The sequence below is a fragment of the Diceros bicornis genome, chromosome 16 (assembly GCF_020826845.1).
Source record: "Diceros bicornis minor isolate mBicDic1 chromosome 16, mDicBic1.mat.cur, whole genome shotgun sequence".
In the NCBI taxonomy this organism is placed as follows: Eukaryota; Metazoa; Chordata; class Mammalia; order Perissodactyla; family Rhinocerotidae; genus Diceros; species Diceros bicornis.
The window spans coordinates 7,551,726-7,695,904 of record NC_080755.1 but is presented as its reverse complement, the minus strand read 5'-3'; the positions used below and the strand labels follow the sequence as shown (position 1 = coordinate 7,695,904).

Here is a 144,179-nt window from a genome sequence, read left to right as displayed (position 1 = left end):
GAAATAAAAGGGATCCGAACTGGAAAGGAAGAAATAAAACTGTCACTATTTGTGGATGACATGATTCTCTATATATATAACCCTAAAGAATCTACCAAAAAACCATTAGAAATAATTAATGAATACAGTAAACTTGCAAGGTACAAAATCAATATACAAAAATCAGTTGCATTTCTATATACTACTAACGAACTAGCAGAAAGAGAAATCAAGAATACAGTCCCATTTACATTGCAACAAAAAGAAGAAAATACTTAGTAATAAATTTAACCAAGGAGGTGAAAGACCTATACACTGAAAACTATAAGACACTATTGAAAAAAATCAAAGAAGACGTAAAGAAATGGAAAGATATTCTGTGCTCATGGATTGGAAGAACAAACATAGATAAAAGTCCATATTACCTAAAGCAGTCTACAGATTCAATGCAGTCCCAGTGACATTCTTCACGGAAATAGAACAAAGAATCCTAAAATTTATATGGGGCAACAAAAGACCCCGAATAGCCAAAGCAATCCTGAGAAAAAAGAACAAAGCTGGAGGCATTATAATCCCGGACTTCAAAATAAACTATAAACTATAGTAATCAAAAAAGCATGGTACTGGCAGAAAAACAGACACACAGATCAATGGAACAAACTGAAAGCCCAGAAATAAAACCACATGTCTGTGGACAGCTAATCTTCAACAAAGAAGCCTAGAACATACAATGGAGAAAGGAAAGTCTCTTCAATAAATCGTATTGGGAAAACTGGACAGCCACATACAAAAGAATGAAAGTAGACCCTTATCTTACACCATACACAAAAATTAACTCAAAATGGATTAAAGACTTGAATGTAAGACCTGAAGCCATAAAACTCCTAGAAGAAAATATAGGCCGTACGCTCTTTGACATCAGTCTTAGCAGTATCTTTTTGAATACCGTATCTCCTCAGACAAGGGAAACAAAAGAAAAAATAAACAAAGGGGACTATATCAAACTAAAAAGTTTCCACAAGACAAAGGGAACCATGAACAAAATGAAAAGACAACTCACCAACTGGGAGAAAATATTTCCAAATCATATATCTGACAAGGGGTTAGTTTCCAAAATATATGAAGAACTCATACAACTCAACAACAACAAAAGCAACAACCCAATCAAAAAATGGGCAGAGGATATGAACTGACATTTTTACAAAGAAGATATACAGATAGCCAGCAGGCACATCAAAAGATGTTCAACATCACTAATTATTAGGGAAATTCAAATCAAAACTATAATGAGATATCACCTCACACCTCATCAGAATGACTATAATTAACAAGACAAAAAATAACAAATGTTGGAGAGGATGTGGAGAAAAGGGAACCCTCATACACTGCTGGTGGGAATGCAAACTGGTGCAGCCACTACGGAAAACAGTATGGAAGTTTCTCAAAAAATTGAAACTAGAAATAACATACAATCTAGCTATCCCATTACTGGGTATTTCTCCAAAGAACATGAAATCAATAATTCATAAAGGTATATGAACACCTATGTTCATCCTAGCATTATTCACAATGGCTAAGACATGGAAGCAACCCAAGTGCCCATCAACGGATGAATGGATAAAGAAGATGTGGTATATATATACAATGAAATACAGCCATAAAAAAAGACAAAATTGTGCCCTCGGCGACAACATGGGTGGACCTTGAGGGTATTATGCTAAGCAAAATAAGTCAGACAGAGAAAGACAAATGCCATATGATTTTATGCGTATGTTGAAGATGAACAAACAAACAAACACATAGATAAGGAGAACAGATTGGTGGTTACCAGAGGGGAAGGTGGTATAGGGAGGGCGAAAGGGGTAAAGGAGCCCATACATATGGTGACAGATAAAAACTAGACTATTGGTGGTGAATACGATGCAGTTTACACAGAAACTGAAATATAATAATGTACACCTGAAATTTACACAATGTTTTAAGGCAATATGACCTCACTTAAAAAAGAAAAAAAGAAAACACTTAGTCAAGAAAATCCAGGGGCAGCCCCATGGCATAGTGGTTAAGTTTGGCATGCTCTGCTTCGGCAGCCCAGGTTTGCGAGTTCAGATCCTGGACACAGGCCTATACCACTTGTCAGCCATGCTGTGGCAGTAACCCATATACAAAACAGAAGAAGATTGGCACAGATGTTAGCTCAGGGGGAATCTTCCTCAGAAAAAAAAGAAAAATCCATGAAATCTCAGTAAGAACAATAAGAGTCTGTGGCACTTGAGCCACAACCTGTTCCCTCCCTTCCCCTCAGCTCAGCATGATGGAAGCTCCACTCTGAGCAGGTATGCCCAGGAAGCTCCCAGTGAAGGGCTATGGCATTTCTCTGGGAAGGAAAGGTTACCAGCATTTCTCATCTCCTCCCCCGCAGTGCCATGTTACAGAGACAAAATCCCAGGTGAGTGCAGTCAAGAGGTCAGGGACTCCCTTCCTCCACCCAATCCCCGGTTATAGGATGGAGACTCTACCCTAGGCATGGCAGGCTGAGAACACCAGGGTCCCTGTTGTTCCTGCTCTTGTTTGCTCTTGGGCAGAGGTTTGATGCCAACAGGCGAGCTAAGAAGACCAGAGGCTACGAACCCTGTTCAACAACCTGCTCATAAAGCAGAGGTGTTACTCCAAGGAAAGTGACAACTATTCCTGCCCCCAGCTCTGGAGCAGGGTCTCAGAGATTCTGCTCAGGGGGATAATCAGGCCATAAGGATGGAAAACCTGGAAACTCTTCCCAAAGGAACTAACTTTATTTGGAACACAATGCGGGGAAGTTCAAGCCTAAGAACACTCTTGAGAACAATGGAGATTTTGGTAGTAAGCAACTAAGAGAAGGCTGGTAGCTTTGTGACAGCCACAAGCTAAACTACAGGCCAGCTAGTTTACCAGAGAGGACTAAAAAAAGAGACAACTAAGAACCTTTCTGGGGTCAGAACAAACCTCACAGACTGGCCTCAAAAACTACCTCTGCAAAGGGGCCTGAACTTAATTTGATCAAACAGTGGAGCAATTAATCCACAAGGTACTATTGAAAAGAATAGAACAATCAACTGGCAATCAGTAGAGCCTAAGAGCTTGTTTGATTCCAACAGAAGCAGACAGGTTAACAGAAAGATGAAGGAAACAGGCAGTCAACAGAGCTCTGCTAAAACCACTGTCATCCCAAAGAATGACATCAGAAACTTCACACTGTGGGGGAAATAAACTTCACTAAAATAGTACAACCAAGCCACTAAACAAATAAATAAGCAAACAGTAATAAGCCTGGGGATGGAGAGGTGAAGAGAGGACTCAGTATCCAGAGTTGTTATAATATCTAAAAAGTCCATTTTTTCAACAAAAATTATAATATGCATAAAGAAACAGTGAAGTATGAATCATGCACAGGAAAATAAAGCAGATAACAGAAACTACCTCTGAGAAGGCCCAGATGTCAGACTTAACAGAAAAAACTTCATAGTAGCCATTACAAATATATTTAAAGAACTAAGATATCATGCTTAAAGAAGTAAAGTATGATGATGTGTCTCACCAAGTAGAGAATATAAATAAAGATAAATTATTTTTAAAAGTTGATCTACAATTCAGTGCAATCTCTATCAAAATCCCAGCTGTCTTCTTTGCAGAAATTAACATGGTGATTCTAAAATTCATATGGAAATTCAAAAGACCACAGAATAGCCAAAATAATCTTGGGGAAAAAAAAGGAACAATTTTGGAGCAATCTTATTTCCCAGCTTTAAAACTTACTACAATGCTATAGAAATTAAGACAGTGTGCACTAGCATAAAGATAGACATGTACATCAGTGGAATAGAATTCAGAATCAAGAAATAAAAACTCTCATATTTATGGTCAATTGATTTTCAACAAGGGTACTAAGATAACTCAATAGGCAAAGAATAGTCTTTTCTACAAATGGTCTTGACACAACTGGATATCCATATGCAAAAGAATGAAATTGGATCCCTTCCTCATACCATACACAAAAAAATGTACTCAAAATGTATCATACACTTAAATGTAAGAGCTAAAATTATAAAATTCTTAGAAGAAACTATAGGAATAAATCTTTGTGGCCTTGGGTTCAGCAATGGTTTCTATACCAATGCATATCATAATCAAGTTGATCGAACCAGAAATAAAGAGGAAAAGGTAAAAACAGCTGGGAAAAAAAAAGACATATTCCTTACAGAGCAACAAAGAACAGAAGAGCAGCAGATTACTTGTGTGGTAAATAATGTGAACAAGAAGAAAGTTGTGTAATGTCTAATATACTGAAAGAAAAAGTTATCACCCTAGAATTCTATACTCAGTGATAACATCTTTTTAAAATGAAGGTGAAATAAAGACATCTTCAGACATACAAAAGCTGAAAGACTTCATCACTAGCATATTTGCAGCACAATAAATGTTTAAATGTAATGTGTCCTTCAAGCAGAAGGAAAATTATACCAGCTAGGCAAGAAGTTTGTTAAAATGCAGATTCTGGGCCCCAACCCAAAGGTTTTGTCTCCATAGTTCTGTAGTATGACTTGAACATGTGTATTTTATTTTCATAATTTTATTTATTTGTTTTAATATATAACACATGCACATGCTAGAAAATGTAAATGGTACAAAAATGTTGATAATCATTGAAGCTGGGTAACAGATACATGGGGGTTCGCTATTCTGTTCTCTCTCTTTTGTATACTCTGAAATTTTCTATAATGAAAAGTTTTTTAAGGTTTAAAAAAACAACAAACTGATACCAGGTAGAAATTTGTATGTACACAAAGGAATAAGGAGCACCAGACATGGTTTATTACATGAGTAAATACATAATGTTTTCTTACTATTTAAATGTATTTTAAAGATAATTGACTATTTAAACAAAAATAAGAACAATGTAGTGCAGAGAATATAACATATATAAAAGCAAAAAGTATGACAACAATGACACAAAGGTTGAGAAGGGAGAAATAGAATTATACTGTTGTAATACTACACATGTAGTGGTATAGTATCACTTGAAGGTAGATTATGATAAGTTAAAGATGTATATTATAAACCCTAAAGCAATTACTTAAATAATACAACTAGAGTTATAGGCACTAAGCCAACAAATGGGATAAAATGGAATAATAAAAAATACTCAATCAGAAAAAAGGCAGAAAAAACAGGAAAAAGAAGAAAGAAAAATGAGTCAAATAGGAAACAAATAGCGAGATGATAAATTTAACCAAACCTTTTCAATAATCACATTAAATGTAAATGGCCTAAACACCCTAATTCAAAGGCAGAGCAAGATTCAACTATATGCTGCCTATGATAAACACACTTTAAATGTAAAAACGCAAAGAACTGGGGCCTGCCTGGTGACAGAGTGGTTAAGTTTGTGACCTCCGTTTCAGCACCCCTGGGTTCTCAGGTTTGGATCCCGGGCATGGACCTACTCATCGCTTATCAAGCTATGCTGTGGCTGGTGTCCCGCATATAAATTAGAGGAAGATGGGCATGGATGTTAGCGTAGGGCCAATCTTCCTCAGCAAAAAGAGGAGGACTGGCAACAGATGTTAGCTCAGGGCTAATCTTCCTCACCAAAACAAAAAAAAAACTCCACAAAGAGTTAAAAGTAAAATAATGGAAAAAGATATGCTATGCTAGTCAAAAGAAAGATGGAGTGACTATATTAATATTAGACAAAGTTCATTTCAGAGCAAAGAATATTACCAAGGATAAAGAAAGTCATTTAATAACGATATAGGGGTCAATTTATAAAGAGGACAGAATAGTCTTAAATGTTTAGACACATAAAAATACAGCTGAAAGATACACGAAATAAAAACTAATAGAGTTGTAAGGCAAAATAGACAAATTCACAATTATAATCAGAGATTCCAACAATCTTCTCTCAATAATTGGTAGAATAAGTAAACAGAAAATCAGTAACGATATGGAAGACTTGAAAAACACAATCAGCCAACTCGACATAGTTAACCCATCACAGTCCACCTTCAAGTAATGGTGTATCACATCCATTCCTGATAAAAAATCCTGTTAAACTAGGAATAGAAGGAAATGTCCTCAACCTAATACAGGGCATCTACAAAAACCTATAGCTAACATGATACTTAATGGTGAAAGACTGAAGTTTTTCCCCTAAGATTAGGGACAAAACAAGGATTTATGCTTTTACAAATTCTATTCAACTAGTATATTCAAGCTAGTTGATAAAGGAAAAATATAAAATAAAAATAAACATAGCCAGATTGGGAAAGAACAAGTAAAACTCTTTCTTTACAGATGATTTGATTGTCTAGGTAGAAAATTAGAAGGAATCTACTAGAACTAATGAGTAAGTTCAGTAAGGTTGCAAGATACAAGATCAATATTTAAAAAATCAATTGTATTTCTATGTACTAGCACAATCAGAAATTGAAATTTTAAAATACTATTTACAATAACATCAAAAATTATAAAATTCTTGAAGATAAATCTGACAAAAGATGTATAAGACCTGTACACTGAAAACTATAAAACATTGCTAAGAGAAATTAAATAAGACCTAAATAAATGGAGAGATATATTTTGTTCATTGGCTAGAAGACTCAATATCATTAAAATGTTAATCCTCCTCAAATTAATTTATAGATTCAAGATAATCCCAATCAAAATCCCAGCAGACTTCTTTGTAGGAACTGACAAGCTGATTCCAAAATTCACATGGAAATACAAAGAACTTATGTAGCCAAAACAACTTTAAACAAGAAAAAGAAAGTGGTAGGTCTAACACTACTTGATTTGAAGTCTTCTTTCATAGCTACAGCAATCAAAACAGCATAGTATTGGCATAAAGATAGAAAAGTAGTTCATTAGAACAAAATAGAGAGTCCAGAAATAGACCCACACATATATGGACAACAGATTTTTAACAAAGATACAAAGATAATTAAGAGAAGAAAATAATCTTTTCAACAAATAGTACTGCAACAATTGGATATCCACATGAAAAAAAAAACCTTCATTTTTTGGGATATACAAAATTTTGGGATATACAAAATTTACTCAAAATGGGTCATATACCTAAATGTAAAACCTAAAGTAATTCAACTTCTGGGAACAAATAGAAGAAAACTTTTGTGACCTTTGGTTAATTAAAGATTTTTTGATACAACACCAAAATCATGACCTACTAAGGTATCAAAAAATTGATACATTAGATTTTTTCAGAATTAAAAACTTCTGCTCTTCAAAAGACACTGTTAAACAAATGAAAGACAAGCCACAGACTGGGAGAAAATATTTGCAAATCATGATTCTGATGAATGACTTATATGTAGCATACGTAAAATACTCTCACAACTCAACGACAGAAAAGAAACAATTTTAGAAAGGGCAAAAGATCTGAATAAACATTCATCGAAGAAGATATGAATAGCAAATAAGCACATGAAAAGATACTCAACATCATTACCTGTTAGGGAAATGTAAATTAAAACCCCAATAAGATACCCACCTATTAGAATGACTAAAATTAAGACTGATCATTCCAAGTGTTCGTAAAGATGAGGAGCAACTGGAACCTTCATATACTGCTGGTGGAAATGCAAAATTATAAGTGAGCATAAGTGAGGCCATCTTGTTATGCTAAACGGCCCCAGGCCTTCTTCTGTGTGACTACTCACTGCTCTGCATGTACTCTAAAAGAATTCACATGCTCTCCTAATTTATGGCCTCCACTTACATATGTACTCTTCGATAGCTTGATAAATTAAAACTTTGTTCTATGAGTTTCTCTCCAGGAACAGGCTGACCACAGGCGGAAAACACACCTGCAAGGTATCTATCACAGCTGACAGAAGAATGGAACAATAAAAGACCCTGGAGTCCATCATGCCTGAAGGAAACCCCCTCCTCACTGCCCATTTTCCCTATATAACTACCTCAAAATTCTGTAATTTTTGTAGATGGTTTTCTTGAGATGTTAGTCTGCCATCTTCTCAATTATGCCCGCTAACTGAGTTAAAACTTCCTTTCTTGGGCCACTCCTGTGGCATAGTGGTTAAGTGTGCACGTTCCACTGCTGGCGGCCCGGGTTCGGATCACGGGCGTGCACCCATGCACCGCTTCTCAGGCCACGCTGTGGCAGTGGCCCATATAAAGTAGAGGAAGATGGGCACGGATGTTAGCCCAGGGCCAGTCTTCCTCAGCAAAAAGAGGAGGATTGGCATGGATGTTAGCTCAGAGCTGATCTTCCTCACACACACACACAAAAAACCTTCCTTTCTCGATCCCTAACTTGTGATTAATTGGCTCAGATCGTGGCGAGCAGAGCAAGCCCATTGCTCAGTATCAAAATGTTACAACCCTTTTGGAAAAAAGTTTTGCTGTTTCTTAAAAACTTAAACATTCACCTGTTTTATGATACAGATATTCCACTCTTAGGTGTCTACCAAGAGGAATGAAAATATATGTTTATAGCACTTTATTTGTAATTGTCCCAAACTAGAAACAATTCAAAGTCCATCTACAAGTGAATGGATAAGCAAATTGTGGTTGTGATATTGTAATTTATAGTAAGAAATACTATATTTGTCCCTGTTCCTGGCACAGAGCTCCTAAAATCCTTCAAATTTCATAAGTGACAAGAGCCATAAAGGTGAGAGTCTTCTGTTATTCATAACAAGCCCCTTTCAAACACACCTGAGTTTATGTTAGCCAGGTGACTTTTGGAAAGCCTAGATAACCAACCACAGGATGGGGCTGGTTGCCAGGGGAACCAATCATGTGATTAGAGGGTTGGAACTTTCAGCCCCAACCCCCTGGTTTCTGGGGAGGGGAGTGGGGCTGGAGGGTGACTTAATCATCAATGGCCAAAGATTTAATCAACCATGCCTATGTAACGAAATCTCCATAAAAACCCAGAAGGATGGGGTTCCTCAGAGGGTCTGGGTTGGTGAACACATGGAGGTGCTGGGAGGGTGGTGTGCCTGGAAAGGGCATGGAAGCTCTGTGCCCCTTCCCCCATATGTTGCTCTATGCATTTCTTCCATCTGGATGTTCATTTGTAGCCTTTGAAATATACTTTGTAATAAATCGGCGATAGTAAGTAAAGAGTTTCCCTGAGTCTTGTGAGCCACTCTGGCAAATGATCAAACCCGAGTGTGGGTCATGAGAACCTCTGATTTATAGTTGGTAGGTCAGAAGCATGGGTGACAATCTGGACTTGTGATTGGCATCTGAAGTGGAGGCAGTCTTGTGGGACTGAGCCCTTCAACAATGAGATCTGATGCTATGTCCAGGTAGATAGTGTCAGAATTGAGTAGGACACCCAGTTGGTGTCAGAGAATTACTTGATGTGGGAAGAACACCCACATTGATAACCAGGAGTATCAGAAGTGAAGTAGTATGGAGAGAACAGAAGTATTCTGTGAGTAAAATTGCTCTCAAAATTGAGGAGACACAAGAGAAATTTTCCTATTCAGTGGTATATCTGCCAAATCTACTGCGCCTCCCCCCCATACACCCAAAATATAAGCAACCAAGATTGATCATTCATCCGATGTAAACATGGAGGCACAGCAATGCCCATTCATGCCATAAATCAGTTGCAAATTCTTTTGGAGTTTAATCATTTACGTGGAAAAAGAGGATATTTAAACAGCATCAGGGTGAGCCGTACTGCATAACCAGTTTAAGGAGCAGAAGTTGGTGCTCAAAAGCTAAGAAGTACCTTCCTAAGAAGTCTTCCCCTTCTCATCATTTCGGGATAGGACTTATATCCCTTTCTAGCATCTAACATTCCTCTTTTCATCTGGAATTCACTTTTCCCAACATACTGTCAATAGACCTTGGCTTTATCTATTATTTTTGAAGAGGAAAACTCCCTGGAGCCAAAAAATTCCACTGATCCTTGATCCAATCTGGGCTTTCAAGTGTTCTCTGTCAAATGAATATTGAAAAGTCACCAGTGGATACCCCAGGGTAAAAACCCTAACCCCTTGATGTTGAAATTCTCTTGCTGATCTGATGTTGGAGGTGGGGAGGAGTATAAAGAATAAAAACTATGGACCTGTGCTTAATTTATTTAAAGCTTTGGTTAAAAATAAGTTTGCTGCTTTGAATTTGATAAGAAATTTTCACATACTGAGGTGTACGGGGTAGCTATTCTGGCTTAAATCTGATTCGACCTAAACTAAAGAAACCTGACTTATGGCATGTCAAATACTCATTGGACATCTGCTTTAACCATTAAAGATTGCATTAAACATTATCTCAAGGTAAAAGAATGCACTCTTTGAAGATAAGAATGCATATTTCCTTTCCTACCATGCCAGTATCAGTAATGCCAGTTATCAGTACTCCTGAAGATATGTTTCCTTTCCTTGACATTAGGGTCATGTTGACCTGCTAATTTGCAACAAAATATCTCTTTGAAAGTTTGATGAATATGTATCTTGGGCATGTTTAATGTATGTTCTTTGTTCTAAAAAGGTATAAAACTCTACTGAAAACCATGTTTCTCCAGAGCGCTTTCATCCTTTGTGAAGGCTGCTCTCCCCAGTTATAATCCTCAGCTTGGCTCGAGTAAAATTCACCTTATCTCTCTTATCTATAGAATGGTTATTGGTTATTTGCATCAAAGAATTGTTTTAAGAGAAATCACAAAGTTCATGTTCAGTAGTGGAAGTAAAGAGTTGCGTGGAGAGGGCTGTAAGTACCCTATAACCATGAGAGTATCTCCCCAGCAGTTAACTCACAAAATATTTTTTGTATAGAAAATTGACCTTTTTCTTCATATTGTATAAATTGAGTAAAATCTATGCTGTCTTAAATGATGTGCAAGTAGGTAAGATATCTAAGTAAAAACTGTGGTTTTACTGTGAAATATTGCTCTGATTTCAGCTAGATTGCTACCTCTGAACATTTCTTAGGTAGAAATGCTGTGCTCAGCCCATTGGTTTCATGAGATAAATTGAAAATACCTAAAATTCTGAAATCCAAGACTGTTCTATTTTCCTTACCATCTAATTCTAGGATCCCAGGGACACCATGACCATTGGAGTGTTGAAGATTCCAAGTGTCCAGGTATCCATTAAAAGTTTTAAAAATTTAAGCCTACACTTACTTACTAAAAGTGATATACCAATTACTGCACTAAGCACTTGAAATATGTTATCTCTTTTAGTACTCACAATAATAGTATCTAGCAAAGGTATAAGTGCCCCGGTTTTACAGATGAGGAAATGAGACATTATGGGAAGAGTAGAGGCTGAGAGATCTGGGACTCAACCACCTCTTCCCAGAACTCGCTGTGTCCTTGGGCAGTTCAGTAGCTCTTCATTTTCAGACAGGTTGGGCCAGCCTCTGGGTGATTTCCAACTTCTAACATTAGATGGCAGTGACTCTAAGCTAACAATGCCCTTGAAGGTCCACTGCACTCGTATTAAGCAGTGAAAAGGAAGCACCCGTGTTATAGAAACTGAGAGACAAAAGAAACATCTTTTACTGCCTTATTAAACTGCTCCAGTAGGAAGTTTTATTTCTGGTTGACATCCATTTACTACACATGAGAGAAATGGTTACATTGCTTGAGGAATTATACACTAAAATAGCCTGATACTTGCATACAGGCGAGAGAGTGTCATTTGAGTGAGATGGTTCTATTAGTATCTAATTACCTTTCCTTAGTAGCTCAGAACCACATGACTTGTTGACTGTAAGGTCTCTTAGCTCACAAGGGTGCGGTTTTAGAGGTGGTGCAGGTCTGAAGACACCGCTGTGACAGAGCTATGACTAAGCCATCTTAGGACGATGCATGTAAATTATTAACTCCAAATCTCAGAACTCGGTTATTCCATTAAAGACAGAGAGGCCATAACTAGGGAAACCATCCAGGTGATGATGATTGGAGCCAGAGAAAAGGCAAGGCCTGCCAGTTCAGGTTTAGAATTTCCAGAAAAGCATTCCTGTGAATTTGGTAGTATTTATATGCTGGAATATTTCTATACTCCTACAAAAAATATTTTTTATTTTCCTCTTGTCTAGTATCTAACTCAGAACATAGCAGACATTAAAAATTATTCAGTAAATGAATGAAAAAAATACTTTTCCTTTAAATTGAAAACAGATATTTCTCATATGCAGTCACTTTTTCTTCTAATTTCTTTTTCTCTAAGGAGAACAAAGGAAGGAAATTATAAAGACAAAAGTAAAAATGAATAAATTAGAAAACATAAAACAATATATTTGATAGACAAATCCAAGAACTCTGAAAGAAACAATTTGCGTACAGATGTAAGCAAGAAAAGAAGAGGTAATTCAACACCATTTCACTAGGAAAGAGTAAGGGAATATACCCACAGTTAATATGTGAGATTTGTGTGAAAAAAAAATTGTAATGTGTATGGAATAATTTTCTAAGAAAACATAAATGATCAAAACTAATATAACCAATAAAAATATTAACAGGATTATTTAAAAGTAAACTAGTCGTTTCTAAATTTCATTGGAAAGATAGACAAACAGTAAAAGCCAGGAAAAATCTGGGAAAAATATGTATATAGAAAAGAGGAAAGTGGTCCTATCAGATATCAAAATATATTAAAAAGTCACAGCAACTAAAATTATGTGTTACTGACACTTGAATAGAGAGATCAATGGACTGGAACATCATAAAGTCCAGACCAGACTCAAAAAATTATGAAAATTGTGTATAAGAAACAAGTGGCATTTCAAATCATGGAGGAAAGATGTTTTATCCAATACATAATATTGGGAACAAAAAGAATCACAAAGAAATCTTAAACTAAATTGATAGCGATAGCAATAATGTTAGTATTGTTGTTTTGAAATTATTTCATATACATAGTAGGATATATATACACACGTGGATATGTACATATATGGGTATATGCATACATACACATATGCATGTATGTATACATATATACGTATGCTGTATGTACATATGTACCAGTCAGGAATCAATCAAAGAAGCAGAACCACTAGAAATGATATAGAATAAAAGATTCATATATAGGGATTTGACCTTACGCAATTATGGGAGCTGGTTAAACAGTCTCCATTCAGCTCTTTATTCTGTACCTGGTATTAAGCCTAAAGTCACAGGGCCATGGTAGGGAAAGAAAAATGCATGTGAAATGAGGGAGAACAGGGACTTCCTCCCTACCCTCTTCTCCTCACACCTGGCCCAGGATTTGGAGAAGCTGAAGGAAGAGATCCCACAGAAACTGGAGGACGCTGTCCACATCAACAGGTGAGCTGGCAGATCTGCAAAAACATGCTCCAGCTGCAACAGGGTCTAGCCTACACTGACCTGCAGAAAGTAAGCATGGCCACTTCAAAATCACAATTTTGAAATTTTGTGATTTGAAATCACAAATTTCTCTTGTGTCCAATCCTAAGCAGAGATCTACTGGGAAGGGAATTCTGGAAAATGTAGTTCTGTTTAGCCAAGTTGACATATTAGCCACCACTACACCCACACTCACACTTACACATACACACACACACTATATACATGTGTATATATAGTATATATGTATATACCTATATATATATAAAGTAATTATATTAATCTTATTAGGAACCAAGCTATTCAACATAAGAGGAAAAAGATACAAACATAAAATCAAGAAGTTAAGTCTGTGAGATATTTAATTTCAATGGAAAAATAAATATGAACTCATAATGTATTTTTCTTTTTCAGACAAAAAAAATTAATATGCTTTACCTAGCTCTGAGCTGAAAAGCCCTTGAAGCAATGATAACACAGTAGCAATGAATATACCTGGCACCCATTCTGTGGTCTCTAAAGACCATTTCTCACTAAAAGGAACCAGGGCTTCTTGGAGAAATGGATGCTTACAGGTCCAGAGCAGGAAAAATACAAGATGAGCTTCTAATATCTTATATCAGAAAGCAAGGAAGCTATCAGAGACTTTGAGGTTTGTGTCGAAGGACACAAGAACCACCTTGAAGGGAAGATTGAAACACATTGACTATATAAAAACTCCTTAGTTCAACATGATGCTAAAAGACAAAGAGGAAAAAAAAAGCCACTCAACAACTCATTGGAAACCACTGGAAAAATATGAACAAGTTGTTAAAGAACTTTCTCCAAAAAAGGTACTTTTAAGCCCGAGCTTCTGAAAAGATGGAAAAAGTCACAATTCATTTTATGAAGGTATTCTAACCCTAATATGAAAATCTGACAAAACAGCACAGAAAAGGAAACTACCATCAAATATCACGTACACTAGGAGCAAAATATTAACAAATGGAACACAGTCCCATTAGAAGACTAACAGAAAGTCAAGCATTTTTAGAAAACCCTGCTGCATTTTGAGATTACCAAAACAATTCTCCGATGGTTTCTTCCAGTGCTTTTTTGGTTTCAGTTTTTACAATTAAGCCTTATTTATCCCATTGTAGGATGTGAGATATGTTACCCAGTTTTCCCAACATCATTTTTATTGTGAAAATATTCAAACACGCACAAAAGTTGATTTTACGTGCAGAGTAGAATGACTTCCTATGACCCAGCATCAACAATTACAAAGATTTGACCAATCTTGTTTTATCTATATCCCTCCCACCCATCTCCCCCAACTCAACTATTTTATAGCCACTCCAGAAAACATAACATTTCATCAGAAATACTTTGGGATGGACTCTAAGAGATGAAAATTCTTCTTTTTTTAAAAAACATAACCATAATATTATATTATCTTCTCTTTTAAAAAAGGTGCCTTAATATTATCAAATACAGAGCCAGTTTAAATTTCCTTGATTGTCTTACAAATGCATTTTTACAATTAGTTTGGTCAAATCAGGATTCAAACTAGGTCCGGATAACGCATGTGATTCATAAGCCTCGACTCATTTAATCTTTAACAATTTACCTCTCCTCTCCTTTTTATTCCTGCCATTTATTTGTTGAAGCCAGTTTGACAATTTTCCTGTAGAATTTCTCACAATCTGATTCTGGTTGATTGAATTCTCATTGGTAGTTTAATATGCCCCATATTTCCTGTAAACTGATGGTTAGATCCAGAAGTTTGTTGACATTCCAGTTCAATTTTTTCGGAAGTAAAAATACTTCAAAGGTGGAGCTATACATTTCCCATTGCATCTCATGAGGAAGCATCCTCGGGTCTGATTGTCTGACCAGTTGCGTCAAGATTGATCAGTTGTCGGGCCGGCCCCGTGGCTTGGTGGTTAAGTGCGCGCTCTCCGATGATGGTGGCCCGGGTTCGGATCCCGGGCGCGCACCAAGGCACCACTTCTCCGTCCATCCTGAGGCCGAGTCTCACATACAGCAACTAGAAGGATGTGCAGCTATGACATACAACTATCTACTGGGGCTTTGGGGGGAAAAAATAAATAAAATAAAATAAAAAATAAAAATAAAAAAAAAGATTGATCAGTTGTTCAGTTTGGTCAGCCTGACCACCAGTAGAACGTTCCCCACCAACTGTTCACCTACTGGCTTTAGAGGCCATTCTTCAATGCCTGCATCTATTATTCCATTAGAGGAGGCACATGGTGATTTTCTATCTCCCCCCACAACCCCCACAGTCATTAATTTTGATCATTCTGTGAAGAAGAACATCTCCCATCAACTATTGTTTACTCTGAAACATGACCCATCAGGGAGGCAGGATAAATGCTTGACCCTTTTCCATTATGTTTCAATTATAAAAATAACAAATTGACTCTATATCAAACTTAGGGCTATCTCACTTCTTGTTCTCTCTTTCCCATCTCCTCTTCACCTAAGTCGATTTTTATTTAGAGGCGTTCTTCAGGGAAGTCTGTTTGTCAAATCCCCCACCATGTGCTTTCGTAGCACCCACTACTTCTTCTATAGCAGTTAAGAATTCTTTTGGTTGCAAATAGCAGAACCCAATTTGGGAAAGCTTAAGAAAAAATATACAATTTTTTGGAAGGATACTAGTTATTGCAGAATCAAAGAACTAAAGCAAAAAGAGAAGGAGTCAGGCCAGCTCTGAACACCTCAGCAGCAGGCATTGATGGACTTTCTCCTTGGAGTCACCACTCATGTGACTCGGCAACATTAAATCCCAGAGCCTGAGTGCAGGAGTTTAGCCTGCGGTCCACTCAGAGAACCGTTCCCACAAGAGACCGCCATTCCTTCTGACACCAACTGCAAGTTTGGGCGGTTCCCAGGACCACCCTCAGTTTTTATAATATTGATGGTTATGGTTTATTACAGAGAAAAGAAACAGATTAAAATCAGCCAAGAGCAGAGACACATAGGGGCAGAGTCAGGAGGGTCCAAACATGGAGCTTCTGTCTGGCCAACCTCTCCACGTTTGTTGTGGACCGTGTTAACTCCTCCCAGCCATGACATGACAATATGCATGGAGTACTGCCAACCAGGGAAGCTGACCAGAGCCTTTGGTGTCCAGCGTTTTCATCAAGGCTTAATCACATACCGCCCACATGACCAGCCTTTAGTTGCTAGCCCCTCCTGGAGGGCGGGCTGATACCTTTCATCTCTAGTCCCTTCCAGAGGCAGAACTGATAGCATGTAGCCCAAAGTCCCCATCACCAATCACATTGTTAGACTGTCCAATGACCAAAGCTCCCAGGGGAACAAAGACACTTCCATCAGGCAGGACACTCCAGGGCCAGGACATTACCTCCCAACAGCCGAGGGCAAAGGCAAGACCTCTCTTTGGATGAGGTTAATTCTTCACCACACACTGGATCTCTCCATTCCAAGTTTAAAATTACACAAGAAACAGAAATGGATTAGTCCAGGTATACAAAATCACTTAGTTCAGACATGGCCACTAGAAAAAGACTTTGAGAAGGAGCCCTCTGTATTTCATATACACACCCCTTCCCTGATCCATTTAGAGATGCCCGTGTCTGACACAACTGAGCTAACCTCCTGTGCACCCCTGTTTCCCCAAGAGAACATAATCCCAAATTAAACTCAGCAGCTGCCTGTGGACATCATTTCACGGAGCCATGTTCTACAAGGCCAGGATCACAGGCCAGGCCCACATCTCTAGTTCTGCTGAGTTCCTGCTTCAATGTTCTGCACTTTAGAGACTGATACATTCAGGCAACAATACCACATCCGATATCAAGTAGCAGAAAGAAAAGAAAAAAGGACAAATTATGATAACTTCTTTTAAAAAGGGAAAATGGTGATAATTGGTTCACTCTGGTGATAAGCAATGTAATGTAGATGGAAGCACTTCATTTATTTTTCCACAACTGGTTATGAGGTTGGGCTGGTGTCATGGAATGAATTGTGTCCCCTCAAAAAGATGTATTGAAGTCCTAACCCCCAGTACCTCATTTGGAAATAGGGTCTTTACAAAGGTAATCGAGTTAAAACGAGGTCATTAGGATGGGCCCTAATCCAATATGACTGGTGTCCTTATAAAAAGAGGAAATTTGGACACGGAGACAAACTTGCACAGAGAGAAGATGACGTGAAGAGGCACAGGGAAAAGAAGGCCATCTACAAGTCAAGAAGAGAGATCTGGAACAGATCCTTCCCTAGCGCCTTCAGAGAGAGCACAGCCTTGTTGACACCTTGATTTCAGCCTTCTGGCCTCCAGAACTGTGAGGCAATCAATTTCTTCTGCTCTAAGCTGCCCAGCTTGTGGTACTGTGTGACGGCAGCCCTAGCACACTAATGGAGCTGGTGTTTATGATTTTCCTCTTTCACGGTATAGTCTCTCTTTCCCTTGGTTGTGGCCCACCCTTAGCTCATTGGGTTACTTTTCTGGGTAGGAGGCCCAAACCTTACTTAGGATCTAGGTCTTCAGCCGAAACTATGATGCCCTTGAGCATGAAAAGCCCAAAAAAGCCCTGTGGTCGTTTCATCTTCTAATTCAAAGGAGCAATCATCGTGGCCTGCTGCAAACTTCACTTTAACTATTTAAACGTGTGATGAATAAGGACCTACTGCCTAATTCCGGAACTAACCTAATTCCAGGTTTGTTTTCTTTGAAATGAGGAGCGTCACTCACAGCATAGACTTCAGAGCGTAGGTTCAGCACAACCAGTCTTTGATGTTCCTGTTCTCCTGCGACCCAGAGGTGAAGAAAGGGAAAGAAAGCCCGAGAGTGGAGTTTAGAGGAATGATATCTCACCCTTCAGGCAGGTGCAGGATAAACTGACAGGGCAGGAGGGAACCTCAGTCATTCCAATAGCTGGAGGGTCCCCAGTCCTTGCTGCAAGTCTGCTAATGGCCGCCAGCAGGTGCAATGGGAGCAGCCCCACGTGAGTCATTCTCCTACCGCCGCAGGCTCTCCCAAAGAGATGGCCATCACGGGGCCCTCCCTTTTATAGGTTGCCTGGATCTAGTTCTGACTCTTATCAAGAGCAGGCAAGCATTCAGGAGCCTGGATTGAGCAGGACAAGTACCCCACAAATTTTTTTTAATACATTTCAAACATAGTATCAAAGCCTAACTTGTCCTCTAATCAGGTTGCACCGGCCAGCTTTGAATCCAAGGCCATCAGGATTCCAGTCTGTAGAGGACAACCTAGTGACCGAAGGAGGAAAGACAAGGTAAGCATCTACGTGTGCTTCTGCAAACACACAATCCTTCCAGAAGGACACGGCTGAGTGCTAAACAAGAGTTACTGTGGTGAAGGTGGAGGATAAAGAGGACTAGGGACTTTTACTTTTCATTTTATGCTTTTCTCAATTGTTTGGACTTCTAAACATAAATATGTATTAGATTTACAATTTAACAAAAGAGTTTCTCCACTGACAGATGAAAGGATAAACAAAATATGGTATATCTATACAATGGAATATTATTCAGCCTTAAAAAGGAAAAAAATTCTGACACATGCTACAACATGGATGAACCTTGAGGATATCATGCTAAGTGAAATAAGCCAGTCACAAAAAAGAAATACCGTATGATTCTACTTATATGAGGAACCTAGAGTAGTCAAGTTCATAGAGACAGAAAGTAGAATGGTGGTTGCCAGAGGCTGGAAGAGGAGGGATGGGGAGTTGTTTAATGGGTACAGAGTTTCAGTTCAGGGAGATGAAAAAGTTCTGGATATGGATGGTGGTGATGGTTGTACATATGAATGTACTTGATGTCATTGAAATGTATACTTAGAAATGGTTAAAATGGTAAATTTTGTGTTACGTAGTTTATGTATATGCATTTATCACAATTTTTTCTAAAAAAGCAACTTTCTTTTTGTGTTCTCTCCATTGTATTGTTGTTGTTGTTGTTGTTTATTGTGGTAACATTGGTTTATAACATTGTATATATTTCAGGTGTACATCATTATACTTCTATTTCTGCATGGATTACATCATGTTCTCATGTTCATCACCCAAAGACTAATTACAATCCATCACCACACACATGTGCCTAATTATCCCTTTTGCCCTCCTCCGCCCCCCGCCCCACTTCCCCTCTGGTAACCACAAATCCAATCTCTATGTGTTTGTTTGTTGTTGTTATTATCTACTACTTAATCAGTGAGATCATATGGTATTTGACATTCTCCCTCTGACTTATTTCACTTTGCATAATACCCTCAATGTCCATCCATGTTGTCACGAATGGCTGGATTTCATTGTTTCTTATGGCTGAGTAGTATTCCATTGTATATATATACCACATCTTCTTTATCCATTCGTCCCTTGATGGGCACTTAGGTTGCTTCCACGTCTTGGCTATTGTGAATAACGCTGCAATGAACACAAGGGTGCATGTATCTTTACACATTGGTGTTTTCATGTTCTTTGGGTAAATACCCAGCAGTGGAATAGCTGGATCATATGGTAGTTCTATTCTTAATTTTTTGAGGCATCTCCATACTGTTTTCCATAGTGGCTGCACCAGTTTGCACTCCTACCAGCAGTGTATGAGAATTCCCTTCTCTCCACATGCTCTCCAACACTTGTTTCCTGTCTTGTTAATTATAGCCATTCTGACGGGTGTGAAGTGATATCTCATTGTAGTTTTGATTTGCATTTCACTGATAATTAATGATGTTGAACATCTTTTCATGTACCTGTTGGCCATCTGTATATCTTCTTTGGGGAAATGTCTGTTCATGTCTTTGGCCCGTTTTTTAATTGGGTTGTTAGTTTTTTTGTTGTTGAGATGTATGAGTTCTTTATATATTTTGGAGATTAACCCCTTATCAGATGTATGCTTTGCAAATATCTTCTCCCAATTGTTAGGCTGTCTTTTCGTTTTGTTGATGGTTTCCTTTGCTGTGCAGAAGCTTTTTAGTTTGATGTAGTCCCATTTGTTTATTTTTTCTATTGTTTTTCTTGCCTGGTCAGACATGGTGCTTGAAAATATGTTGCTAAGACCAATGTCAAAGAGTGTACTGCCTATGTGTTCTTCTAGAAGTTTCATGGTTTCAGGTCTTACATTCAAGTCTTTAATCCATTTTGAGTTAATTTTTGTGTATGGTGTAAGGCAATGGTCTACTTTCATTCTTTTGCATGTGGCTGTCCAGTTTTCCCAACGCCATTTGTTTAAGAGACTTTCCTTTCTCCATTGTATGTTCTTGGCTCCTTTGTTGAAGATTAGCTGTCCATAGATGTGTGGGTTTATTTCTGGGCTTTTGATTCTATTCCATTGATCTGTGTGTCTGCTTTTGTGCCAGTACCATGCAGTTTTGGTTACTATAGCTTTGTAGTATATTTTGACATCAGGGAATGTGACACCTCCAGCTTTGTTCTTTTTTCTCAGGATTCCTTTAGCTATTTGGGGTCTTTTGTTGTTCCATATAAATTTTAGGATTCTTTGTTCTATTTCTGTGAAAAATGTTGTTGGAAATTTGATAGGGATTGCATTGAATCTATAGATTGCTTTAGGAAGTATGAACATCTTAACTATGTTAATTCTTCCAATCCAAGAGCATGGAATATCTTTCCATTTCTTTGTGTCTTCTTCAATTCCTTTCAACAATGTTTTATAGTTTTCAGTGTACATATCTTTCACCTCTTTGCTTAAATTTATTCCTAGGTATTTTATTCTTTTTGTTGCAATTGTAAATGGGATTGTATTCTTAATTTCTCTTTCTGCTACTTCATTGTAAGTGCATAGAAATGCAACTGATTTTTGCATGTTGATTTTGTATCCTGCAACTTTACCGTATTCGTTTATTACTTGTAAAAGTTTTTTGGTGGATTCCTGAGGGTTTTCTATATATAAAATCATGTCACCTGCAAACAGTGACAGTTTCACTTCTTCCTTTCCAATTTGGATCTCTTTTATTTCTTTTTCTTGCCTGATTGCTCTGGCTAGGACTTCCGATGCTGTGTTACATAAGAGTAGTGAGAGTGGGCATCCTTGTCTGGTTCCTGTTCTTAGAGGGATGGCTTTCAGTTTTTCACCATTGAGGATGATATTAGCTGTGGGTTTGTCATATATGGCCTTTATTATGTTGAGGTACCTTCCTTCTATACCCATTTTATTCAGAGTTTTTATCATAAATGGATGCTGTATCTTGTCAAATGCTTTCTCTGCATCTATTGAGATGATCATGTGATTTTTATTCTTCATTTTATTAATGTGGTGTATCACATTGACTGATTTGTGAATGTTGAACCATCCCTGCATCCCTGGAATAAATCCCACCGGATCATGGTGTATAATCTTTTTAATGTATTGTTGCATGCAATTTGCTAGCATTTTGTTGAGGATTTATCCAGGGCCGGCCCCGTGGCTTAGCGGTTAAGTGTGCTCGCTCCGCTACTGGCAGCCCAGGTTCGGATCCCGGGTACACACCGACGCACAGCTTCTCCAGCCATGCTGAGGCGGCGTCCCACATACAGCAGCTAGAAGGATGTGCAACTATGACATACAACTGTCTACTGGGGCTTTGGGGGAAAAAAATAAAAATAAGAAAAAAAGAATTTACCTATTTCTTCCAGATTCTCCAATTTGTTGGCATATAGCTTTTTGTAGTATTCTCTTATAATCTTTTGTATTTCTGAGGTGTCCATTATAATTTCTCGTCTTTCCTTTCTGATTTTACTTATTTGAACCTTCTCTCTTTTTTTCTTGGTGAGTCTAGCTAAAGCTTTGTCAATCTTGTTTATCTTTTCAAAGAACCAGCTGTTTGTTTTATTAATTTTTTCTATTTTTTTTTAGTCTCTCTTTCATTTATTTCTGCTTTGATTTTTATTATTTCCCATCTTCTACTGATTTTGGGCTTTGTTTGTTCTTCTTTTTCCAGTTCCTTTAGGTGCATTGTTAAATTGTTTATTTGAGATTTTTCTTGTTTGTTGAGACAGGCCTGTATTGCTATAAACTTCCCTCTCAGAACCGCTTTTGCTGTATCCCATACATTCTGGCATGTCGTATTTTCATTTTCATTTGTCCCTAGGTATTTTTTGATTTCTCCTTTGATTTCTTCATTGACTCAATTGTTGTTCAGTAGCATTTTGTTTAACCTCCACATATTTGTGGCTTTTCTTATTTTCTTCCTGTAGTTGATTTCTAGTTTCATACTGTTGTGGTCAGAAAAGATGCTTGGTACTATTTCAATCTTCTTAAATTTATGGACACTTGTTTTGTGGCCTAATATGTGATCAATCCTGGAGAATGTTCCATGTACATTTGAAAAGAATTTGTATTCTTCAGTTTTTGGATGGAATGTTCTGTATATATCTACTAGGTCCATCTGTTCTAGTGTGTCATTTAAGGCCAATGTTTCCTTATTGATCTTCTGCTTGGATGATCTATCCATTGGTGTAAGTGGAGTGTTAAAGTCTCCTACTATTATTGTGTTACTGTCTATTTATCTTTTTCTGTCTGTTAATAATTGCTTTATATATTTAGGTGCTCCTATGTTGGGTGCATAGATATTTACAAGTGTTATATCCTCTTGTTGGATTGTTCCCTTGATCATTATGTAGTGCTCTTCTTTGTCTCTTGTTACAGTTTTTGTTTTAAAGTCTATTTTGTCTGATATGAGTATTGCTACCCCAGCTTTTTTTTCATTGCCAGTTGCGTGGAGTGTCTTTTTCCATCCCTTCACTTTCAGTTTGTGAGTGTCTTTAGATCTGAAGTGTGTCTCTTGTATGCAGCATATATATGGGTCTTGTATTTTTATCCAATCAGCCACCCTATGCCTTTTAACTGGAGTATTTAGTCCGTTGACGTTTAAAGTAGCTATTGATAAGTATGAACTTATTGCCATTTTTTAACTTTTTTTCCTCAGTGTTTTAGTAGTTCTTCTCTGTTCCTTTCTTCTCTTGCTCTCTTCCCTTGTTGTTTGTTGGCTTTCTTTAGTATTATGTTTGGGTTCCTTTCTCGTATTTTTTTGTGTATTTATTATGGTTTTCTGGTTTGTGATTACCATGGGGTTCATATACAGTAACTTATGTATATAGCAATCTATATTAAGTTGATGGTCTCTTTAGTTTGACCTCTGTCTGAATGCTCTACTCTTTAACTCCCCTCCTTCCACATTTTATGTTTTTGATATCGTATCTAACCTCGTTTTTTTGCATTTGTATCCATTACCTTCTCATCATGGAAATAGATAATTTTTCCTATTTGTGGTCTTCTCTTTTCTCCTTAAATAAGTCCCTTTATCATTTCTTGTAGTACTGGTTTCTTGGTGACAAACTCCTTTAGTTTTTCCTTGTCTGGGAAACTTTTTATCTCTGCTTCCGTTTTGAACGATAACCTTGCCAGATAGAGTATTCTTGGCTGTAGGTTTTTTCCCTTTAGCACTTTAAATATGTCATGTGTGGGGCCGGCCCCGCGGCTTAGTGGTTAAGTGCGTGCACTCGGCTGCTGGCGGCCTGGGTTCGGATCCTGGGCGTGCACCTACGCACCGCTTGTCAGGCCATGCTGAGGCCGATCCCACATACAGCAACTAGAAGGATGTGCAACTATGACATACAACTATCTACTGGGGCTTTGGGGGGGGAAATAAATAATTAAAGTTTAAAAAAATAAAAAATAAAAATAAATAAATATGTCATGTCACTCTCTCTTCACCTGTAAGGTTTCTGCTGAGAAGTCAGCTGATAGCCTTATGGGGTTTCCTTTGTATGTAACTTGTCTTTGTCTTGCAGCTTTTAGGATTCTCTCTTTAAGTCTGGACATTTTAATTATGATGCGTCTTGGTGTGGGCCTCTTTGGGTTTATCTTGTTTGGTGCTCTCTGTGCTTTCTGTACCTGGATGTCTGTTTCCTTCCTTAGGTTAGGGAAGTTTTCAGCTATTATTTCTTCAAATAGATTCTCTGCCCCTTTGTCTCTCTTTTCTCCTTCTGGGATACCTATAACATGGATGTTAGTGCTCTTGATGTTGTCCCAGATATTCTCTCTATTGTAAATTTTCTCTTCTTGCCCTTTACCATTAGTCGATTCATTTGAATGAACTCTTTATATTAGAAGATACTAACCTTTTTTCTTCCATATTTACTTAGACTATATCTCAATATTTGTCATTTATTTCCTTTTTTATTTGAAAAAAATGGGATTTTTTTTGAAACTTAGAAGTTTAGCATAATTACGTAGTCATTTGAAAATCTTTTCCTTTGGGATTTCTCTCACAACTTTAAGTTTCTGAAGTGCTCCACCTCCCCTCAGTGTTTTGATATTTTTTCTGCTGTTTTTTTTCACATTTAATTCTTTAAGTCATCAGTTGTTGCAACATAATTAATTGAATAACTTTTCTTTCCCATTAAGTTGAGGTGATTCTTTAATCATATATTAAAATTTAAATATAATACGTCAAGTTGTTTGGCTTCCTATTTTGTGCCATTGGTCAAGATGTTTTGTTTTACATTGCTACAGTCCTATTCAATTATTGCAGTTTTATGTGGCAGATTATATTTTGCAAAAAATGGCTGCAGTAATATTTCCCACTCACATGGTCTTCTAGAACCTTAGCATTCCTCCATTAAGATATACAAGTATTCTCTCCACTTGAGACTGGGTGGACCCATGTAACTGCCTCGAGAACTGTTATGCAGTGCAGATGACCCTGGTGACGCTGGCCTTGGGAGTCCTGAGCTGTACGTAGAAGTTTGGCTACCCTGAAGCAGCCATGTTGGAGGGACCACATGGGGAAGACAGAGATGCCCAGGAGCACCCTAGTTCCAGCCTCAGCAATTTAAGTCTTCCCAGCCCAAGTATCTACCAGGCATGGGAGAGAGCAGTTCTTTAGACATCGCAGCTCCGGCCACCATCTGATTCTAATGCCGTGCGGAACCCCAAGCAAGAACCACCCAGCTGAGCCTAGGCAACGCAAGATTTACGAGATGATAATAACGTGATTATTGCTATGGAAGCTACTGCATTTGAGGTGATTTAGTATACAGCAATGATCACCAGAACACTTTATAATATGGTTTAGAGTAGTCCTGCCATGGTTTTTTTTTTTGCAAAATTGTGCTTACTGTTTTCATCTATTTATTCTTCCCGTGAATTTTAGAATTGTTTGGTTACATTCTAACTTCCTTGTGGTTTCTTTTCTTAGAGTCTGTTATAGTTGTAACCATGTCTATATAGAATTTCATTATCTTTTTTGAAAGTATATTTAAAACATTTTTCTCTGTAGCTACATAGCTTTGTAATTAGATTTACTTAAATTTTGTCTCCATTATTGAACATTTAAGTAATATCAGCTTTTTCTGCACTTGTAAATAATGCTATAACAAATATGTTCACATATGTAATCTTTTCAAATAATGGACTATCTCTCTAGGGTAATTTTTCTGAGGTGGACAGTACTGGGTCAGGGAAGTAGGAGCATTTTTAGAGGTTTGACATAGAATGCCAAGCTGCTTTCCAAAAAGGTTATAACAATTTCCACTCCCCATGAGTAATGTATACAGGTAGCACCACAGGTCCTCTAGAACTGCCTGTTATATTTTGTATATTTTAATTGGCAAACAATTATGTTTTATTACTTTTATTTGACTTGTACCTGTTTGATTACTAGTGATATTGGACATTTTCCCATTTATGAGTTGTGGATTGTCTATTCACATCCTTTATTAATGTATGTATTGGAGTCATTGTTTTTCCTATTAACATTGTGAGTTCTTCAGTGTTCAGCTCTTCTTCTTTTTTTTTTTTTTTTTGGTGAGGAAGATTAGCCTTGAGCTAACATCTGCTGCCAATCTTCCTCTACTTTATATGGGACACCACCACAGCGTGGCTGACGAGTGGTGTAGGTCCATGCCCCAGATCCAAACCCGTGACCTAGGCTGCCGAAGCCAAACACATAGAACTTAACCACTATACCACAGGCTGGCCCCATTCAGTGTTCAGCTCTTTATAGTGAATCCTATGGTTGCCACCCAGAACCCCCATGAAGATGGGGGCTCTTGTTGCTGACATTTCACAACTGCTTCCCTCTCTGGTAATTGTCTTCAGGGAAAGGAGTGCCTTGTCCAAGGTTAGGCTCCCTCTCTGGTGACACCCAAAGACAAGTCCAGTGGAGACTAGCCCCCTTGACTCAATTTGAGACAATTCTGAAGGGCCCTCTGAGGCCTCAGCTGCTGCTGTGTCACTGCTGGGCTTCTCCTTCCACCCAGCCTTGCTGCCCTCACTCCCTCACAGGTGCTGTTTCTAGAACGCTCCCCAATAAACTTCGTTTCTTTCCCCAGGTTTATTAAGGTATAATTGACAACAAAATTGTGAGATATTTAAAGTGCACAATGTGATGGTTAGATATACGTATATGTGGTGAAATGATTTCCCCATGGAGTTAACACATTTGTCACTTCACATACTTAGTCTTTTTTTTTTGTTTTTGGTGAGAACATTTAAGTTCTACTCTCTCAGCAAATTTCAATTATATAATACAGTATTTTCAACTACAGTCACGAAGTTATACATTAGATTCTCAGATCTTATTCCTCTTAGAGCCAAAAGTTTGTTCCCTTTACCAACCTCTCCCGTTTCCCCCACCCTCCAGCCCCGGGCAACCACTTTTCTACCCTCTGTTTCTATGAGTTTGACTTCTTTTTAGATTCTACATGTAAATGATGCCATGCTGTATTTGTCTTTCTGTGTCTGGCTTATTTCACTTCACATAATGCCCTCCAGGTTCATCCATGTTGTTGCAAATGACAGGATTTCCTCCATTTTTAAGGCTGAATAATATTCCACTGTATATATAAACCATATTTTTTTGATCCATTCATCCGCTGATGGACACTTAGAGCCAAAAATCTTCTTGTAGAACAAAGCTCCACTGCAGCCTGCTGCCAGGACCCTGATATAAGGCAGAAATTAATCACTCATTTCTCATTGATCTGTGATTGTATTTCTCAGTCTTTTTCTTCTTCTTTTTTTTTTTTTTTTGCCTTTTTTGTTACTTGAGATATTGAATTTCAAAACATCATACGTTCACATCTATCTTTTTTCTATGTGATTTCTTCTAAACTTAAGGGATCCCTTACATGCACACACCAGAGGTTCAATTAATGCTCAGTTATATTTTCTTCCAGTCTTCCTGCGGTTGCCATTTTCTTCTTAACTTCTAATTCTAATGAATTTAATTTTTATTTTTTTTATTGAGGTAACATTGGTTTATAACATTATATAAATTTCAGGTGTACACCATTATATTTTGATTTCTATGTAGACTACATCATGTTCACCACCCAAAGACTAATTGCCACCCATCACCATACACATGTGCTCTGTCACCCCTTTCGCCCTCCTCCTTCCCCGCTTCCCCTCTGGTAACCACCAATCTAATCTCTCTATCTATGTGTTTGTTGTTGTTTGTATCTTCTATTTATGAGTGAGATCACACAGTATTTGACTTTCTCCTTCTGATTCATTTCACTTAGCGTAATACCCTCAAGGTCCATCCGTGTTGTTGCAAATGGTAAGATTTCATCTTTTTGTTTATAGCTGAGTAGTATTCCATTGTGTATATATACCACATCTTCTTTGTCCATTTGTCCCTGATGGGCACTTAGGTTGTATCCAAGTCTTAACTATTGTGAATAATGCAGCAATGAACATGGGGGTGCATATGCCTTGATGCATTCATGTTTTCATGTTCTTTGGATAAATACCAAACAGTGGAATAGCTGAATTGTATGGTAGTTCTATTCTTAATTTTTGAGGAATTTCGATACTGTTTTCCATAGTGGCTGCACCAGTTTGCACTCCAGCCAGCTGTGCATGCGAGTTCCCTTCTCTCCACATCCTCTCCAACACTTGTTATTTCTTGTCTTGTTAATTATAGCCATTCTGATGGGCATCAGGTGATATCTAATTGTAGTTTTGATTTGTGTTTCCCTAATAATTAGTGATGCTGAACATCTTTTCATGTGCTTGTTGGCCATCTGTATATCTTCTTTGGAAAAATGTCTGTTCAGATCTTTTGCCCATGTATTTGAGTTGTTTGTTTTATTGTTGTTGAGGTGTATGAGTTCTTTATATATTTTGGATATTAACCCCTTATCAGATATATGATTTGCAAATATCTTCTTCCAGTTGTTAGGTTGTCTTTTCATTTTGTTGATGGTTTCCTTTGCTGTGCAGAAGCTTTTTAGTTTGATGTAGTCCCATTTGTTTATTTTTTCTATTGTTTCCCTTTCCCAATCAGATATGGTACTTGAAAATATGCTGCTAATACTGATGTCTTCTAGAAGTTTCATGGTTTCAAGTCTTACATTCAAATCTTTAATCTATTTTGAGTTAATTATTGTGTATGGTGTAAGATAATGGTCTACTTTCCTTCTTTTGTGTGTGGCTGTCCAATTTTCCCAGGACTGTTTACTGAAGAGACTTTCCTTTCTCCATTGTATGTTCTTGGCTCCCTTGTCAAAAATTAGCGGTCCACAGATGTGTGGTTTTATTTCTGGGATTTCAATTCTGTTCCATTGATCTGTGTGTCTGTTTTTGTGCCAGTACCATGCTGTTTTGATTACTATAGCCTTGTATTATATTTTGAAATCAGGGAATGTGATCCTTCCGGCTTTGTTCTTTTTTCTCAGGATTCCTCTGGCTATTCGGGGTCTCTTGTTGTTTTAGGGTAATTTGTTCTATTTCTGTGAAAAATGTCGTTGGAACTTCAATAGGATTGCATTGAATCTATAGATGATTAGGAAGTATGGACATTTTAACTATGTTAATTCTTCCAATCCAAGAGCACAGAATATCTTTCCATTTCTTTGTGTCTTCAATTTCTTTCAACAATGTTTTACAGTTTTAATGGACAGGTCTTTCACCTCTTTGGTTAAATTTATTCCTAGGTATTTTAGTCTCTTTGTTGCAATTGTAAATGGGATTGTATTCTTAATTTCTCTTTCTGCTACTTCATTATTAGCGTATAGAAATGCAACTGATTTTTGTATGTTGATTTTGTATCCTGCAACTTTACCATATTCATTTATTATTTCTAAAAGTTTTTTGGTGGATTCTTTAGGGTTTTCTATGTATAAAATCATGTCATCTGCAAATAGTGACAGTTTCACTTCTTCCTTTCCAGTTTGGATTCCTCTTATTTCTTTTTCTTGCCTGATTGCTCTGACTAGGACTTCCAATACTATGTTAAAAAAAGAGTGGTGAAAGTGGGCATCCTTATCTGGTTCCTGTTCTTAGAGGGATAGCTTTCAGTTTTTCTCCATTGAGGATGATATTAGCTGTGGGTTTGTCACATAAAGCCTTTATTATGTTGAGATACTTTCCTTCTATACCCATTTTATTCAGAGTTTTTATCATAAATAGATGCTGTATCTTGTCAAATGCTTTCTCTGCATCTATTGAGATGATCATGTGATTTTTATTCTTCATTTTGTTAATGTGGCGTATCACATTGATTGATTTGCAGATGTTGAACCATCCCTGCATCCCTGGAATAAATCCCACTTGATCGTGATGTATGATCTTTTTAATGTATTGTTGTATTCGATTTGCTAGCATTTTGTTGAGGATTTTTGCATCAATGTTCATCAGTGATATCGGCCTGTAATTTTCCTGTTTTGTGTTGTCCTTGTCTGATTTTGGTATCAGGGTAATCTTGGCTTTGTAGAATGAGTTAGGAAGCTTTCCCTCCTCTTCAATTTTTTTGGAAGAGTTTGAGAAGGATAGGCATTAAGTTTTCTTTGAATGTTTGGTAGAATTCACCAGGGAAGCCATCTGGTCCTGGGCTTTTATTTTTGGGGAGGTTTTTGATTACTGTTTCGATCTCCTTACTGGTGATTGGTCTATTCGAATTCTCTATTTCTTCTTAACTCAGTTTTGGAAGGTTGTGTGATTCTAAGAATTTATCCATTTCTACTAGATTGTCCAATTTGTTGGTGCATAGCTTTTCACAGTATTCTCTTATAATCTTTTGTGTTTCTGACTAATGAACTTAATTTTAGTGAAGGCTCTGAGGCAAACAAGTAAATGCCATTTCCTGACTATGCCTCTCCTCCTCCTTTCATTTGTGATGCTTCCATTACATTTTAAGTTTTTTTTGAAGAAGATCAGCCCTGAGCTAGCATCCATGCTAATCCCCCTCTTTTTGCTGAGGAAGACCGGCTCTGAGCTAACATCTATTGCCAATCCTCCTCCTTTTTTTTCCCCAAAGCCCCAGTAGGTAGTTGTATGTCATAGTTGCACATCCTTCTAGTTGCTGTATGTGGGATGTAGCCTCAGCATGGCTGGAGAAGCGGCGCGTCGGTGCGCGCCCGGGATCTGAACCCGGGCCACCAGTAGCAGAGCGTGCGCACTTAACCACTAAGCCACGGGCCGGCCCTCCATGACATTTTAAATGGCGGCTGTGTTCTTACCATATTCTGCAGCTGCAAGAAGGCTGCTGATGAACCACCGCTTGGAAAGGATTTCCAATGCTATCAACAATTTCTTCCCTGGGCGTGGAGGATTCAAGTGTTCTTGCCCAGCACCTCTCCCCTCTGCTTCCCTTCAGCACAGCCCAGCACGTTACCACGTTTATGTAGAAGGCTGATCCCAACACTGACCCACCTTTTCTTTCCAAGGAACTTACCCATACATTAATGAACCGGTAACTTTGCCCCCAAATACCAAATATTCAATACGCATGTCCATGTTTATTGACAATTTGCCAAGAAACCATTCACAATTACATTTCTTAATTAAAACAAATATTGTAAATGAGGGGGAGAAAAAGAGTATTAAGTTAAGGTCAGAATTTTGTTGTCCAGTAAGCACACTTTTTGTGTGTATTGCCAAGTAAGGATAATATGCCCTTTTAATACACAGTCAGCATTCATGTCTTGCCAAGCAGGCATGAGGCTATGTCAAAAGATCCCAGTGTATTTTGTGCCAACCAAGTAGTTTTTATTCAGATCTGTCTGCAGAACCTTAGCCAATGGGTATGTTTTCACTTGTGTGTTTTTTCCTGATAAGTGTTCATGAGAAACCTATTTATAACTTTTCCCAAACTAGAATTCTGAACAGGCCTGAATGCAATTCACATGTTCAAAGCTTAGGTGCAGTCTAAACAACTTCTGTAACCAAGTGAGGAGCCATAGCATTCAGAGAGCTTGGTTTTCCACAAGCCCTCTTTATGAACTGTTCACACCTGTGTAACCCACGGACCGCGTCCTTAGCACTCCTGGGTTGGAGGAAGTGGAAATGTGGATGTCCAGTGCATTCACACACATCACACAGGACTCAAGCAACTTAAGGTCTCCAGCATTAAAACCCACGTGGTACAGAGTTTGGAGGCATTAGGAGAGAGTGAGAAAACCCCACTGGGGACTTTATATTCTCACTGATGCGTCTTTGGGTGTCGTACTAGACAGCTCTGCTTCACTACCCAAACTTCCCTTAATAAACACTCTTATGAGCACCACTTTTTCCTCCCCCAATGCCATTTGTCTCTTTAATTCCTTCTCTTCTCCCAAAAATTCCTGCCTCCCCCATTTTTTTGTAGCACCATATTCCCCCTGCTTTCCAGATGTTAGCAGATCTCAAAACTTCTCTGATGTCTTATAAATTTTCCCAGCCCTCTCCTTGAGTTGTAAATCAAAGCCATTCTCAACTCTGTCTATATCTGCTGCGCAGTAGAGGGGCGGTACAAACACGGGAGCCTGAGATTAGATGCAGGGGGAGAAAGGTTTGGGGTGATTCTCCACTTCCCAGATACAGTTTAGCTTTCTGCTTCTCTTTGGTTGTTTCCAAATATATATATATATATTTTTAAATTACACATAGCTCACACTACAAGAGTTAATCACTTTATCATTGTCCTCTTTGAGCTTTCGTATGGACTCAAATCACCATCCCAACTCCTGCCGGTATGTGTAAGTTAACTATGAAAAAAAAAATATTGGTTTCACACTGACCTTGAATTACATGGCAAAGCCTCTTCCATCAATTTGGCGTTGGTAGGAGCCACACCAAAGTACCCTTTCCTAATTCCTGAGTAATCCAACCACATATTTTTGATGCCATCTATGTATTCCCACTCATAGAAATGTTTTCAATTCTTCCCACCTCATCATTTGCTCCTCTCTATAACTGCTGTTTAAGTGTGTGGAGTGAAGAAGTTGGGGCAGCTGACTCTGAGGCCCACAGACGCCTTTGGATAGCCACTGAACCCAATCTGAGAAGTGGGTAAAAGCCACACTCATGGATGACCCAAGAGCCCCTAGTTGAGACACTATGACAACTTCCCAGAAAAGTTTCAACATGTTTTGGCAATCCTGTTGCAGAGTAACATGCTGCACAAGGTATTTGAAAGGGCATGACTCAGGCCACCATTACACCAGTATCTTCAGCATTCTTCTCCAAGACCCAAAGAAAGCTACCCTACTCACCCTTGGGTCATGCAGTTACTTACTGACACACCTGAAATATCACGTCTCATATATCCATTGTTGGAGAACCTTGGAGACCTGATCACCCTACGTGTTTTCCTGAGGGGCAAGCTCAGCATGAGAGCCCAAAAGCAGTGCCTGATTTCCCCAGGAGACTGCCCCAGGCCCTGGCGATATGTTGCCAAAAGGCAAGTCAGAGCAGCTAGGTGACTCAGCAGTTCCTCACCCTGGGTGGATGTCCATTTATGCTGCTATAAAAGTCTACCCACCAAACAATCGCCAGGACTGTCGATAGCATCAGGTGGTGGAGACTGCTAGTAGTCAATCACTCTTTCTTCCCTATTAATAGGGTTTAGACTGAGCACATGGCTGCCCAGCCAGAGACTACATTTCCCAGATACCCATGAGGCCAGGTGTAGCCAAGTGGCTAAACTATTAAGTGACTAAGCAATGAGCAACTTCCTCTTCATTGCCTGAAAGGAAATTGCTTGTCCTGAACTTCTGCTTTTTGTCCTTCCCTTAAGTTGGAAAACCGAAGTGCCCAGCTTTCACCAGGCGTTTGACCAGGTCATGGTCTGACCAGGACTGTGATCTAACACAGGGGTCTTAGAACCTTTTGTGCCATGAACTCCCTCGAGAGTCTGATGACACCTATGGATCTCTTCTCACAAAAGTATTTTTAAGTACGTAAAATAAAATACACCACAAAACCCCCTCTAGAGTGGCTAAAGTTTAAAAGACTGATAATCCCTAATATTTGTGAGAATGTGGAGCAATAGAAAGTTTATGCATTGCTTGCTAGTAAGAGTATAATCCCATTCAACCACTTGGAAAAATAGTCTGGTAGTATCTACTAAAGCTAAATCCATGTTTACCCTATGCCCCAGCAATCCCATCCACAGGTTTATACCCAAGAGAAATGAGTGCATACGTACACCAAAGAGGTATACAAGAATGTTCATAGTAGCTTTATTTATAATAGTCAAAACCAGGAAACAACTCGTATGTTCATCAGCAGGAGAATAGATAAATCAATTATTTCTATTCATAAAATGAAACACTACACCACAATAAAGGGAATGGATTGCTAATATACGCAAGAACTTGGATGAATCTCACAGACGCTATGTTGAGTGAAAGAAGTAACACAAAAGTGTCTGCACATTAACTAGACATATTGTGGTGATCATTTCTCAATATATACGCATATGGAATCATTATGTTGTACGCCTGAAACTAATATAATGTTATATGTCGATTATACCTCAATAAAAAAATATTCTGGGGTCAGGAGGAGAGATCAAGAGGCAGAGCACAGAGGATTTTTAGGGCAGTGCAAATACTCTGTATGATATTATAATGATAGATATATGTCATTATACATTTGTCCAAATCCATACAACACCAAGAGTTAACTGTAATATAAACTATGGAGTTTGGATGATTATGATATGTCAGTGTAGGTTCATCCTTGGTAAAAAATGTACCACTCTGGAGAGTGATGTTGATAATGGGGGAGTCTAGGCATGTGTGGGAACAGAGGGTATATGGGAAATCTGTACCTCCCTCTTAATTTTGTTGTAAATCTAAAACTGCTCTAAAAAAAAATCTTAAAAAAGAAGTGTACACACTATATGATTTCATTTATATTAATGTCAAAAATAGATAACACTAATTAATGATAACAGAAATTCAAATAATAGTTACCTTTGCAAAAGAGGCACCAAAAAAGAACTGGGAAGGACCACAAGGAAATTTTCTAGGGTGATGAAGTCCTATATTTTGATACCAGTAAAATGTATAATTTTAGCTAGAGGTACACTTAAGATTTATGTGTATTTTATTCACCTTACTGTGTATATATCATAACTCAGTGAAAAAAGTAGAATACACAAGTAAATAAATAGAAAATAAAATTCTTAAAATTATAGGGGGCCGGCCCTGTGGCTGAGTGGTTAAAGGTCCACACGCTCTGCTTCAGCGGCCCAGGTTTGCAGGTTCGGATCCCGGGTGTGTGTGTTCGGATCCCGGTTGTGGACCTACTGCACTCATCAGCCATGCTGTGGAGGCATCCCACATACAAAATAGAGGAAGACTGGCACAGATGTTAACTCAGGGCTAATCTTCCTTAATCAAAAAAAAAAAGAAAGAGGAAAATTGGCAACGGATGTTAGCTCAGGGTGAATCTTCCTCATTGAAAAAAAATCTTAAAAGTATAAAGAAATTATATTGAAATACATTGTTAAAATAAATGTTTAAAAAGATAATTTGTGATATAGTAATATATATGCTTCTTTAGTGATGCATTAAATAATAAGAAGCAGCAGGTCTAATAATTACCATAATTTCAAAGTAATGATGAATATAAATGATACTTCAAGGCAATTGAAATTTATATAAAATATCTATTATTTGTATTGGTGATAAATTCATAAGTACTGCTAATAGTACTATGGTTTGTTACCTACATTCATACTTGAAGGAAGTGCTCAATATAAAATAGACATGGAATTTTTTTCCCATCCAAATTTATGGAGCCTCTGAACAGTCCAGGGACTCCTTGGAGGTGCATAATTTTGAAAAATTATAATCCCACATACTACCCTCGATGTTTAAATCAGGTAGTTTAGACACAGAGCCCCACTATGAGATGGTGTATCCAGACCCTGGGCTCTAAGTCTCCACATGGCCATCTTCAGCAATGGTGATTATCATTGGGCAAACAAGGTCTACCATCAAAGAGCTCCAGGTAAAAACTCGAAATCCCACTATATATAGCGACTAAAACTCGTGCTCAGCTTATCCCATCCATCAGTGTCCCTTCCCAAAAATGTGACTGATAAGCAAGGAGGAAATTTTCTCCCTGAGAAGATTTAGAATTAAGTCTAGAAATGTTTAAGGAAAATCAAATTTGTAGAATGTTTATAAATAATTTTTTTTTTTTTTGCTGAGGAAGGTCAGCCCTGAGCTAACACCTGATGCCAATCCTCCTCGTTTTGCTGAGGAAGATTGGCCCTGGGCTAACATCCGTGCCCATCTTCCTCTACTTTATATTTGGGACACTGGCACAGCATGGCTTGATAAGTGGTGTGTCGGTGCGCACCCAGGATCCCAACCTGGGAACCCCGACTGCTGAAGCGGAGCCCACGCACTTCACTGCTGCGCCACCGGGCCGGCCCCAATAAATGTATTTTTGTGTTATGGAATTTGTGAATTTAAATTTTATATACTTGCAAAGTTTTTAATAATTGAGTTATTAGAGTCAGAGAAATTATCATAGTGATTCAAATTTAAAATGTGTAACTATTTGATCGCGATTATTTAGTTGAAGTTTCAACATGCTTTACACAATTACAGAATATGTTTAATATTTAAAGCTTTACTAGCTATTTAAGGACTTGAGAAAATTGTTTCATTAAAGTTTGAGGTACTTAAAAAAATCAAGTATAATTATACAAACAGTTTGAAATATCTAAGGGAATTTAAGTTGTAACCTCAAAAAGTGATGAATAAAATGTTTCAAATTAGTAAATAGAGTAAGATACGGGAATTAAATGTAAATGCTTAAGAAAGAACTAGTTTTTTACAAATTTTAATTAATTGCAATTAATTTTTAACATCAAAGTAAACTCCTGGAAGATTAGCAAAAACTCATCTTTAACTGAGACCAAACCAAGACACCATTCCTGACGACTAACTGCCCAGAAACCCCTTTTTGAGATTCTTGCCCTGGGCTGGTTCTCAAAGTCTCCTGAGAAGCTCGTTTAAAATGCAGATTGCTCGGCCTCCACTCCCAACTGAGTCAGGAAGTGGGGTGAAGTCTGGGACTGTGGATTTCCTCTTCACGTACCAGGGATGAGGAGACTTCCAGTGCGTTGAAGTCTGTTTAATGCTAATTTCATTCATCCCTCTGCTTTCAGTAAGGAATTTATATCTGAACATGCGGTAACCATGACTCCAGGCCTGGTGGACCTACAGATGTCTCCATGGTAACGGTTCACTCTCTGGTCTCCATGGTGAGGTTTATAAGGACCCTCAAATTGACTGTATTTTAAATTCTAAATTATTTTGCTGTTAATCAGACACACACAAAGAGCTGTGTTTTTAAAAATAACTCTCTAGCCCTATTTCAGGAGTACTATAAAAAAGGAAAGGAAAGAAAGGAAATAGGAAAAAAAGTAACAGTAATAAACCAGTCCCTCTCACAAAAGCTCGGTTTAGGTGGCAATGAATTAAAATATCAAGGTCAAATGATGTAAAACTGAATTAAACAACCTACATATTTCTTTAATCTGACACCTATTTGTCAGAATTTATTTTGTATTATTTAACACATAAAATGATCCATTGTTCAACCAGACATCATTTTTATGCATTAAAAACGTATAAATCATCTCAATATCCTTTATGTAGCCAATGTATTTCTCTTTATACAGCACGCAGCTTACTCAGATGTCTGATCATGGAAGAACCAACTGACAAGATGCTGTTGAATCAGCTGCCAGGCCCTGAGAGGAAGAACACCCCGCAATCAAATATGTGATTTAAAAAGAAAAGTTGTAACACAAATTATCCCTTCAAAAATGTCACAAGGTAAGTGAACCATTTTTCCCCTTTTGGTAAGATTTGGGTTAATTTACAAATGGAATTGTTAAATAAGGAAGCACCCTGCACATTCTAACCTCAGGGTCCAATACAGCAATAAACATATATTTATTGATTCCTTTCCTGTAGACTGGTAGAATCTACTCACTAGAAAGACCAAAATGAACAGATTATAAGTGGTCCATTGAGTTATAACAATAGTTTCCAAGGGATGGTGAAATAACCCCGAGCAGCACGACAAACTCATACTTGCCCTCAACACTCACTGCCTCTGATCTGGTCTACAAGATCCATCCTCTCTCAGGGTACTTGTCCGAGTGTCCGCCTTCTTCCTGGATTCGCCCTCAGGAGGACCTTCTGCACACTCAAGCATTTCTAACTGCAGTACTTCCCAAGGTGGTGTTTACCTCTACGGACTGTTGGACAGAACTCAGTTGTGTGAAAGTTTAATACTGTGAACAACTCGATGAGACAGTAGGCTCTGTGAAGTCAACGTCCACAGGATTATTCATCTTTTCATTCTCTCCAGTCCCTACCACACCTACGCCCAGAGCAGGTACTTATTAGGTATTTTTCGACCGAGAACGAATGAATGAATGAATGACTATAGAGAGCATGAGCAAGGGTATGAGGCACTTGGATAGTCTGTATGTCATTGTTTCCTTGGGCCAGCAGGCTGGGACTACCAGTGCTGGGGTGCAGCCTCATGAGTCCCCCACCTGCTACCAGAATCTAGGGGAGGGACGCGCCCCTTTTTGGCCCCACTACCACAACTGGGAGAACTCTTAGGAGGATGTACCATCTCCCTAAGCTTGGCCTGAGTACATGAAAGTAGCTTATTTTCAACACAGGATGAACCATTATCTTCGCTGTGTTACTTTTCTTCTATTGATTTTACCAAATCTTATCTCACTTATGCTTTCCGAACAAAGGACTTTCATTTTTCTCTCATGGGGCTCTAGTCTTGTAACACATAAGTGACATTGACATTCTTGTTGAAAACAAGTATTCATCTAAAAGAATTATAAATGTTACCAGTGGTTATTTGGGAAGAAAACAATAGATTCTGTTTTGCCCCTCAAAGATCTGCTTCTGGTTTTGGTTTTGGACACTCCCTGCATGTCTTTTTAAAGTCACCTAGCATCCTGAGGCCTCATTTTCTTCATCTAGTAAAATAAGCTGAAAAAAATAGATGATCTCTAGGTTTCCTTCCAGCTTCAGAATTCTCTCTCTGCCTGTGGGTCTCCTGCATGCATCACAGTGCCAGCTGTGTTGGACACTGAGGTCATGTCTCTGGGACACGTGCCCTCATGCGGCACAGCTGGTGCCCTGGGGCTGAGGAGAGAACAAGTCCGGGGTTGTGCTGGGCCAACAACAATAAATGATGAGTGTATGTCATTTATTCTGTTACCCAAAAGGCAGCATCATAAGGATCAGGAGCTCAGGTGAAATTACCAAGTGCCCTTCCTGGAAATCTGGAGCCTATGGAAAAGTGGAGGTGGAGACTGATGGTGTTGGGAGCATGAGTGGTTCAATCACCAGTTTGTTTAGACAAATTTAACTAAACCACATCTTGGTCATCTGTATGTTTTTTAGTAAACCAACCACTTCATTCATGGGATAACTTCTGCTCTAAATCTCCTTAAAATGACATTCAATCTCTAATATAGTATGTGATAGCAGAATAATGCCCCCCGCCCCCAAAGATGTCCACATCCTAATCCCTGGAACCTCTGTATGTGTTAGGTTACATGGCAAGAGAGAATTACAGTTACAGATGGAATTAAGATGGCTAATCAGCTGGCCTTAAAGAGAGTATTCTCAATTATCCAGGTGGGCACATTGGAATCACAAGAGTCTTCTAAAGTAGAAGAGGGAGGCAGATGGGGTTAGAATCAGAGAGATACTTCAAGATGCTACACTGCTGGCTTTGAAGAGGGAGGAAGGGGCCATGAGTCCACAAATGCAGGTGGCCTCTAAAAGCTGGAAAAGGCCAGGAAACAGATCCTCTTCTAGAGCCTCCAGATGAACACAGACCTGCTGACACCTTGATTTTAACTAAGACCCATTTCAGACTTTTGACCTCCAGAGAATAAATGTTTGTTATTTTAAGCTACTAATTTTGTGGCAATAGGAAACTAGTAGATGGTATGTAATCTACTGCTTCAGAGATTTACTACAATGATTTCATTAAGATGGCTAAAACTGATAAATTTAAAGCAAAAGAGAGAGTAAATTAAAAATTCCAGGATAAAACTACAAAGAAATGAAATGCACGTTACTCTTTTGAGTTGAAAAAAATACAATTGTTCCGTCTTTCATTGTCACTATGAGCTGTCAGCACCAATAGATCACGGAGCAGAGTGAGGTGCCCAGACTGGGAGAAAGGGGGGAAAAATAAGCACCAGAAATGAAACTGGGTTGAACCTGGGGGTTGCTCAAACACCAGGTTCCAAATTCAAGAGAGAAATCAGAAGGTCGGAAACACGTGGGTGCTGGAGATCTCAGCAAGGCAGCTGGCCAAGCAAGTGTCGGGAACCAGTTCTTGCAGGAGTCCTGAGGCTCAGAGCAGAGCCAGAAGCTAGGAAGAAGATAACGACAGCAGACACGGGGCCCCCAGCAGGGAAGGCCTTAAAATAAGGCACCATCTACGTCAGCCAAGATGTCTCTTATACACCGCCTGATGGGTCAGGAGCCATTCTGGGGGCACAGAGGGAGGGCTGGGTGAGACGTGTTAAGGAGATGCTAGTTCAGCTTAGCCTTGCTGGCAGGGAGTGCAGGCCCACAGCAAAGGACACAATTTGACATTTGCCCAACGATAGAATAAGTGATTTTATTTATCTGGTCATTTTTAAAACTTTTTACTGTGAAAAATTTCAGACATATACCACAGAAAAGAGATGGCCAATTTTATCTGTACCCTCAATTACTTGTACCCCCCGCCCCCCCCCCCGGGAAGCAAGTCCCAGACATCATATCAGTTCATCTGTAAATATTTCAGTATTTGTCTCTAAAAGGTAAAAACTCTATATGACCAGTTTTTAATAAAAATACTCATTCTAAATTGTTTCAGCTCCCTTGCCCAACCTGCTTCTCTGGCCCCTGCTCTCCCAGCAGTCTGACTTACCTTCATCCTTTGGAACTGCTGCAGTTGGCTAGCAGCCAGGGAATCTGTGAACCATCTCAGACAGCCAAAGTCATGTCAACACTAATTCCCATGCACGTTGGATTTTACAATTTACCAAGGACTTACACAGATGTACATCCATCATCTCCAGAATGCTTTACATACCGGCCATCACTGGCAACATTTCTTGCAGTCCTTTCTTCATTTCAGGTGTAGAGACAAGTGAACAAGAGTTATAGACAAGAAAGTGGGTTTTTGCAAAGCTCTTTGAAGTAGGTAGCATCACAGTTTCCAGATGACTCGTCCCTTCACGTTGTTAAACACTTATGGCGAGTTGGAGATTGGGCTGGGTATTTTAGAATGTTGTTTCCTTGAAACTATCCTCTGAAGTTGGCACTATTACAAATGATAATGACTATTTCCCCCTTTTTACAAACAAGAAACCTCAGGATCAAAAAGGTGGAGTCACTTGTCCAGGATCAACTCTGGAACATTCTGGAATGCCAGCCCAGGTCTCTCTGGTTCCTATACCTGTGCTTCGTCTCACCCCAGCCTTCCTTCCTCACCCTCACCCTTTCCTGCACCCCAGGGCAGCAAGAGGTGGCTACTGGAACTCTAGTCCCTCTCCCCCCAAATGAGAAACACGGCGCCATATTTTACTGAAGAACAGAGAATAAACAGATTCCTGGTCTGTGAGCATTTCAAATCTCAGAGTTTGATTTTCCAGAAAGTTAATGAAGCTTAAACTTCAGGGTCTCTCATTTATTGAGACTCTTGCAAGGCCCTGGGAGGCATCCTACTAGTATCTTCACACAGACTTACGTTTCTGTAAAATTGGCAAAAGTAAGTGATTTCTAAATTCTTTTTCTTGAATAGAGCCACTAACATTATGTAAGCTGATCCAGGCTCCACAACCTGGATCCACCCTTGCAAATGTCCCCTGTCAGAGAAGCCCTCACTGTCCTTGTGTGTTGGCTTGAGACCTGAGGGAGCTGTAGACAGGGAGGAAAGCTGAGGGGGACAGCAGGAAGTTGTGTGCATAGCTTCAAACATTTGAACGGCCTGAATTTTCCCATAGGACCCCTGACATGATATCTATGTGTGGTTGAAAGAATATATTTATAATATTCCTCAGGGACATTGTGGGTTATATGAGCTCTTGTGAACAGACCAGGGAGACCGAAGACCAGATAGAATATTGTTTTTTTGCAAAATATGTTCCAAATACCAACAGTCAACTTGAAAAGAAATTGTCTATGCACTATTGATGGAAGTGATTTTGATCAGCTCCACATGGACAGATCCTGCCCATTCTTTGAGGCTCAGTCTAAGTATCTGCTTTATGAGCCTTCCTGGATTTGCTCCAAGCTGAGTTATCCCTTTGTGTTCTGAAATCCCAACACATTTATCTCCATCCCTCTTATGGCACTTATCACTTTTCTTCCTTTATTTATAGTTATTTGTGTACATGACTTAGCTTGTCTACTTTACTACAAGTCCAAGGGGAAGGCCTCTTTCTTATTTGTCTTGAAATCCTCTTAGCACATGAATACAAAAGTCCATAAATACTCATTGGTTGAATGAATTGGTGATTGAGTGAATGAAATTTGTTAGAAGTCCATCTCTTTTCTGAACTTCTAAATCACATGTTTACATTTTTCCCTTAACAGTTAATTATATGCATATTCCCTGTGACAGCTCTTGTTTTGTTCACTTTTTTCCCCCAAGAAAGTTAAGCTTCTTTAAGAAGGAATCATGACTTCTATTTTTTGTATACTCCACAGTAATGAACACTGGGGCTTGCACAAAGTAGGAGCTTAGTAAATATGGTTGGCTGATGATTATCTTCAGGCAGAGGTATTCTAGTATATGCAGGACCTCACAATTATTAAATATAAATAGGCCTCGATGTATCATCCATTCATTCACTCTCAGGAAAAATGAGCTACCAGAGATTTAATACTGATCAGCATAACTGACAGTATCTCCATTCTATTTAAATATCTTTACTACCAGGTGTGGAGCAAGGTTGCTCTGGAACCCCTTGGACTGCTAAGAATAAAAGAGTAACTCCTTTAATTTTCAAAAGGAAATCAAAAGTGAAAAAATTAAATACAATCTAACATCAAAAAACTAAAGAACAAAAGAGCAATTATGTTGGTCTATGTCATTATCTTAGATTGGAAACTTCTCTTAGAGGGAATTGGTACTTTTCTTGTAGGGAATGGGTACCCTGAATTTTTATCCCCACAGGTGCAGTGGGGACTTGGCAGAATTTCCTTTTCATGCCTTGTTAACAATCTTAAATAACACAGGGAGTTCTGGTCCTTGCCTGAGGCCCCTCCTATTACAGTTTGAACAAGGACAGGTGTGGTTCAGGGATAGTTACATTGCCAAGACAAGGGCACCGCAGGGCTCATGACCACAGGGCTGAATCACTTTGTCTCTATGCCATTACCAGAACATTCTTTTGCTTTAAAGTGGTCTGAAATGAAGTGGCACTTGTTAAAGAAGAGAGAAATTCCATACATTTTTAAGAACAAGAAAAAAGCTAGATAAACAACTCTCCAGTTCAGGTCATATTATCCAGTGTTACAAGGGTTACACTTAGTGACCCATGCGAGGGTGCCTATACAGTCAAATCAGAACAGGAAGCACCAAATTGGTGCCACAAAGAATGTGAGCACACAGCTTGTCCGTATCAGAGCAAGGCTGTGAAAGGGCGCTGTCACGACAGGCTCACACTTGGGTCGGTGACGCCATTTCATCACCTCAGACAATAGATGTGGAAAGTCAGGCCCAGAAAACTTGAGTGGATAGCCCCAGGTGTTGTTTAGTGCTGTAAATGCTAGAGAGGAGAAAGAACGTGGGGAGATGGTGGGGGAGCGAATTGGAGCTCCACCTAAACTCATCCATTTAAGGTCTCCTGCCTTTTCCGTTACCCTAGTCATGCTCCTAGCGATGAAAGTGGTTAAAGACTTCCTAATCAGACAGATTTGGGTGAGAATCTTACTTCTGACTCTTGCCAACTCTGCAACCTTGGGCAAGATACTTAATCTAAGTTTCAATTTTCTCAGCAATTTTCTATCATTGGAGATAGTGCTTCCTCCCAGGATTATTGTGAGCACTAAATGTAATGGCGTAGCATCTGCGTTACAATAGACACTCAGTAAATGACATTCCTATCCCTCCATATCCATATTCCAAAATGGGATTGTACATCCTACAGCAGCCAGCTTTGTATGTTTTTGTTTGTTTGTTTGTTTGTTTGTTTGGTGAGGAAGATTAGCCCTGAGCTAACATCTGTTGCCAATCCTCCTCTTTTTGCTGAGGAAGATTGGTCCTGAGCTAACATCCAGGCCCATCTTCCTCTACTTTATATGTGGGACGCCTGCCACAGCATGGCTCGATAAGCGGTGCATATGTCTGCGCCCGGGATCCGAACCCGTGAACCCCAGGCCGCTGAAGCAGAGTGTGAGAATTTAACCACTATGCACCAGGCTGGCCCCCAGCTTTGTATGTTTTCATTGTATCTTTAGCCTGAAAAGAGCTTTGGTTCCAGGGTATCGAGAAGTGGTGGACAGCACCAGAATCACTTCTTCCTCTGCATTTGCACAAGTTGGCTTTTGTAGGAGCCGGGAGGGGGCTGAAAAACTGCTGCAGTGACTTCCCCTTCACTCCCAGCAGCCCCTTCAGCTTCCCCAGTCCACTTACTATTCTTTGCCAGTTCTGAGTCACTTCAAGTTTGACTTTCTGATAAGAGATGGGGGAACAACAACGTTGCTCATTCGTATTACTTGCCCTAGACTTTGAGATTGCACAGGACAGCAATACATGGCACAGCCTAAGGGCCCTCGGTACTGCTCCTCACAGACCGGAATTTCCTGGAGCACACTTAGTGCCAAGCATTTATGTTCTCCTGGCTAGAAGGGAGTAAATGAGGCACAAGAGATATCCAGCAACTTAATTGTCCTTGGTGCCCAAGCTTAGTGGACATTTGCAGTCTTCAGTTATTGATGCGATTGGAGCAGCAAAGAACTGATACAATTGTGCAAAGAACCATTATCAACCAGGGTTTAAAAGAGACAAAGATGCATAAGCAAGCGCAATAGGTCAAAGGAAAAATTTAGTTCGGAGGACAAATCAGGAAAGATCATTGTGAATGCCAAATAGTATCAGACGTTTTAAAGGGACAAGAGTCAATATTCTTTTACGTATACTATAAATAGCTTGTTTTTGGTGTCCCAAGATACAGCATGTTGGTGCCAGTCTATCGTCCATGATAGTGCCTAGGCTTCAGTTTACAGAAACTGAGATGGTGGCATCTTGCCTAATTTTTTTTTATCTGTCATTTGAGAGAATCTCATATGAAGAACTTGCATTTTCGAGCATTCTGAAAGATGGCATCTTGAAATTACCTACGTAACCACCAGCAAGTACAGTTCTCACATTGTTGGGCCTGAATTCTGGAAGCAGAGGCTGGGGGCTGGGCCGTGAGAAACAATGGTCATTTGTGAAAGAGAGAGCACTGATTGCTCCGTGTCTTCATAACAGGAGGCAAAACCACGTTGACCAATAAGGTTTCAAACCCTATTTAGCAAAATGAATTGTTAGGAAACACAGAGTAGATTTTTAAGAGACTGTACATCCACCAGAACAGAGCCACACCAAAAATTTAGTATAAAAGCAAGTATGAGAAGGGAACCTCAAAGGGCAAGAGATTTCCTCAAATGCCTTTGGCTTTGTGTAAGTTGAACTCTATAACAAGGCAGTCTGTTGTTCTACCCTAAAATTGTTTTAAATTTTTAAAGAAAATCTTGTTGACTTATTGACTCACGGTGGATACATAACTCTGTGAGTGATTTATCAGACTTCTAAAACACATCATTCCCCGAAACAGCTGAGTATCAGTTTAGAGGAGAAAATAGTTGTATTTCTGCCTAGCAGATAGTGTTTGTCATACTAATTATAGGCACATTTGCTTTAAAGATGCACCTTTGAACATGTAGCATATACTGCATTCTTTATCTTGACAAAAGGGCAGCAACACATACATGATCTTAACACTACAACACAGTGGTACTGTCTTGGAAGAGGTTGACCGTCTTAGAAGAGGGAGGGAAAGGGTTTCAGTCTCTTCATAGAAAATGTTTTAATCGATTTGATCTGATTTCAAATTTAAATGCAAGAAAACTCCTTGGCCTGTAATAGCAGAATTTTGCCTGTTCATAAAAATTACCATCTGTATAATCATTTTACTTTTCCAAATCTTCCATATACAAATTTAAAATCTCTTAGGATAAGCAAGGGAAACTAATACTTGGAGAGTGTCTGGAATATGCCGGGCATTTTGCTGGGAACTTTAACACATTGTTCCATTTAATTTTCCCTGTAACTCTAGGGGACGTGTGGTTAGGAGCTGCCCGAGAATGTGTTGGGGTACTGCTCCTGTTGTGGTAAAGATAATGCACCTCTTTCTATCTGTCAATTTCCAATGTCTCTGTTGCCAGGAAATAGAATTAGGGCATGGAAATTCCTTTCTCAGAGAATATGACTTTATCACTGTTAAACCATTTGTATCTTGAGTGATTTTAAAACTACTATAATATTGTAAAATTTCATCCAAGAAAGGGAACTAAACAGGAGTTTTTCTAGTCACAATACAAGTGTTTGTGTATCATCTTGAGGTTACCACTTGAATGATGGGTGTAGTGAGCAAGGTACATTCGTAATAGAGCTTAATATACAATTGGGGAACATTAAACTACCCCTCTAGGTTTTTGGCTTATTTATTTTTAAAATTACATTTCCCAGTGTAATATTTGCTCAAATGATTATAGTCTATCCGAATCCAGCACTACAGCTGTGAATTTATATAAACAGTTCTTGGTCAGGTTTCCTGTTAAATATATGGTTTTGACTTTGGAGACTGATGGAGGTTTGTGAAAATGATCACCAAATCCCTGAAGTACTTTTGCTCATTCTTCACCCCTTAGATCATTTTTATATAAGTGCATAAACATATGAGTGAGTACCCTAGCAACCACAAAGACCACGTCAGTGGAAAGTCATCCAGTGGCATTCCACAGCCAGTACTCCCCCGAGCATCAGGAGCTTGGAACATCTCTCTTTCATAAATGTGGAAATAATTAGATTATTTCTAATGTAAATCTAACTGTATGTATGAGGGGGGAAGAGAGAGAAATACTAAAAATAAACTCTATGGCTTTCATGGGATTTGATTGCTCTGCAGTTATAAAGGTAGAATTGATTATGGATATTTCTGAATTGTCAAAATTGGAAAAAGTCATCACTAAGGAAAAGAAACGTGGGACATCTACTAATTGATGACTTGATTGATAGATTGAGTTGATCCCTGCTGAAGTCCTAAAATGACAGTTTTAACATATTATCCTTTGTGAGGTATTTACATTTTGATTGAGCAATCTGGAAAGTTAAAATCCTCTCAGGATTTGAAGGAATACACCCTAAATGGTGGCACTTTAGGCATTTTATGCCCTGAGATGACGGTCAGGGAGATATTTTGGGAAAGGCACCCTGAACTGTTGCCCACAATTAAAGCCTAGGGCTGGCTCCACTGAGAATTCTCACCAGAAACAGTTAAATTATTTCAATGTTTGGCACGTCATTCCATCCATATGAAAGATTCCATGCAGAATATATTTGGACACGATCTTCATATTTTACTTAACCATTGCTACTTCAATAAACCTGATCGCCAAATGTCCAGACAAGAAGTAAAATGTTTCAGATTAAACTGAAGTGGAATTTCTTCTATGCATGTGGACTGATGCTAAATTGGATCATGGAATACACACATGTGATATCCTGATCACACTTCACTAATTGCACTTTTGATACCTACTCAGTTCCATTGTCATGGATTTCTTCATTAATATTTCCTGAGTGCCCACCTCTGCCAGGCACTGCCCTGGTTACCAAGGCTGCAGCAGAAAAGGGACAGAAAGAGTCTTGTTCTCATGGGTCTTACAGTCTTATTATCATGGAAAATAAGGAATTGACTATATTCTGTTTGAGGGTAAATTTTAGATAGGAAGTTATAGGAAAGACACCAATTAAATTTAGATGTATTTATTTCAACGCCCTAAATATTTCTTGCTGGTTGGAAAGCTATGACAGTGAATGACTCAGAATGGCACCAATAGCAGGTCGCTTTTGTGCAATGGTACAGAATTCTATAGAGCAAAACACTAGATATTTCATTAATCAATTATTTATTAAACATTGGGATGGTTAATTTTATGTGTCAACTTGGCTAGGCCACAGTATCCAGATATTTGGTCAAATATTATTCTAGATGTTGCTCTGAAGGTATTTTTTAAATGAGATTAACATTTAAATCAACAGGCTGAGTAAAGCAGATAACCCTCCAAAATGTGGGTGGGCCTCATCCAATCAACTGAAGGCCTGAGTACAACAGACTGAAGTCCGCCGGGGAGCGGGGAATTCTGCCAGCAGACTGCCTTCAAATTCGGACGGCAGCATCTTCTCTTCCCCGGCCATCCAGCCTGCCAGCCCTGCAGATTTTGGATTTGCCAGCCTCCACAATGGCCAATTCCTTAAAATAGCTCTTTCTGTCTCTCTGTTTCTCTCTCTCTCAGTCTCCCTCTCTCTCTCCTTCTCTCTATGTGTGTGTGTATATATATATTTATTTATTATATATATTTATCCATCTTATTGGTTCTGTTTCTCTGGAGAACCCTAATTAATAAAAGCACCTAGATCACTTTGAGAGATGATGGGCCTCTTTGCAATCCAGAGTTTATTTCAAGACTTTACAAAGCCACGGGTATAAACAAGAAGGAGCAAAACTTGTGAGCTTTGCCCATTTGTGAAGCATTTTCATATTATTAAATCTTCACGTAACTTTGAATTTATTGTTATCATCACCAATTTACAAATGAGGAATCAGAGGTTCAGAGAATTTAAATGACTTGTGCAGGTACATACAGCTAATATATGAGAAAGCCAGGAAATTGTTTAAACATAAATTTGAAATATATTTTTAACCTTTTATTTTGAAAAATTTCAAACATCAGTAAAGTAGAGAAGACAATCATGTGACCTACCTATTATTTAGATTTAACAATTAATATTCAACACATTTGCTTCATCCTCTTCTTTTGCTGGAAAATTTTCTATTATAGACATGTCATTTCATCTTTAAATACTTAGAAGTTGCCTCTGAAAAATAAGGATATTTTCTTACATAACAATAGTAATGTTCTCACACCAAACCTAATTAGCAGTCATTCCCCTCTCATCAACCGATACCCAGCCTATATTCAAATGTCCCCGGTTGCACCAAAATTACCTTTGACAGCTGGTTTATCCAAACCAGTCTCCAACTGAGATTATGCCTTACATTTGATTGTTTAAAAAAATTAAACTTTTCTTTTAATCCAAAACAATACTCCCTCCTGTGCTTTTATTTATTTATTTTTTAATAATTTTATTTATTTATTTTTCCCCCAAAGCCCCAGTACATAGTTGTGTGTCATAGCTGCACATCCTGCTAGTTGCTGTATGTGGGACGCGGCCTCAGCATGGCTGGAGAAGTGGTGCATCAGTGCGCGCCTGGGATCCGGCTGGGGCCGCCAGCAGCAGAGCACGCGCCCTTAACCGCTAAGCCACCGGGCTGGCCCCCTCCCGTGCTTTTAATCTTGACATTGACTTGTTGAAGTGGCCTGCTGTCCTGTCTAATTTCCCACTTTCTAGAATTCTGTTTTCTTGAGATGCTGTTTAACTTGCTCCTCTATCCCCTGTATTTTCAGTCATCTGGAAGTTAGATGTTAAAACTTGACTATATTCAGGTTAAACGTGTTCTCGCTCTGCTACATCACTCTGATTTCTCTGCAGAGAAATCTTAACCATAATAATTACCCATTTAGCTTTGTCAGCGACTTTTTTGTTTTGGGAAGTTGAGAAACCGGGAAATAGGTTGTTAATGAAGACTTGGGGCATGCTATGGCAGGCTTTAGTGCTTATGGTTCTCATCAAAAGGGCTCTCTGGCTCTTGCTGCATTATCTACCAGGCTGGATAAACTATTGACTATTTAAAGACTACTCGTGTCCTGTCACTTTCTATGATAAAGGAATAAGGCTCCACCTATGAGAACAAAAAGAAAGTGCTACTAATCTGCCAGCAAAAAGAACTTTGGTCTTTTCCCCAAACACGTGCAGTGGTCTGCACAGCTGCAGGCTCGAGTTTTGGGCTGGCCCCTCTAGCGACTGACAGCTGCTTGGAGTAAAGAAGCTTCTGTGGCTACTGCCAAGCACGGACCCTATAGAGGGGTTAAACCTGTGGTCTGGCTTTATTATAACTATTCTCCAGTCAGCTGAGTTGACCACTATTTACAGAAGAATTTACAAAAAAGATGTGATTTCTGGAATTTAAGGATTTAGCCTTTCACATCTTTCTCCTTAATTGTACCTCTACAAATATTTTCTTTTCTATGGAAGTAAATTGTAACTTTACTTCTAAAGTAAAAGTCAGCATGAGATGGAAGATGTTCATTTCATGCTTAATTCAAGAGACATTTTTTGTTTGTTTCAAATACCGGGTGGGAGCGGTTGTGGAATGTGCCACGGGAGAGAAAATTATTGGGTACTTCTTAAAATCAATTGCAGGGGCCGGCTCGTGGCACAGGCGGTTAAGCGCGCCAGCTCTGCTGCAGCGGCCGGGGTTCCCCGGCCGGATCTGGGCTCGGACCAATGCACCGCTTGTTAGGCCATGCTATGGCAGCATCCCACATAAAGTAGAGGAAGATGGCCATGGATGTTAGCCCAGGGCCAGTCTTCCTCAGCTAAAAAAAAAGGAAGATTGGCATTGGGTGTTAGCTCAGGGCTGGTCCTCCTCACAAAAAAAAAAAAAAAATCAATTGCAAATTCCTTTAGATAATAACTGATTAAAAGCATTAGATTTGAGGGGACTTGGTTCAATTCCATAAACAGTTGAGCTCCCGCTAGGTGCAAGGTCCATTGTTAGGGGCTTTGTGGGGACTGCACAGAGGGCTTTAATTTTGTAATAATGCCAAGCTGATTCATTGCAAAAAACAAGGGTGAAGATAAAATAAGCTAATGTGTATACTGAGCCTAGCACTGCGTGTGGCATGTTCTGGGTGCATGAGGTTCTTTAAAATGGCTTCACGTGTCTGGTGCCTTAGAGCTGGGGAAGTGTCTTCCAGGCGCTTGCACTCCTCTGTATTTTGTCTGGCTCTCTGAACATCTGACGTTTGGAAGGTCACAGTAAGGGAGGCCACAGTCACCGGACACTGCATAGAATAAGCTAAGCACCCTGGGAGTGGGTCTCATGGGGGGGCTTGTCATCAAGAGAGAAAAGAGGACCCCTAGATCCACAGAGTCCCTGGAGTTCCATGCACGTGGTCCCGACAACAGGGAGGTGGGTTAGCATGATCCCTATTTTACAAAAGAAAAATTTTAAGACCTTTTTGTAAGCTATGTGCCTGGCAGGTAATGAGCCCTTAATAATTATGTTTTCTATATTAATGAATAAGTGAGTTCAGCTAAGGTCACACAGAGATAGGGTTAAGTCCCAGCTACTCTTTCAACTCCCCCCCACCCCCGTGTCACCTGCTCTGTGTTTATCATACATGGGCAGACCAATAGGTTGCTCGTTTTTATTTAAATAGCAAACAGCCCAGCCTCATTCCTTGATCTGTAGGACTCCAAGGAAAGGCTTTTAATGAAAGACAAGACAAGCCCTTTGGGGAACTCCCAGGGACTTTTCTCCCCGCTGACTCAGCAACATACCCCACAAGTGATTGATTCCATTCAGATACTGTGTGTCGTGCGCTTGAACCTTACCAAAAAGATCAATATCATTGTTCTTTAATTTTGTAAAAACGGAGATTTCTTTACTCCTCCCCTGCAAGGAAGGAGAGAAAATCAGAAAACCATATCCCTAGCTGTCACCTCTGCATTCCCGAAGATATAGATGCTTTTTAGAATTGTAATTGTGTCCTTTCATTGCCATCTTTTTCATCTACTTCACATTTTTTTTCTTTTTGGAAGATTGGCCCTGTGCTAAGATCTGTTGCTAATCTTCCTCTTTTTTTCCTTTTTCTGCCCAAAGCCGCAGTACATAGTTGTGTGTCATACCTGTGGAGTTGTAGTTCTTCTACGTGGAAGCCACCTCAGCCTGGCTTGAGATGAGCGGTGAGTATGTCTGCGCTCAGGATCCGAACCAGCGAACCCCGTGCCTCTAGAGCAGAACGCCTGAACTTAACCGCTGCGCCACGGGCCAGCTCCTAGTTTGCATTCTTAATGTAATGCTATAAACTCGGCTACTTAGGGAAGGAGAAGGGATTGGTCTTGTTGCCCTAGACACGTCCCACAGCCTCTCTCCAGCCTTGTCTGATCTGTGGGCTGCTTAGCAGGGTCTTAAGTGATTCAGAACACGGGCCTCTTGGTTTATTGTTCCCTTTTCTTACAATACAAAGATGTCTTCTATAGGAACAATGATACATTCTTTCTACCTGAATTTCTGAAAATCTCTCTCAAAGTTCCAGCCCTTCTATTTTTTAAACTTTTTCATTGCAGTCTAATATGTCTTCTATTTAAGAAGAGGAAATATGAAAATTTGAAAAGAAGCAATTGTTATTAATGCAAATTTGTGAGGTTAGTACGTGCTTTCACCACAAGCTTTGTGTATGTCAGTGGTCCTCAAAGTATGGCCTCTAGACCAGCAGCGTCGGCATACGTCAAAAACTCACGTTCTGGGGCCAGCCCAGTTAAGTTGGTACACTCTGCTTTGGCGGCCCTGGGGTTCACAGGTTCAGATCCTGGGAGTGGACCTACACACCACTCATCAAGCCATGCTGTGGTGGCATCCCACATATAAAATAGAGGAAAATGGGCACAGATGTTATCTCAGGGCCAATATTCCTTAGCAAAAAGAGGAAGATTGGCAATGGATGTTAGCTCAGGGCCACTCTTCCTCAGACACACACACAAACGCTCATTCTCAGGCCCCACCCCAGAACTGCTGAATCAGAAACTCTGGGGTGGGGCCCAGCTACCTGTGCTTTGAAAAGCCCTCCAGGAGATTCCGAAGCAAGCTACAGTTGGAGAACCACCGCTAGAAGTATTATGCAACTTGCTCATCAGGCAGCTAAGCTCCCTAACCCAAGGGGGTCGATTGAATTCATAGTAAACTAAAGCGTGTCAATTATAAAATTTTCTCAGTATGATACTTATTGAAATACATTATGTCCTTAAATAAATATCGTCTCTTTAGTCAACAAATACAATTTAAATAAGTATGCTACAGAAGTAGTTCACACATTCTTGTGCTTATCCTCTGGACTAAGGCAGACAGGTTAGAATAGTTAGTGGCAGAGTGGCCAGCAGACGCAGGGCTGGACACGGAAACGCAGGCCCATGAGGGGTGATGATTCCGGCCTGTTCATTGGGTGGCCAGACCTGCAGACAAACGCGGGGTGTGCTGTTTCGATAGACTTTTCACCACAGTCTGTGACTGCAGGGCAGTGGTCATAAATTAACCGAAATGCTTTTCCAGTGAATTTGTTCATCCTGCTAAACGAGGTTTCTCCAGAGGCTGGGCAAAGAACTCAGGCCCTCAGCAAATTCCATTCTCTTTAAATTAGCTTACGTAGAAATGTTTATGTAAATTAAAAGTGAAAAAAATCATGCTAAAAAAATATATGTACAAATGGATCCGTGTACATTAAACACAGACTGAAAGTAAATTAGAAATGATGACAATTATTTAAAATTCAAAATTATGAGGTTCCTTTTTTCTTCAATGGTGTCTACATACCTACTTTAAAATGTTTGTAGCTACTTGAAAATAAAGTATCTACTTTAAAACTTCTGACTGAGTCAGAAGAGCTGGGTTTCAGTCCTGACAGCCACAGACTACCCACACGGCCTAACCTACATTTCTACCGTTCAAAGCTTCAGGCCCCACATCAGTAAATTGAAGCTAACACCTGCCCTTTGATTTCATAAGACCGTTTTGATTAACTACTGAGATAACTTATAAAGGGGCTTTATACACTGTAAAATGAAAAAAGGATGATTTTATTGGGCACCTGGCAGTTCTGGACTCAGGCAGTCATATTTGTCAAATGTCCTTTCTAGGTGGTGCCCAGTGGTAGCTAATGAGGACATGGAATGGCGACCAAACAGTGGTCTTACTGACCAAGTTGCAAGCCCGTGTCCTGGGTAGCACTGTGACACCAGTACTGGGGAGGTGGTGGGAACAGAAGCAAACGACTATGGAAGCCAACCTTTATTGAGCACTTACTATGTGTCGGGTGCCATGTAACTCTTTTCATAAACCCGGTAGTCTGATGATCACAGCAGCCTTAATATGAGTATCGTTCCCCTTGCGCAGCTGAGTGAGATAAAGCACACGAGGGACTCGTTAAATAAGTGCGGAGCTGTGACGGGAAACGGCATGTGTATCCTTTCTGGCAGCCCAGTTCTGCTGCTGTAGGTCAGCCCAGCGTGCCCACACAGCACACTGCACATCTGATAAAGCAGAGGTGTGCGTGGCGTCTCTCCCGGGGCCTTGAGGCCTCTCTTGTTCTCGTCCTCCTCACTCATCTGAATCTGGCTTGGAGTCCTCAGGTACCTCCGTGGCCCCTGTTCAGAAATGTCAGGTGATTGTGACTCCAAAATACTGCATCCTTTTTTTTTTTTTTTTTTTTGTGAGGAGATCAGCCCTGTGCTAACATCCGCCAATCCTCCTCTTTTTTTTTGCTGAGGAAGACGGCCCTGGGCTAACATCTGTGCCCATCTTCCTCCACTTTATATGGAACGCCGCCACAGCATGATTTGCCAAGCAGTAGGTCCGTGCGCGCCTGGGAGCCGAACCAGCGAACCCCAGGCCGCCGCAGCGGAGCGCGCGCACTTAACCGCTTGCGCCACCGGGCCGGCCCCTGCACCCTTTTTGATGCAGCTGCAGCTCTCTGTTGACATCCAAGCTTCTAATTTGGTGAAACCTAAAAGGTTGATATTTTCAGTGTGTTGTTTGTGGGGAGAGGCAAAAAGATGCCACACTCTCCTTATGCAACCAGGTAATGCTCTCCTGGAGGACTCACCAATTCTAGCCACACTTTAGGACCTAGATAGCACGGCCAACGAGACCTCAGGCTAGTTCCATGTGGTCTCTCAGCTTCAGTTTCCTCATTTGTAAAATGGGGGCAACCACAGTCCTTGCCTCATCACCTGCTCTTTGATATGCAGTTGTTTTGAGTTTCAGGAGAATCTCATGAGAAAGCTGCAGGCTGAAGCATATGGAAGGCACTCAGTAAATATCTTTCTGAAGGAATAAATAATACTTATGTAGTAGGCCTGGTTCTTGGACATTTGCCTCCATCTGAGGCCAAACTTCCTGAGAATAAATTGACATAAAGGTGAAGGTTTATTTGTTTGTCAGCATCTGGTGCTATTTGACAAGAAGAAGGATGCTAAACCCTGTCCTAGAAGGATGAGTGTGTCCTGGGCATGCTGGTCTGGATTGGTGTATGGTGTTTCAGATGTTGAGTCTAGAGGCCTGCAGAGACCCAAGATACAGCATCCTTAAGAGGTGACTTACAAAGTCATGGAAACCAGCCAAAGGGTTATCCATCCAGAGGGAAGTCAGGAAGGAAGACTCTGGGTACAAGCTGAGGATGAAGACCAGGGCAGAGAAGCTTCAAGCAGCGTGTGGGAGCCTGGGCCTTTCCCACGCTCTGCTTTCATGTGGTGGGATCCATAAAGCCTCCAGCCCCGTACTGCTCCCTATATGCACTAAATGCATATAACAGTTATGTGCTAGCAGTTGTTAGGTGCTCTGCATGTTTTTTCAGTTGGATCAACTATCAGCAACTCTGTCCATCACTAAGATGGACTGCATCTGAATATAGGACTACAGCTAACAAAAAACTGCCTTCCCAGCATGCCTAACCATTTGAATACTTGATGAGGGCCTTTTCACCCCCAGCATCCTGGCTGTGTTCCAAGGATTGACCTCAGCATCTTCTATGTTTCTAGAAGAACAAAAACGTCATACAGTGAAGTACGACATGGGCATACGCCACAGATGTGGTCAGACTTGTTACCATTCCCATCCGGTTCCCGATTCAACTCCCTCTCAGCCTTCATCCAGTCCAGGCCCTTTTGGCCTCGGTATTCACATGTGGCTGAGTTTTTCACCTTGGGATCACCCTTGAACGCTCTGGTGGAGACCCCCCCAAGACCTCCCAGTCTTGGATCACCTAAAGAAGTGTCTTTGTCCCAGCTTGGATCTCAACGCTAGGCCTTGGTCCACTGGCTAGTGCTGGGCCATTGGGAGCACTAAGATCTCTCAAAGAAACTCGTCTTTCCACTGTATCCTGCTGGCGCATGAGGAAAACACTTTATGTCCCAAGTCAAAGCACCTCGATCTACACTCCTTTCCCCTTTTACTTCCTTAGGAGTACCTCGTCCTCACCCTGTCCACCGTAGTCAAATAAACATATAGACTACATATACATTTTTAAAATGTAAAGTAATTTTTTTATTGTGGTAAAATAGACATAAAATTTATAATTTTTAAGTATACAGTTCAGTGACATTAAGTGAATGCATTGTTGTGCAACCATCACCACCATCCATCTCCAGAAATTTTTCATCTTCCCAAACTGAGACTCTGTACCCAATAAACACTAACTCCCCATTCCGCTATCCCCCTAGCCCCTGGCACCCACCATTCTACTTTCTGTGTCTATGAATTTGACTACTCCAGGGACTGCACAGAGGTGGAATCATACAGTATTTGTCCTTTTGCAACTGGCTTATTTCACTTAGCATAATGTCCTCAAGGTTCGTCCGTGCTGTAGGATGTGTCACAATTGGCTTCCTTTTTAAGGCCAAATAATATTTCATGTATGTGTACGCCACATTTTGTTTATCCATTCGTCCATCAGTGGACGCTTGGGTTGATCCTACCTTTTGGCTATTGTGAATGATGCGGCTATGAATATAGGTGTGCAAATATCTGAGTCCCTGCTGTCAATTCTTTTGGGTGTATACCCAGAAGTGGAATTGCTGGATTATATGGTAGTTCTATGTTTAATTTTTTGAGGAAACACCGTACTGTTTTCCACAACAACTGCACCATTTTACATTGCCACCAGTAATGCACAAGGGTTCCAATTTCTCCTTGCAAATGCTTGTTATTTTCTTTCTTATTTTAGTAATAGCCATCCTAATGGGTATGAAGTCGTATCTCATTGTGGTTTTGAACCACAATTGTTTTCTTGTAAGTATTGTTGTGGCATCTATTTTTAAGTTTATTAGAAGTTTATTAAAATATATTTGGGATACCTAGTTTTCCTCTAATATTTGTTTTTCTCCTACTGTTTACACACTTTAGTGTATCAATTTGGGTTAAAGATAGTTCATTATGGATTTATGGTATGTGGTTTTGGATTTTTTTAGTCCTTGTGAAATTGAGATGGCAAAATTGACATTATGATTTTAATGTCGCCTTCATGAGATGTAGAGCTTTCAAATAGGACCTTTTTTTAAAGATTCTTGTCTTAAAGGGAATTTTTAAAAACTTAAAACCAAATGTAGTTCTTACAGATTATTTCGTTTAATGATGGAATTGCCAGTACAACAAACAATTCTGAAAAGATTGGAATCATAGTATAATCACTATTCTATTACCTTATGTCAGTAATTAAATTTTTAAGAAATTTATTAGCCTCCAAAGTATACACTGTTCTTTCTAAAATTAACTATCTAAAACATTCTTTTTAAAATAACAGCTTTCACAAAATTCATTAATGTTGCAGTGTTTACTCTGGAAATTATAAGTTTACATATAACTTTAATTGACAGAATTTCAATATAGGAAGCATATAAGGAGGTTTTCCTCCAAGTTGTATTTAGAATGTTTAATTTCATTTGAAAGGGTATCTTCAGATAATAATAACAAATCCATGCTGCAGTTATTCCTATTATTGACATTGTCGCACTGGTTGGACACAGTGGGAACCTGTGCACACACGTGATCACTGAGCAGCACAATCTCAAAGATGCTAGAAATGATGCTGAAGTGAGCATTGGGTTGTTTAGCCTTCTGGAGGCTAAAATCAAAGCTGAGGTTAAATAGTAGATTTGGGCTGAGCACTAAGGCTGAAGTTAAATGCCATTACATCCCTAATAGGTGCATTATTTATTTCTAAAACAGCAGAAAGCTGGAAATGAGAGCACTGTGAGCATGGGGATCCCAGTCCATCTGAAGCACCATTAAATTTGGGGGACTGCCGTTTCCATTTACTGGAAAGCAGTGACAGCTAAAAGTAGAAAATCAGAGGCAAGTTAATTGGAATTCAGCTAGATCTACTAACGTTACTCCTTACATCAGTAATTTCGGATGCTCAGAACAGATGATAATTTAATAAGTTCTCTGTTGAATTTATTTATTGAGTTCTTAGCACGTGCCAGCCACTGTTTCAGCACTTTACAGGTATTAGCTCCTTCAAGCCTCACAACAGCCCGTGAGAAAGGCACTTTTATTATATTTCCATTTCACAAATATGGAAACCCAATCAGAAAGAGGTGAAGCAACTGCTCAAGATCCACGGACGTGGAGTGGCAAAGCCAGCACCCAGGGTGCCAGGCCTGCAGACTCCACCACACCGCGTGCGTGTGTGAGGCGCGGAGATGGAGGCCTTGTCTCATGATAGGCATCCAGGATTTCCTTTTCTCTCAAGTTTCGGGCTTGGAGACTTTCACCAGTGGTTTCCACCCTAGTGGCTTGGAGGCGCAGGGAGAGACTGAGAATCCTAAACTTGCAGCTAAGGGAAGGGGGGTTGAAGACTTAAAGGGGAGGGAAGAAATGAAAGGTAAGAAAGGAACAATAGAAGAGCTCGTGCTGGTTTCTCTAATTTGCCTGGGGAGAGGCAAAGTTTACCTTGCTCATAGAAGAACACTTTGTTTCAAAAAATAAAATAATTAATTATTAAATAAAGTCAGGTGAAACTTTCTTTTCTTCTTCCTCCTCCTCCTTTTCTTGTTCTTATTCTTTCCCCCTTGCTTCTCATTTCTCCCTAATGATGATATAGAGAAAAATTCAGAGTATTTGAAATTCATAAGCGCTAGTGCTGGGTTAGATTTTGTCACCCAAGTTTTTCCAAAAGAGGCAAATTCTTTTTTTTCCTTAATAATTTTTTTTAATTGTGGGGAAAAAAATCACATTAAATTTACCATCTTAACCATTTTTAAGTGTACAGTTCTGTGGTGTTAAGTATATTCACATTGTTTGCATGCTTAATAAACTTTTATAAAGTAAAACATGCATACAGAAAAAAATGCCCAAATCATAAGATACAGCATGAAAAATTATCACAGGGCATTCACACATATGCAACCTCCACTCAGGTTAAGAAATGGAACATTACCAACACCCAGAACCCCTGCTCAAGTCCTCGTGCGATCATTATCCACCATCCCCAAAGGTAACCTCTAGACTGACTTCTAACACCAAAGATTAGTTTTGCCTGTTTTTGAATTTTGTACAGACGGAATCACACAGAATGTATTCTTCAGTGTCTGGCTTCTTTCAGTTAACATTACGTCTATGAGAGTCATTCATTTTATTGTGTGTGGCAATAGTTCATTCATTTTCATTGCTATCTAGTTTTCCATAATATGACTATACCAGAATTTTATTTATCCATTCTAAATGTTGATGGACACTTGGATTTTTTCTAGTTTGGGTTTTTTTTGTTTTTCCAAATAATGGCAATATTTACATGTCTTTTGGAATGGAATTGCTGGATCATATGTTCTGCATGTGTTTGGCTTTAGTAAATATTGCCACTTATTTTCTAAAGTGGTTGTACCAATTTACATTCCCAAGAGCATTGTGTGAAAGTTGTGTTGCTTTATGTGGTAGGCAGAATAATGCCTCCCCACAAAGATGTCCGCATCCTAATTCCCAGAACTTATGAATACGTTACCTTACAAGGCAAAAGGGACTTTGTGGCCATGATTAAATTAAAGATCTTGATATAGAGAAATTATCCTGGATTATACAGGTGGGCCCAATGTCATCATATGAGTCCTTAAACGTGGAATAGAGAGGAAGAAGAGAATTAGAGGGATGTGACTGTGGAGGGATGGTCATAGAGATGCAACATTGCTGCTATGAAGATGAAGGAAGAAGGACAAGAGCCAAGGAACATTGAGAACTCTAGAAGCTAGAAAAGGCAAGGAAATAGATTCTCCCGTAAAGCCTCCAGAAAGGAACACAGCCCTGCTGAAACCTTGATATTAGCCCAGTGAAACCTGTATCAGACTTCCAACCCGCAGAACTGTAAGATAAATTTGAGTTGCTTTAAGCCACTAAATTTGTAATAATTATTACAGCATCAATAGAAAAGTAATAGACTCCACATCCTCAACAACACTTGGTATTGTCTTTTAAATGTTTTGCTATTTTGCTGGGTGTGTTATGGTATCTCATCATGGTTTTAATTTATATTTCTCTGATGAGAAATGAGATTGGGCACCTTTTTATATGTTTATTAGCCATGTGGATATGCTCTTTTATGAACTGCCTGTTCATGTATATTGCCCATTTTTATATTGGTTTGTCTGTCCTTTTCTTATTGATTTGTAGTTCTTTGTATATTTTGAATATAAACTCATTTCACTTATGTGTGTTGCAATTATCTTCCACTTTATGGCTTGTGTTTTTGCTCTCTTACTAGTGTCTTCGGGTAACAGAACTTCTAATAGTGTCCAATTTATCTTTTTCCCTCATAGTCGGTATTAGTGTGTCTGTTGAAGAAAGCATTCCCTACTCCAAGGCCAAAAAGATATTCTCCTATGTTATCTTTTGAAGCTTTATTGTTTTACAGTTCATATTTGTGTCTCAACCCCTCTGGAGTTGATTTTTGTACATGCAGTGCAGTAGCGATCAAGTTTCATTTGTTTCCTCATGTGGCACTCCAACTGACCTAGCATCAGCTTTCTCTCACAGCCCTACAGTGCTACTTTTGTCTTTCTCTTCCTACTCTATGTCTCCACTGTTATCATAAATCAGGAATCCTTATATGTGTGGGTCTGTTTCTGGACTATTCATTTTGTTTTATCAGTCTATTTTTTTATATTCACTCCAACACTACACTCTTAATTACTGTAGCTTTGATGTAAGTCTGGATATCCAATGGAGTAAGTTCCTCTCATTTTGTTGTTGTTCTTCAAAATTATTGGCTATTCTTACCTTGGCCCTTTGCATTTCACAGACAATAACAGCTTTACTTTGGAAGAGGCACATTTTGTGTAGGAGGATGTGGAAAAATTGGAACCCTCATACTTTACTGGTTGGAATATAAAATGGCGTGGCTGCTTTGCATGATAGTTGGCAATTCCTCAAAATAGCAAAGATAGAGTTACCATATGATCCAGCAATTCCACTCCTAGGTACATACCTGAGAGAATTGAAAGCATACATCTACATGAAAATTTATATATGAATGTTTACAGCAGCATTATTCATAATAACTAAAAAGTGGAAACAACCCAAATGTCCATCAACTGATCAGTGAATAAATAAAATGTTGTATATCTGTATAATGAAGTACTTTTTATCAATGAAAAGGAATGAAATACATTCTACAACATAGATGAAATTTGGAAACATTATGCTAAGTGAAAGAAGCCAGTCACAAAAGACCACATGTTGTATGAATCCATTTATATTTAATGTCCAGAACAGGCAAATCCATACAGAGAGAAAACAGATTAGTGGTTGCCTAGGGCTAGGGGTGTGTGGTGGGGGTGGTAATGGTGAGTGACTGCTGACAGGTATGTTTCTTTCAAGGGTAATGAAAATTTTCTCAAATTAGATGTGGTGATGGTTGCACAACTCTGTGAATATTCTAAAAACCAATGATTTATATCTTAATAAAGATGTTTAAAAATTTTTATATAGGACTTGGAAAGTTTAAAAAAGGAGGTAAAGATACACTAATGTTCTTTGATATAATCTCTGAATTGGGGGATTTGGGGCAATTTTAATTGTTCTTTATACTTTTTTGGATTTTTCCAAGAACATGTATTTTTATAATAGGAAAAATCAAAAAGAATAAATGCTACAAAGATATAGAATCTCTCCCCCCTACCAACAGCAGCAACAACAACAAAACACAGAAAAAACAAGAACATGATTTGAGGGAGAAGTAAGTTGGCACCTGAGTTCAAGATTGTCTTAACTCTGGATAACTTAGCTTAAAACAGAGGAGTTACATGGTGGTAAACTTGCTGATGAAGTGGAGGGCATTTGGTGGGAAGAAAATACTAAGTCACATGCTTGGGATATTCACAGAATTGATATGAGCAAAATATTACAGAAGAAAAATAATTTTTGCATCCTTGGCCAGAATAAACTGAAAAAGGATAGTTAGAAAATTGCTAATATGGTTTTGAAGTGGTTAATACCTTAATCAGGATGTTAAGTGAGAAAAAAGTGAAACTCTCAAAATGTTTCAATGGCAAAATCAGCAGGAAATAGAGAGGCCTAGTTGGAATTAAAGATGATAGCAAGATCGTACATGTAGAAGGACAGGGGCTTTCTTGATGCCAGACAAATTGACTGAAGGACAATTTTGTTGGAAAAGTTGTAAACGTGATGATATACAAAAGCTATTACCAGTATTTAGAATCAGCATTCCAACATTTGAATTCCAACTCCACTATTTTTTGCTGTCTGACTTTTGTCAAAATACTTAACCTCTTTGAGCTTTGGTTTCCTTTATTTTTAAAAAGGAAATAATGATACTTCACAGAGTCCTTTTAAGGATTAATCAGAAAGTTCACAAAAGCATTTAGCATAATGCTTGGTATATACATCCCAAAATGTTTCAAAATGTACCATATTACCATTGGGGGAAACTGGGCAAAGAATACACAGGACCTCTCTGTACATTTTTTGCAACTTCCTGTGAATCTGTAATTATTTCAAAATAAAAAGTTAAAAAATGTATTAGCTATCTTGTGTATGAATTGTATTGTGTCATTGTGCTAATATTTTTCTTACTAAATGAAGGAATCAAGGACCAGGAACACAAGCAATTTGGTTACAATGAATTACACAGAAGTAAGATTAGAATGAAAGCAATTTCTCCTGAATCATAGAACCATATGGCAGCGTTAGTGTGAAGGGACCTTAGAATCAAGGCATTGTTTAATCGTTTAATCACTGAGCTTATCTAGGTTTGAATGTGTGGTTTGCTTATGGCTTTTTCTTGGTTCAACTTGACTCATCCATTCAGATTCAGAATAATAAACGTTTCCTCAACACATACTCTGCCAGACATGGGGGTAGGCTTTTCCACATTGCTTTGAATGTGATTGTAGCTAATGCTTTCTGCATTTTAAGAGAAGGCATAAAGGAAATTAACACTGCCATTTTAATCCATTTAAAGCTCACTGTTTTCACATCTTAGTTTTTCTAATGAAGTTAAAATGCATGGAACAAATTGTATAGGATGTGGTGCCTTGGCTGGAATAACTACAAAATTACTCGGTGGAGAATCCTTTTGGCTCTACTGATCTGGAGCACTGTGAAATGCACTGGAGTACTTAACACGGTGGATAAGAAACAGAGGGTTTATTTTCCTTTATACTCGGTTTACAGTGGTGGTTCTAACAGATGCACTATTCGTTCAGAACAAGCCTGTGCTAAGAAACTTGAAGCCAAGGCTGCCTATGGGACAGAGCTCATGTTCTGTTGCATCTATGGGCAGGCTTCAACTCTTGTAAATGGAGGAAAAAACAGCCTGAACGCGGGTAACTCTGGAAGGGGCTCAGTTCTGTAGCTATTTTTTCCCTCTAGTCATTCATTCATTCATTCATTCATTCTTTCTTTTCTAGGATGGTGTGAGTAAATGTGTCTTTAGCTGATGTGAATAAAAAGAGATCCAGTGTCTTTGAAAAACAAAACCAAACTATGAAAGCTCTAGGAAAGGCTAAGAGCTCACATTTTGGAATGTCATCTTGACGTGGAGCCTCAAAAGGGGCTAGAAGAGGCAGAGAAAGGAAAGAAGAAAATATTTAACAAATATTATTTACCTTTATACAATTTACCAAAATTTGTATAGGAGGCTTTAGGTAAGAAATGGGCAATTAATCAAAAAAAAAAGAGGAAAATATTTATTCTTTTTACTTGGGAATGGCAGTCTGTGAGGGACATCTCATCAACCTGGCTCACAAAGCACAGAGATGAATGAAAATAAAAGTTAAAAATTTGTTTAAAAAGCATTTTTATCATATAAGTATTTCTCCATTTTCAGATTGATTCATTTTTCATTATTCAAAACAACTAATAGATCTGCCTTTTATATACTTTCAGTTTCAGGAAGGATCATTCTGAAGAAATAAGTAAACGGTTCAATTACCAATACAAAAATTAACAAATGGGATAGCATGAAGCAATGCCACGTCGGTTTTTCCGTGTGTTTATTAGCAATATTTTCCCCATGATATTTATTATGTATGTTTGTGTCTGAAGAGCCAAATTCATCAATTTCCAAGGCTGCTTGGCTACTAATAAAAGTTTTAACTATCATTTGTAAGAGGACTTATTCTGAAAAATTCAGGCCTTAGTAGTCACATAGTTGGATACTACTATTTAAAAAATTGACTTGTGGGGCCGGCCCCATGGCTTAGCGGTTAAGTGCGCGCGCTCCGCTCCTGGCGGCCCGGGTTCAGATCCCAGGCACGCACCAACGCACCGCTTCTCCGGCCATTCTGAGGCCGCGTCCCACATACAGCAACTAGAAGGATGTGCAGCTATGACGTACAACTATCTACTGGGGCTTTGGGGGGGGAAATAAATAAATAAAATCTTTAAAAAAAAAAAAAATTGACTTGTGACACTTTCTCTATGTTACAGATTTCAGTGGCAGAGCAGGTTCAGAATTCAGACTTCATGTTGTGTTCTGACCACTAGACAACACACAACTTTTGGCATCTGCAGGCTACATTGTAAATGAAATTAGGGTGAGGATACATAGATTAATGATTGCTATTCTTTGTTTAAATATTTTTTTATAAGGAGGGAACAGAGTGCATTTTATAGAGTAAATACTGGTTTAAAAACCGTGTATCTTATCTTTGAGAAAGGAGTAGAGTGAGGGAAAATCAGATGTAAAAAACATGTACTTGTGCTGAACCATGAATAAAGATACCCTCACACTGAAATGTCTAAAAATCATCCTGCCTAAAGGGACCTGCTGTAACGTGTAATGCAGGTAAGATGATACCCAAATGCACAGCTCTTGAACTGTATGGACAAAACTACACAGACTCTCCTCTTCTGCTGCCTTCCCAGAGAATAGTGAAATAAAACTTACTGAGGCCTAGCTACCAAAGGCAGAGTTAGTCATTCCACACCCCAGGCTAGCATTTGGTACATAAGTTCTATTTCATCACGAGCACTGAGAATAAGACTGACGTTACTGCGTAAATCGTCTAGATAGCTTTCTTCATCTTTGTATGTCCAGCGGCTGAGGCATAGTTGGCACTGTAGATTTTGTGTTGTTGCAAGATCACCAGCTGGTGTAAAGAGCCAAATCCTCTTCCCTCCTCCTTCCACCCAGAACTGCTAAAGTGGTAGGTGTCAACACGACAAGTATCTCAGCAAGGCAAAACTCTCAGGAAGTGAGTCAATTGGGACTGGTTTCTGTTGATAGTTTGTGAATTTCCAACTCCTTGTCATTTTGAGAGTTAATGTCAGCTGAATTGACATAAGGGTATTCTGCAAGGAAAGGAGAGAAATATTATACAACAGATTGACCTGTAGTTTTAATTTTCAATATCTGAGAAAATTAAGACACCCACCTAGAGTTATAGATTTTATTCCAATTTTTATTACTCTAAGAAATGTAATACATACATATCACACGATATGTACCATCTCATAATATCTGAGAGGGCAGTTTTTGGAATAGCTATGTAGAACCTATTTTATTACACAGAATTATGAATTTCAGAGGATCCGATTCTTTAGACTGATTCTTCGATGGCACTAAATGCCAGTATAGTGTCCTTGGTTAAGACCACAACGCAGAAAGGAACAAAGTGGTTAACAATTTAGAATTCCCTCTCCCCGACAATAGACCAGACCGCCAAAGTGGCATCAATCAAACAAGCCCTGTTCTGTTCTCCACTTCAGGAGATCACCACTGTGGAGGCCTTTGGGTAGAGCTGGAGGTAAAGGAGAGTCATGGAGACAGGACAGCATGAAATGGAGTGAGAACACCTGGGCTTAGTCCCCTCTTTGCGCTTAGCTTGTGCTGATCACTTACCACATGTAAAAAAAATGGGAATAATAAAATCAGTGCTACAGGGCCCGCCCGTGGCTTGGCGGTTAAGTGCGCTCCGATGCTGGCGGCCCGGGGTTCGGATCCTGGGCTCACACCAGTGCACCGCTTCTCCGGCCATGCTGGGGCCGGGTCCCACATACAGCAACTGGAGGGATGTGCAACTGTGACATACAACTATCTGCTGGGGCTTTGGGGGAAAAATAAATAAATAAATAAAAATTTTAAATCAGTGATACAGAGTCCAGTTGAGCCCCTCAAGTGCTACCAAAATTATTTAAACTAATTACTTAAAGACAAAAAAAAGCTAATCACAGGCACCCCTCATCAAACACCTCCTAGATATCAAGTACTGTGCTAGGTTCCTTACATTCTTCATTAACCCCAATAATGCCAAAAGGCAGGTATCATCTTTCACTTTACAAATGGACAAGCCTACTAAGCAAATGGCAGCATCAAGGTCAGAACCCAGGCCTGCCGACGCTCTTGGTGGAAGACTTCTCATTTTGTCAGCTCAGGATTAGCAGGATTGGGGGATAATAACCTGCGCCTAAGCCTTAAACGTGCTGTGTGTGAAAGCCGGCTGAACAGAAGCACTGTCACTCGACGACCATGCCGCCAGGCCGGGCTTTGTTACAGCCACTTCGAGAGGGCCCGGCGCGCGGGGAGGCGGCGCTTCCTCCCCGGGAGGGTGGGACCCTGGGCCTCCGCCGGCCTCGGACCGCCGCCGACGTACGTGCAGCCCTGGGGAGGGGGCGCGGGGCGGCGAACGGCGCGCCCGCGGAGACGGGCCGCGGCGGCCAGGCGGTGGGCGAGGCCGGTGACCCAATAAAGCGGCCGGGCCGCGGGAGCCCCGCCCGCCCGGGTTCCGGGCACACGCCGCAGGTCGCGGCCGGCGGCAGCTTGCGCGCCCCCGTCCGCAGCGCTCGGCGAGAGGGCGCCTCGGGCCGAGGGTGTGAGCGCGCGCCGCCGGGCCGGGCCGGGAGCGCGGGCGGGAGGCGCGAGGAGGAGGCGCCGGCCGCGCCGGAGCCGCGCGGAGCGGCCAGGCGAGGCGAGGCGAGGCGGGGCGAGGCCGGAGCCCGCGGCGCCTGCCCGCCCCCGGCGTCCGGGAACGGCTCCGGCGCGGCCAGGCCCGGGCCCTCGGCCCGCCCCGCGCGCGTCCCCGCGGCCCGGCCTCCTCCCCGCCGCCCCTCCCGCGCGCGTCCACCGGTTCCCCGGCTCGCGCCGCTCCATGTAGCCCGGGATCCCGGGAGACCGCGGAGGAGGGGGCGACCACAAGATGGCGGGTACGTGCCCCTGCTCGGCAGCGGCGGCGGCGGCGGCGCCTCCCCCCGTCCGCCCGCCGCCTCTCCGAGTGGCGGCCCGGCCGAGGCCGGCGCGGGGGCCCGGCGCGGGGAGGGCGGGCGGCGGGGCGGGGCGCGGGTCCCTGGGGCGCTGACCGGGCCTTTCTTCTCTCCCCTCGGCGCAGACCTCTCGCTGCTCCAGGAGGACCTGCAGGAGGACGCGGACGGATGTGAGTGCGCCCCCCGCGCTGTCGCCGGCGCCGGCGGCCGGGGAGCTGCCGGGAAGGACGGGCGGCGGCGGCCTGGGCCCGGCCGGGGGGACGGGCTGGCGAGGCGTGGCCGTGGGCCGGCCGGGTGGCGATTCTGAGGGAGAATCGCGCTTCCTGGGGAAACGGTGTGCCCAGCTTCCGCCGGCGGCGAGAGGTGCCCAGTTACTGCCGGGGCTCGGCCTCTCCCCATCGCCCGCCCCTCGCCGCCCCATAGCTCCTGTGGGCTCGGGAGCCGCCCGGCCGTCTGTTGCGGAGGAAGTAAGCGGTGGGCAGGAATTTGAAATGGGCGTTTGGGGTGTGTTTTCCCCCTCGAGTGCCTTCCGCGGCCCCCCGCCCTCCTGAGGAAGGAAGAGGCTGTAGCGAGGGAAGGTGTGCTTTCTGCGAGGTACTCTCTCCACCAGGACCCAGCGGCCGGGGGTGGGGGTGGGGGGAGCCCGGGCCCTGAGAGCTGCTCGGTCCAGGGCCCCGTTTCTGATCGTGTGGAAAGGACTTACCTGTGATTTCACTTCAGCTCTTAGCAGCTTTTACATTGCCCCGCATCCGTCTGACTGCTGGATTACGGCAGGGGTAGAAGGTGTGGCCTTGCCAGGAGTTACTAGGTTTAGAGTGTTTCTTTAGTGTACATGTTCACAAGTCACCCAGATGTCCTTAAATATTAAAATTTCAGCGTTCCTTGGAGATATTGAAATTTTAAGAGTTTATTCTTTTGTTTAAAAAAAATACAAACTTTGACGTTGTTTCCAGAATACTATCAGAAAGGAATTGTTCATTTCGTGTGTACTTTTCTAAGCATCAGAAGATAATTTAGAAATCGTTCTGAGTTGAACTGATAACCATGGTAGACTTTGTGGTGTATTTAGGAGAAAGCTTGCCTGATGCCGAGATTCACTGTGGCGGATACCTGTGTAAGCAATTCAGAGATGGCTGCAGTTTGAAATTGCTCTTTTAAAAACTGTGTAGTTAATCCTTAGCATTGTCTAATGTGGTTTCCCTTGCCCAAATTAAGCTTAATTTTTAAATTCCTGGGTGTTTTGAGTGAAGTAAGGGGAATTTACTATTTAGAAGGATTCTTTAAAAAGAGTAATTATTTTTAAAGTGAATGAATCATATGCAGACTTATCTTTTGCTAAGTCTGGATTTTTTTTTTTTTTTTGAGTAAAAAGCTCCCTTAAAGGGAGCAGAACTTACATAATGAAGGACAACTTTCACATTTCATTTAATGTTTTACCTTAGGCCACATATTTGCCTATTTGTAAGTTTAAAATGTTATTTAAGGCAGCTGTTGATTTCTTGCAAAGTTAGGATTGGAGAGGTGGCTCTGATTATTATCTCTAGGCAGGGGCTTCTCATTCTGGTATTTAGGTTCAAGACTTTGTGAATAGAAGATACATTCATTCACCAGCTGTTTATGAATGTCTGGAGCAAGAACTTCTGCATTTTCATGTATTTTCACTTAATTTATTTATTTATCTTATTTCACTTTTTTGTATTTCATTTATTTGCACTCTTAAGGATGAACTGTAATGTCGTTTTCATCGTTGACCCTTGAGGAGCCTAGTCTAGAGGGGAGGGCATACCTGTGAAGAGCTCAACAATGATTCCTTCATGAGCCTTAAGACTTCTGCTCAGTACTGAGGAGATAGCTGTGTAGACTGGTCACAATCTGTGCCCTCTAGTGGTTTACAAGCAGTTTGAGTGTAAGTGTGGTAATGGTGGTATCAGAGGCAGTATAGCACAGTAGTTAATAGACAAGACTTTAGAGCCAGACTGCTTTATTCCAGTGTTGGCATTGTCGCTTTGGACAGACTCCTGCAGCTCACTTGACCTCTCTGTGCCCAAGTTTTTCATGTGTAAATGGGTATAATAAATGTTACGTACCTTATGGAGTTGTTTAGAGCCTTACATAAATTAATACATATAAAGCAGTTAGAACAGTACCTGGTAAATAGTGACTATTATGTGTTTGTTGCTATTATGAGTAAAGAGTAAGGGAAGCTTAAAGAGCAGAGAAAGACTGATGTTGAACATTACACTACAGAATTAATGTATTTATAAATACTGCTTATGCTTGCAGTTAACTTTTTTAAGGTTCTGTTCCTATTGTGTTTATACGTTAGACATTTGAAGAAACAAATAGTTTATTTGCATATTTATAATTTGGTTGAAGACTGTTAGAATAATTGCTTATTTTCTCAGTTGCTAGAGTTTTTACAGGTGATACCTTTACCTAGAATATTCATGAACAAAGGATCTTTGAACATATGGCCAGTTGAGGGACCACTTGCTGTCTACTGTGAAGGGAGAAAGAATTGAGAGGGAAATCTGGCCACGGGCTAGATTGAGGGCAGCATTGTTGGTAAGGGAATGAAAAAGCTTGTCACATCCTGGAGAAGCTGGAGAAGGCAGAGGACCAGAGATGTTAGAGAGGTGGAGTTGGGGCTGCCCTTACAACTAGACTACATCTTCTGAGCTGGATTTTCTGTCTCAGGCAACACTGGTGCAGAGGCCGGCCGCGCAGGTAGTCGTGCATCAGGTCCTGCTGCTTCAGCCAGGCTAGGTCTGAGTTGGCCCTTAGATGGGGAGGAACTATTTTGTGGTCAAGCTCTAGAATCTTGGTTGCTTTCCTAAATGCAGAGCCTAGACTGAGACAGAAAGTAAATGCTATTGTGCAGGTAATCTGCAGCTGTGGAGACTAGGAGAGGACCTGGTGGGGTCTAGATCTTGAAAGGGAGGCATTGCCAGACCCCGGTAAGCTCTCAGGTCTTTTGTTTGTTTTGATTTGTCTTGTTTTAAGCCCCAAAATCTCTGTGTAGTCAGTAGAAAAGTGGGTAGAATGGGGAAAGGGATTGGTCAAAGACTGGCTTGACTGATACCCTTGGAGAAAAAGAAACAAAATCCTATATGTGAAAAATGGTGCTTATCGAAAAGTCGTCAAGGTAAGTAAATAAAATCATTACTATTAGGCACTATTAAAATTAAGTTTAGGAGAATAATGCAGTGAAAAACTATAAGTTTGTTTTAGTTTAAAAGTGATACTTTCAATACTGTATCATGAAACATACTTTGAATTTCAAAGTGAAAGCAAGGCAGTGAGTCACTGTGAATTGGTGTCTCAGCAGAGTGACTTCAGAGTTGGATAAACCGTGTCTGTTCCTTGAATAATGGGAGGCAATGCAAAATTACAGACTTTCAGAGAAAGGTATTTTAAATTTCTATTGTTAGTGTCCCAAAGATGCAATTTTGATTTACATTTAAGTTGCTAGATTTCTAAAATAGGACTTAAAATACAGTAAGATTTGATGAGTTAATGCTTGTAAAAATAATTTAACTGAAGGAATTTGATTAAAATTTGAATTTTTATCAAAGTAATACATTGAAGAATATTATTTTGAATGATTGCATAACACTTAATAGTTTACAGTAGCCTTCATAAACAGATTATTCTTCACAGCAGTCCTGTGATGTGTAGGCTGTGGTAATCTGATATTAATAAGTCAACTGATGCACAAAGGAAGTAAATTATTTTCTCAGGGAACAAAACTCCTAAGTACCAGCCAGAATTTTAAGCTAGGCCTCCTGATTCTAAGTAGTGTATTTTAAATGTTGTCTTTTCATCAATTGCCCAGTTTACGACATGGAGCAGCCCAGCCTTGTTGAATAGGCAGTTTGTTTGAACCCCTGCTTAAAAATATCCTTGAAGATTAATCTAGTGTGCTACATATGGTTTAATTTAACCTGGAGAGAGAATTAGAATAGGTTCTTTAGTCTGTTAACTTTTCTTTCTGCTGTAACTGGCATGGAATTGAAGAGCTTTTAGAGCTATGTTATGGAATATGCCATACCACAGAATTTTTCATTGGAAAATTTTTTGTTGAAGTTCTGGAGTCCTTTTACGCTATATTATTTTTCAGGGTTGAGAGCAGTGTTGAAATACAGTGAATTAATGATGGATCCAGAACTAATTGGGTGTAACTACCTTGACTAGAGTCTCTGGGCCTCTAGCTGCTTTTGAAAACTAGTTTTGATAAGCTTCTTAAAGTCCTTGCCTGCCACCTGGGGAGGTGAGAAATAAAAAATAGGGGCTGTGTCCAGTGGCAGCCAGGGAATCAGTCGGAAACCCTAGCAAGGTGCCCTTGGACGTCACGATGTTTAGAAGTGTTGTTAAATAGGAATTTGGAAAAGAGTGAGTCATGAGACTTGGTAGTATGTTTTGATTGCTACCAACAAGAATGGACAGGAGAAATCTTTAGTTAGAGATAATATAATTGATACCCTAGAAAAAAGTGCTTAAAAATGGTTTTAGTGATATCCACATGTGTGTAGAATGTTATTGACACCTTGGGTAACAATTCCCTGTATAGAATTTTTTTAAAAAAGAACGACAAAGAGGGAAAACCCTTTGTAAATATGCAAGTCGGCTGCCTGGGCTTGTTGCTGCCTGACCAAGAAGAAAAAAAACCCACCTAAATGTGTAGGTTTTTGTTTGTTCTTCCTTTTTATGAAAGATAAGATAGATAGCCCTTGCCTAGGTAAAGTTCATTAGTCTGCCACATTTGTTTGACCACTGGTTTATTATTTCTGGTCCTTTTGCCTCAGTTCCTCCTCTCATCAAAACAAAGAATTTATATTTGTTTATTAAACTATTCTTACTTCACTCCTACGTTTGCCTTATATTTTGGAACTTTGAATTTTTCTCTCTTGACGGTGAAGAATTTTTGCCATCAGCTACATGATAGGGTGGGCAGTCCCTAAACTTGAATTAGGGTGTTGTTTTGCTTTTAACTTGGATCTGATAATAAACATAATTTAATGTTTTGGGAAGAAGAGTGAGTGGCACACCTGTGGAATTTTGGCTGAGGAGGTTAAAAGGCCCACATTCTCTAGAACTTGTTAGAGGGTACTTTTGCACAGATCTTTCAGCTGGTAGATCACATAAGGTTCCCCCTCTCCACAACTGTCCCCTGACTCTCCTAAGTTTTAAGTTAAGTCTTCTTAGCTCCTTATCTCCTTGGACTTAGGAGCAGACTTATTTTCTGGCCCAGTTGGCATCAGTTTGGTATTTGAGCATTTATCATGCTATAATTCTGGAATATATCTAGTATAGTTCTGTGTAGGGGAAAGAACACTGGGCTTTGTAGACCTTTAGACCTGCATTTAATTTCTGACCCTTGCTGTTGATTCATTGTATAATCTTGAGTAAGTTAACTTTTCTCAGCTGTTTTCTATCTTTAAAATGTTGGTGGACTTTTGGATTGTTTCTAGTTTTTGACTATTAGAAATAAAGCTACTGTGAGCATTCGTGTACAAGTCTTTGTGTGGATGTATACGTTCTTTCTCTTGGGTATATACCTAGGAGTTGAACGGCTGTTTAATTTTTTAAGAAACTGCCAAACTGTTTTCCAAGGTGGTTGTACCATTTCACACTCCCACCAGCAGTAGAGTTCCAGGTGCTCCTCACCGTTGTCAGCACTGGGTGTTGGCAGTCTTCGTTTTAGCCATTCTATTAAGTGTGTAGTGGTTTTTCTTTGTAGTTTGCATTTGCATTTCTTTAACAACTAGTAATGCTCATCTTTTTGTGTGCTCATTTACCATCTATATATCTTCTGTGGTGAAGTCTGTTCAAATCTTTGCCCATTTTGTATTGGTTTATTAGTTTTCTTAATAAGTTTTGAGAGTTCTTTATATATTCTGGATAAAAGTACTTTCTCAGATATGTGATTTGCAAATATTGTTTTCCACCCTGTGACTTGTCTTTTTGTTGTCTTAAGAATGTATTTCAAAGAGCATAAGTTTTGAATTTTTGTTGTTCAACTTCTTATTTTTTCACAGATGCCCTTTATCAGGTTGAGAAAGTTCCCTGAGTTTACTGAGAGCTTTTTTGAAATTAGGTGTGGATGTTGGGTTTTTGTCAAATGTTTTTTCTTTTTCTTTTTTTTTTTTGTGAGGAAGATCACCCCTCAGCTAACATCTGTGCCAATCCTCCTCGTTTTTGCTGAGTAAGACTGGCCCTGAGCTAACATCTATTGCCAATCTTCCTCCTCCCCCCCCCCATTTTCTCCCCAAAGCCCCAGTAAATAGTTATGTGTCATAGTTGCACATCCTTCTAGTTGCTGTTTATGTGGGACGCCGCCTCAGCATGGCCAGACAAGCAATGCGTCAGTGCGCGCCTGGGATCTGAACCCGGGCTGCCAGTAGTGGAGCACGCGCACTTAACCGCTACGCCATGTGCCGGCCCCTCAAATGCTTTTTCTGCATCTATGTTTTTTTCCTTCTTCAGTTTTTTAATGTGATGAACTACACTGATTTTTAAGTAAATATTGTTAATTGTTTTAATGGGAAATTTCAAACATAATGCAAAAGCAAATGAGCCGAGCCATCGTATACCCACCACTTCAGCTTTTGCATATCCCCCTCTAATATCTGAGCTTGTTATGGGGGAGGGAGAAGCAGCCAGAGCGCTTCAAAGACATCCCAGGTGTATTTAATTATTTTAACTATAACTATTTCACAAGGCATATACTTGAATCTCTAATCTAATTAGGCATATACTCTAATCTCTGAACAGAAGGGTATCTAAGGTAATGGTAAGGTATGATAATTTGTGAAAGTTTAAATTCTTTAGACATTTGCCTTGCTGGTTCTACTGTAATAAAGCACATCCATATAATTACTAAATTCACTTTCCTCTTATTCATGTTGATCACCAGATTAAGAGAAGCAACATCTTATTTTTATGTGAAGCACATTCACTCTTTCGGGTCAGCCCTAATGGTAACAAAAGAATATTGGTAAACAAAAGTTGAATTTTATTTTTTAATTGGTTTGCTATATCATCTAGAGGATCACATAAACTGTTAAAATTTGAATTGTGCTATGCCTCCAGTGAGCCAGTGATCCCAGAATTACAGAAATCAAGAGCTAGAGGACAGACTATATATTCATCCTTTTCATTTTAAGCTTGAGAAAGCTTAAGCCCCAAGGTCTCACAGATAAAGGTGGCATGGGTGGCAGAGGCTAGAATACAATTCAGACCTTGTAGGTTTTCATATTCTTTTCCTAGATATCATCTAACATAGCCCTCTAACTTACTGCAAAAGGGAGATGGGAGAAATTTCTGGATTTTGTTTATTTTTTAAATTACCATTTATTGTCATGCTGTCATATTGTTATAGCATTGTGCTATAACCTTACTTAAAATATTCCCCTATGAATTATGTAGTCCCCCAAATTTACAAGAGTGGTACCTGATGAGGCTTGTCTAACAGTTAAGTAATTTACTCAGTCACCTAACTTCAAAGTGTTAGGTTAAATTTAAAACCTGTCTGACACAATCTTTATTTATTACTTTATTACTACATTCTTACTCCCTTCCAACTTTGGCTTCCCTTAAGTTATCACTTACTTAGGTAGTTTAACCTCCTAAAGGTTCTGGAGGATAAAAATGGTAATAGCATGCTCTTAGTATTTGGTGGGTAAAATAATTTTTGTCCTGGGCAGCTCCTGTCTGTCATGGGAATGTTAGAAGCAAAATATACCTTTTTTCTTTGTGTTTTAAAGCACTCATGTATGAGGGAGCCAGTCAGTGGAGTAAAAGTGGGTAAGAAATCGATGTGATCTGATGTGTCTGATCCTGTCACTAGCTAATTACCTGAAGTGGTCATTCCAAAATCTTACTGCAAGTCATATTTGATATAAATCATTTTTACATTTAAATCTGTCAAGTTAGTTTTTGGTAGAAATAACTTCAAGACTTCATTTATTGGGGATTGGTGGTAATTTGGACCTGGATTAGCTCAAATTTTATATTTGGATTACTTATGGAAAAAAGAATTACTAACCAAAGTAATTGGGTTAATAAGACTATGAGAAAGATGGTTTACTCACTGAAGGGAACAAACAACACATCTATAATGTATGGAAGATCCACACCGGCAGGTGCTTTGATATGCTACATACCTCTCTGACTGTCAAACGCTGTTTAAAAAATGATCCTGGTAACTAATTTGAAAGTAGATAAACACATCGCTGCCTCCTTTATTTACATGCATATTTTAGGGAACTGTTTTTTGAAATAGTCATAGAGTGAACTTTTAGCAAATTATTCTTGCTTAAATTCAATTGTGAGATTAAACATGCTATAGGACAATTTTATACTTACTGGTAAAGATCATTTCTAAGGATTTAGTAAACTTTTAATATTTATATTTGAAGGAAAGATTTCTGATAAACATTATATTGTCACAAATTACAGGTTGAAATTTGACATAACCTGTTGCTTGAGGCTGTATTTATAAGGACTGAGTTACATGATCCTTCAAATTTGTTATTCATCTTTTTCTTTTTTTTTTTTTAAGATTTTATTTATTCATTTTTTCCCCCCAAAGCCCCAGTAGATAGTTGTATGTCATAGGTTCACATCCTTCTAGTTGCTGTACGTGGGACCCGGCCTCGCATTGGACGGAGAAGTGGTGCCCTGGGGTGTGCCCGGGATCCGAACCCGGGCCGCCAGCATCAGAGCGCGTGCACTTAACCGCCAAGCCACGGAGCCGGCCCTTTTTTTTTTTTTTTTAATTTTTATTTATTTATTTTTCCCCCAAAGCCCCAGCAGACAGCTGTATGCCACAGCTGCACATCCTTCCAGCTGCCGTATGTGGGACGCGGCCTCAGCATGGCTGGAGAAGCGGTGCGTTGGTGCGCGCCCAGGATCCGAACCCGGGCCGCCGGCAGCGGAGCGCGCACACCCAACCGCTAAGCCACAGGGCCGGCCCTATTCATCTTTTTCTATTAATTTTTTTCCCTCAGCATTGACTTAATTGCATTTCCACTACATCACAAGACCAGGGGTTGGCAAGTTTCTGTAAAGGGCCAGATAGTAAACATTTTAGTTTTGTGGGCCACGTGTTCTCTTGCAGCTACTCACATCTGCCATTGTGGGGTTAACCCAGCTATAGACAATGCATAAATGAATGAGCATAGCTGTCTTCCAATGAAACTACTTATAAGAACAGACAGTGAGTGAGCCAGTTTAACCTGCTGGCAATAGTTGGCTGACCCTGCACTATACTGTAAGTCCAAGGTCTGGAACAGTCTTATTCTTTACCCTTAGCAGAGTGCCCAGTACGCAGTAGGCCTTCAGTATACTTGCAAAGATGAATCTTGATTTTCTGGCCAAGCTGAATAAGGCCGTAACCTAATTGGAGTTAAATAATGAAGTAATTTATTTTTAAATTAATCTTGTTACTTTGAAAACTTTCCGACCTACACAGAAGTTGCACAGGTGTTATAATCAGTTCGCAAAACCCTTCACCTTCATTCAACCATTGTTAACATTTTGCCTGTTTGCTCTGTTTTTCTCTATACAATTATATACACACACATAAAATGTAGGTATACATTATTCTTTTTTTTTTTTTTAATAATTTTTATTTACTTATTTTTCCCCCCAAAGCCCCAGCAGATAGTTGTATGTCATAGCTGCACATCCTTCTAGTTGCTATATGTGGTATGTGGCCTCAGCGTGGCCGGAGAAGCAGTGCGTCGGTGCGTGCCCAGGATCCGAACCCGGGCCGCCAGCAGCAGAGCGCGCGCACTTAACCGCTAAGCCACGGGGCCGGCCCTGGTATACATTATTCTTAATCTTAACTTCTTTGTTGTACCTTTTGAGAATAAATTGTAGAGGTTTTTAGCTTGTATCTCCTAAAACCAAGGCCATTCTCTCACAATTAGCAATCAAATTCACAAAATGTAACATTGTTTAGAAGAGTCAATTTGGTTTTATCTTTTTCCTCATGATTTGATTTGGGTTATGATTTTTTTTGAGGTTTTATAACAATGTAAACATATAATGTTTATAAGATTATATAAATTTCAGGTGTACATCATTATATTTTGGCTTGTGTATAGATTGCATCGTGTTCACCACCAAAAGTCTAGTTGCCATCCATCGTTTTTTTTTTTTTGACAGGAATACTATCGTAAGTAATACTGTGATTTTTCTCAGTGCTTCATCTAAAGAAACATCTGATGTCAGTTGTCCGTTATTGGTAGTGGTGATTTTAACCACTTGGTTAAGGTGATGTCTGCCAGATTTCTGCGCTTAAACATTCTGTTTTTTCCTTTTGTAATTAGTAAGGAAAATAATCTGATGCTGGGGAAATATCCCATTCCCAAACAAACTTTTACCCTTTAGTGTTAGTGTGTTGATGGTTCTTACCTGAATCAACTACATTTACTAGCTGGCATTCTGCTTTACAGAAGAGCTTGCCCTTCCTCCCTATTTATTTGTTGTTTGTTTATTTGTTAAAATATTACTTAAAGCCCCAAATCTTAAGGTAGCTCTTATAAAAATAATTAAATCTCTATGGTGTACCTCATTATCTTTCATTTTCTAAGACATAAAGACTTGGGGAAACAAAAGAAAATTTGTCAAGTTTATTGTGGCCTAAGCAGTATCAAGGGAATAATAGAAGGGAGGGGCAGACTATCAGCTTTTTTCTGTTTTAGGGATATTATTAGAGGCTATGTGGAGAAAAGGAGGATGTTCTGATCAAGCTTGGTCTAAGTTAGGTTGTACAAATTAACCAATTCTCTTTGGTGTAGCACTTCTCAAAGGTATTAATATGCTAATATATTGTGAATATCTTAGGGGAGGGTAAAGTATGGTGAAAAGATCCTTCCTTGCCCCCTCAAGTATCTCTATGGACTACCTTTTCATTAACAAATAGTAATGAATGTGCATGCTTCAGGAGAAGCAATTAGATTCTGTTTTTTAGGTAATAAAAAGATTAGCAAGGCGATCTTTGTCTTCAGGGAATTTATCTGTGTTTGCTGTAGGGAGAGGTAGAAGAAAATGAAAAAAAAGTGGAAAAAATAACTCAAACACTGTAATTCCTGGTGAAGTAAAAGCAAGGGCCCCCAGAGACTTCGGGGAATTCAAAGGAGGAAGAGATCTTAATTAGAAAGAATAGAAATGCTTCCTAAATGGTATTTGTAAATAGGTAAATGTGTTACCGAAGCAGGTTCGTTTTGCCTGCTGCCCAGAAAGCCAAACACCGAGAGGACGAGATTGCAGCAGAGGGAGGGTTTAATCACAAGGCAGCCAAGTGAGGAATATGGGAGAACAAGTCTCAAATGCACCTCCCCGAAAATAGGGGCTCAGAGGTATTTATGGGGTAGGGGGCAGAGTGGTCTGAAATGTGGAGATAGATGATTGGAGGTGAGGCGAGGTGAGGTAATTGATGATCTGCACAAGCGTAGTCAGACTTCATGACTTTTCGTAGGACACGTGTTCACAAAATGACGGCATTGGCATGACCTGAGAGTGGAGTTTTTAGCCTCTTGATGTCAAAACGTCACTTATCGGACATCTTGGAGGGCCCAGTTTATGGGTTGGTGGTCTCAACCGGCCTGAAGTGGACAAGGGGCTCTAATTCCTGAAAAACAGCTCAAACATCTACTACCATGGTGGCCCAGGCTTCAAGGAGTTGTTATCTATAGGAACCTAGTGGGAGTCAGATAGCATATTGCCTTGATATCAGCACAGTTAACAGTGGGCGGGCGAACAGCTAAAAGCTACAATCAGTAATTGCAAAAAGGAAAAAAACTTGAGTTCCTAGCTACTTAGTCATCAATGGCTGTTTGTCAGTTTCAAATGTAAACGGAGATGAGGACAAAGAGGGCAGAAATGGGGCAGATAGAATCATATAAGACAGGAAAGTAATGGGGCATGTGGCAGAAAACGGACCCCAGCATGGGCTATGTGCAGGGGAGGAAAAGAGGTTGGGGCCAGATCATGGAGGCCCTTGAATTACAGCATGAGCAAGTGGTACCTTCCTTCAGATGCCTGGGAGGTTTGGGGGCGGGGAAGAGAGGAAGGGAGGAAGGGCAGGGAGTATATTGAACAGAGTAGTGCTTTAGGAAGATTGAAGTAGTTCTGATATGTAAACTGGATTAGAATGAGGAGAGACTGGAAGTAGATGGATTGAGGCAGTTGTAATAGTCTAGGGCAGTGGTCTTCAAACTTAATTACTGTATACCTCCTAAAATAATTGTGAAAACTGTATCTCTCATACATTTTAAAGTTTAAAGTTATTTTAAAAATAAAACTGTTATCACTTTTAAAAACGGAATCTAAATACCATAGCACAGGGCCGTCCCCATGGCTTAGTGGTTAAGTGAGCGCGCTCCACTGCTGGCGACCCGGGTTTGGATCCCGGGCTCGCACCGACGCGCTGCTTCTCTGGCCATGCTGAGGCCGCGTCCCACATACAGCAACTAGAAGGATGTGCAGCTATGACACACAACTATCTACTGGGGCTTTGGGGGAAAAAAATAAATAAATAAAATCTTTAAATACCATAGCACTTTGATACCCACTATCATCCATTTTCAAAAATTCAAGAGTAAACTCGTTAATTTGGGAATTTTACACTTCTTTTTTTTCCTTGATCTCTTTCTATTTCCTACACAGAATTTTACCCTAATATATATATATTTGTGTGTGTGTGTGTGTGTGTGTGTGTGAGGGAGATTGGCCATGAGCTAACATCTGTTGCCAGTCTTCCTCTTTTTGCTGAGGAATATTGGCCCTGAGCTAACATCCATACCCATCCTCCTCCATTTTGTATATGGGATGCCGCCACAGCGTGGCTTGGTGAGCATTGCGTAGGTCCGCACCCTGGATCTGAACTGCAAACCCCAGGCCGCTGAATCGGAGCACACAAACTTAACCACTACGCCACTGGGCCAGCCCGTACCCTAGTACATTTTTATACTTAAAAGTTTTATTGATTTGCCCTATCACATTTCTTTGCACCAAAAATATGTATATAAAGAAAAATTGAAAATTTTAATTTCCTGTGGCCATAAAACTTTAAAAATTTTTTGTTTCCATTGTTATTAATAGTCGATCATCCAGAATATAGTACGAATGATGATAAACACTTACTAAACAAAATTTTATTGAATAGGCTTCTCAATGAAATGGATGGGGCTTTTAAAAATAGTTAACTCATGTATTGATGGATTAATATGATTTATTGCTAGAATGAGACAATAGCATCAATTTCTACCTTTTATTTTAAGAACTCTAAGCACTGAGAAATTTTTTTGACATAAATAAGTTGATGAAAAGGGTTTTGTTAGCAATGCCACTAATTTGCTTGAACTTCTTCCAATTTGTGTGCCAAAAGTTTGTTTTTTTTTTTTTTTTTTTTTTGAGAAAGATTAGCCCTGAGGTAACACCTGTTGCCAGTCCTCCTCTTTTTGCTGAGGAAGACTGGCCCTGGGCTAACATCCATGCCCATCTTCCTCTACTTTATATGGGATGCCTGCCACAGCATGGCTTTGATGAGCGGTTCGTAGGTCAGTGCCCGGTTTCCAAACCTGCGAACCCCGGACTTCGGGCTGCCAAAGTGGAGCGCAAGAACTTAACCACTTCGCCACCGGGCTGGCCCCCGCAAAAGTTATTTCTCACAATCAGTCTTTCAGTGTTTTTGAAAAGCAAAGGATTGAAAAATACCTGACTTGTAAAAAAAAGTATTGATTATAGTCTTTAGAGAGTTGATCTCTTTAAGACTTTCATCAGTATTTCAGAGGCTCCGTTTGTTTAGGTTTTTTCTGCCTTGGGGCACTGCAGCAGGGAGCCTTGAGATAGTTTAGAGATATGGGTGGTGGAAGATTGTGAAAGGGAAAGCGTATATCCAACCCCCCAGGCACATTTTGGTGATAGAGCGGTCCTGGAAGTTGGGGTCTGGAATATCTCTACACATTATCCATCTGATATATTCCCAGGAAAATCTTCATGTACCTCATGGAGTTTGAATACCCCAGTTTGCTCTAAGCAAAAGATACCAGCCTCTGAATTAGGATATTGGGAACTGAGAGGTGGGAATACAGAATACTTTATAAACGTAGAATTTGTAGTTCTTAGCAACTGATTAGATACGGTGGCAAGAAAGTTACAGTTAAAAAATAACTGAAGACCTCATGTTTGGGAACTCAAGGTGACCGGGGAGAATGATGGTAATTGAAAAGTCATGAGGAAGGGCTGATTTCTATAAGATTAATTTGGACAGGTTATTTTTCAGAACAAATGTGACATTCAGGTGGAGATTCTATGAAGTACCTGCAAATATGGATCTCAGGATTAGGGCAGGAGAATTTTGGGGGTCATCTACATTGTAAGTGATAGTTGAAGCTATGAATTATCAAGGGGAGGATAGTATGTGTGTGTAAAATGGATGAGGACAAAAAGAGGGAAACTACCTATATAAAAGGGTCAGAAAGAAGTAAAGAGGAATAGTCCGGAAAGGTAGAAAAATACTCAGGATTGTGTACTTCCAGAGAACCCAAGAAAAGAGTATTTAAGAGGTGGGTGTTGGGTTAGGGGGAGTCAGCCTTGTCAAATGCTGTAGAGAAGTAGGACAGTAGGTCTAAGAAGGGCCCTCAAAAATGGCAAATTTTTGCTCATCTTTGAGAAGAGTCACAAGAGTGAAAGAGAAATAGGACAGATTAAATTTGTCTTGATGAGGAGGTGAAGGCTGCAGAGGGAACCATACCTTTAAGAAGTTTGCTGAAAAAGTCATTTTGGAGAATAGCAAGCCTAAGTTCTAGACTCAGTGTGTCAGGAAAAAACCCATGCTGTCAGAATTGCCCTTAATTAACCTTTGTATTGCTCATCAAGTATGGGATGCATGGCCATATTTACAAGTCTAACAGCCATATTTTCCCTCTGCCATTGTAACATTGTTTCTGTAGTTGAGTCTTAGATGAGGTGGTTGATGTTTAAAGGCCATGTTGTTGGAAAATTATATCTTTAGATAGTGGGAATGAGATGCTCCATTTTGAGATGTATGTGAGAACAGCTGAAACACTTTTATATCTCCTTCTCTTGCTCTTAAGCATATATATGGTCAAGGAGCGGAATGGTGGTCAGGTGCACTGCTCAAACTGTTCTCTCCCTTGCTTTTGTTCTCATGGTTGCTGGCACTTTGTACCCTGACTTGGCAACTATAGAGTGCACCAAATGCATGTATGATAGTAAGGTAGGAATGAAGGTGATTTCTTTTTGAGGGTTGTTTTGGGGACTTATAATACAATAAAGATTTGGAACATCTTCTGAGAGAATTGTAAGATTTAAGACTAGTACAGTAGTCCCCCTTATCCACGGTTTCACTTTCCACAGTTTCAGTTACCCATGGTCTGCTGGGTCCGAAAATATTAAATGGAAAATTCCAGAAATAAATAATTCATAAGTTTTAAATTGGGCACTGTCCTGAGTAACATGTTGAAATCTTGCACTGTCCAGCTCCTTCCTGCCCAGGACATGAATCACCCCTTTGCCCAGTATATCCACGCTGTATATGCCACCTGCCTGTTAGTCACTTAGGAGTCATTAGGTTATCAGATGACTGTCGCAGTATCACAGTGCTTGTGTTCAAGTACCCCTTAGTTTACTTAATAGTGGTCCCAAAGCACGAGAGTAGTGATGCTGGCAATTCGAATGCTCGAAAGAGAAGTTATTGTTGTTAATCTCTTACTGTGCCTAATTTATAAATTAAACTTAATCATAGGTATGTATGTATAGGAAAAACATAGTTTATGTAGGGTTTGGTTCTGTCCGAGGTTTCAGGCATCCGCTGGGGGTCTTGGAGCATAACCCCAACGCATGACGGGGACTACTGTAGATTCAAAATTCTTATTGAGTGAGCATGCAGTTAGCATGCATTTGTAGTGTATCTGAGCATTGTTATGGAGGAATAGAAAAGAGGCTTACTTATGGTATTGATGCGGGTAGAACTAGAATTGTCTCCATTGGATTAGAATTTTATATTCTTGAGGGCACTGGGCCTCCTATGTGCTCCTTCCCTCCTTTGCTCCTCGACAACTAAGAGTGTAGGGTGGTTGGAAGAGGAGTGACATGAGGCCTGGGGTTCTCCTAGAATGCTGCATAAAGACAGAGAGGTCTTTAGGTTGGAAAAGACATCATGATCTTTCCTTCTTTCTTAATTTTTAAAAAATAAATGATGGTTTTAATTAATAATTGATCATTTTAATCAATTTTTATTATAGCACAGTTGAATAAGTATATACACTGCCTGGAATTGTCTATTGCTCAAAGGAAATAATTGTTGAATTTAACTAAGTTGTTGCTTAGAAAATCTCAAATGCCATTTCTAATTACAGGGTGGTAATGTGATTTCTCTAGCCAGGTAAGAGGATTTTGCAAAATATAATAATGTTACTCTTTAAAATTTAGAAGGCTAAGTTGATTTCGTTCTGTTCCATTCCCCTACTCCTGCCTTTTTTCTGTATGAACCCTGTGCCCCACTTGTAGTAAATTACTTGTAATTTTCTAAACATGACATGGGTTTTCCTGGACTCCCTATCTTTGGATTTCTTTGCTTAGAATGCCCTCTTCCGGCCCTCTGTCCTGCTTGGCAGACTCTAGTGTGTCTTCCAAGAGTTGGTTTGATTTCTTTTACTCACCAGGGCAGACTTATAATAGTTAACAACGTACAATAGTTAACAGCATATTTTGTATGTATATACTCTTATACCATGTATCTTTTCTTAGTAAAGTATATATGTCTATATATATGCACACACATATATACATATATAGGTACATATATACTTACATGCATACACTTTTTGTCCAGTTTTTGTATCTGTGTTCCTTGTTGAGTGCCTGGCAGTTACAGTATATATGCTGTCCTACTTACTGGTTGAATGAAATGAATGAAAACATTTAAAAACACATGGAAACCACATTGAGATTCTCTGTATCTAGAAAAAAACCAAAAAGCAGAGTGGGAAGGAACATTTACTTATTTGCCTGACACCATATTAGATATTTCATACACATTATCTTTGTATGTGTGTCTTAAAAGTCTTGACAACAAGCAAGTATTTTATAGATGAGGAAACAGACCCAAAATAGGTACTTGAGTAAGTTCACACAGGTAGTTTAGAAGTAGCAGAACATGAGATTTGAACCCAGATCTGTCTTACGTTAAAGAGCCTCTGCCCTTTTCACACCACTTTTGCTATGACTACATCGTGATTAAATTAATTGGCAACCATGATTGATTGAGTGGTGACAACAGCTGAAGCAAAATATGATTTTGTTACCCTCCAGGAGTATGTTTCTCAAATATGGTTGTTCAACAATCCACATTTGAATTAATGGGGGTATTTATTAAAAATGAATGCTCCTGGGCCTCACTCCAAATCTACATAATCAGTATCTGGGTATGAGATCTGGGAATCTGCATTTTAGAGGTAAGCACTCCAAGTTTGTCTTAAACATAGCGATGTTTGACAGTCACCACCCTAGGAGTCTTCCCCACTGCCCCTGGCTTTCAGTGGACCAGAATCAATATTATTAATGTCTATCTTTAAGATTAACAAGTGTGAGGCTGATGAAACAGTTTGGTCATAGTCGTAGAATTCTAGAGCCTGCATAAGGACGGTACCCTTGAGGTCGTGCTAGCTCTACGGTCTTATGTTACAAAGGAGAGAACTGAGACCAAATGAGAGTATCTGAATGGTTTTTGCAACTCTGATTCGTAATAAATAAGGTACTTTGCTATGAATTGTAGATCAGAATAACCTGTATAAAATGTCTGCACTGTGTAAGTAATTATTTTCATGTTAGATGTTATTTTTAATCCAGTTTGGCAATCTCTGCCTTTTAATTGGGGTATTTAGACCATTTGCACTTAATGTGATTATTGATATGGTTGAGTTCAAATCTCTCGCTGTTTCTCATCTATTTGTCCTAGCTCTTCCTTCTTCCTTTCATGCTCTTTTTCTGCCTTGTTTTGGATTGAGTATTTTTTATGATTCCACTTTATGGCCTTTATTGGCTTACTAGGTATATGTCTTTAGTGGGTTTTTGATGTTTAGTGGTTGCTGTCGAGTTTATAATTAGTATATGTCTTTTAACTTATTACAGTCTATCTTCAAGTAATAGATATCTCTTCACATACCATGTAAGAGCTTTAGGATGGTATACTTTGTCCTTTTCCTGCCTTTGTACTACTGTATTCGTACATTTCACTTCTGTATATGATATAAACCCCACAGTCCATTTTTTCTCTTTATTTTGCAGTACGTATTTTTGCTTTAAACAGTCAATTATCTTTTAAAGAGATTTTTTAAATAAGAAAAGGCTTTTGTATTTACCCACATAATTACTGTTTCTGATGCTCTTCATTCTTTTTGTAGATCCAGATTTCCATCTGGTATAATTTTCTTTTTCTTGAAGGACTTCCTTTAATATTTCTCTTAGTGCAGATCTGCTGGTGATGATATCTGTCAGCTTTTGTATGTCTGAAAAAGTCTTTATTTCACCTTTATATTTGAAAGATACAAGTTTCAAAGCTATCGAAAGACTTGTGTTGCCTGGGTATAGAGCTGTAGGTTGACGTGTTACCTTTCAGTACTTGAAAGATGTTGGTCTGCTCTTGTCTGGCTTGTATTGTTTCTGATGAGAAGTCTGCTGTAATTCTTATCTTTGTTCTTCTGTATATAATGTGAGTTTTTCTCTGACTGCATTGCAGGATTAACCATATCAGTGTTTGACATTTTATTTATTTACAAGTAGTTAGTGTTCTGATTGAACGTGTAAGTTCTCAGGTCTCTGTGGTCCCTCATTTCTGATCCCTCTGTTCTGTGATCACCCCATACTGAGTTTCTACAGCTCCTGTGCTTCTAGAAACAATTAGAACATATCTGTAGTAAAAGGAGAGAAAGCATCCTTCATTTATTCATAGTTTCTAAATTGATTCTAAGATTCTCTTGTGATGCTTTGTACCACTCCAGAAACAAGGGCAGTTTTACTTACGCTACTTCAGACAGGCGAGGGGTACTTTTTAGTTTCAAAGTGTTGTAAGGAGTATTTCTGATGTCTCTGATAGTTGGTGTGGATGACTACAGCTCAGAGTCTGATGTGATTATTATACCTTCAGCCCTGGACTTTGTCTCACAAGATGAAATGTTGACGCCACTGGGGAGATTGGACAAGTATGCTGCAAGTGAGAACGTATTTAACAGGTATGTGCATATTCTTTTCATTAAAGTGGAAGTATGATTTTTATTACATTAATTTCAGTAGGGAAAATAAAATTATCCGGTTTAAAGTTGGTATTATTAACATGTACAGCCTGAGTCACCAAGTTTAATTAATAATCACAGCCATGGCCTCTTTAATAGTTGTTTATTCCTTGATCCTAGTAAGCATATAACACTCTTTCTTTGCTTTTTGGCAAAAAAAAAAAAAAAAAACAGCACTTGTTTGCTATTAGGCATAATTTTGATATTTGTATAAAGTGATTACTGAGGAGTATATTATTCTTTCAACAGATGATGTTGTATACCTACTGTGTGCCAGGTGATGTTCAAGGGGATTGGGACACGGCAGTGACCAAGAGCTAACACTCTTCCTAATGCGTTGTTTCTCCAACTTTGGTCCCCAGTCCACCTGTATCAGACTTTTCTGGGAAATCTAAGTCTTTGCTTAAATTTTTTGAGTATAGGTTTGTAAAACTCATTTAGTAAAAATATGTAAAGATAATGTTTCATATAATGAAGAATGAGTATATTTTCCCATTATTATGATAATTGAAGATAGCTGAAATGACCTTAGAAATTTGTCAAATCAGTTAGATAAAAATGAGAAGTATTTTGGTAAATGTTCAGTCTCATCTTGTTAAAATAAGACCCATACTAGCATTTGTCACTTAGGAAATTAGGGACTTAATATGTGTTATAACAAATATAAAAAAATTTTCTTTAAAACTATATGGATTCTGCCTTTTGACATTCTAAATACAGGCACACCTCGGAGATATCGTGGGTTCGGTTCCAGACCACTGCAGTAAAGTGAATATCACCATAAAGAGAGTCACACGAATTTTTTGGTTTCCCAGTGTATATAAAAGTTATATTTACACCAGACTGTAGTCTCCTAAGTGTGCAATAGCATTATGTCTAAAATAAACCAGTGTACACACCTTAATTAAAAAACACTTGGTTGCTAAAAAATGCTAACCGTCGTCTGAGCCTTCAACAAGTCGTAGTCTTTTTGCTGGTGGAGGGTGTTATAAAAAATCATATTATTTGGGAAGTGCAATAAAGCAAAGCACAATAAAACTAGGTATGCCTGTATTAACTATTGACGCCACTGAATGCTATATAATTTTCTTTTTCTACGTAGACAAATGGTGGCCCGGAGTTTGCTGGATACATTGAGGGAAGTCTGTGATGATGAAAGAGATTGTATTGCTGTTTTGGAAAGAATTAACAGATTGGCTGATGATTCAGGTATATGTTTATGCAGAGAACAGTTTCCTTTACCAAATTTGTGTTTCTAAAAACTAATGAAAAACTTAGTGTGTTATGAGATTTCTTTAAAAGATTTCCTAATTATCAAACCCATCAGTAACAAGAAAATAAAAATCTGTTACTAAGATCCAAAATTTTATAGTAGGCCCATTTAGTTTAATTTGGGGAATTTCTCATCAGAAAAATCTAAGAACATTATTTTGCATCATGTACCTTAATATTTTAGAATTAATAAAAACTTTAAAAAATAATTTTGAATAAATTAAAAGGGATTGGAGTGAGCTGTAGATTTTTTTAGGCAAATATAAAATGCTTTCTTTCTGTTTGCTTTCTCTCTTGCAAAAAAATGTTAATCACCGCCTGTAAGACTAAAGCTGTTTGTCTCCAAAGTGAAGATAGAAGGATCTGCTTAAGGGAGAGGTCAACTTTATTTGAGGCTCAGAATATAATTATATTAAGTTTTTAAAAAATGCATTTTATTGTGGTAAAATCTGCATAGCATAAAATTTACCATTTTAACCTAATATTAAGTTTGAAGCATATTTTTATATTTGATTTTAGAAACGTTCAAAAATAAAGTTTTTTTTCTTAAACCCATTATCTCTTTATTAATATGTTATTTTGCAATTTCTAAGAAACTTTTTGGCAAGTCAACAAGCCTGATTTTTAAATTTTTAGATGAGCTCATCTTTTAGGAAGCAATTCATTTTATGGGAATATGTTTACTCTTTACATAAGCCTTAAATATTTTTAATTTTTTTATAGGGTGGAAAAACATTTATAAGCTTACTAATAATCTGTCTCATTATGATGTTCTCTGTACGTAATTGCTCATGTATATGCTTGTTCCAGAATACTTTTAGGAGAGTCTCATCAATTATATTTTTTAACTTATAATTTATTTTTTGACTTGGCAGAGATATAACAATTTAACTTAAATTTTTGGCACTGTTGACTCCCATTGTGGTTATTCCTTTCTTAGTCAAGACATAGATACTCTTTAAGGAGGAATTTATTTTCTCTTAACTGTTTACCAACTATAGTGCTGGTTTTTATAAATATGTATATGTATATATATATTTTAAAAATATGTCCTCACCTTGTTGAGTTCATGATAAATATCTCTGTTGACATTTACACTTTCCATTCATTCAGTAAATGTAAAACAGTGCATACTCTATGCCAGGTTCCAGATTGAAAGCTAGAGTGTTACTGAGATGAATAAGAATTCCTGTCATCAGATTAACAGTTTAATGAATGCACCCTACATATAAACAGTAAATTAAAATGGGGTGGATTGGGGCTGTCTTCAGAAAGTTTGTGACATTTGAGTTGGGTTTGATAGAATGATAAGGTACAAAGAGGGAAAGAGCATACTCTGGAGAGGAAAAGACAGGTTTAGAGGCTGGAGGAATTGAAGATAGTGGCCCATTTGGTCAACAGAGAGTTTACTTACTGAGTCTATAGTTTAGAAAAATGAGACTGTTAAACAAGGTAGTTGAGGGCTAGATAGTAAAGGTCTATACTGTGCCATGCTAGAGAGTTTGCATTTTTTGTCATTTAGAACAATAGCAGTATGAATTGACTTGATAAAAAAGATGGGTGGCAGGAAGACCAGTTGGGAGACTCTACTAATTGTTGTTTGAGAGAAGTTGAAGTGCTAGGGAGGGATTTCAGGGCTACTGTGATGGTTGAAGGGAATGAAGGAAGAGGGAGTTGACCCTGAGGTTTCTAACTTGGTAGGCTGGGTGGGTTGCGATGTTCAAGTAAGATGAAGACTATTGAAAAATATGCAACTCCAAAGTTAATGCATATAATCTATCCTCCTAAAGAAATAAGGAGCTTAGAATTTTTAAATCTTTCTTCTGCCTTATCTTTATCAACTTTTACCTTGATTTTTTTATTTCCCTAAATTTATCTTTTACATTTTTATGATTTTATGTAGTAAATGCTTGTTTAGATTTACTGCTAAATTTACTAAGTTTTTTTCCCCTCATCAAGTACATCTTTGATTCTTTTCTGGTTCAATTTCCTCTTTCTGAAAGGATATGTATTGATGAGGGTCTGGCAGTGACATATCCTTTTTCCTTTGTCTGAAAAGGACATTTCACCATTATTCTTAAATGATCATTTGGCTAAATGTAAAAATCTAGTTGATAGTTTAATATTATTCTATTCTCATCTTACTGTTGTTACTATTGAGAAGTCTACTAGTCTCATTTAGTCTTTGTAGGAATCTGTTTTTTCTTCCTGCTTTTAAGACTTCTTTTCCTTGACATTCTGAGTTTCACTGTCATGTGTTTAGGTACAGATTTATTTTTATTTGTTTTACTAAGGACTTTGCCCTACTTCTTTGATGATTCTTGTCTTTCCATCAGATATGGGAAATTTTCAACCTTTAACATTTTGAATGTTGCCTCTCCTCCATCTCAAACTCCTTTTTTTTAAGTTTATTTTTTGTTTGAGTAGATATTTTGTATGTGGTTCAGAATATAAGACTCTTGTTAGATAAATGTATTTTCCATGGCTCTTAACCTGTTCTAACTTTCTACTCCTTTAACTCCCATCTTCATTTTGGTAATTTCTCTCAGCAAAGTATTTGCTACCAAATTCTAACCTGCCATCATTTGACTGTTGACTGTTTCATTGCCGTTAACTCCATTTTTATTTTCAGGAGTCTTTAAGTGCTTTGTTTTCAGATCCTCTTGTTTTTCTTTCCCTATTATGTTTCTTTTCAGTATATTTCCTTTTATTGTATCTTTAAAATAGAATGTTTAAAATGATCATGACCTAGGGCTGGCCCCGTGGCATAGCGGTTAAGTGCATGCGCTCCGCTGCTGGTGGCTCCGGTTCGGGATCCCGGGCGCGCACCAACGTACTGCTTGTCAGGCCATGCTGTGGCGGCATCCCACATAAAGTGGAGGAAGGTGGGCACGGATGTTAGCTCAGGGCCAGTCTTCCTCAGCAAAAAGAGGAGGATTGGCATGGATGTTAGCTCAGGGCTGATCATCCTCAAAAAAATAAATAAATAAAATAAAATAAAATGATCATGACCTCTAAAGATTGTTTATGGTAGCTGAAGTTCTTGGTGTCATAATCCCGTTAATCGCGTCTTAATCTTTTTACTCCTGAAGGATCATTTCTTGTCTTTTTTTTTTTATAGTTTTGGATTGTGAGCTCATCTTTAGTGGGTCTTCATAGGTATTTGGTGTTTGGCTCAGCCTTCATTGTGGGAATGGGAGTGACCCCCAAGTGGTTTTGAGTTGTTTTCCCAGGCTCAGGGTTGTTAGCAACTAGGAGTAAATCCTTGCGCGTGTGTGTTTGTAATTGTTTTAGGGGAGAGGATGGAAGAGGGAGGCAGTTTTCAAACTATTCCTGGTTGTGTAAATTTGGAATCCAAACCAGTTACAAGTATATTCTCAGGGTTTCAGAAATAACATACTTGAAGCAAATTTTTTTTCTTTTCTTTTAATATGGAATATAACACCATACAAAAAGTACATGAACTATAAATGTACAGCTCCGTGAAGTATCACAAAATGAAGGCCCATGTAATTAGTACTCAGATCAAGAAATAGAACTAGCATCCCAGAAACCATCTCAGTGCACCTCCTAATTTCTGTCCTTCTTCCCCAAAGGTAATCAACATTTTGACCACTAAATGTATAGTTTGCCTGTCTGAACCTTATATGGAATCATATTGAATATATTATTTTGTGTCTCGCTTGTTTATACTTCTGAAGCTCATCATGTCATTGCATGTAACTGTATTTATACATTTTTTAAATTGTTATTCAGTGATTACTGTGTGAATATACTGCAATGCTGTATGAATACACTGCAATTTATTTATCCGTTATTCTGTTAGCAGACATGGATTGCTTCTAGCTTTAGGTTGTTAATGCTGCTGTGAGCCAAGGAGTCACATGGAGCTCATGCGCATACATTTCTGTAGGTATATACTTAGAATTGGAGTTATTAGGTCCTAGGGTATGCATATGTTCATCTTTGATATGCCGTAGAGGTTTTAAAGTGGTATAGCAGTTTGTAGTCCCACCAGCAGTGTATGCGTGTTCCTGTTGTTTCACATCTTCACCAACACTTGTTTATTTTAAATTTTAGTTTAAATTTATATCTCATTGTAGTTTTAATTTACATTTCCTCAGTAACCAGTAAAGCTGAGCACTTGGTTACATGCTTATTGGCTATTTGCGCGTCTTCTTTTTTTATGTTATTTTATTTATTTTTTGGTGAGGAAGATTAGCCCTGAGCTAACATCCATGCCAATCCACCTCTTTTTGCTGAGCAAGATTGGCCCTGAGCTAACATCCCTGCCCATCTTCGTCTGCCTTGTATGTGGGACGCCGCCATGGCATGGCTTGATAAGTGGTGCATAGGTCCATGCACCCAGGATCCAAACCTGCGAACCGCGGGCTCCTGAAGCCGAGCGCACAAACTTAACCACTATGCCACTGGGCCGGCCCTCTGCATCTTCTTTATTGAAATATCCATTCAAGTCTCTTCCCCCTTTTTTAAATTGACAGTCTTTTTATTACAGATTTGCAGGAATTCTTTATTCTGGTTATGAGCCCTGTGTCATTTGTGTGTATTATAGGTATCCTTTTCACTCTGACTTGTCTTTTTACTCTCTTAGTGGTGCCTGTTACAGAAGAGAAGTTCTTTTCTTTTATGGGTAGTACTATTTGTGTCCCGTTTAAGAAAATATTCCTTACCTCAAAGTCATGAATGTTTTCTCCTATATTATCTAATCTAGAAGCTTTATTGTTTTTGCCTTTGACATGTAAATCTGCATTCTACCTGGAATTTATTCTTGTGTATGATATGAAGTAGGGGACAGGTTTCATTTTGTTTTTCTTTTTGTTAATATGGGTATCCAGTTGACACAGCATCATTTATTGAGAAGGCTATCTTTCCCTTCCACCTTTTTATAAATCAGTTGTCTGTATATGCATAAGTCCATTTCTGGACTCTGTTTTGTTCCATTGGTCTCTTTGCCTAATCAGGGTTTTGAAGAAAGAAAAGTTACTGATTTCATTCTTAACTAAAACTGTAACTTATGTCCTTCTTTTGCTTCAAAAAGATAGGTAAGTATCAGGTCAATGTAAGCAAATTCGGAGTCAGAAAGAAAAAGTAAAGGCTTATATGTCTACTTTTTTTTTTAACTAAGTTTTTATTTTTCAAAACAGAAGCATTCTATTTTATTCAGATACTGTCTGACTTCAAATGGCACAGCCATGTAATAGAAATTCCAAATATTGGTTTGTTGATAAGATTCTTAGCTTTGTAAAATGCCAGTACATTTTCTACTGATAGTTTAATTTCTATTTGTTGAAATCTGACATTCCTCTGGACACATTCATGCATATTTACCTTAAGGTAACTTTAATTTCATCATTAATAGGTGCCAAGTTCTAATTAGGTCTGATGTGATGACTTGTATTGATAATCCCTCAGGTCTGTATGTGTTTCAATCACTTACATTTCTCCTATGAATTGCTTATTTGTATCCTTATTTTCTTTGTTGTATTCATTTGAACAGTGAGTTCTTTGTGTATTTAGTTATTAATACTTTGTTATACATGTATTTTCTCCCAGGCTGTTGTGCCTTTTAACTGAGTGTGGTATCTGTTGTCTATACTGAAGTCTTTACAAAGTGAAATTAACTGGTCTTTTAGTTGGTTTTGGGGTTTTGTTTGCCTTGAAAGGGCTTCCCACCTCTCAAGATTAAACATTTTTAAAAATGTTGTCTTTTAGTGCTTTTGATCTTTAAGAAAAATATTTGGAACTTTAATTCACCCAGAATTTATGTATGGTGTGTGTTAAAGGAATCTTATCTTTTTTTCTCACATAACTAGCTGATTTTCCTACCATTCATTACCTATTGGATAGTCATCCTTTTGAAACCCAGAGATTTGAAAGGCCATATTTGTCACATTTAAATTACCATATATAATTGGGTCTTTTTGGGTTTTTCTTTTTGTTTAAATCTGTTAGTCTCCTTTAATATTCACTTACCCTTTTTAGTCTTAGTTAGGTCTAACTATAAATCCTCCATTCATTAACTAAATTTAGATTAGGAGCCAGTCCTTATAACTTGTCCTAGGAGGTTCTTCAATAGTAGAGTGTATAGATAATACCATATTGTAGTTGATGTGAATGTCAGATATTTAACCCCTAGCACTGTGTAGCACAATGTAGGTGATGAATAAATTCAGTCATAGGAAATGATTGCATTGTGAAGCTAGAAGCTTGGGATGGGATTAAGATCCTCCTTTCACTCATGGAGGTGAAAAGGATTGGAGAGTTAGAGAACGTTTTGTAAGCCCTTTTTATGTTGAGGGTGAAAGTCCAAAGCTTTCCTAATAGTCTCGAGCCCAGGCAAAAATTTTGTTACCGTGGAAGAATGTGTTTGCTCACATTTCTATTATTTCAATAGAACCAACTGTGAGAGCAGAGCTGATGGAACAGGTGCCTCATATTGCATTGTTTTGTCAAGAAAACCGGCCTTCAATCCCATATGCTTTTTCCAAATACTTGCTACCCATTGTGGTTAGATATCTCGCAGATCAGAATAATCAGGTAAGAGTGCTATTTACATGTTCTTCAGGAAATTTATGTAGTATGGTGTGTGTAGAATGGCCTGCCCTAAGTGGTCTTATTTGAATGTTTTTTCCTCTTTAACTTCGTTATTCTGTTTTTCAAAATGACCATTTGTCTTAGACCAAGATGTGTTGAGAGTCTGGCAAATCTAGGAGGTCTCCTTAGTGCTGTTATAGACAACGCCTAGGAGCTGCATTCTCACTTCATGTTTTCATAGGTGTCCCTCAAAAAATTTGTTACTTTGTGAGACATCTTCAACAAGGATGGCTTTTCTGTTTCACTTCATTAATTATAAACAGTCTGCCAAGTTCAGTCTTTGCAATAGTTGAAGAAAATAGCCATAAATTTTTATTTGCAAGGTTTTTCCAGTTATGAGTCCCTTTAACTTGGAATGAGAAGTCTTTAAATTTGTAAAAATCAAGAATAGAATTTTGTTATATCGTGTATGTACTTTGTTTATACTGTTTAATTTTTCCCTAGGTAAGAAAAACAAGTCAGGCAGCTTTGCTGGCTCTGCTGGAGCAGGAGTTAATTGAGCGATTTGATGTGGAGACCAAAGTGTGCCCGGTCCTCATAGAGCTGACTGCCCCAGATAGCAATGACGATGTGAAAACAGAAGCCGTGGCTGTAAGTAGAACGCAATTTTTCAGTTTAGGTAAAACATTAGTCACTATATTGACTAATAAGGGGTGTTCATTAAATATTATGCTACATTACTTACTCTAGGGTTTATACATGTTATGTGTCAAAGTAGCCACAAATCATTAAATTTGAAATACAATGCTAGGATAGAAAGGGACATAGGCTTACAAGGGAAGAGATGTATTTTCTGTGGGCCCTATATTGTGCTAAGCACCTGGGAAGTAGATGGCTCTGTCGCTGAACTCGGAGAAAGCAAGATATACAGCAAGAAAATAATAAGTAACTGTAAATTCATTATTATGTCAAAATGGAAAAAGAAGATGGTAGAAATAACCAGTACAGTTAAAAATTAAAAACACAAAAAACGCTATATTGAATGAAGAAACATTTGAACCCCTTTAATTGCTATTGAGTACTTTTCTAGGCACTGTGTAAGCACAGTAGAAAAAATAATAATAATACTTGGCTCCTGCCATTTGATGATATGGTCTTGGGAGGAAGGGTAATCAGGCAAGTCATTATACTGTGATATGATAGATGATACAAATTATGGTTATAAGAAAAATATATAGATTAAGTCATTATGCACATAGTTAAGTCAAGTATAAAATTAAGTTTTCTGAGTTTTTTGACATGATTATCAAATATTTTGATTATTTGAGAGCTGTCCATAAATAGGGCATGAATTAGAGTATAGTAGTATATGTTGCAATTCACATCTATGGTTCCTGAGTTCAGAGTAAGAATTCTGATAATAAATTAGGTAGGAAAGTGATAAGTTCATCTGAAAATTTATTCAAATCTATTTGGGTAGTGAAAGTTTATTATAAACCTAAAATGATATAATTGCATCTCTGTTGATAGAAAAAAATTATACCAAAATTTTCTAGTGCTTCTGGATCATTAGTAGGATGAACTAGATCATCTCTCTAGTTCCTTTCCTTTCGAAATTCCTTGATTCCATTATTTTATTGTTAGATACTCAGGTACCAGTTAACTAATAAATTTTGTTGTTGTTAGTGCTGTCGAGTTGATTCCAACTCCTAATGACCCTGTGTACAGCAGAGCAGAACCCTGCCTGGTCTTTTTGCACCATCCTTTCCACCTTCTGCTGCTATATCAGACAATGCTCTGCTGTTATTCATAGGGTTTTCATGGTCAATTTTTTCAGAAGTGGGTGGCCAGGTCCTTCTTCCTAGTCTGTCCTAGTCTGGAAACTCTGCTGAAACCTCTCCACCATGGGTGACCCTGCTGGTATTTGAAATACCAGTGGCGTAGCTTTCAGCATCACAGCAACACGCAGCCGCCACAGTGTGACAGCCGACAGACAGGTGGTCTGGTTCCCTGAGCGGGAAGTGAAGCCGAGCCGTGGCACTGAGAGCACCGAATGCTAACCAGTAGACTACCAGGGCTGGCTAATAATAAATTTAGATACTTTTTTTCCTGCAATATTTTTATTGAAGTGAAATTCACGTACTGTAAAATTAACCATTTTAAAGTGTACAATTAAGAAGCATTTAGTACATTCACAGTGTTGTGCAACCACCACCTCTGTCAAGATCCAAAACAGATTTTTTGTTTGTTTGTTTCTTAAGTTCCTCAATAAAGGAAATCAGTTTTGGCATAACTTTATATTGAGTGGAGTTTAACTTCCTCTATTATAATTTTTGATGGGATTTAACAATAGTAAAACATTATAATTATAATAAAAAGACTATGTCCAGCACTAGTATGAAACCCATCATTCTCTTATAATTGGTTTATGTTTATTTTGTCATGATTTGCATTTCTTGGCTCCCTAGTTGTTCTCTCTCTTGGCTCCCTAGTTGTTCTCTCTCTTGGGAATAATTCATTTTGATAAATTTATGCTAGATCAGTGATACAGTGTAGCTTCGGATCTTTAACTAGAGCTTGGAATGCTTAGAAACAGTGTGGAGTCAAAAAACAAAACTGGGTTTGGGGTTTGGGAGATGTAGGTGTTATCGCCAGTTCTGAGGATGCTAGGATTTTGACAGGGATGTGTTGAAACTACAGATCAATTTGGGGATAATTGCCAGCCTAACAATCCATGATCATCCTAGATCTCTCCATCTGTTTATCCTGTCAGTCTTTTGTAGTTTTCAGTAGATAGATCATACATATATTTTGTTAGATTTAGTGTTCTTTAACACTATTGTGAAGGATACTGTAGCTAAATGTTTCCAGTTCTTCATTTTGTTCATTGCTAATTTATAGAAATACATTTGATTATTGTATTCTGACATATGTCCTGCAAACTTCCTAAACTCAGGTATGTGTTCTGGTGGCTTCTTTGTAGATTCTTTGGGATTTTCTGTGTAGACAATCATGTCATATGTGAATAGTTTTTTCTTTGCAATCTGTATGCCTTTTACTTCTTGTCATATTTGCAGTGGCTAGGAGTAGATGTAATAGATAAATGATGACAGACCATTGTATTTCTGTCTGTACTGACTGTGGGGGGAATTTATTTTAAAAACTTGGCCTGATTTTCAAACAGTTCATCTTCACTTTGCCTGGTAATGTGTTAACTGAAACACATGCATATCAGGACCATGTCCTTGCCTTCCTTGGAACCTGGGTTTTGCTGAGTGGGGATACCGTGCCCATATGCACAAGGTTCAGTTAAAACAGTACTTAGCAAGGTAAGGACTGCCTCTGTATAGTCTTTTCTTAGCAATACAGATGTATGCAACCCAGATCCTTCCTATGGATAATCTTTTCCTTTGAGCAGTCACCATTTATTTCTTCACTGGGAAAATGGAGGGGTTGTTTTTTGCTTTTAAAGTTACCAGGCAGGGCCGGCCCCGTGGCTTGGCGGTTGAGTGCACACGCTCTGCTACTGGCGGCCTGGGTTCGGATCCCGGGCGCGCACTGACGCACCGCTTCTCCGGCCATGCTGAGGCCGTGTCCCACATACAGCAGCTGGAAGGATGTGCAACCATGACATACAACTATCTACTGGGGCTTTGGGGGAAAAAAAGGAGGAGGATTGGCAATAGATGTTAGCTCAGAGCCGGTCTTCCTCAGCAAAAAGAGGAGGATTAGCACGGATGTTAGCTCAGGGCTGATCTTCCTCACAAAATAAGTAAATAAATAAATAAAAATAAAGTTACCAGGCAAAATGATTAATAAGATTGAAACTATAGACAAAAATGAAATTTTTAGGATTTTTCTCTGGGTTTACTGTGCATTTAGTAATTATTGGTTGATTTTATTAGTAGTAAATATCTATTTTTCTGTCTTCAACTCAGATAAATAAGGTGAATGTTTTTGGTGATGCGTGCAGTATAATGATACCGTATTATGTTTTATATTTCCTTAAATTATATACTTGTAATAAGTTAGCAAACTTAACTGGAAAAGTCTTAGTTTGAAGATATTTTCAGTGCATTTTTGTTCTTATTTATTTTAGATAATGTGCAAAATGGCTCCCATGGTTGGGAAGGACATCACAGAACGTCTTATCCTCCCTAGGTTTTGTGAGATGTGCTGTGATTGCAGAATGTTTCATGTTCGAAAGGTATTGTTTAGTCTTTTGTTTGTTTAAGAACACATGGTTCTGGTGGTTACTGTATTGATATGTGAAATTTAAAAGATTATTTTTAAAGAATCCTATATGTAATATTTTGAAATGTCAGTGATGCTTTTGTTGTCAGGTCTGCGCTGCCAATTTTGGAGATATTTGCAGCGTAGTTGGCCAGCAAGCTACTGAGGAAATGTTGGTAAGTTTTACAGAAACAAAAGAGTAAGCAATGGAATACAAAGTGGCACATAAAGTTTGAAACATACATTTACCCCAAAATCTTATTAACATAATCTCATGAATGTAAACCAGAAAGTTAATATGATTTTATTAAATTTCTGTAATCTGGGCACTTGAGTTGTGTTTTGATAACAACGGTTTGTTTAAAATGCAAATGTGTGTAAGAACCATTGATCCATTTTTACCTCTCCTATTTCTGTTGGACAAATCAATTCTTATTTATTCAAATAAATCTTTCATTTTATTGCAACCCTCAAGTATTTTAGTGACAAATTAAATGTACAGCAGTTTATTTTTAAATAGTCACTACATGGAATATATATGCTTAATATGAAAGTTAACATACTTGAAGAGTTTCTGAAACCATCTGTTATGCAAAATAATTGAGTTTAGGTACGAGCGCTTGGATAACATTTAAGCTGTATTTGTTGGGAGTATTTTTGCTTTTCCATAGTCAATAGTATTATGAATTAGGTGTGATTTATTTAAAATTACTGAGTATTAATAATAAATGGGTCTTCTAAATTTTGTTAAGAAAATCTAGTATTTTAAAACACTGTGAAAGCAGAAAATGAAATAAAAGTAGCTACTGAAACCTACTCTGTTTGTCTGCCTGACAAAACACTGTCTTCCTTGCATAGCTGCCCAGGTTTTTCCAACTATGTTCTGATAACGTATGGGGAGTCCGGAAGGCTTGTGCTGAATGCTTCATGGCGGTTTCCTGTGCAACATGTCAAGAAATCCGACGGACTAAATTATCAGCACTATTTATTAATTTGATCAGTGATCCTTCACGTTGGGTAGGGTTTTGTTTAATCATTATTTTTGTAAAATAGTACATTTTATGGCGAATGTGATTTTGATTTCATAATTTAAGAAATAATGTATAACTTAAGGTATGTTATTGTTAGTACTTTTAGGAGTCGACAGTAGACAGACTACTATATTAACTTTTTTATTTTTTTTACTGGATAAAATTTTTGTACAAATATAAATCATGTTCATCCTATTGATGTATTATATTGATGTTCAGATGTTCAGTCCCTGGGGTAAGTCTCACGTGGTCGTAGTGTAATAATTCTTTGTATGTTGCTGGATTTAGCTTGCTAGTATTTTGTTAAGGAATTTTATGTCTATATTATAAAAGATAATGGTGTGTAGTTTTCTTGTGATGGCTTTTATTTTTTTTTTTGCTTGGTTTTGTTATCAGGGTAATAATGGCCTTGTAAAAGGAGTTGGGAAGTGTTCCCTTCTCTTCTGTTTTGGGAGAATTTGTGAAGAATTGGTATTCTCTTTTAAATGTTTGGTAGAATTCAGCAGTGAGGCCATCTGGGCCTAGATTTTTCTTTGTGGATAGTTTTTTTTTTTTAGTTACTAATTTAATCTCTTCTTAGAGATTGGTCTTAGTCTATTCAGATTGTCTATTTCTTCTTGCCTTCAGTTTTGGTAGTTTGTGTCTTTCTAGGAATCTGCCCATTTTATCTAAGTTATCTACTTTGTTGGTCTATGATTATCCATAGTATTTCTTTGTAATCTTTTTATTTCTGTAAGGTCAGTAGTAATGTGCCATCTTTCTGATTTTCTAGTAATTTGAGTCTTGTCTCTGTTTCTTGTCCAGTCTGCTAAAGGTTTGTGAGTTTTGTTGATCTTTCTAAGGTTTTTGGTTTCACTGATTTTCTCTGTATTTCTATTCTCTATTTCATTAATTTCCATTCTAATCTTTATTAAATCCTTCCTTCTGCTTGCTTTTGGTTTAGTTTGCTCTTCTTTCAGTGTCTTGAGGTAGACGGTTAGGTTATTAATTTGAGATCTTCTTTATTGGAATTACCATATACGGTAACTGGCTTTCAACCTGAAGAGCTTCCTTTTGTATTTCTTGTAATGTGAGTCTGGTAGCAACAGATTCTCAGTTTTTGTTTATTTGGGAATATCTTTATCTTGCCTGCATTTTTGAAAGATAGCTTTCTTGGGTATAAGATTCTTGGTTAATGGGGCCGGCCCGTGGCGTAGCGGTTAAGTGCACGCGCTCCACTGCTGGCGGCCCAGGTTTGGATCCCGGACGCGCACAGATGCACCGCTTATCGGGCCATGCTGTGGTGGCGTCCCATATAAAGTGGAGGAAGATGGGCACGGATGTTAGCCCAGGGCCAGTCTTCCTCAGCAAAAAGAGGAGGATTGACATGGATGTTAGCTCAGGACTGATCTCCCTCACAAAAAAAAACAAAAAAAAAAGATTCTTGGTTAACAGTTTTTCTCTTTGAGCTTTTGAATATGTTATCCCCACTGCCTTCTGGCCTCCTTTATTTCTGTTAGAAGTCAGGTGTTTATTTTATTGGGGTTCCCTTGTAAGTGATGTGTCACTTTCCTTTTGCTGCTTTCAAGATTTTCTCCTTGCTTTTGACTTGCAGTATGTTTACTATGATGTGTGTGTTTGTATTTCTTTTAGTTTATCCTATTTGTTGAGCTTCCTCGATGTGTAGGTTATTGTTTTTTAATAAATTTGGGAAGTTTTGAGCCATCATTCCCTCAAAGATTTTGTTTTCTCTTTTCTCTCTGTCTTCTCTCCTGGTATCCCCATTACATATGTGTTGGTGTGCTTGATGGTGTCCCACATTTTTCTGAGGCTCTATTCATTTTTCCTCATTTTCTTTTTTCTCTCTATTCTTCTTTATTTATTTATTTATCCCCCCCCCCCCCCAGCCAAAGCCCCAGTAGATAGTTGTATGTCATAGTTGCACAACTTTCTAGTTGCTGTATGTGGGACATGGCCTCAGCATGGCCAGAGAAGTGGTGTGTCGGTGCGCACCCGGGATCCAACCCTGAGCCGCCAGTAGCAGAGCGTGCGCACTTAACCGCTAAGCCACGGGGCCGGCCCTCTCTATTCTTCAACTTGCATAATCTATATTGGTATACCTTGAGTTCACTAATTCTTTTTTTACCAGTTCAGCTCTACTGTTGGGTTCATGTAGTAAGTTTTTTATTTTAGTTGCTATACTTTTCAACTCCAGAATTTCCATTTGGTTCTCTTTTATAATTTCTGTCTCTGTATTAATCTTCTTTATTTGATATGACGTTGTCCTCATACCTTGTTTTGCTTCTTTAATCATGCTTTCCTTTAGTTCTGTGAACAATTTATAATGGCTACTTTGAAGTTTTTTTTTCTGTGGAGTCCAGCATCTTGTTGCTCTTAGAGAGTTTGTTACCCAATTTTTTTTCAGTGTATGGATCATACTTTTCTGTTCCGTTGCATGTCTTGTAGTTTTTTGTTGGAAACTGGACATTTTAGATACTATATTGGAGCAAATTTGGGTACTGATACCCCTCTCTGGGGCTTGTTGTTGTTATTTGCTTGTTTGTTCACTGACTGGCTGGAATACTTTCGTGGACTCTTATTTCCTCCCTCCAGGAGGTGCAGTTTGGGGTATGCCCACAGTCACCCTTGGGATGACAACATTTTGGTGGGCATGGGAGGGCCAGCAGCCTGAGCTTCTCTTGGCTTTTCTTTCCTGGCCTTATGAGTTGGGCCAGGGGCTGTTGGGGCCCCAGTATTGTGAGCCACGTCCGAGGTAGAGCTTCCATTCCACTAATGGGCATTGGGCAGAAGAAGGGAAGCCCCCACCTCTCCACAGCACTTGCCCAGGACCTGGCCGCAGCAACAGGTAGCTGGGGGCAAGATGAGAAACACTGAAAGCCCTCTGGCTGGGAACTGGGGGAGAGGGAGCCCAGTGTTCTTGGCTGCAGTGGTCTGGAGTGGAAGCTCTGCCTCCCTGAGCTGGTCTTGGTTCAGATACCACAAACTCGCGCTTTTTTTTTTGTTTTTTTGTTTTTTACTGAATTTTTGTAGATTTCCTTGAATAGATTTTCCTTCATTTGTTGTTTGCCCTTAGGACCAATTCTAGAGGTGTTGAATGGTGGAGTCTTTTTTTCCATTTTCACTCATTTTACTGGGGAGTGTGTCAGTGGAGTTCCTGACACTGTCATGCCAGAAGTTGATCTCAGGATCTTACCACATTCAATTTTCAAAACAAATCTACACAGAGAAAGACGGTTAAGCCTTAGTACTATTTTAACGTTTTTATAATATCTTATTTAAGATTGTTACAAAAGACTATGTGGCATATTTGAAGTTTTCATTTTTAAACTTTAAGTACTTGTCATTGTTTTGGCTCCATAACATGCAGTATTTCCTGTTAATTTGGGAATATGTTTATGTTAAAATGAAGGACTCCTTTAATCTCAGTCGTTTGAGGTATATATAAATCCTGTGCCTATTTGAGACAAGCTCAGAGTTGTAACACTAATCAGAGTAGACTAAACTAATGCATATAATTTTAAAAGTGACCTTTTATGCTTTTATGGAAGTAATGTTTATTGACTATAAAGTAGAAAAAATCTGTAAGTTCACATGTACACAATATTCTTTTTTGCTATCGTGCGTATAATTCTAGCCTTTTTTTTTAACCAATTGAGTAATTTTGTATCTGCCTCTCCAAGTAGGTGAATACTAATAATGGGCATCTTTACATGTATTTGCCTTTGTAAAATTTCTATATTTTTTTTGTAAAAATTACGTTTCATGTAATCCTCATTTTAAAATTTGGAGAAGGTATTGTTAGGCGTGAAAGGCATAATCTCAGAGAAATTGGTTTGCAGTCTTTCCCATCACAGTTGCTTTGTCAGATTCTACTTCCTCTCATGAAACTTCTCCTTTCCAGGTTTTTTTAAAATCTTGATTACAAAAATAATCCAGGAATACAATATGACGTAAAATTCTATAACCCTCCTTTTCAACTTTCCTACTTGAGATATTCATTGATAATAGTAATATATGCTTCTAGATTTTTGTGTAGTGTATTTTTAAGTCAGTGTTATATTTCTGATGAGTGTGTGGTTCTGGTACAGCTGTCTTGCTTCCTTGTAGTGAACAAATTATAGTCTTTCCTACCTGAAAATATTAAATGGATTTATCACATTTTGTTGACTTTATTGCTTTATGTTTTCTGTTTGGCAGTCTTGTTTTTTTCATTTGTTTTGTTCTTGAGATGAGAACACAACAGGACTTTCTTTAGTTTCATTCCATGCTAGTGTTTTATTTGGATCTCATTTTCATATTCTCATGGTTTAAATAGTCAAGCCAGGATTTAAAAAATTGAAAGTAAAAAAAAGACAGAATAGTTTATAAAGAATTTTAAATCCTACCTGAAGAATGATTTATAGTTCTGAATCTGGGTTTCTTTTAGAAAAACGTTATTATTATCTTAACCATCTTTCCGTATATGGAAAGTAGCTTATTAATAACCCCTTATTTTTCTGTGTTATTACTGTCCTATCTCCTTCCCAGGTTCGCCAAGCAGCCTTCCAGTCTCTGGGGCCTTTCATTTCTACTTTTGCTAACCCATCTAGCTCAGGCCAGTATTTTAAAGAAGAAAGCAAAAGTTCAGAAGATACATCAGTAGAAGACAAAAATAGGTATAATTTTTTAAAACCTTGCAGTCTGGTTTTACTGCTTGTGAACATTTTTTTCAAATCCACTATTTTATAATAAGTGTTCTTTTGGAGAGTTTACTATTTCTCTTGATTATAAAAACTGGTAAATATTTTTATGGAGTTTTATTTAAATACATTCGTTAAACATCTCTGGTTAGTTACCTATTAAATGAGAAGATGAAGATGTATGTAACACTTAGCTTGATGCTGGGCACAAAGAAAACTATAAATGATAGATTTGATAATAGTTTTTGAATAAGTTTATTTAATAAATTTTATACCTCATAAATAATCTGTTGACATTTAGAATGTACAAGGTAATGGTTATAAATTTAAAGGGTTTGTTTTTTAGGGAGTAAAGCCTAATTTAGGAATATGTTTGTTTTAGTATATAGTCATTTTCTTACTATTATTTTTCCTTTCAGTCAATTGATTTAATTATGGATCTTGGATTCTCTGTCTACAGAATGATAAGTGTATCTCTCAATTGAGGGGGAAAGTATCTTAATGGTTAGCACCAAATTAGTGTACTTATTAACTTGAATACCAGTTTTAAGTGTATTAATCTAATAGGGCAATCAAATTTTAAAGCTTGAAGAAGACAACTCTGATTTTTATTAAAAAATTTTTTTGAATTAAAAACTTTTGAGTTTTAGTTTTTAAAATTTATTATATACATAGGGAAAAAAATGATTCAAACCTAACTTAGTGCATGGGAAATATGCACAAACTTTTAGAGGTATGCACTGGAAATAATTTAGTACCTGTTTTTGAAACAGTCCCTACTGTAATGCTTGAGTTACCGTAGTGTCTTGTCCCTCCCTTGTCATGATGCTAATGGACATTTTCTTCTGTAGGTCTTGATACTGTGGTATTTGCTTTCTTGGTGTTTTGATTTGGCAGTTCTTCCTTTCTTCTCTGCTGCCTTGTTTTACCTTTTTGCCCGTTCTCCTACTGTCCTGCTGAATAGCCAAACAAACCTGAGGTACTGTTTTTTGTAAAGGAAGAAAAATCACTCTAAACCTGTCTTCCTAGCAAGCAAAGTCTGTCAGTTCTTTTGAAAACAGCTGCTGCAAGGAGTTTGACAAAAATCATGATGGGGGGGGATGTTATCTGTTTTTCATTTGTAAAGTTAGCGTACCTTTCACTATCTAATTGTACAAAGACTATTATGTAACTTTTATTTATTTTTAAATCTGCGGAGAGTCTAGTAACTGAAAATATAAATTTACAAAGAATTATGTAGGACAGGGGTCAGCAAACTTTCTGTAAAAGGCCAAACCATAAATATTTTTGGTCTCCGTCACAGCTACTCAACTCTGCCTTTGCAGTGCGAAAGCAGCCATAGACAGTACATAAATGGATGGACTTGGCTGTGTTCCAGTAAAACTTTATTGACAAAAATAGTTGATGTGGCTGTTCATGGCCAGTAGTTTTGCTGACTGCCGGTGTAGATCATTATTGGAAGAGCTATTTAAAGGTAGTTATCTTTTAGCTACAAACCTTAATTTCTCTTCCATTATAATGAGGTATGTCTTGATGTCAGATCAATACTATTTATAGCATTGGATTTTCACTATATTATTAGACTTTATTAAATTGTGTTAATGGTGTAGGGAAGGGAAGAGAGTTCCTAGCTAAGGAAGGAAGTGTGTGAAATATTGTAAAAGCTTTTGTATTGTTTCATTATCCTAGCTTCAAAAAGAGTAGTCCTATATATCATTAATCTCAGAACCATTAGTTTGTTTGCCCTCTCTTAAGTACTGCACTGGCTTTTGTTTTAAGCTGTCTTAAAACTGTTGTTTTGGGCTGGCCCCGTGGCTTAGCAGTTAAGTGTGCGCGCTCCGCTACTGGCGGCCCGGGTTCGGATCCTGGGTGCGCACCGACGCACCGCTTCTCCGGCCATGCTGAGGCCGCATCCCACATACAGCACCTAGAAGGATGTGCAGCTATGACACACAACTATCTACTGGGGCTTTGGGGGGGGGAAAAAAAAAGAGGAGGATTGACAATAGATGTTAGCTCAGAGCCGGTCTTCCTCAGCAAAAAGAGGAGGATTAGCATGTTAGCTCAGGGCTGATCTTCCTCACAAAAATAAATAAATAAATAAACAAATAAATAAGTAAACTGTTTTAAAAAACTATTGTTATTCAAGATTGATTGATTATGCAAAAATTAATTGAGCACCTACTATGAACCAGCTACTGTAGATAGAAATGTAGAACTTGGTTCCTGTTCTCAAGGTCCTCTCAGTTTCCTAGAATTCAGATTTCTCAAAGAAATATCTTACAAAGTAAGCAAGTTTTTGGCAATATATTTCCACTACTGTTTATTTATTATATGGTGTTTCATCTGATCCTGGAAACATTTAATATCACTTAATATTCTTTGAAGCATTTGTTGGTTATAAACCTCTGACTGGGGCCAGCCCCACAGCTTGGCGGTTAAGTGCGCGCGCTCCGCTGCTGGCAGCCCGGGTTTGGATCCCGGGCGCGCACCAGTGCACCACTTGTCTGGCCATGCTGAGGCCGCGTCCCACGTACAGCAACTAGAAAGATGTGCAACTATGACATACAACTATCTACTGGGGCTTTGGGGAGAAAAAGCAAAAAAAAAAGGAGGAGGATTGGCAATAGATGTTAGCTCAGGGCCGGTCTCCCTCAGCAAAAAGAGGAGGATTGGCATGGATGTCAGCTTAGGGCTAATCTTCCTCACAAAAAAAAAAAAAAAAACCACCTCTGACTTTATATACCAGATTTATCTTTCACGCAGCCTGGATCAGGCTGTTAATGCTTCTTTGAAGGTGTTAATGAAGGCTACTTCCAGAAGCAGAGTTAAACATTCAAATTTGTATTTTTAAATTATGTAAAATAAGCATTCTCTTTTCTATTTAGTCAAACCAACTATTATATTATTCTCTGAATACACTGTATTCTTTTGGTTCTCCCTGCCATCTATTTGGGAAGCTGTCCTCTTCCATCCATACTTCATATTTAACAGAGTGAGTGTCAGCGTGTTTGCTGTCTCTAGACTCACCATCTCCAAGAATCTTTTCCTGAGTTTTTCAGGAAATTCAGAGCTTTTGTGTCTTGGCTGTCAATAGCACTAGAAAGAGAGCACTAATTTTAATCATCGTTTTAATTGTATGTTTGCACATATTATCCCTTAGACTACAGGTCCCTCCGATGTAGCAGTCGAGTTGTTTATCTTTGTGTTTACTAACACCTTCACTGGGCCTGGCACATGGTTGGCACATACTTGAATGAATTATTGTAAGGAAATAATGGATTTAATCTCAAAAGCCTTAAGTAACTACACCACTTATGTTAGTTTTTATCAGTTTAGCTTAATGCCAACTATGTGCAAGTAAAATTGATTGTTATTGGTACAAATTTGCAAGTGTTTCATTGTTGTTAAAACTTCAATTAGTTAATTCACAGTACTTTAAAGACATATGTTGGAGAGTGTTCTTTGCTTTCATCTCAGGATACAGTGCTTCTTTAACCAGATGTTCCACACATCAGTTTCTTCTTGGAATACGTGTACTTTATTTTTCTAGGCCCATGGTCTTTAGTCAAGAACTCTGAAATGGTAACTGTAAACTTATGTAGACACTAAAGGAAACTTAAGGCTCTTTTTGAGAGAAATTTCTGGCTTACCTTCTGGTGCTCTTGTTACTACAGTCTCTTAGGACAATTCTCTCATTATGCAGAATCATAAGTCTCCTCAATTTTCAAAACAATGTTTGCTTGTATAATAGCATTTCAAAGTTGACAGTTAAGAATATCAGACTTTTGACATTTAGCAGCTTGATCTTGCATTGACTATTATCCAGCTCCAGGAAAAATTAGTATTTATAAGATTTATATTTTTGACAGTTTGAAGCAACTGTTATTCATATATGTAGTAATTCTTCCCAGAATTTAATACTAGGGAAAAAGTTTGTGTCTCTTTAAAACTGTACTAGGAGTTTTAAGTTTGAACAAACTAGTAATTTTACATTAGACAGATAGAATGAGTTTGCCAGTCATTCTTTGTTTTTTCTGCTAAGAATATTAAAATTTAATCTAATACTATGGTGAGATAGTGATCAAAGAACTTCAGGCCCTTGGAATAGTTTTACATACTGAATGGCCTTTTAATTGGGTTCTTTTTGTGTATTTTAAAGGGAAATTTCTTAAAATCATCAGGTAATAGATAAAGTCTTACAAGTTTTGCCCGTTTGCTCCCTACCCCGGCCAAAAAATATCATGTTACTATAATTTTTAAAATTTAGTTTGCATGATATCAGAAAAACTGCGAAAATAGCACAAAGAATCCATATACCCTTCATCCAGATTCTCCAGATGTTAACATTTTACCATACTTGCTTTATTATTCTTTTTTTTTGAACTCTTGGAGAATAAGTTTTAGACATGATATTCTTTTTTTTTTTTTTTTTTTTTAATTTTTTGTTTATTGCAGTAACATTGGTTTATAACATTGTAAAAATTTCAGGTGTACATCATTGTACTTCTATTTCTGCATAGATTACATCATGTTCACCACCAAAATACTAATTACAACCCATCACCACACACATGTGCCGAATTATCCCTTTCACCCTCCTCCCTCCCCCCTTCCCCTCTGGTAACCACCAATCCAATCTCTGTGTTAGACATGATATTCTTTTTGCCTTTCTTAAATATTTCACTGTGTGTTTCCTCAAAACACAGACATTAATACAGAACTACAGTCCAGTTATCAAAATTAAGAAATTAACATAGAATATTGTCATCTAATCTAGAGACTTCATTCAAATTTCAGCAGTTATCCCACTACTGTTCTTTAAAGCAAAACAAAAAAATATCTTTTAATAAGGACAAACCTGATTGGAAAATAGTATATAATTCATACACATATAGAAGGCATTTATTTTGCATAACAGCAATAGCTTCAAGAACTGTTTTGGAGAGGGAAGGATCTTAAAGGTCATCTAGGCCAATCCCTCATTTTTATGAATAAGGAGTAATTGTGGAATCTGAGTCCCTAAAAGGCTTAGAGTTTTATATTAATGTAGTACCAGTGCTGCAAAGGAATCTGAGAGCTTACAATCCAGTTCTTTCGCAGTTGTAACAGAATTTTATTACGTGTACACTCTATATATTTTATAGTTATGAGAGTGGAAGAGAAACACCAGAATTTAAAATACTGCCACTGCAGGGTGTGTTTTCGGATGACTTATTAAACATTTTTATCTGTATTTTAAATTTTTTAAAAATAATCATCATGTGTTTTTAAAAAAGATGTTTCTGAAAACGATGTGAACATTACTATGAGATAAAGCCTAATCAGAGGGAAGGTGATAATTTCATGAGAACATGTATGGTGGCTGTTTACCCGGGATGTTATGTGAGCATTAACGTCACCTTCCGTTTGCACAGTCCTAGTAAGCCTCCTGTTTAGTATCTTTTATTGGGTATGTTTAAAGGCACATAATGTTTCAAGGGAGCACCTTTAATTTTTTCCCCACAGTCACCTTACAAATTTACCTACATATCTGTCCTTGTTTCTCTTTCATATTTCTTAGAAAGAGGTGTCTCTTCACTCATTTAATCTGTGCACCTGTGTTTTTCAGCCCATATTCTTTCTTCTCAGAAAGACATTGCTTTCTTCAGTGTCTTTATTTAGTTATTTCATCAGTCTCCTGTGTCTTCAATTCCTTCATCTCTTGTGACCTCTTTCTCTAAGCCTAAAAAATATATTCATCTTTACCATCCTTTTATACAAGAAAAATGCCTTCACTCTTTGTTATTCCACACAACTGTCGTGTTTTCCTTCATTCGTATTTCTTGCCTCACACACATCTAAGCCCCACACCTGTCCTTCTGAGTTGATAACCTCCAAATCTGTCTCCAGCATCTGACCACTTCTTATACACATCACCACCTAGAATTTGACACAGATACCTAACTCAGCCTATCCAAATCAGAACTCATTTGCTTTCTTATTAAACTATTCTTGCATTTTTCACTTTTAGTTGGTGCTACCAGCATCTACTCAATTGCTCTAACTGGAAATCTGGAAATCTTCCTAGATTCCTCCCTTTGTCTCTCATCTCCAGCGTGCAATAGTGAACAGATCTTATTGGTTTTGTCAACAGTTAAATGTGTTTACTTTTTCTGTAGCCCCAGAAACACTGCCTTCATTCAGAAAGTCATCACTATCTCTCACCTGCTCTTCTGTAATTCCTGCCTCCTGTCTCACGTCCAACCCATTTTCTACACTTCTTCCAGAATGGTCTTTCAAAAATAACACACCTAAAAACATAATTCTTTTAATTTCTACATTATTTCCTGTAGCCCATAGGATAAATTCCAGAGGTATTTAGTTTGGAGTACAGTGGTTCCTGCAAAGTTTTTCATCCTTGTCGTCCATCGTCTTCTACTCTTAGCCATAGTGAACTCAATTGCTGTTTTCTGAAAGTGTTCTACCTCTTCTGTTGCTCTTGCCTTTGCATATTCTATTTCTTCTTTGAATACATTTTCTTTCCCTTAGCCTCGTAAACACTTATTAGTTCTTCTAAACACAACTCATATCATTTCCTCTAAAGCCTTTTAATTTCAACTCCCACCTCTGCTGTCCGTGTTCATTGTGCATCCGTCTGAACTTACCACTCTGGCAATTATTTGCTTATATGTTCATTTCTCCTATTTGCCTCTAATTGTAATCTCATGAGCAAGATCTGCATCTCATTCACATATGAGTCTTCGATATCGGTTCCATTTCCTGGCTCCTAGTAGGTGCTCAATACATGTTTGTTAAATTTGAGTCAAATAAAATATAGGGGATAAACATTAAAACTTATTGTAGTGCTTTAGTTTAGATAATGGATGGCGGTAATCAATGGGCTTGAATTTAGGATCTTGTACCATCTGTCCTTATCAATTAAGTCATGACTCCATTTTGGGAAAACCTTTGGAAGTAGAGCTGGAAAGTGTGGAAGAAATAAAAATAACTGTATTTACACTTAAGTGGATTTTAATACGTTTTGTGAGGTAGTAAATAAGGATCTTGTCTAATGCTGTGTAAAGGTGGTTTTTTTTTTTCTATTCTTTTTTTATGTAAGCAAATAGGTTTTAATTCTCAGCTTTTCGGTATGTCATCGGAGCAGAGTGGCAGTACCGTAATCCTAAAAATCAGATAATTTTTGTAATGTGTCTGTCTTAAAATGCATTGTAGGAATTTATCTTTCTACTATTTCTCTTTAGTTTTTTTTATTATTGAAATTAACATGGTATTATAGAATCCCATGGTTCTTAAATGTTATCTTCTCCAACTAATATATAATGCTTTAATATCTAGACTTATGCTTAACAGATGTTTACATCTCTGAACACAGAACAACTGATGGAAAAAGCAGCATTATCAGTAATATACATAAACTACTCAATTGTATAGATAATCTAACTTTTAATATTTAACATGTCTAAATGCTGTATGTAGTATCTTTGATTGATTTTTTTTCAGTAATTATTTTTATACTTTCATTTTTTTCCCCAAATGAAACAATAAAAGGATCAGAGATCAAGAAGTCTCAGAGGATATACAAATCAGGCCAGAGGATGTTACTTCAGATCCCAGTACCAGTAATTCCAGTGTCAAACTGGAAAACACAATGGAAGATCACGCTGAAACATCTAGGAAGTCTCCAGGTGAAATAAGTGTTTCGGTGGACAACTCTTTACTTTGTACTTTGTCCTCAGAATCTCATCAGGAAGCAGCTAGTAATGAGAATGATAAAAAACCTGGTAACTACAAATCTACATTACGGCCAGAGGTTGGCACCAGTTCACAAGATTCAGCTTTCTTAGATCAGGAATTGTACAATTCCTTCCATTTCTGGAGGACTCCTCTTCCTGAAATAGATCTAGATATAGAGCTTGAGCAGAGCTCTGGGAATGAACTCAGCCCAGAGACACCAGAAGAAGCACCTGAAGTCACCACACCAGGTTCTTCAAATATCACCATGGCCACCAGAAAGGAACTTGAAGAAATGATAGAAAATCTGGAGCCACATATTGACGATCCAGATGTTAAAGGTATGAGAGAGTCAGTCAAGTTCTTTCTTCTAAAGTTGATATAAAATGTTATTTTTCCAGAAAAATTGCCTTTAAAACTTTTTTTTTAACTATCGTTATTATACATTCTTGTCTTGATAAATATGATATCTTATTTTTAGGAAGTTTTGTTGCAATAAGCTCATCATTTTGTTCCTAACTGTAGCATATACAGATTTGTTGATGCCCAAGTCACTCTCTGAAATTTTCACAATCATTCAAAGAGCGTTTTTACATTTACAATTTTAAATCTTGAGCTCTGCCTTAACTATTTTGCTCTGGGTCTCATTAGCTTTTTTATGAAATAGCAGGTGCAGTGTTGTTTTTCACGGAAAGACTATAGTCTATTAACAGTAAACAAAGTTATCTATTTCCCTGTGGAATATGATGTTTTAATAGCTGTAGACGCTCACAAGAGTCATTTGGATTTCTTTGTTTTTCAGTTTTTACTTTTTTCCATTGGGTTACACATGTATCACCTTGACCCTTTCATTGTGAACAACAGCTTTAAGGTTGTTCTATGTTAAGTAAGCAGAATGTGTGTCAGTGTGTGAAGTGAGATGTCCTGAAGCAGCTGTTGTGCTTGCTGGGCTTGGGAGGTGGTTTCAGATCCATGGGGCTGGAACCTGGTGCAGCTGTTCTTTCTACACCTGTGAAGACAAGGGCCTTCCTGATGTCTCTCTATAACCATTCAATGCAATCTGAAATGTTGTTTAAAACAAAAAACAATTTTAAAAAATCCCACAACTATAAGTCTTCAGATCTTATATCACTTTGTGGATTTTTTTTTTCCTTCTGGTTCCAAAAACTAAAATTACTAAACTGTCAGCTTACTCAGTGTTAGGAAATATCCATTTTTAAAGCAGATAAAGTGATATCTTCAGTATCCTTTTGAAACATACAAAACCTTACTGTGTTTAAACTTTGAAAATTGCATCGGTGGTAAAGTAAAGCAGTTATCTTTATTTGGCTTTAATTTATCATGATTTTTAAAGATTTCCTATTATAATTTTACACTTGGAGAAAATTAAATGATTTGATTAAAGGCAAATTGATGTCCTTGATTGTTGAAAGTTATTTTAATGTAACTGGCAGATGGTCAGTTTTATTCTTTTTAACCTTTTTTTTTAGGTTTATTGGGATATAATTTATATCAGTAATATTCAGCCTTTTGAATGGACAGTTCTGTGAGATTTGACAAACATATACAGTTGCGTGTAACCACCAGAGTCAAGATACAAAACAGTTCATCACCCCAAAACATTCGCTTGCCCCCCTTTCTAGTCCTTCCTTGCTTCCATCCCAGCCTCTAGCAACCACTGTTCTGTTTTCTGTCCCTATGATTTTGCCTTTTCCAGAATGCCACATAAATAGAATTAAGTAATATAAGCCTTTTTGAGTCTAACCTCTGTCACTTAGCATAATGTGTTTGAGATTTATGCTTATTGTTCCATGTGTCCATAGTTCATTCCTTTTTATTAAGTTCTGAAACAAAGGCAAGAACAGAAGACTGAATATTTTCAATAGAATATCCTATTCTCGTCTCTCATGGTAGATTATTTTTTATGAAATCATACAGCTTCACTTTCTTTGCTTATTTTCATTTGTGGCTCCTGGCCTTGATTCTCACCCCCCTTTAACCACTCTGCTGCATTTTATGACAGCTTGACGATGTATCAAGTACTGAGGGTTTTGTTTCACGTTCTCCCTCCATCCCTCCAACTCTCTTCCACCTCCAAATGAGGAGAATTGAGACACAGAGAAAATCACACCTAAAACTAAGAGTGTTCACAGCTTAGGACAGTCAACTCTTCATAAATGTTTGTCTTTACAGCTTTCTGCTTTTTGTCTAAGTAAGTTTTATCATTTATCAACTTAACTTTTATTTGGTTGATCAGACTTCAATAACTCTCATATTTTGTTTTTCTTATACTCCATTTTTATAAAAAGAAGATTGTTAGCTAGGCTTTAAGCCTGTTGTGGGAGTTCTCGCTGTGTTACAGTCCCTCCTAGTTCTCTGACACGTAGTAAGCATGCAACAAATATGAACTGAAATATTGAATAAGCTACTTTAAATTTTTTTTTTAAAAATAAGCTAAAAGTAATATGCATAGTTTGCTTTTTAAAAAGACCTACATGTACACAAGGGTCATTACAAAGATGGCTAATACTGTTAACTTAAAATTGTACTAGAGGGGGGTGGGCAAAAGGGGCACATATATATGGTGTACTGATAAATAATAGTGTATGCCTGAAAGTTGACAATGTTATAAACTATTCTGACCTCAATAAAAAAATTGTACTGTAAATTTACAGGCTGCAGTTGAGAGATTTTAATACAAATACTATGTTGTGATTTAATCAATTCTCTTTCTAATTCAGTTCTTAAACCTGCTACGATGTAAATTTGTCCTGTTGTTCTTTCTCTTCATAATGGTGATCCTTCCATAACATATTTGTTGACTGAGTCATTCATTCAACATTACTTATGCAGTGCCTTCTATGTGCCAGATCCTCTCCTAGGCACTAAACATACAGCAGCAACCACCCAGACAGAAACCCCGGCCTCAGAGAGCCCAGGAGGGTGAGATAGTACTGAACTACCTGTGTGGCAGACGTTCTGTGGATGATGTTGAGGGGCCATGTTGGCATTTTCTTCTTAGGCTACAGAATTCTTGAGCATTTGATCTTCCTGAAGTCTGAGGGTGTGTTCATTTCAGTAACGATGCCTTGATTTCCATAGTGCTGCACGGTGGTTGGGTTTTTAAGGAGTATAGCTTAAGTCTGGATACTTCGTGTTGTGGGCAGTTGTTTCCCACAGACTGTCAGAAAATGTCTACCTTTTTGAAAGGCAGAACTTAAGTCCAAAATTGGAAACTAGATTCCGACCGGGGATTAAACTAGTTATGTTGCACGTATAAATTTTTTCATGACAGTTGGGCAGCAAGGTGGTGGGGACGCACTCCCCAGAGAAACCATCGTAGGGCCTGCCCCCAGGAGTTGAAGGGGAGCTTTCACAAGCCTCCTCACTTGATCTTTTCATTGTCATGGGAAATAATAGCAAGACTTAAGTATTTTCTCTTTTAGGGCAGCCTTTGCTTCACAGTCTTGCTAATTTAACTCTTACCTTCGTGAAGCATTGATAGGGGGTTTTTGTGTGCGGGCTTTTGGTCAAAAATTTAAGCGTTTCCAGGGAGTAGAATGAGATGTTCCTGTCAGGAAAAGAAAGCCCTTTCTTGGTTATAGAGCAGAAACAGATCCTACATGGAAGGCCAGAAAAGGAAGTAGTAAAATATGAAGGTGTAAAAGATCCCCTTTTCCAAAATGCTCACCAAGGGGATTTGAGGCTTGTCTGTCTTCGTCCAGGATAGTTCGACACCCTGACATTTGGGATTGCCAGGTTGATTGAGGATTGAACTTGAGCAATGACTGAGTAGAATTGTTGATGCCAGCTTGATTTACCACAGCTAGGTTCATATACTACAAAAAGAAAAACTGCCCAAGCTCACAAAACACAGATTTCTTTCCAGTTAGGCCCAATGGAAGAAGTGGACTCTTTTAGCAGTCACGGTTAGAAAAATCATATTGTTTGCTGATTGAAATCAACAAATTGTTAGGAATTTGTGACTGACCACCAGTGAATTTTGTGGAAGAGTTAGAGATTATAAAGGTTTAGCTCAGCTGTCCCAGCTTGTTCAGGGAAGAAGTAAAGTTCAAAGTTTCCAGGTGGTCTCTATTTCTGAGCATGAGTCACTAGGCACTGTTTCTGTACAAATCCATGGTTCAGTGAGCTCTGGTTCCTGGGATTTCAGTCCACACTGGATCTGAAAGTAAAGTGCAGATCTTGGTAAAGACCTGTGTGTTTAGTTTTCTTAAATTCCACATGGTGGTGTATCCTGCTGAAGTTTCAGTATTAGCCAAGCGTTAGATTCTACCTCCTTCTCTGGCTGGAGAGTGTAAGCATCAGATTTCCTCAGGAATCAGCACTAGGCTCTTTCTTCATGATCTTTATATCAATTTTTGAAGAAGGTAACTTCACAGTGAACTCATTTAGACTTTTATGAATGTGCAAACCTAAAAATAAAGATTAACGTAGACAGAGAAGTAGGTAATCCATTTCGAGATAAATGACCTATTTAAGGCATTTTCTGTGTAAGTCTCTGATTTTAGTTACTTCCCAGGAAACAGAATTGAGCTGTACTGGGGATCACACACACACACACACACACACACGCATTTTATGTGGGACAAAACATTTTAACCTTTATGTGTTGTGCAGTGTCCTTTAGTACTATTTTGATTTCATTTTGGAGACTTAAAAGATTCCAAAAGGGGGAGCTAAAGTAATTAAAAGGATTAGTACAAATTTCAGCTGCATTGCTCAAAAGATTGAGGATGCTTTTCGTGAGTAACTTTTTATGATTAATACCTTCAGTTTACTTACTTAAGTTAGCAAATAATGACCTAATAGAATAGAACCTCATCCTGTGTGTATCTATCTCTATTGCCAGGTACCTAATGAACTTAGACTAGAATTTGATAAATGCTGCAGCTTAGTAATAGCTTATCCTAATAAAATAGTTACTCTGATTGCTTCTTTTATAATCTGTAAGTAGACTGGGGGTACACTTTCTAATCTTGGTACTAAACAAATTTGAACAAAAAAATTTTAATTTATAAATTTTTATATTTTGAGCATCCAGTTGGATTGTTACTTGAAGTAATACTAAGCAATATTTTTTGCTAAATTTCTCATTTTTTGGGGGGGAAGGAAAAATCCTAGTTTTAAATCACTTTTATAAAAAAGGAGTAACTCAACCTAGACAGTGCCATTTGCCAGATTTAAGAACCACTACTTGGTAAGTTGTCATTTGGTTTGTTGCAAACAAAGCAGTGCTTATTTGGGATCTTGTGTTTGGGACAAATCACTAATATCATGTTCAAAAAGAATTAGAGAAAAGTAAACTGGAATAAGATATGAGATGTTTAAATGTAACTGCAACAAAAATCTTTGTAATTACCATTGTTTTATGTTGGCAGGGTTTGTGTGACTGCTCTTCTGCTAAAATAGCTTAGTAAGTAAGCCTTGTCAGTTCGATTCATGCACTACCAAAACATAGTTAACTTATACTGAAATTGACTCCTTTTAATAAACTGGAAGCACCTCCAAAACTAGATAGCATTTCTCTTTTCATACTAACGCAGAATAATGTACAGTAGTAGATAAACATTTTTAATCTCATGAAAGCATATTAGTTTTCTACTTTTTCTCTTGGAGGACTAATGATTCACCACAGTAGAGTTTTTTTTCAGCTTTTTGATGGCAGTGTCAAAAAAGTATACATTTCATTGATAACATATAATGCAAAGGGAGGAAAAACTTGCAAGCACATTGTAATTCTGCTGCTCATTTGCCATTTCCCTACAGCACAAGTGGATGTGCTGTCTGCCGCGCTGCGCGCTTCCAGTCTGGACGCTCGCGAAGAGGCCAGCAGTGCAGAAAAGAGAAGTGATGTGCAGGATGAGCTGGGCGTAAATGAGCTACCAAACTGCAAAATAAATCCTGATGTCTCCGTGCCTTTCGTCAGCGATGCTGTTGAGGTAATGCCTCCGTAAAGTGTTTATCACGTGAGAGCAGTTTGAATCAGAAGTCCCTTGTTGGGGAATGGTTGTAGCTAGTCAGTGTCTAGTTAGTACATTCTGTTTGTTACTAATTTTCTCAGCTTCCCCTTTTGCATATAAAGTAAAAGTGATTGTCACCACATCCTATCTTTGTGACGTTAGTGTCATGTTCAGTGCTTGGAAAAGTAAATCCTGATCCTGTCTACATGACCAGTTTGGTAGCCTCAATGTTAATGTAGCTCACTGCAGTGAAATAGTCTTACTGGAAACAAAGCCCTTTGTCAAGAATAATTAACTCTTCCCTTTTCTTTTTGGAGAGGTGCTTTGTTTCTGATCGGACCATTTCACTGCAGCAAGCAACACAGTATTCTGAGCAGAAGATCGGGACTTGAGGCCATGTTGCGGAGGGCCAGTGGCATTATCTGGACTCGAGTGTGAGGGTGGGTACTGTTATTAGCATCATCTTCGCTGTGTACTTCCAGCTGTTCTCTATGATCCTTTCCTGATTTCCTGCTACATCCCACCAAGCCAGCATCATTTGGTATCAGTATTTCTTATGCCTTGTTTATATAAACGGGATTTGTCAGATTGTCAGAATCAAATGGTCACACATCAGAGCAGCTTGAATGATAAGCTCAGGAAAGAGTGGCTGCATACACATTGGGGGTGGCAAGAGGGTTCTTAGAACTTTAGTGGATGTCTGTTTTGTTTTTTATTAGATGACATCTGGTATAGTTAGAAATCTTGTATAATAGTAGTACATCAGAATGAAACCCTGACCACTTATCATCATTGGAGATTTGAGTCCTATGATATTGCTGCATTTTAGAAGATGTTTTGGGGCCAGCCCGGTGGTATAGTGGTTAAGTTCGCGTGCTTTGGCACCTTGGGGTTCGCAAGTTTGGATCCCGGGCACAGACCTACCACTCGTAGAGCCATGCTGTGGTGGCATCCCACGTACAAAATAGAGAAATATGGGCACAGATGTCAGCTCAGGGTTAATCTTCCTCACCAAAAAGAAAAAGAAAAAGGAAAGAAGGTGTTTTGTTTTGGGGTTTTTTGGGGACTGTTAAAAAATATATTTACGAAATTAGAAATAGCCAAGAATAGAAACAATAGAAGAAAAACCGTATATGATATTTGTGGCTTCTAAAACAGTTGACTGAAAGCAACCCTCTACATACTATTTTATAAATAAAGCAATTTTAGATATTTGAGCCATTTCAAAATTACTTTTAAGTTTCCTTTTCAATAAGTTTGATTCTGAAATTCATTTTGATACATTTAGCAACCTATTCAGAAAGTTTGATTTAAGGCAGGGGTAAGTTCTTATGAGATCTTAGGTATGTTTATAAACTTTTAAAAGCGTGAAGAATTTATATGAAGAATTTATATGACTTTGTACCTTTGGCAGTCTTGAAAGGTAAGTAATACTTAAATGAAGGAAACCTACAGACAGGACAGTGCTTTAAGTAAATATTTTTTCCTGACAGAATATGGACTCCAGCCTTTGCTATATTCACAATGATTTGGACTTGAGCACCAATAGCAGTTTTAGTCCTGATGAGGAAAGGAGATCTAAAGTACAAGTAAGTGACAAAAAAATGCTTTATTTTGTGTAGGTGTTGTTAATTCCTCTTTGAAACCCATTTCTCACTGAATTGGGTCCTTCTTATAAGGAGGTTTTTTAAAGATTGACTAATATATCATACTTTCGATAAGAAAATTCAAATAAGAGAGTAGTAAAATATAAGCAAAAATGTTCCTCTTCTGGGGCCGGCCCGGTGGCACAAGCAGTTAAGTGCGTGCGCTCTGCTGCGGCAGCCCGGGGTTCGCCAGTTCAGAACCCTGGGTGCACACCAGTGCACTGCTTGGCAAGCCATGCTGTGGCAGCGTCCCATATAAAGTGGAGGAAGATGGTCACGATGTTAGCCCAGGGCCAGTCTTCCTCAGCAAAAAAAAAGAGGAGGATTGGCAGATGTTAGCACAGGGCTGATCTCCTCACACACACAAAAAAAATGGACCTCTTCTCACACCTGTGAGCCCATTCGTCATTCACAGTAACCTCAGATCACTGTGCCATCTGTATTTCTTCATAAATTTTTTTAGGGTACATATGTACCCGTTTTTGTCTTTTGAAGACAAATAGAATCATACCATCATGCCTAGATATTTCATCAGGCCTAAGTTGCCAAGAATTATGATACAGCTTGATTTCAGGGATGAAAACATGAAAAAATGACTGAACATCATTATAAAGTGCCGTCAATGACAAGGTGAACTCCAGTTTCAGAGATTTTTAAGGTGGGAAAATATGCTTATGGAATTACTGAAATTGCCTTTCTTTCTTTCTTTTTTTTTTATTAAATATTTACTTATTTATTTACTTATTTATTTAGTGTGCATGTGTGTGTGAGGAAGATGAGCCCCGAACTAACATCCATGCCAATCCTCCTCTTTTTGCTGAGGAAGACTGGCCCTGGGCTAACATCTGTGCCCATCTTCCTCCACTTCACGTGGGACGCCGCCACAGCATGGCCTGTCAAGCAGTGTGTTGGTGCACGCGCCCAGGATCCGAACCCAGGCCGCCAGCAGCGGAGCACGCGCACTTAACCGCTATGTCACAGGGCTGGCCCCTTTTTTTCTATTTTTAAAACTTGTGTCTTGGAGATCTTTCCGTATGAGCGTGTAAGGACTCTCCCCCCACCAGCAGCACAGCCCCCACACAGCGCTGTGTCGTTATCCGTTCTGAGAAGGTGCTGGTACTTCACCAGCTCCTTACCTGCATCCAGGTTAAGTTTTGTTGTGATTTTACAAGCAGTGCTACATTCATCATCGTTACGTGTGTTGTTTGCTTCTGGGACTATATATTTTTATAAGTAGATTTCCTAGGTCAGATGGTATATGTTCTTTATTTTCGTTTGTTCTGTTTATTAAACATGGAATCAGTATTCGTGGTGTTTTGAAACATGCTTTTTACCACTTTTATTGTAGATGTCTTTTCAAGTCAAGACAAACAGATTGTCTCATTCTTTGAATGAATTTATTTCAATTTTAATTTATTTTTTTTAAATAGCTAACAAGTTTATGGGCCGGCCCCGTGGCTTAGTGGTTAAGTGTGCGCGCTCCACTGCTGGTGGCCCGGGTTCGGATCCCGGGCGCGCACCGACGCACTGCTTCTCCGGCCATGCTGAGGCCGCGTCCCACATACAGCAACTAGAAGGATGTGCAGCTATGACATACAACTATCTACTGGGGCTTTGGGGGAATAAATAAATAAATAAATAAAATTAAATAGCTAACAAGTTTACATGGTTCAAAATTCAAAAGGTACAAAAGCATTCAGTGACGTTTTTCTCCTCCACCATCCACTTTGCTTCCCCTAAAGCTGTCAATTTTACCTTTCTTTTGTATATCCTTCTCAAGTTATATTATACATACATTCTTCTTTTCCTTACATTTATACAAATGGTTAGAGATATATATACTTCAGATTTTTATAGTTTCTGTCTAACGGTGGGTGGTGGTATTTTTTTAAAATACATGTTGGTAATAGTGCACGGGCGTGCCTGTTTACCACATTCATTAGGTTACATCAGACTTTATGATCTTTGCCCACATTTGAAAGGTGCTGTTCTTAGTCTTAGTGTATCTTTTAAATTTAGTAATCAATTCTAATTGTCCCTTAAGCTGTTCTCTGTTTTAGGATCTGAGTCATTGTTTTTCTCCTGGAGTTGTTTATTTATATGTTTTTCCGTTGGCATGTTTTTCTTAGCTCTTTTCACTTACTAGATACCTGAAAATTAGAGATTGTTTTCTCTACTGTTTGAGATGCTATGTTAAATCCATATATTTAAAAATAAGTTTAGCTAATTTATGTGTCAGCTGCTCCTGGTGCATCACTGTCGTGTCTCTCTTCCTTAGGATGTTGTGCCACAGGCTCTCCTAGATCAGTATTTGTCTATGACTGACCCCTCTCGTGCACAGACGGTGGATACTGAAATTGCTAAGCACTGTGCATATAGCCTTCCAGGCGTGGCCCTGACACTCGGCAGGCAGAACTGGCACTGCCTGAGAGAGACTTACGAGACTCTGGCGTCAGACATGCAGGTGAGTGAGGCCACTAGGGAATTAATCAGACTTGCATACAGAAGGCACAGTGTTTCGCCTTTCAAAACCTAGTAGAATTTCTGTTCATGTTCTGGTAAGTACTTGGTATTACAGGAAGTTATGTGCAGAAGAGTTTAAAAGTAATATCAAAGAGCTTTCTTTTTGTATGGTTCAAGTTCCACAGTTTGGTGGCTTCTCTTTTATCTAAAGTATTAGAAATTATCATCACATTTGACATGCCTAAATTCCTAATTTCCAAATGTGTTATTGTCTAGAGTTTATGTATAGATGTAGCTTTCCCCATAGAAACAATGCTATAAACACTTCTTTGACTGTTTTTTAAACCTTAGTGGTCCTGAGTCCAGGGCTTTGCAGTGCAGGGGAGGGGTTAATGGGGCTGCTCTGCCCTGTACCCACCCCCACCCCCTTGGAAGAACACAGATGTGAAGCGTTGACCCTAGGGCGTTTTGTCTGCATATCTGTGACTTTTGGGGGGCTGTGTTCCTAGGCTTTGTTGACTTAACTTCCCCTGCTGTTAGGTTTGGTTTCCGTGTAACAGAATTTTTCCCCTCTTCCACGAAACCTATTGCTTTGGTGAAATTAATCTCTCAGTTATTAAGAAAGCAGTCTGGTTAGACTAATGTGGACTGAGGTATGAATGATTTCTGCACTTTTCAAAGAATCAGTGCCGTTGACTCAGCAAGTTAGAAGTTGAAAGTAAGAGCACATAATTGAAGATCCTCCTCTACCTATGAGTTAAGAAACCACTGTTGACACACTTTTTCAGCAGTGACACTGGGCAAGGGACCACAAAGGCCCAGTTTCCTTAGAGTACTTCTCCTCTATTATTAGTGGATTTCCATCCTTATTCCTCAGAACTCGCGGGGTTCCTGTGGGGCAGGTACCTTAGGGCTCCTGGTGACGAGGACGGCTCTCGATGGGCAGGACTTCATGCCTTCCGTCTCCTCCCCTCCATCAGAATATCTCTGCCTTCATCTGTTTGATATATTGAATATGGGTATAAAATTTTATTTCAAGAACGGGTTCTAGTGTTTGGGAGCAAGAATAAAACTTTGCTTAAAACAGCTTCTTAGCGGTAAAGTTCTAAGCTGAGTAACAAAGTAAAGATTTTTAAATTAAGGCAACATGAAGAAAAAGATGTTTTGAATGTAAAGTTTCCTGTAAATGCAAGGCATTTCTGTTTAGGAGTTCTTGTTCAGGGCTGTGTGCAAAAGATTTTCCTATTTTTGTATTTCTTTAATTGCCAGTTCCTTAAAAACAAGTTTTGTTGTTTTTTAATCCAGGATAGACTGTACAGGAACCGGAAGGGGAACATTAAAGCGAGGATGATGCTAGCCCGCCTTTGGTTGATGTGGGACATCAGTAAATCAAGCATCTAGTGTTCAGACAACTACAAAAACTATGTAGTGATTTCCAAGCATTTATTTCTTCACAAATCAAAGGGAGATAATACATACCATGCAGGGATTTAAATTTTTTCTGCTGGTTTTTGTTACATAGTAGGCATTTTTAAATCTATTATTACTATTACTTTTATTCTGATTTAATTTTTTGAGATTAATAACATTCAGATTTAAATTGCCTTCGTATATTAGTTAGAAGTAGAAGTTAGAGTACTAAGCGTTTGTGCTTAGCTGCCTAACGCAGTTCTTTTTATTTCTGCAGTGGAAAGTGCGGAGAACACTAGCCTTCTCCATCCACGAGCTTGCAGTCATTCTTGGAGACCAGTTGACAGCTGCAGATCTGGTTCCAATTTTTAATGGATTTTTAAAAGACCTCGATGAAGTCAGGATAGGTGTCCTTAAACATTTGCATGATTTTCTGAAGGTAACTTTTAAATTATTTTGCATAAAAACACTAAAATTCCACTGTAGATCTAAAATTTTGATTTTCTGCTACCACCAAGATAGATTTCTCTGTGTTTTATGTGAGGAAATGTAGTCATGAGTCAATGGTGAGATATGACTTAAAAAAAAAATGTCTTATTCTGATCAGTTTTGCTGGTGGTATAATTTTTAATTTAAAAATACATATGCTAAATTTCATTTTTAAATGATGTAAGATCATGGTTACAAGCCTTTATACCTTTTTTCCAAAATTATTGAATTAAATATATGTAAAAACTTTCCATAAACATGAAGTTTGGAGGCTTTATGTGGTGTCCAGGGGGCTGAGAATGCACCTTTAGTCCTCGCTCCTTCGCTGTGGAGTCGCCGGTCTCTAAGGTGAGCAGCCCTGACTTTACAAATCGTTCAGTCCTGGAATACTATTGTTCTTTAGACTTTAGCCTTGAAATTGGTTCTCCTTTAGTTCTAAGGTTTGAGGTACAGAAGTATTGTAATCTTACTTTTTAAAAAACATTGATACCATGTTATATTTTATACAGATCATGTTGAAATGTCTCTAATTGTCCCAGTAATGTCTTTTATAGCTTCCCCCCTGCCCTGATTCAGAATCCAGTCAGGAATTGCATATCGAATTTAAATATCATGTTTCTTTAGTCCTCTTAAGTTTAGAACAGTTTCCCTGTTTGTCTTTAATGCCATTGGCATTTTTGAAGAGGCCAAGCCAGTTGTTTTGCAGAATACCACTCAATTTGAAATTGTCTCTGTGTTGTTACACAGTTAGATTCATGTTAAACAGGTTTTCTTTGTGGGAATATTCCCCATCTGTGGGTGTTTTTCTGAGTGCATTACACCAGGGGTGACTGATGCTGACTCTTCTGATCACCGATGATGCTGAGTCTGGTCCCTTGGTTATGGTGGTCTCAGCTCGCTTTCTCCATTGTAAACGACCCCTTTGTGATTGATAACCACTGGGTGGGTTGATGCTTTCAAACTCTGTGAATATCTCCCCCCACCCCACCCCCAAATCTTTCACCCAGAGCTTTTGCATCCGTGCATCTATATGTGGTTCTTGCCTGAATCAGTTGTTACTGTGTTAGTTGTCAAATACTGATTTTCTATTTTTATAGTTCCTTCTATATTTATTAGTTGGCATTCTCATGTAAAGATAACTTTTCCCTTCTCTCCTTCCCCCTTTTCAGAAGTTTTTTTAGTTTGAGTGTGGACTCCAGAATTATTTTTTTATTCAGTGTAATGTAATCCATTTCTGTCATTTGTTTTAAACATGAAATTTGGCTAATAGGAACCCCTTACAGCTGCCTCCTGTGTCCTTTTGATCTGTCCCCTCATTTTTAAGCACATCCTCACTTCCAGGCCCACCTTCTCCTTTCTCGGCCCTAGCCTGGAGTTAGCTATTTCTCAGAGAACCCTGGTCTTTTTTAGTGATAAGTGGCAGTTAGAAGCCAAGATCCAGGCAGTAAATGTGCACATTGCTCCCGGGTTTCATTTCTTTTAGGCCTTTTCAGGGGATGGGAACTAGGAGGGGGATTTTTGTTTTTTGGGTTTTTTTAAATTATTGAATTCATATTAATATCTCTACTTCTAATATCATTTCCTCTCCTTCACTTCATATTTTTTTTCTCATGGTAAAAACTCCGTTCTTAACAACATTAACATGTTTAGTCCTTTGCTCAGTTCTACAACATACATGAAATAGTTTCAGAATTAGTCCACCAATAATAATTCCAACATCAAATCAACTAAGTCACGTTCAAGATTTCCTTCAGTGCTTTGTCGTTAGCAGGTCTCCCTTGAAGATGTGTGGTCAGAGTACTAAGTTCAAACTGAGGCTTTTTTTTTCTGTGTGATTCTTACCTATTCAGCATACAGTTATGTTTATTCGCTTCTGTTGATATCAAATTTCAGGGTTTTCCCCCTTGTTGACTATACACCTACTTGTAAATATTTGTAGAGCGATTATTGGGATAAATTTATTTTTATTTTTTTCACTCAACAAACATTTGTTGAGCACTGACTATGTGCCGTCACAGTGCCCTTCACTGAGCTCAGTATGAATAAGAGCATAGTTACAGTCTTCAAGGACCTGGGGTGGGTAACAAGGGTGTCATGTGATTAAAGTCGTTGGGCGCTATAACAAAGCTGTGCCCGAGGCACTGGAGAGGTCAGTGGAGGTCACTCACTGGCTCAATAAGTAAATGTTTCAAAAGGGGATAATGACTCCTGAAGGTAAATGGGATTATCAGGGGAAAATGAAGTTAATACCAATTTTTAAAACAGTTAAGTGTACGTACTACGTCTATACTCCTTCAGAAGAATTAAGCATATTATTTATCGTCATTTTTAAGCAGTCTAGTAAAAGAAATAATGTCTATACCTTGTCCTCGTGAATACTTTTATTTTGTTACTTCAGCTTCTTCATATTGACAAAAGAAGAGAATATCTTTATCAACTTCAGGAGTTTTTGGTGACAGATAATAGTAGAAATTGGCGCTTTCGAGCTGAGCTGGCTGAGTAAGTTCTAACAGTTTATTAGACTGTGTGTTGGGAGGGGTACGTATGTACTTCATCATTACCTTTTCTGGGTTTGTTCGTTACTCTGTGTAGATCTAAGTTTCTGTCTGGTATCCTATTCCTTTACTATTTCTTGTAATGCAGGTCTTGCCAGCACTGAATTTTCTCAGTTTTTTTTAAGGTCTATTTCACCCTCATTTTTTTTTAAATTGTGGTTAAATACACATAACCAAATTTGCCGTTGGTGACATTTAGTGCATTCACAATGTTGTGCAACCGTTAGCACCAGCTAGTTCTAGAATGTTTCATCATCCCAAAAGGAAAACCTGTGCCCTTTAAGCAGTCACTCCTCATCCCTCCCTCTCTCCACTTTCCTTCTCTGATCTCAGGCTTTCTCATGAGCATCCAGGGGAGGGCAGTGAGAAAATCTGCAGTGTCAGAAAATAGAGGTGATAAGTGTGCCTCTCTCCTTGAGGATTTATGTTTATGTATATACACGGGTGCGTTTAACATTGTTACATTATCTACGTTCATGTTTAGAGTTCACTTCCTGCTGATTATAAATATAAATAACGTTAAACGTAAAATCTGAAAAGCAAAAGTCTCATTCGTATCCGAGGCATTTCTTCAAGGGCATTGTTGCATCTACTTAAATTAGCCTGGTGGATCTGTTAGTCTTCAGTTCTCATCAGATGTAGTAGGAACAGTTGCTAGAGGACCTCTTATGTTATCCCTAGTAAATGTATCATCCCCTTGGAGGCTGCTCAGAGCCTTGACAAATACACTCCAGGCTACCTAAAACTGCTAGAACTTTCCTGCTTAGATAACTGATTTGTGGATGGAATTTTTTCAGCACATTCATAACAGTTACTATGGAAAAAATGTGTTCCATGTTCCGATTGAACATACTAGGAAATACTTTGCTCTTTCTGTCCCTGTGGACACAGAATTCCACAGCATTTGTTTTCCTTACATTCTGAGGAGAAGAGATACTTCTTGAACTTGCATAGTGTTTAAATGCAGCTCCACATTCACAGAGACTGGAGGTAATTCTGTGCATGAGAGACCAGGTTAATCACCAGTCTGTGTGTAATTAATACTATCTCACAGATACTCTCCAGTATTACAGATTGTTCAGATGAATAACATATTTTCATTTGTTATTTATTTTTAAATTTTAATTATATTTTTATTTTTATAATTCATTTCTTTAGACAGCTGATTTTACTTCTAGAGTTATATAGTCCCAGAGATGTTTATGACTATTTACGCCCCATTGCCCTGAATCTATGTGCAGATAAAGTTTCTTCTGTTCGTTGGATTTCCTACAAGTTGGTATGTATTAAAATTTTTACAATTTTAGATCAGCAAACTATTTAATAAGATCATAGAACAGAAGGTATTTCTCACTTCTCTGTGTTCACCCTCCTAGGTCAGTGAGATGGTGAAGAAACTGCACACGGCAACACCGCCGACATTTGCAGTGGACCTCATCAATGAGCTTGTGGAAAATTTTGGTAGATGTCCCAAGTGGTCTGGTCGGCAGGCCTTCGTCTTTGTTTGCCAGGTGAGCAAGGACTTGCCTGTGTGTGACTTACCGCTTTTCTATCTAGAACTGTGTTTCTGTGGGTACCAGAGGGGAAGGGGGGAGGGAGGGGGGTAAAAGGGATAATTCAGCACATGTGTGTGGTGATGGCTTGTAATTAGTATTTGAGTGGTGAACATGATGTAATCCATGCGGAAATAGAAGTATAATGATGTACACCTGAAATTTACACAATGTTATAAACCATGTTACTGCAATAAACAAAAAATAAAAAATAAATTAAAAAAAAAGAAAGTACACCGTGAAAAAAAAAAAATAGAACTGTGTTTCTTCTTTAACTCCTTACCTCTCAACACCCTCTTTCTTATCCTTAAGGAATAGAACTTGCCATCTGGCTCTTTATAGGGTTACTTGTTCCCTCAGACTGGGTATTGATCTGCCTGGCTCATCCTCTCTCCCTCAGTCCACCCAGCTCTTTACAAAGCTGGCCCCCGCTCCCCCGTCCCCCCAGCCGCCCATTGGAGGATGCTCCAGGGTCTGGCCTGTAGCACAGGTGTGAAAATGAACACGACTGTGAACACTCCAGGTCTCCTTGGAGCAGTTGAGAAACTGTGTGTCTCTGGAGGGACTTAGTTATGTCATTTTTGTTTTGAGTTCCCAAGTGCCTGGAATATTGGTTTAAAAAGCAGGAACTAAAATCTCTAGCACATAACTTGTTACTAAAAGATTTCGTGAGCTAGTATGATGGCTTTGTAGGCTACATGGGCAAATCTAAAGCAGTTGTTTCTTTTCCCCAGACTGTCATTGAAGATGATTGCCTTCCTATGGACCAGTTTGCTGTGCATCTGATGCCACATTTGCTCACCTTAGCAAATGACAGGGTTCCCAACGTTAGAGTGCTCCTTGCAAAGACATTACGACAAACCCTACTAGAAAAAGGTAGGTGGTGCCTCTATGTAGAAATGTGTATTTGGTAGGGAGGAGGTTCATAGACTGCATGAATAGATAAATATCTAAGCAGAAGTATTATATGTTCATAGGAATAATCTGCGATAGAAGAGTATATTGTAAGTTGTTAATAGTGGCTCCCTCTGGGAGAGGACACAGAAGATTAAAGGGCAAGGAAAGGGACTTTTAATTATCACTCTTCTGTTCTAGGTGAATTTATTTTTATAATTTAAAACTTAGTAGTTTGAAAAATTGGATATTCACTTATGACTATGAAAAATTATTGCCTTTGGTGCACCCCACTTGACATCTGTTAACTGCTGTTTGGGGCTGGGAGGCATGAGTGTGTTTCCTCCCCTTTTCATTTGTCAGGCTGCAAACAAGTGCCCCATTGTATTTGCTTTGCTGCAAATTATAAGCTCCTCAAGATTCAGGTTATTTATTGTAATCCCCCCAAAATGCCTAATAAATATCATTTGAAGGCATGAATTCATGAGTGAAGCGCAGAAAGAAGTTTGTAATAGGCTTCACAGAATATGAGTAAATGAATATTGCTTCTTTTTTCTCCTTGGGAGTTCATTTGAATTTCTTTAATAGCAATTATAATGGAATGGCTAGAGAAGACTCTGGTTTTCTGTGTGTGTGGGGGGGGGTTGGTATTTGGAAGTATTTTTCCTTTTACTAAGCTAATTAATACCTATAACAAGTATAAGTTTTAGTATATTTATTATCTTCCCTGCTGTTGAATACCATGAGACTTAATCCTATAAAAACAGTGAGGGTGGGCCAACCCTGGTGGCCTAGTGGTTAAGTTCGGTGCGTTCTGCTTTGGCGGCCCAGGTTCCATTCCTAGGCGTGGACCTATACCACTTGTCTGTCAGTGGCCATGCTTTGGCAGCAGCTCACATATAAAAGAGGAAGATTGGCAACAGATGTTAGCTCAGGGCAAATTTTCCTCAACAACAACAACAAAAAAAAACCAGGGTAAATGTTACAATTCCCTTATGTTTGGGGATTTTTTTTCATATAGTACAAATCAGTTTGGATTACTGTTTATGAATTCAACATAACTTATGTTTATACTTGTAAGAAAATTGTGTTTCTAATGACTAAGAACTGTATATACTTGACAAAACTGAACTCACGGACTGATTTGGTTTGTAACTGCACTTCTCATTTCCAGACTGCTTCTTAACCTCCGCCAGCTGTCATCAGGAAGCCGTGGAGCAGACCATCATGGCTCTTCAGATGGATCGGGACAGTGATGTCAAGTACTTTGCAAGCATCCACCCTGCCAGTACCAAAATCTCTGAAGATGCCATGAGCACAGCTTCCTCGACCTACTAGACAGCTTGAGCCTCAGTGTTTGTCCTGCTTCCTAGGTGGCTGAGGTTCGACAGTGCTCTCCACATGTGTGGTCTTGGGCAGCCCTTGGGAGTAGGAGAGACCTTCCTCCCTTGCAGACTTAATTGCAGGTGCAAGTTGCCTACACCAATACCAGGGATTTTATGAGTCAAGAGAAAGTACAGTAAACACTATTATCTTATCTTGACTTTAAGGGAAAATAATTTCTCAGAGGATTGTAATTGTCACCGAAGCCTTAAATCCTTCCGTCTTCCTGACTGAGTGAAACTTGAATTGGCAGAGCATTTTTCTTATGGAAGGGATGAGATTCCCAGAGACCTGCATTGCTTTCTGCTGGTTTTATTTAACGACTGATAGATGGAATTATAGCCAGAAGGTGGCTGTGAGCCAGGATATGAAAGAGACCTTCAGTATTAGCCCTCACTGTTTCCACGCGGGCAAGGACCTAGTGGGTTCTGTGGCCAGCTGCCCCATTCGGCCCTAAGTGTGAATAGTTTTTGATGTGTGTAAATGGGGAAGGAGATTTTTTTTGGATTTCTCCTAAGGGCTTGATGCTAACACTAAAGTAGAATCTGATTTTAACTCTTAAATGCAGCATATTGCTGTACACATTTACAAAACGTTTGCTGAGTGTCTGCCTCCTGATTTTTTTCATGCTGGTCATGACCTGAAGGAAGTTTATTAGCACGTATACTATATGTCAGGTGTTTTTAACTTGATCATGATCGGCTCTGAGGTGCAACTTTTTCTTCCCATGTTGTACATATCTGTGACCACTCTTGGAGTGTTGCAGTCTTTCATCATGCTGTTTAAACTGTTGTGGCACAAGTTCTCTTGTCCAAATAAAATTTATTAATAAGATCTATAGAGAGAGGTATATATACACTTTTGATTGTTTTCTAGATGTCTGCAAATAAATGCAATTTGTGACCTGTATTAATGATTTAGTACAAAATGGGAAAACTAGATTAAAATATTTGTCTTTTAACTGGTTTAGTAATTTCTTTGAAATCTGCATATGCCCCCTGGGCCAGGCTCTGCTCTTGGCTGACAGGAGGGGCATCCTGGCTCCACAATCCTTGAGCTTCTGCCTGCAGCCCCCAGAGGGCGAGTGAGTGCCTAGCACTTGTCTGGAAGCTCTTCATTTACAAGAATGCATCTCTGAGCCTTGATTGCATCTGTAAAATGGGAACAAATAAAAGCTGCCTTGTCTCTCACAGGGTCGTTTTGCAGTCAGATGTGAAAGTGCTTTTGTGAAGGGCTGTGTTGAAAGACCCTTGGCCTGTCTGAGTCCCGTGGTGCTTCTATGAGTTCTGGTTGTATTTACTCAGCTGGCGGGGACTCCTCAAGGTTACAGTAAGCGGAATAGGGCCCCCTAACCTTGGTGTGTGGATTTGGGAATGTATGGGCAGCTTCCTATACAAACTATTACAAGTAAGCCTTTGGTTTCTTGTTCTTGCATCATAACCCAGATTTGTGGACTGGGAATATAAGCATGAACAAATTCCACTGGGACAAATAAATCAGTAAATACATAGGTAAAAGGTGAGGCAGGTAGTAAGGACAGGGCCGGGGAGAATAGAAAAGTGCTGGTTTGGGGGGTGAGGGGGTGCCGGGGGAAGGCATCTGTGAAGGAGCATCAGAATGAAGATTGAAGGAGGTTGTGACCTCTTTTGATTTAATTTAGCCTATTTTTTGAGATGCATATTCTCTGCTATTAAGTTATAATAATACACCTTGCCCCCCCAAATTTCAGTTCCATAAATTATATTAGAATTATATACTAATAGCTGCATTTTTTTAAATCAGTGGCAAAAACAGTACATTTTGGGGTAAAGAACTTGAATTTGTGGTATGCTAGAGCACCTGTAAACTTAAAAATGCACGGGCCAATTCTTCCTCTCTAGCCTTCATGCTGCTGCCTGGATCCTACTGAGGAACATCCTCCAATACCCTTGGGGTCTTGAAGTGCTCCAGATACTCTATGGAATTCCAGTTATCTCACTGGCAATGAACACAGAAGGCATCTGCATTGGTTAACAACTTCACTGCAGTTCAACCAAGGCGGTCCCAGTTTGAATAATCTCCAATGAAATTCAAAATAAGAAAATAGAGGGGACTCACCTCTTAATTTCAACTCTATTTACTAGTGACTGTGGCGGTACTTGTGTGGCTCCCTACAGAAGGCTGGTCAAGGTGTGGCTTATCCTTTTTCCTCTGCATGATGGAGCAGTGGCAGCCGAATCCTGAGGACGCAAGGAGTGTTGGAATCTGTCTAACGTGTAGCCTCTCTTTGCACAGGATTGTCTAAGGGAGGAAATTGGACTTCCAAAGGCAGTATAAAACCAAGCAAACGTAGAAAATTGATGATTCGATAGTTCTTTGAAATCCCTCAGGAGGCAAAAACTGCAAACCAATTAGTATTCAAACTATTAATTTCACAATAGAAAAATGAATAAAATGGTAATAATTATGTCCTCATAGGTATTTAATATAGGGTAGCTAATCTCAGAAGATTTTCTGTCATGTATTAGGACTTTTGAGTGACCAAGGTGAAGAGGAAAACTGTTTTTCAGAAATGAGAGCTTAGGGCCGGCCCCGTGGCTTAGCAGTTAAGTGCTCGTGCTCTGCTACTGGCGGCCCGGGTTCGGATCTCGGGCGTGCACTGACGCACCGCTTCTCCGGCCATGCTGAGGCCGCGTCCCGCATACAGCAACTAGAAGGATGTGCAACTAGGACATACAACTATCTACTGGGGCTTTGGGGAAAAAAAAGGAGGAGGATTGGCAATAGATGTTAGCTTAGAGCCAGTCTTCCTCAGCAAAAAGAGGAGGATTAGCATGGGTGTTAGCTCAGGGCTGATCTTCCTCACAAAAAAAAAAAAAAAGCTTATTGCTCAGTGGGGGTACTTGGCATTGCCATTGTTTCTCGCTGCCCCATTCTCCCCTCCCATCCTCCCCTCCCATCCTCCCCTCCCATCCCAGGTGAGCTTCCTCCCTAGTGTGCCTGGCTCCCAAGTCATGATGCTCTGCATGATTCCTGCCACCCCTCCCCCGGGCTGGGAGAAATCTGTTTGTGAGCTTTCCTGAGTTTTCAGTGTCCCTTTCTGAATTTACCCAGCCCCAGGCCACCAGACCTCCTCTCTGACTGCTTAGTGGAGTGGCTTGGGGGTCACCTTTTTGCCAGTGATCTTTTTTCTTTTTTTTTTTTGGCTGAGGAAGATTCGCCCTGAGCTAACATTTGTGCAAGTCTTCCTCTATTTGGATGTGGGTTGCCGCCACAGCATGGCTACTCACAAGTGGTGTAGGGCCACACGTGGGAACCGAACCTCTGCTGCCGAAGCAGAGTGCACCAATCTTTAACCACTAGGCCGTGGGGCTGACCCTATGCCAGTGATCTTTGTCCTTAAGTCTTGGAGATATTTCTGTAGTGCCAGACCACTGTCTTTCCGGAACTCTTGAACTCTGAGTTGGCAAGTGCTGAGTTCCTGCGAGAGCCCCCATGCTAAAGCCCTAAGTGCTGTCCACACTGCTGGTCTTCTCAAGGAGCACTTTCGCAGCTTCTAGTCTCTAGGTGGCCCTCAGGGTGTGCTGTGTATTATGGACTCTTCTCATACCTGCTCAGTCCAGGTCCCACTTTAAATCGAGATGAGGGGGTCGGCCCAGTGGCGTAGCGGTTAAGTTTCCGTGCTCCGCTTCGGCGGCCCGGGGTCTACCAGTTTGGATCCTGGGCGTGGACCTACGCACCACTCATCAAGCCATGCTGAGGCGGCGTCCCACATAGAGCAACTAGAAGGATGTACAACTATGACATACAACTATCTACTGGGGCTTTGGGGGGATAAAAGGAAAGAAACAAGGAAGATTGGCAACAGATGTTAGCTCAGGGCCAATCTTCCTCAAAAATCTTAAAAAATATATATATATGTTGCAATTAAATTTAACTTTATTTAAAAAATAAATAAATCAGGCTGAGTCGATTTCCTGGCACACTGGAAGCTGACTGTGCCGAAGGAAATGTGTCATAAATCTCATGCCCACTGCAGCGTCAGCTTTCCAGGGGAACATGGAACAGCTGAAACACTTGGTCATGCTTTGCGTATTTGGGAAGCATTAGTGAGGATGCTTCACAAATGCAGCTCAGGGAGGGAAGCAGCTGGGAGGAGGGGGCAGCAAGGTTTTTAAACTGACCACCTATAGGAAACAGCGCTGCTGCTCAGGCTCTGGGACGCGTGATTATTTCCTTGTATGGTAACGTTTCTGTGCAAGATTCCAGAAGGAGACAGAAAGAGTGAAGGGAGGAAAAGAAAGAAACTGAGCAACTCAAACCAAGCAAACGGCCTCTTTAATAATCCTCTGACGCAAACTGGGAAAAAAAGTTGAGTCTGGAGATACTCAGGAGTAAGCAAGACTGGGTGGATCCTGTGGTTGTTTTGAATTCTTGCCTAAGCCTTTATGAACTCGTCATGCTAGATGTAGAACGTCAAGATCAGGGCCACCAGGAGGAGCTGGCTGCTGGAGGAAGAGGCCAGTGGAGCAAGGAACCTGGCCGCACCCTGCGCTAGAGCACACGCATGGGAGGCTGGGGCCCAAGAGGGTGGCTGGCCCTTCCTGCTTTGTAAGTGACCTGCACGGGTCAGAGCCTCCCGACTTCATGTATCTCTTTCCCACTAGAAAACCAGATGGTGTTTTAGGTGAGGGTGGGAAGGAGACCCAACTCTCAAATCCTTCCACTAGAAACTCCAAACAGGTAGTTTTGTGATACTCTGAATATGAATGTTTTGACCTTGAGAACATTTTGACTGTAAACACGAACATTCCAACAGTGATATATTTTTGTTAAAGGCATTTTCTGCAGTGAACTCAATTAAGCCAATTTTATTCCTGCATCCATTTTTTATAGAGAATAAACTAGTTTTAGTTTTCTTACAAATTATTTTCGTTAAGAAACCTTTTCCCAGGAACTCGACACGTTCCATTCAGTGATCAGATTTTAGTCCCTGCGACGTTTCACAGTGCTGCTGTAGGTTTATCTCTACCAATTCATATTTTTTTATTTTTTTGTGTGAGGAAGATTAGTCCTGAGCCAACATCCGATGCCAGTCCTCCTCCTTTTGCTGAGGAAGACTGGCCCTGGGCTAACATCCGTGCCCATCTTCCTCCACTTTATATGGGATGGCCAGCATGGCTTGATAAGCCGTGTGTATGTCTGTGCCCAGGATCCGAACCCGCGAACCCTGGGCTGCCGAAGCAGAGCACGCAAACTTAACCACTATGCCACCACGATGGCCCCTATTTATTTTTTAGGTCAAATTTTGCTGATTTAAATTTGGCAAGATTTGATACTGGGAGTTTTAGTCAGTAATTTTACCATATGAGTCTTTAACCCTGATCAGCTGTATTTAGTGTTAATGATACCAATAGTTGTTATTAATTGGATACAAAACATCTATTAGGTAGTATTTTCAGATGTTCCATGAGAAAATTGCAGGCAGTTCTTGGAGATTCCTGAGTTGAGTTGCCATGTTGTCTAGTGGATTGTTGCCACTCCGACCCCTGGAGCTCTCACAGCAAAGAGTGCGCCAAGACACCACTTTATCTGATGCTCCAGTGTTAGCCCAGTGCTCTGAGAAAGTACAAGTTTGGGAATGAAATCACTGGAGGAAAGGAAGTTGTGTAGGAAACATTCCCTAGGCAGCTGCTGAGGGGAGAGGCTTCTCACAGGGGTGTGGGAACAGTTTCCCTGGGCTTACCCTTCTCTCACAGTTTCCCAGAGTCCGCACCAGCTGCCATTTCACTACTGATGCCACCAGAGTAGGGATTCACCCCTCACAGCCGGCCGGTGCCAGTGCACGGGAGAGTTCTTAATGGCTCAGGCAGAATAAGAACAGCAACAATGTAGTGCAGAGCGTGTGTGTACGTGCACATGTGTGTGTGCACGCATTGAAAGGCTGCCACCCAACTTGTAGTGGATGGTTAGTTTTCTGGGTTTTTTTTGTTTTGGTTTTTAAATATCTCTAGCAAACCATTGGTAATTTAGAATGGTGCCTCTCAAAACGTGAATGTGCATTTCGGTCACCTGGGGTCTTGTTAAAATGCAGAGTCTGATCCAGCAGGTCTGGGGTGGGGCCTGAGACCCAGCGCTCCTAACAAGAGTCAAGGTGACATTTTTAAATAACAAGGCCCTGGAAGAATCTCTTGGTGTGGCATCTTACCTTTTCCAGATTAACACTTTCCATAATTTTGATATCGTGTGTGTGTGTGTGAGAGGAAGATTAGCCCTGAGCTAACATCCGATGCCAACCCTCCTTTTTTTGTTGAGGAAGATTGGCCCTGGCCTAACATCCGTGCCCATCTTCCTCTACGTTATATGGGACGCCGCCATAGCATGGCTTGACAAGCAGTGCGTCGGTCCGCGCCTGGGATCCGAACCTGCGAACCCTGGGCCGCTGAAGCAGAGCGCACGCATTTAACTGCTGCACCACCGGGCCAGCCCCCATAATTTTGATATCTTAACTACAACAACACAGTAATCAAAAATGTTGTTAAGCATTTAACATTTGTGTTTCATCTCCTCACTTGCAGGTCAATGCTTTAAGATGAGTTTGGTGTTGACACCACACGATGACTGGCCATTATGACAGGTGGTTGTGACCACAGCCGCTGCGATGGCAGCACTAGCCACTGAGCTTGTCTGGGAGCCCAAAGCCTTGGAGTAGCGGGGGGCAGCTTTCCTGCAGGTGACCTGAAGCAGCGAGGGCCAGCTAGGTACAGGGTCGTAGGATCAGCATGGCCGCCTGCCCCAGCTCACCATCTTTTTTATTGCAGAGCTGCTTCCTCTTGTGCCTAAAGCCCATAGGTATCGGTATCAGACTATATGCATTGCTTAGCGAATGTCCTCACAATTTTATATTCAAGGCAAAGGACCAAACCTGGTCAATTCTAAAGCCATCCTTCCCCTCCCCGGTTCCATCTACTTGATACTGTCAGCATTTCATGCATTTTGTCCTACTTTTGATTGCCTTGGGTCCTCTTCTGCTTCCCTCAAGTAATAACAGCTCTGATTTGTATGGCACTGAAGGATCACTTGGACCTTTTGTAGTAGGTATTACCAGCCCTAAGAGACACTAAGGTAGGATGGCCAGACTTAAAAAATAAAAATACAGAAAAGGAGAGAAAAGCCAGGAAAATGTCTGTTACTGAGGTCACTCACGACTTTAGGCAAAAGGGCTCAAAAAAAAAAAAAAATACAGGACGCTCAATTAAATATGGATTGCTTGGGACTTCCTTATACTCAAATACTAGTCACTGTTGATCTGAAATTCAAAGGTAACAAGGTATCTGCATTATACATGGCAACCTCACAGTAAGGTCAACCCAAGACAACAGATGGAAGCCCAGGGAGCTATACAGTATCGCTTCTCCTCAGGGGACTCTTCATCCCTGGAAGCGTCACCCTCGGGGTTGTGCCTGGTGGCCCCACCTGCCAGAGCTGAGTTAATGTTTCATTCCAGAGAAGTTACCATTCTTTCTATACCACTGCCCCCTGCTTAGGAAGGCCAACAGTAGCTGTCACTGAGACAATCTTAATAGCAGTAAATGATATATTTTTTTATCCCCATGTGAGAAACTCAAGAATTTTTGGTGCGACCTTTTTTAGAAGGCTACAGACACTTTCCCGAAGAGATGGCTCTTGCTCTCTCTAATTGTAGTTGGAACTTTTAGCAGTTTCTTGCCTTTTGTTGGAGCTGAGGCACTCCAGTTCAAACAAGAGTCATGCTTGTTGTCGCTTCTCCTATGTCCCTCTATTTTGACCTCATCAGGACTTCTGAGCCCAGGGTGCCTGCACAGATGCTGCTTCATTCTCTCTCAGTCTTAGGGATGTGTGGTGACAGTACAGGCAGCAACAACCAACTGCAGGTCACACCACTGCTTGAGCCTAGTCTCCTGTATATTGTTGAAAACAAAACAACAGGCCCAAAATGGAGTCACTTATGCTAAGCCCCACGTCACCAAAACAAGACTTGACTTAACTCCAGTCTCGGCTCTCCAAGAAATGGAATCTTAAACCAGTCAATCAGGAACCGCCTGATCAGCACTAGTTAGGTGATCTCCCTAATAGATTCCTGCCATCCCCTAAAGGAAAATAACTTTACGATAACCAAACTCACTTTTTTGCCTAGTATAACCTTTTTGTTCCTGCTCCCTTATGCCTATAAAAGTCTTTCATTTTGTACAGGTCCTTGGAACTCCTTTCTATATGCTAGATTGGTTGCTGCCCGATTCAAATTGATTTTTATTCAAACTCTTAAAATTTTTAGTATGCCTCAGTTTGTCTTTTAACAGTTCTGGTGTCAGAAGTGGGATCTGAAGGCGAACACCAATGCCCTCAAGAGCAATGAACAACCAGGCATAGGTACCCATTGAGCCATTTGAGCTCGCTGCTTTCTCACTGCCTCTGGAGGTCATGGGTAAGTCTCTCTCAGATCCTAGCTCTGTAGCTTTTGCATTATGAGTTTTGAGACTTTATTTGAGCATTTCTTTTTCTAGACTGGATCCAACCTGGAAATCAGACTGGGTCTGAGGTTGGAGTGGGTCTGACTTAAGCTGGACTGGGTCCAGTGTGAGGCCTCAGGTGAATAAAATTTTGTTTTAAGGCTGAAAGCAGGTTAAACTTACCAAAGATAATCTTGAATTATAGTGGCCACATTGGAGAACTTTTAACCTAAATAAGCTTATTCATTTATTAGGTACCCTAGAGAAAAAGGGGTCTCAGCCAAGCACTCACCATAAAGGGTGGGGGAAAAATTATTTTTCCTTCTCTGCAGTGTCTGGTGACCAGGATGAGACCTGCTGGGACACTCCACTCACTCCAGAGTCTACAGAGAGGATCCTCGGAAAACTGGCAGAAGCCAGCAATGGGAGAAAATTCTTGTCAAAGTTAGGTCTCCCAGATCTCTATCTGTGGTGCTTGGTCAAGAAAGGAAGGTAAAATTTCACATTGTTTCTTCCTTTCCAAATTCAGATGGCAGAAAAAACATTTGTAAAATTAGATTTTTGAATTGCAACTCGTGAATTTGCTTTCAAGTACTGATTGGTTGTCAATCCTTTCTCTCCCAGGGACAGCTATATTGCCTTCTTTGAGACTTTTCTTGTTTCTTGAGGTAGGTCTGTGTTGCTATAAATTTCTCTCTTAGTACCACTTTTGCTGCATCCCATAAGAGTTGGTATATTGTGTTTTCATTTGTCTCCAGGCATTTTTAAATTTCTCCTTTGATTTCTTTATTGATCCAATGGTGATTCAGTAGCATGTTGTTTAGTCTCCACATATTTGTGACTTTCCCAGCTTTTTTCTTGTAGTTGATTTCTAGTTTCATATCATTATGTTGATATGATTACAATCTTCTTAAATTTGTTGAGGCCTGCTTTGTTTCCCAACATATGTTCTATTTTTGAGAATGTCCCATGTGCATTTGAGAAGAATGTGTATTCTGCTGTTTTTGGATGGAATGTTTTAGATATATCTATTAAGTCCATCTGGTCTAGTGTTTCATTGTTTCCTTGTTGACTTTCTGTCTGGGTGATCGATCCATTGAGGTAAGTGGATGTTGAGGGCCTCTACTATTGTCTTGCTGTCAATTTCTCCCTTTAGGTCTGTTAATAGTTGCTTTATATACTTTGGTGCTCCTGTGTTAGGTGCATATATATTAATAAGTGTTATGTCTTCTTGGTGGAATGTCCCTTTTATCATTATATAATGCCCATCTTTGTCTCTCGTTATCTTTTTTATCTTGAAGTCTATTTGTCTGATGTAAGTATGGCTACACTCACTTTCTTTTGCTTGCCATTTGCTTGAAGTATCATCTTCCATCCCTTCGCTCTGAGCCTATGTTTGTCTTTAGAGCTGAGATGTGTTTCCTAAAGGCAGCATATTTGTTGGGTCTTTTTTTTAAATCCATCCAGCCACTCTGTGTCTTTTGATTGGTGAATTCAGTCCATTTACATTTAGTGATTATTGATATATGAGGGCTTAATACTGCCATTTTATCTTTTGTTTTCCAGTTGTTCTATGTTTCCATTGTTTCTTTTTCCTTGTATTTCTGTCTGCCATTTCAGTTTAGTGGTTTTCTGTGTTCTTTTTCTCTATTTTCTCTTTATTTATGATTTATGACTCTGCTCTGAATTTGTGTTTTTTTTTGGTGAGGAAGATTGGCCCTGAGCTAACATCTGTTGCCCATCTTCCTTTTTGCTGAGGAAGATTAGCCATGACCTAACATCTGTGCTCATCTTCCTCTATTTTTTCTATATGGGATGCCACCACAGTATGGCTTGATGAGCGGTGTGTAGGTCCATGCCTGGGATCCAAACCTGCGAACCCCAGGCTGCCAAAGCAGAGCACGTGAACTTAACCACCATGCCACCAGGCCAGCCCCCGTTACCATGAGGTTTATATTAAAGATCTCATAGATGTGACAGCCCTTTTTCTGATACGGCTCTTATCTCCATTAGCCTATGCAGATTCCATCCCTTTCCTCTTATCCACTGTTTTTGTTGTCACAAACGATTCTTTTTTGTGTTGTGAGTTTGTGATGAAATTGTAGTGGTTATAGTTATTTTTGATGCTTCGTTTCTTTTTATCTTTTATAATTGTTTACTATTCTGATATAGAGCTGCAATTTTCTGATTCTGTCTATTTATCTCCTTGCTCAAGGTTTTGTAAACCTTTGTCTTTTTGTTTCAGGTAGGGGGGTTCCTTTCAACATTTCTTATGAGGCAGGATAAGTGGCAATGAATTCCCTCAACATTTTTCATCTGGGAAAGCTTTTATTTCTCTGTCATATCTGAAGGATAATTTTGCTGGATAAGATATTCCTGGTTGATTTTTGTCTTTCAGTATTTTGAATATGTCATTCCACTCTCTCCTGGCCTGTAGAGTTGCTGCTGAGAAATCTGCGGAAAGCCTGATGGGGATTCCTTTGTAGGTTTTTTCTTCTGTCTTGCTACCCTTAGTATATTTTTTTTCATTGACTTTTGACAGTTTTAATATTATAGGCCTTGGAGAAGGTCTTTTTGCATTGAGGTAATTAGGAGTTCTATTAGCTTCATGTACTTGTATGTCCAGTTCCTTCACCAGGTTTAGGAAGTTCTCAGCTATTATTTCTTTGAATAAGCTCTCTGCTCCTTTCTCCCTCTCTTCTCCTTTTGAGATACCTATGATCCTTATGTCACTTTTCCTAATTGAGTGGATATCTCTTGAAGAATTTCTTCGTTTTTTAAAAATCTTAGTTCTCTCTCCTCTTCCACCTGAACCATTTCTAGGTTTCCATCTTTGAGCTCACTAATTCACTTCTCCATATAGTCAGCTCTATTTTTAATGCTTTCTACATTATTTTTCATCTCATTAATTATATTGTTCATCTCCAGAATTTCTGTTTGGTTCCTTTTTGGAGTTTCAATCTCTTTGGCAAAGTAATCCTTCTGTTCATTAATTTTATTCCTGAGCTCATTGAACTTTCTGAGTTTTCTTGTAACCTGTTGAGTTCCTTTATGACAGCTATTTTGAATTCTCTGTCAGTTAGATTGTAATATTCTATGAATTCAAGCTTAGTTTCTGGAGAGCTGTCTTTCTTCTGTTCTGCCGTGTTACTGTAGTTCTTCATGGTGTTTGATGAACTGATCCTGTGCTGGCCCATTTGTGGTAGTAAACACCTTTCTTTTTGGGGTATGGCTTTGGTTACTTTGGTTCTGTGCTGCTTCTGGTTGTAATTAAGAGCCTGCGCTTTCCACCCTCCACTGCCTCTGCCAGGGGCATTGTCAGTGCCCTCCTTGTGCAACTTGTGTCTCTGGGGTTGCTGGTGCCTTACTGCTTACAATGTCTTTTCAGCCTCAGGTGTCGCCAGTGGGATCACCAGACTGTGAGCACTTCTGCTGCTTCCAAGGTTGCCTAGATCTCGTGTTCCTCCACTGGCTCTCGATGGGCTCTCCATGGGCTCAGGTACTGCTGCCCCATGCACAACCTGTACTGCTGTTTCTGGGTTGTCTGTGGGTGCTGATTGCACTGCTGCCAAGGATGCTAGGTTCAGCGGTATCACTGCTGCTGCCAGGGCCCCAGAGACCCAGGGAATTGTATGCAGCCCCCACTGCTGGTGGAGCTGGTGTCAGGGGTGCTGCCACTGGGGGCTGGATCACCAGTTCTGCTGTGGTTCCTGAAGCCGCTGGTCACAGGTTCTACCTGACACCACTAGCGGGGAGCAGGGGCTGAGCAGGGAGAGGTACAGCCTCTGGTCTCTGGTGTTAGCCGGTGTGTTATGAAAAGTCAGGTCAGGGCACCCCACCTCAGTAGGGAAAATCCAAGTTTTGTATACTATGCCCACTGTTTGAAATACCTGGCCACTGCCAGGGGAGAGGGAGAGGGTGCACATGCTGGATCTGCTGGGAGATGGGCAGGGAGCAAGCTGCACCTGTTTTCTTGCAGGCTTGTGGGCCAGTGTGAGGATCCATGTCCTGGATTGCTGCTGCCAGGGGAGGGGGGAGGAGGCTGCTCCCCTGGTTCCACTCCCTCCTGGAGGTCTAGTCTACCCACTTTCAGCTGTATAGATGCATGGATCTCTTAGGCGTCCTGTTGTACTGTAGAATCCTCTGTTGGTCAATGGATGTCTGATTGGTTGTAACTTAGAGGGGAGAGACAAAGGGAATAACTCACTCTGCATGATGCTGACATTGATATTGACTTCTTGTTTGTCTCCTTTTGTGTCTTGAGAACTTGGCTTGGCAACCTTCAGGCTGGGAGCACCAAAAATATGGCCAGACCGAAATGTGGGTTACACTCCATTTGCAGCTAGATAAGGCTGGACAGAAATGTGGGTTGCACTCTCCATTTGCAGCTAGATAAGGCTGGACAGAAATGTGGGTTGCACTCTCCATTTGCAGCTAGATAAGGCTGGACAGAAATGTGGGTTGCACTCTCCATTTGCAGCTAGATAAGGCTGGACAGAAATGTGGGTTGCACTCTCCATTTGCAGCTAGGGTCCTATCAACTGTTGCCAGCTCTCGGGGGAATTGTCTAAATTTTTCCTTTTTTGGCTCATTATCTTTAGGAGTGGCTCTGGATCTTGAGAGGATAGTTATCTTTTACACTCTCTTTGGGGATGCCTCTTGCACCCAGGTGTTCTTCAGTACTGCCAGGAATATTTACTATTTGTCCAGGCTGAAACTTGACAAGATAATTGAAAGGATTTTTTTTTTTAATAATTTTATTTATTTTTTTCCTCCCCCAAAGCCCCAGTAGATAGTTATATGTCATAGCTGCACATCCTTCTAGTTGCTGTATGTGGGACTCGGCCTCAGCATGGCCGGAGAAGCGGTGCGTCGGCATGCGCCCGGGATCCGAATCCGGGCCGACAGCAGTGGAGCGCGTGCGCTTAACCGCTAAGCCACGGGGCTGGCCCTAGGATTTTTTTTTTTTTAATTAGCTCTGTGATCAGAAGTTGGTGAAAGCTAATATTCAGAGCCTGATAGAAACTTTTTTTTTTTTTGGTGAGGAAGATTAGCCCTGAGTTAACATCTGTTGCCAATTCTCCTCTTTTTGCTAAGGAAGATTGGCCCTGGGCTAACATCCATGCCCAGCTTCCTCTACTTTATATGTGGGACAGCTGCCACAGCGTGGTTTGATAAACAATGCGTTGGTCCATGCCCGGGCTCCGAACATGCGAACCTCGGCCACCAAAGCAGAGCAC

General features: G+C 39.2%; 1 protein-coding gene and 1 long non-coding RNA gene across 7 annotated transcripts; one reads left to right on the top strand and one right to left on the bottom strand.

The window, feature by feature from the left end:
* Positions 1-65,000: 65,000 nt before the first annotated feature.
* On the bottom strand, positions 65,001-68,026 carry LOC131415256 (uncharacterized). The gene is made up of 2 exons (XR_009222386.1): positions 67,969-68,026; positions 65,001-65,357 (listed from the first exon to the last, which is right to left on the bottom strand). It is a non-coding gene; the product is annotated as an uncharacterized LOC131415256 (long non-coding RNA).
* PPP4R1 (protein phosphatase 4 regulatory subunit 1) lies at positions 67,059-131,432 on the top strand. 6 transcript variants are annotated; one of them, XM_058556715.1, is made up of 20 exons: positions 67,060-67,208; positions 67,391-67,435; positions 86,449-86,533; positions 87,696-87,802; positions 94,281-94,423; positions 94,925-95,071; positions 98,520-98,627; positions 98,764-98,829; positions 99,512-99,670; positions 104,212-104,339; positions 111,915-112,438; positions 117,885-118,057; positions 119,572-119,667; positions 122,003-122,188; positions 123,875-124,036; positions 126,485-126,585; positions 127,800-127,920; positions 128,018-128,152; positions 128,929-129,070; positions 130,263-131,432. In XM_058556715.1, the coding sequence occupies exons 1-20, from the start codon at positions 67,202-67,204 to the stop codon at positions 130,424-130,426; spliced, it is 2,799 nt and encodes a 932-aa protein (XP_058412698.1). In that variant the 5' UTR covers positions 67,060-67,201; the 3' UTR covers positions 130,427-131,432. The 6 variants fall into 6 exon arrangements, with proteins under 6 accessions (XP_058412701.1, XP_058412698.1, XP_058412696.1 ...); XM_058556713.1 differs by having other exon boundaries at positions 86,398-86,533; XM_058556718.1 differs by lacking the exon at positions 123,875-124,036 and having other exon boundaries at positions 67,059-67,208; positions 86,398-86,533.
* Positions 131,433-144,179: the final 12,747 nt, after the last annotated feature.

Bases quoted from the DNA above. Each gene is read 5' to 3' on its own strand.
- PPP4R1 (XM_058556713.1), top strand. The intron at 99,671-104,211 runs GTAGGGTTTTGT...TCTCCTTCCCAG, and splicing joins TCAGTGATCCTTCACGTTGG to GTTCGCCAAGCAGCCTTCCA. The intron at 126,586-127,799 runs GTAAGTTCTAAC...TCATTTCTTTAG, and splicing joins TTTCGAGCTGAGCTGGCTGA to ACAGCTGATTTTACTTCTAG.